At 56.3% G+C, this 122904-nt stretch overlaps 2 protein-coding genes, 1 long non-coding RNA gene and 2 other non-coding genes across 5 annotated transcripts; 2 read left to right on the top strand and 3 right to left on the bottom strand.

Annotated features, from left to right (window-relative positions):
- Positions 1-29794: 29794 nt before the first annotated feature.
- LOC138844533 (uncharacterized) lies at positions 29795-31435 on the top strand. Its single transcript, XR_011380443.1, has 2 exons — positions 29795-29931; positions 30974-31435. It is a non-coding gene; the product is annotated as an uncharacterized lncRNA (long non-coding RNA).
- An 11455-nt stretch (positions 31436-42890) lies between these two features.
- On the bottom strand, positions 42891-42994 carry LOC138844847 (U6 spliceosomal RNA). The gene has a single exon (XR_011381207.1). It is a non-coding gene; the product is annotated as a U6 spliceosomal RNA (small nuclear RNA).
- A 4845-nt stretch (positions 42995-47839) lies between these two features.
- On the bottom strand, positions 47840-93784 carry KLF13 (KLF transcription factor 13). The gene is made up of 2 exons (XM_051822252.2): positions 92741-93784; positions 47840-53142 (listed from the first exon to the last, which is right to left on the bottom strand). The coding sequence occupies exons 1-2, from the start codon at positions 93285-93287 to the stop codon at positions 52853-52855; spliced, it is 837 nt and encodes a 278-aa protein (XP_051678212.2). The 5' UTR covers positions 93288-93784; the 3' UTR covers positions 47840-52852.
- Positions 56722-69440, top strand: LOC138844574 (uncharacterized). Its single transcript, XM_070053446.1, has 3 exons — positions 56722-56748; positions 63539-65612; positions 65964-69440. The coding sequence occupies exons 1-2, from the start codon at positions 56722-56724 to the stop codon at positions 64505-64507; spliced, it is 996 nt and encodes a 331-aa protein (XP_069909547.1). The 3' UTR covers positions 64508-65612; positions 65964-69440.
- Positions 93785-115654: 21870 nt separating the features above from the next.
- On the bottom strand, positions 115655-115783 carry LOC127484041 (small nucleolar RNA SNORA9). Its single transcript, XR_007910822.2, has one exon. It is a non-coding gene; the product is annotated as a small nucleolar RNA SNORA9 (small nucleolar RNA).
- Between the last annotated feature and the right edge of the window lie 7121 nt (positions 115784-122904).

Raw genomic sequence — 122904 nt, 5'->3', positions numbered from 1 at the left:
TTGACCAGGTAATGACTCCAGTGGCAGCTGCGGTGACCAAATGTGATTTCCCTGCTCAAGCAAATCAGCACCTTCCCTGGGACCTGCTTTGGACCTGCCAGATGCTTTTTCCTCCATCCCTGCGGAGTGCAGGGAGCCAGTTTGCTTTCCAGCAACGCACCTGCACTGCCCACGGTCGGGGCAGAGCCAGTCCCCAGCCTCGTGCCATGGGAGACCCAGAGGAAACTCATGGCTCCAAACTGGCCCAGCTCCGGCTGTTGTGGCCATCTGGGGAGTGAACCAGCAGATGGAGGATATCTCTCTCCCTCTCTCTCTCCCTTTGTCTCTCTCTCTCTCCCTCTCTCTCCCCCTCTCTCCCCCTCTCTAATTCTGCCTTTGAAATAAATAAAATACTTTTTTTAAAAAAAGGTCTATTCTCGAGACCAAAAGTACATAACATTGTGACAACAGTTTCATGCCAGTGGGCTGGATGTAAACATTTATCGGGGCTGGCTCTGTGGTGCAGCGGGTTAATGCCCTGGCCTGAAGCACTGGCATCCCACATGGGCGCCAGTTCAAGTTCCGGCTGCTCCACTTCCAATCCAGCTCTCTGCTATGGCCTGGGAAAGCAGTGGAAGATGACCCAAGTCCTTGGGCCCCTGCACCCGCGTGGGAGACCTGGAAGAAGCTCCTGGCTTTGAATCAGCGCAGCTTCAGCCATTGCAGCCAATTGGGGAGTGAACCAGCAGATGGAAGACCTCTCTGCCTCTCCTCTCTCTGTAACTCTGACGTTCAAATAAATAAATAAATCTTTTAAAAAAAGAATATAATAAAAATATATTTATCTAATTAAGGACCAGGAAATGAGTGAATAGGAGACTAGGTGATGAGCAATCTTTCCTAAATATCATTTTTAATATAGGCAAGAATCTAAAAGAACTCTGCTAATAGAATAAAAGTGGAGGGGCCGGTGCTGTGGCATAGTGGGTTAAAGCCTCCGCCTGCAGTGCTGGCATCCCATATAGGTGCCGGTTCAAGTCCTGGCTGCTCCTCTTCCAATCCAGCTCTCTGCTATGGCTTGGGAAAGCTATGGCTTGGGCCTCTGCACCTGCGTGGGTGACCCAGAAGAAGCGCTGGCTCTTGGCTTCGGATCAGCACAGCTCCAGCCATTTCAACCATTTGGGGAGTGAACCAGCAGAAGGAAGACCTTTCTCTCTGTCTTTCCCTCTCCTTGTCTGTAACTCTACCTATCAAATAAATAAATAAAAATCTAAAAAAAAAAAAAAAAAAGAACAAGAAGAAGAAAAGTGGAGAAAATATTTTCCAAAACACAAGAGACTATAACAACCCAAGATGACAAAATCCAGACAAAAAAAAAAAAGGAAAAAAATCAAAAAAGCATAAAAATCAGAATGACTGATAAATAGAATACTAAAAATATTAGTTACAGTGACAAATGAGGAAGGCTCAAACGCCTTTGTAATAATCTGTTAGTGGGGCCGGCGTTGTGGTGTAGCAGGTAGAGCCGCCTGCAGCGCCAGCATCCCATATGGGCGCCGGTCTGTATCCCGGCTGCTCCACTTCTGATCCACCTCCCTGTTAAAGTGCCGGGAAGGCAGTGGAGGACAGCCCAAGTGTTTGGGCCCCTGCACCCACGTGGGAGACCGGAAGAAGCTCCTGGCTCCTGACTTTGGCCTGGCCCAACCCTGGCCATTGCAGCCATTTGGGAGTTCACCAGCAGATGGAAGACCTCTCTGTAGCTCCTCCTCTCTCTCTTTGTAACTCTGCCTTTCAAACTAAATAAGATTAATCTTTTTAAGAAGTATATGCCTCTCCTAAGAACCCTCAGCTCAGAGAGAAAACAGAAACTGCGGTGACAGACAGGAAGCTGCCGACACAGCTCCGGGAGCGCAGGCCCGGCTCCCTGTCAGCGCTGAGCCACCAGCAGCCAACAGAAGTTAGGAAAACAGGAATAAAATGTGAGGAATGTATTTTAGGAGAAAAACACACCCGGGCTTGGTAAGTGCCCTAGGTCTGCCCTAAAGACACTGGTCACCCTGCAGGCCCCTGGGCAGGGGTCACCCCGGCCCCTCCCAGCGGCTCTTACCGGGCCAGGCCCCGCCTCCAGCCTCAGGCTGGGTGTGAGGTGGCCCAGCGGAGAGCAAGGGCCCTATGGCAGCCGCACTGCTACCAAAGCTTCCCACTCCACGTGCACGCTACTCAGACTCCAGCTGCTTCCTGCGATGACCATGTGCTCCTGGAGGGTCTCTACTTTGGGACCCCAGCTCCCCGCAGCTTCAGAATCACGGGTCAGGGCGGCCGCGCGCGCGTCTCCAGCAGGCAGGGCTCAGCGGGGCGCGCAGGAGCCGCGGGGTCCGTGGTCCCTGCAGCCGACAGAGCGACCGCACGAACGCCCTTGCTGCTCCCTTCACCCACGCACCTCCTATTTTATTAAAGGTTCCTGTTTGCAGACTGGTCTCTGCGCAGCTTCCAGGTTTAAAAATAGGATCTGGGTGAAGGTGCGGCTAAGCGTGCGGAACGGACAGCGTGGGCGCGGCCCTCTCCCGGGTCCCCCGCCATCGTTCCAGGCGCCGCCCGCCCTGCCAGGTCACCGTGCCCCGAGGGCAGCGCGGACTCTGCCTCGTTGGCCCTGGGCTCGAGCACAGCCAAGGGCCGGCGTGGTCAGCACGGGCCGCCGCTCCCCTGCCCGCAGGGCGGCCACGTCTGGCCCAGGCGAGACAAGGGTGCCGGCGGCGCGGCGCCGGGCGTCCCCGGGAGCTTGGGCTCCTCCTTTCCCAGGGACTGGACTGGGCAGACTTCCCCGCCCCCGCATGACTGTCCAGTACGCAAAGCGTGGGCTGCTCGGCTGCGTGGGGTCTGCGCACCCAGGGTGGCTGCGAGCGTGGGGGGCCAGGCTGGACTCCCGCACCAGGTTTGCTGGGCAGTGAACAGGTGCCCTGTGCTTCCACCGTGCAGGAAAAGTCCTCCAGGGGCAGGAATGGAGCCTCCTCTGATGGGGCACCTGTGCAAGGTCCTGAGCTGAGCACAGCACAGGGCTGGGGAGGGAGCCGGGAGGGCGTTGCACTTGCTTAGGGACCCAGGGTGAGAGCATGCGTAGTGGGAAATGAGGTGCAGTGAATTGGACCCAGAAGATCTTTGCCCAGCAGGGGCTGGGAGCACGGGGGCCTGGGGTGGGGAGAGGCTGCTGGAGCCTGCGTTTGGCTCAGGTGGGAGTGTAATCGGGATATGTGCTATACAGCGGGCTGGCTGTGGGCGGTCACAATGAATTCTATCCTTGAAAACTGAGTTCTCCACACACAAAGCTGCCCGTGTGTGGGTGATGGGCACGCTCATCAGGTTGGTGGTCTGGCTATTCTGCAATGTCTGCGTGTGTCGGAACACCATGCTACACTGTGTGTGTGGCAGGAGTTGCGTCCACCGGTGCCGGCATCTCGGGGTCAATACCGCCCCCTCGAGGTGACAGCAGGCCTTCAGCTCACAGTGCAATGCTGTCACCCGGCTGTCAGGGACCTGGCGGTGTCCTCTCCCAAGGCTGGGAAGGATCGGAGAAGCAGATGGGATGGCTGCTGGAAGCCCAAGGACCGAGGACTGGCTCTGCATTTGGCAGAGTTTGGCTTGTTGTCCAGGGCTACGGCCATGGCATTTGTCAGCTCCATCACTGTGCAAGCCATAACCAGCCTGTTACATGCTGATGTGTGCCCCTCAGGGAGGTATACAGAAGAGGTTTTGTGCAAAGGACCTAAGATCAGCTGAAGCCACCGTCAGACAAGCCCAGCTCCCCGTGAGGCCCCAGTTAGAAGCAGGAACACTCCGGAGGCAGGCAGATGATTCTGTCTGGGAGTAGACCACCGAGGCCCAAGGTGGCCTGCCCATGCCCAGCGTCCCCGTCCCCACTGGCACAGGGCCAACTGCCTGCGCAGGTGTGGGCTCAGGACCCAGGGCTGCTCGGAGCTCTGCTTCCCCAGCCACAGGGACTGCTCCAGGGCTGAGCACATGACCCAGGGAGGGACGAGACTTCGGGGTCCCAGGGACCTGGCCGTGAGCACTTTGTTCTGGAAGCTATGGCTTCTCTGTGCTCAGGGCTGCTGATGATCAGTTTGCTGCCCTGTGGAGGATCTGGCCTCAGGAGATGGTCGAGGTGGGGGGGGGGGGCGATTATGGCTGCAGTTGGGGCTCCTCGATTCAACTGTGCCTGAAGCCATGACCCAGTGTCACTGTCACTAAATGTCCTCTTTCTCCTTATGCTAGAGTGCCCTGTATTGTCAATCACAAATGAAAAACAAAAAAATCCTGAGTTACCTTGCCTTGGGCAGCAAATCCAGTGCAGAATTCTCCCAAGCTGGGCTGTGCCACGACAGTGCCTCCTTCGATTAAGTCTAGGATTCAAGGAGTCCCTCTTTGCCCCAAGGCCAACAACATGAGTCCCCTAGCCTTGGTGTGTGACCATGAAAGACACAAATCTTTCTACTGGGTGTGTGTCTGTCCTGGCACCTCCTCAGGCCCAATCGTCCCCTTCCCGTGTGCCCAAGGGTCCCCACAGGACCACTAGAGCACCCCACCACCTCTGGTGTGGGGTGGCCCGGGGTCAGCACAGTGATCTCCTCTGTGTGCCCAGGTGCTGGGTCAAGTCTAGGGATAGGATGGGGGGGGGGGTAGGGACCTTGTCAAGTGAGCTGAGGTGGAAGGGGGACTCCTGGAAGGCCACAGGGAACCACAGCCCAACCATGAGAGGACCCCTGGGTCCATGGGAACGCGTGCAGCTTCTCTCCCCTGGTTCCTCCAGCTTACTCTGCCCATGTGAGCTCTGCACACAGGCTCTGCTGCCTGTCACCTGCTTGGCTAACCTGGGCCAGCAGCCTCAGCCACCAGCCCGCCCAGAGCTCAGGTTCAAAGGCCTAACCACAGAGCTTGTGATCTAGAGTTAGGCGGCTGAGTTGCCAGAGAGAACGCAAGAAACTCAAGCGGCCTCTGGGAAGAGCCGACCCTGCAGCATTACTCAACTGTTCCGTTGAAACTCAAGTATAACTGGCAAACCTGTTTCTTTATTTGCCAAAACCTGGCAGCACTTGTAGGAGGGAGCCCAGTGGGCAGAGGGCTAACGTGGAAAGGGAGAGCCCAGGACCTGCCTCCTGCCATCTCTGCCCGCTCAAGTGCACCCCTGACTGCATTCCAGCCCACAGGCAGAGCTGGGTGGGCAACACCCCATCCTCACTGGGGAACTGTCCATAGCTACAGGAGCACCCAGAGAAAGCCCCAGTGTGAGGCAGCACGGAGAACACCCAGCTGACCTCAGGCACCTGTGGGGTCACTCTGCTGACCCGCGCTCTGGGGTCCTTGCCCTTGGCAAGCAGCTGTGCCGGCAGTGACCCTGTGACCCTCACAGTAACTGAGCAGGGTGTAGAACTGCTGCGGTGCCTCTCTGTCTTTCCATGGAGAGATGAGGACTGTCCACTGCCTGTCGCCCTGGCCCACTCGCCACCCAAGTGCTCAGGGGACGACCAGTCTACCTCAGCTGGCCCTGGGAGGCAGGCCTTGGTGGCCCAGCTATCTGGGGGTTGCCCTGCAGAAGGTGAGCCAGGCTGAGCGGCCTGCACTCTGCACACCTGCCCAGTGGTTACCTAACTGACCCCCGGAGCCCTTGAAGCTGCCAGTGAGCGGCGCAGTCAGATTCCTGCAGCCTGGGGCCCGGAGCCGGAGCTCCAGGAGGGCGGTGGGTTGTGTGGTGCCTACCTGGACAATGACAAGAAAAGGTGTTTATACAGTCTTTTCCCACACTGTCACAAGGCACGGTCTAAAGGGGACCCCGGCCAACACAACCTGGACGTGGTCTCCCGGACCCAGGCCCCGCAGCCAGTGAGAGGAGGAGGAGGTGAGCAGTGCACAGGACACAGCACTCCCCGCCTGCTGCCCTCCCCGCCACCCATCTGGGCCCCAGTTGTGCCGAACCCCAGGGGGAGGTGGGGCGCACCCACCAGCCGCAGGAAGAGTCGTGATAAACCTGCTCTCCAAGATGCGGTGGGCCCGCAGGCTGGGCACAGACCCTTGTCATCTTCTCCTGCTTTGAGAGGAAACAGGCCCAGAGGGGCTCCAAGGGGCTCGGTGTGCAATAAGCTGCCATACGGACACACCTGCTTGGAGCCTCTTACCTGGCACCCGGAACCACTTGATCTTCTAAGAAGCCCAGAGTCCTGGAGTGACTCGGAGGTGCCCAGCCCGTGCCTTGACTCCCGTGGGTGCTACCCAGCTGGCAGGTGCTCCTCCCTCCTCCCTCCTCCCTCCTTTCTGTGCCACATGCAGGTGGGAGCTGGTCTGGATGGAGCAGAGGTGCCAGGAGCTCCTTAGACAAATGTTCCTTGTTCAGTTCCTGCCAGATAGAAGCCCGGGGAGTAGAGGGAGTGTGCCACCCCATAGACTGCTTCGTGAAGGCGGTATCAGTTATTGATGTGCGTGCATGTGCGTGAATAGATGCACACACACGTATGTACATGCAGTAGATGGGAATGTATCTCATGCAGGGTCAATGTGCCACATGTAAGGACGGGTGTCTTTTCATGAAAATGGTATCAGTTTCACATAAATATGTTGTATATCCCTTATCTGAAATGTTTGGGACCAATGGTTTAGCTTTGGGACTTTTTAAAATTTTGGATTTGCATATACACAAGATAACTTGGAGATGGAACTCAAATCTAAGCACAAAACTCAGTTGTGTTTCACAGATACCTTACACACATGGCCTGCAGGTTGTTTTACACAAGGCTTTTAGTGAGCCTGCATTTTGACTAATTCATCCCACGAGGTCAGGGGTGGAATTTTCCACTTGTGTTGTCGTGTCATCACTCAAAGTTTTGGATTTTTTAGATCATTTCAGACTTGGGGTTTTCTGTGTGTGCATATGTGTACATTCATGTCTACAGACCTACGTGCATATTTAGATGCATATGTTTATCCATAGACACACATGTGGGTATGGAGTTATCACGTGGGTCCCAGCCAAAGATGTTTCTCTTTTCTATTCTGTTTACTTCAAGAGACAGAAAGAGTAACAAGCCAAAACCCTTGGCTCCGCAGGAAACAGGGTGACAAACACCTCCAACGCAGGATGGGGAGGTCACAGGGCGGGGACGGTGTCCCCCGCAGGCCGCAGGCACTGCAGATGTCCAGGAAAGAGGCCGGACTCAGGAGCCTGAAAGCCTTGGCAAGCTCCCCAGGCCCGCCGATCCTCCCCTTCCTTATCTGTCTTACAGTAACAGAACAGGAGCCGCCTCTGGGGGCCACTTCCAGATTAAACACGACAAGGAGACCCTTCCTCTTCCTTGCTCTCACAACAAAGGTTTTTAACTCCCAGAAAAAGCCCGAGCTGTCCCCAGCATCCTTGGCCCCACCCTCGAAGCCTGCAACTTAACAACAAAACAGAGACAAAAACTTAAAAGAAACAAAAACACACACGCAGAGCCCGCCCCGTCCCATAGCGTGCGTAAAATATACACAGGAAGGAAGTGGCGGGGTGACTCAGGGAGGCAGGGCTGTGGCGTCTCAAGGAAAGGAGTCGGATTTTCCGACCAGCCTGCCCTGGCCGTGGTTTTGAGCAAGACTTCAGCAGGGGCCCTGGCCACCCCGCCCCACCGGCCGCGGGCTTGCTAGGACCCCGCTGTCTAGACGGGTGGGGGGGTTGGCACCGAGCAGGCTGTGGTGGGAGGCGTGGGGGGCTGCCCTGTCTGCAGGGCTGAGCCAACGGGTGGAGCTCTGGGAAGTCCTTGGCTCTGGTGGTCCCAGCCCACAAGCTTGCTTTTCATTTCTGGCGTAAGCAGCTTTGCACCCAGCCGGCTCAGCCCTCTGGAGCCAGGGCAGCTCCCAGTGTCTCAGGGCAGAACTCCTAAGTCCTTCCTGGTCTCTGTGACCCTGAGGGCCTGCAGGCAGGACCCAGCCTGAGCCAGCCTCCCCGCCCCCACGCCCCAGTCCCAGCCTCCCCTGCGGTCCCAGCCTTTGCGCCATCAGAGGCAGGCACCAGACTGCTCCCTCCCTTTGTCTCTGCTGTTCTCTGCCCTGCCTCCCCGTCCTCTGTCCCCAGAGCCCAGCTCACTCCTCCCGGATTCTCCAGATGGAAAGTGTTTCCCTGGCTGACATGGACCCGGAAGTTTACATCCAGCTCTGGGATCCTGAGCGAGTCGCTCCGCCTCATTTTGCCATCTGTAGAATGGAGCCGCAGTAGAGAAGAGGTAATGAGTGCGGAAGGATGTGCCTGGCCCAGCCTAGCTGGGAGAGCGCCGACACCCATGGGGTTGACCCTGGTGTTGTCAGGCCTTTTATGCTCTCTGGATAATCTCTCAGGAGCAGGCGTGTTCTGACTCCTTTTCTCCTTAGAGCCTTCAAAATCTTTCCTGTAAACAGCAAGTGCAAAAAAAAAAAAAAAAAAAAAAAGAAGAAGAAGAAGAAGAAGAAGAAGAAGAAGAAGAAGAAGAAGAAGAAGGGGCAATGTCCAATGTCTCCTGGTGGCCTGGGTCCACTCTGCTCCAGGGAAGGCAGCTAAGAGCCCCCAGGAAGCCAAACAGCACTTCTAGGAGAGGCAAAGAGCAGCTGGGGAGTAGCTATGGCGGTGGCTACCAGGGATCAGCCTGGCACCAGTGTCCACTGCGCAGCTGGCCCTGGCCACAAAGGGGCAGGGCTGCACTGAAAACAAAGGCTCGGCAGACCTGCAGGGCAGAGCTCCGGGCACTGGCAGGTGCGTCTTTGAGATGACATTCCCCAGTCTGAGCCTCCAGGTGGACAGTGAGCCTCTCAGCCAAACGGATTCCAGCGCCCTCGTGCACAGGAGCCAGGGCCCAGGGGCCTGATCCCGGGACAGGGCGACAGCAGGGAGAGGGAGCCGGGTGCCTCCCCCTTCCTCTTCCAGCGATCAGCAAGGGAAGGAGAAAGAAAGGCCAGCGTCCCAGGGCCCTGCGGTGTGCTCAGAGGGAGACCCCCACAGAGGGCTGTGTGGTTGGCCCTTTACATTACGGGGTGAGTAGCCCGTCCTTGTGGTCTAAGGAGCCAGGTCACACGGACACAGGTGTGCGGGGAGAGAAAGGGCTGGACTCCGGCCAGTCCCTTGGAGATTCAGATCCTCAGCAAGCCAGGCCACCAGCAGGCAGGCAGGCCGGACGCCCTGTGGGCCTGCCTCCTGCTTCTAGTGGACAGGCCACAGTGCTCCGGGAGACAGATGCCCGGGGTGGGCACCCGCGCTGCCACTGGCGGCCAGTCACTTGCAAGTCCCAGACAGGCCCTTAAGGTTCAGAACACCCACTGAGTGTTTCTGGCTTTTCCCAAACAAAAGGGTTGTTCTCAGGCCACTCAAAAGAACAAGGCTGAGAGGATAATGCCTGGCCCGGAGCTGACAGCAAGGCTGGCCTTGGACAGATGCCCCCAGTCTTGAGGCCCAGGGAGAGGGACGCCTTCTAAAGCAAGTGTTAGGAAGGTGACCTTTCAGAGTAGGTGACTCCACCCCAGGGTATGTCCCACCTGCCACGGATGCCCCGACCCCACCCCCATGCACTCAAGGTCATGGCCAGCTGGTTCTCCCCACCGGCTGGTTCTTCTGCACCACCTGTCATGACTCCCACCTCAAAGCCAGCCCTCGCTGCCGCCCCTGTTCACCAAGGTAGAGTCACCAGGACCAGATTTGCTTTCTTGCTTGAAGCAAACAGCACATCCAGCCAAGATTTGTGAACAGGAGGTCAGACAAGGAAGGATGGGGTCCCTGAGAGATGGGAAATGGATAGAGAGCCGTGCTCCCTGAGAGCATGTGCGGGCTACAGAGCAGACGGGGTCCCAGCAGAACAGAGTGGGTTCCCTGTGTGCAGGCAGGGGACAGAGCCGAAAGTCCAGGCAGACCAAAGTGGTCAGTTTTCAGGACGCTGCACGAGGTCCCCTCAGAGATGCAGCACGTGAACAGCAGCCGGGGCTCCCCGGGGCTCCCCCCGGCCAGACTGGACAGCTCCTGATTCGCTGGGCATCGGGCACAGTACTCAGCAGGTAGCCCAGACTCAGCCCTGGGCTGAGCAACGCTCCAAACCCACTTCCCACGTCGTAAAAGCAAGCCCCAACAGGCTCAGATGGTTTCTAAGTGACTGCATTGCCTGTCAGAAAAAGCTCAAGACTCTTTATGAGGATACAAAAATATCCCACATCCAAAATACACAACGTCCAGCATCCTGGACAGAAGCAGGAAAACACGTCTGGCGATGAGCAGCAGCGGGTCGGGCCGGGCGGCTGGCGCAGAGGCTCGTGTGGAGGGCAGAGGTCTCGTCTGGCTGGGAAAACAGAGAGGAGACAGGTGGCCAGGAAGGGCCCCCCTCTCCCAGTGCCTGAGCTCCTGATAAGAGCTTGGGGACGGTGAAGATGTCATTGAACACTTGAAAGCAGCAGGAAAAACACAGCTCAGCCCCACTTCGCCCGCCTTTCTGAGAACAGCGGCACGAAAGGGTTTTCACACCGGCTGTAGTTTCTCTAGTCTTCCTCTCCGTTGTGAAATGAACTCTGCAGAAAGTGTTTAAGCATAAAGAGCGTGTAGCAAGCTGTTGGAAAGCCAACACTCAAGTAACCACCATGCACAGCCGCCTCAGTGTGCCTCCTCCCTCCCGGCGCCCTGCCCCAGGTCTCTGCCACCTGGGAGCCCCAGGCAGCACTTCCTGTAGCTGCTTATAGCTTATCACGTCAACAAGTGTCCTTGCACGCTAAGGGCCTATCTGCACGGACGTGGATTCATGCCATGTCTGCGTGGCGTGGTTTTAGATCTGGCTCCTTTCTGGCGATATATTGCTTTGAAGATGTAACCGAACTGCTCTGTGCATCTGAAATTCAATTTTGCTGCAGTATAAAATCCATTGTATACTATGCATTTTAGGGTCCATTTTCTATTGCACCCAGTCTTAGTTCGGTTGCTATAACAAAGACACCGTAGAGTAAGCAGCTGAAACAACTCTATTTCTCCTTCTGGAGGCTGGGTCAGATCAGAGTGCCAACCAATCACTTTCCTAGCTTGTAAGCAGCTGCCTTCACGAGAAGAAGAGAGAGACAGAAAGTGGAAGCAAGCCCTCTCTCTTCTTCTTTTTTTTTTTTTTTTTTTTTTTGACAGGCAGAGTGGACAGTGAGAGAGAGAGACAGAGAGAAAGGTCTTCCTTTGCCGTTGGTTCACCCTCCAATGGCCGCCGCGCTGCGGCCGGCGCACCGCACTGATCCGATGGCAGGAGCCAGGAGCCAGGTGCTTTTCCTGGTCTCCCATGGGGTGCAGGGCCCAAGCACTTGGGCCATCCTCCACTGCACTCCCTGGCCACAGCAGAGGGCTGGCCTGGAAGAGGGGCAACCGGGACAGAATCCGGCGCCCCAACCGGGACTAGAACCTGGTGTGCCGGCGCCGCTAGGCGGAGGATTAGCCTAGTGAGCCGCAGCGCCGGCCTGCCCTCTCTCTTCTTATAAAGACAATTATCCCGTACGAGCATTCCACCTGCAGGGGCAGTCACCACCCAAGGTTCCCACCTTCAAATACATCACATGGGGGTTAGGATCTCAGCATATGAATTTGGGGAGAGGATACATATGTTCAGTCCAAGGCAGGGGCTATGATGAACATACTGCTAAAATATATATATATTTCTTTTCTTTTTTTCTTTTTTTCTTTTTTAAACAGGCAGAGTGGACAGTGAGAGAGAGAGAGAGACAGAGAGAAAGGTCTTCCTTTGCCGTTGGTTCACCCTCCAATGGCCGCCGCGGCTGGCGCGCTGCGGCCGGCGCACCGCGCTGATCCGATGGCAGGAGCCAGGTGCTTATCCTGGTCTCCCATGGGGTGCAGGGCCCAAGCACCTGGGCCATCCTCCACTGCACTCCCGGGCCACAGCAGAGAGCTGGTCTGGAAGAGGGGCAACCGGGACAGAATCCGGTGCCCCAACCGGGACTAGAACCCGGTGTGCTGGCGCCGCAAGGCAGAGGATTAGCCTAGTGAGCCGCGGCGCCGGCCCTAAAAATATATATTTCTAAGAAATACACATCAACATGTAGCTAAGAATGTTACTCCTCCTATCGTTTTTTATCAGGCAGGTTTAGTTGGGGCTGCTGTTATGGTGCAGCAGGTTAAGCCACCACTTGCAGTGCCAGCATCCCATATGAGCACCGGTTCTACCCAGCTGCTCCACTTCTGATCCAGCTCCCTGCTAATGTGCCTGGGAAAGCATCAGAAGATGGTCCAAGTGCTTGGGCCCCTGCACCCACATGGGAGACCCAGAAGAGGCTCCTGGTTCCTGACTTTGGCCTGGCCCAGCCCTGGCTGTTGTAGCCATTTGGGGAGTAAACCGGCAGATGGAAGATTGTTTTTAAAATGCTTATTCTGCATCACTTGAAGTGATCTTATTATTTTCCTTTTAATCTTATGTACTATGTAATCTTATGTAATGCGTAATTGTATGTAATTTAATGCTCACCTAAGAAAACATCTTTATTTTCTAACGTTAATCCTTGCATTCCTGGAATAAATCCAAGTAATTGCACATTATGCCTTTTTTATATTGCTGATTTTTTTTTTTTTTTACAGGCAGAGTGGACAGTGAGAGAGAGAGAGAGACAGAGAGAAAGGTCTTCCTTTGCCGTTGGTTCACCCTCCAATGGCCGCCGCGGCCTGTGCGCTGCAGCCAGCGCACCGCGCTGATCCGATGGCAGGAGCCAGGTGCTTCTCCTGGTATCCCATGGGGTGCAGGGCCCAATCACTTGGGCCATCCTCCACTGCACTCCCTGGCCATAGCAGAGAGCCATATTGCTGAATTTTTATTTGTCATTTTTACATCCTTGTTCGTGAGTATCTTTGATTACAAATTGTGTTTTTCAAATTTCTTCCATCATATTTTCATACATTGCTATTCTGGATTCGTAAGATGACGGGAAATATACGCTGAGCGATTTGTGCAAGATTGCTCATCCTTGCTTTCCTAAATGTGTGGTTGAATTTGCTCCTAGGAAAGCCAGTGCAGCTTGGTGTTCTTTATATAAGGAATTTTGCCTGTTGATTAACTTTCCTTGGGACTATTTCTTATTTTACGTTTTTGGCGATAAATACCTTTTTAGCTACCTATCTGTCACACTTTTGGCAGCAACTTGTTCAAAATGTCCTCTGCTTATCATGGTCCCTGTGGAGCCAGAATTGGTGGCCCCCCTCCCCTCACCATAGCACTGTTCATGTGTCGGCTCTCTCTCTTGAACACTGTTAGGAGAGGTAGATCCACTGTGTTCACTTTGCAGCGAAGTAAATGTTTATTTGGCTGGTTTCTTCTGATCGTTTGTTTTCCATTTCTTAATTTCTGCTCTTATCATACCTGTGTCTTCTGTTCTTTCATTAGTTTAACTTATTATTCTTTTTCTAACATCCTTAAGTAGATAGTTAGTGTAAGGGTAATAAACTAAATTATCATTGGTTTTTCAGTCTTTATCTTTTCCTTCTACTAGAGCTAAAAAGTTTCCCCAAAAGTACAACTTTAGCTGCTTCCAACAAGCTGTGACATAAAATATATGGAATATTTGCATTGTAATTAACTTCACAATTTGTATTCCAATTCTTCAACCCTTGGGTTATTTAGCAATACACCTTTGCCATGGTCCCATGTTTCTGCCTCGTCTCTGTGGGCTGTCTTTGGCTAAGAGATCTTTTTAGTTCTTTAATTCTCATGCTCCCCACACCCCTGAGTGTTCAGTGTGTGCCTCGTTGTTAAAAGGAAAGCTCTTGTCCTGACGGTTGATGTACAATGTAATACTTTATCCATTTTAGTATTTTTTTTTGTTCTAGTAACACTGGTTGAACTCTGTAATTAACACACAATTATTCTTAGGTGTTTAAATTTTAACTGAAAAGTGATCCCTGTTAGGAATTTGGAAAACATTATGCTGAGTGAAATAAGCCAATCCCAAAGGGACAAATACCACTTGTTCTCCTTGATAGGTGACAACTAACTGAGCACCAAAAAGGAAACCTGTTAAAGTGAAATGAACACTATGAGAAACGGTGACTTGATCAGCCCTCACCCTGACTGTTGATGAGCAGCTTAATATGTTATCCCTCTTAGTATTTTTTTTGTTTGTTCTACTTAATACTTTTGGTTGAATACTGTAATCAATACACAATTCTTCTTAAGTGCTGAAACTTAACTGAAAAGTGATCGCTGTTAAATATAAGAGTGGGAATAAGAGAGGGAAGAGATGTGCAATTCGGGACATGCTCAAGCTGACTTACCTCAAATGGTAGAGTTAGAAACATACCAGGGGATTCCAATTCAATCCCATCGAGTTGGCATGTACCAATGCCATCTCACTAGTCCCAGTGATCAATTTCTGTTCACAATTGATCATAATGATAAGACTAAGAACCAAAGGGATCACATAAACAAGAATAGTGTCTGCAAATACTAGCTGATAGAATCAAAAAGGGAGAGAATGATCCAACATGGGAAGTGAGATACACAGCAGACCCATAGAAAGGCAAATGTCCTAACAGCACTCTGGCCTCAGAATCAGCCCTTAAGGCATGAGGATCTGGCTGAAATGCCCATGAGAGTATTTCAGGCATGGAAAGCCAAGACACTCTGGGGGAAAAAAAAAAAACTAAATGAAAGATCTCCACGAGTGAGATCCCAGTGGAAAGAATGGGTCATCAAAGAAGGAGATACCTTTCTCTGAAGGGAGGAGAGAACTTCCACTTTGACCATGGCCTTGTCTAAATATGATCAGAGTCAGTGAACTCAGGGGGCTTCCATAGCCTTGGCAGCTCATGACAAGAGCCTTGGGTGATTACTGATGCCATAAACAAGAGTGTCAATTTGTTAAGTCAACAACAGGAGTCACTGTGCACTTACTCCTCCTGTAGGATCTTTGTCCTTAGTGTGCTGTATGTACATTGAGATCTAATGCTATAACTAGTACTCAAACAGTATTTTTCACTTTATGTTTCTGTGTGGGAGCAAACTGTTGAAATCTTTACTTAATGTATGCTAAACTGATCTTCTGTATATAAAGAGAATCGAAAATGAATCTTGATGTGAATGGAAGGGGAGAGGGAGTGGATAAGGGGAGGGTTGCGGGTTGGAGGGACATTATGGGGGGGAAGCCATTGTAATCCATATTCTGTACTTTGGAAATTTATATTCATTAAATAAAAGTTAAAAAAAAGATACTGATAGAAGCAAAAATAATATATACCTGCCTAAATACATATTCACACATAAGTGGGTACATTAAAAACCTTGTAGAAAAATAAAGACATAAGTTTATTTTAAAAAAGGAAAATAGAGTATTTTCAGTTTTTGAAATTTTTAATATATTTAATTGCCTTTACCTTTCAATTGGGTTACTTAACATAGTCACACTTAATGAAATCTCTTACACGTTTTGATTTAAGTCTACCCTTTTGCTGACATTGCTTTCAGTTTCTCCACCTTTCTCTGGGTCCCGTTAGCTGCTTCAGGAGTGCTGTTGGTACATTTTCCCTCTGTCTCGTTGGACAGTACACTTTCTTTTCTCGCCTTTATGGTTACCCTAAATGATAGGCCATGTTTACAAAGCCAGACCTTTGACACTTAATAAGTTACTTACACAGTAATAAGTTCCTGGAAATCAGAAATTCTGAGCGAAAATGCTAGCTGGAAGCCAATATTCTGACATTTAAGTGCAAAAATGTATAATGTACCACACATCAACCCATACCCCCAATTATTTTTCTAAAACATAACTAACACCCAGTGAAATATCTATGCAGATCACAAACTAGCAGGCTAGGCTATAAAAAATTATCACAATGTCTAAATAAGATGGCGCTGTGGAATCCCGTGGTTCCCACCAATGATGACAGTGACACCTGTCCTACCTGGCAGTTCCTGACATCTAATGGTGTTGAGTGACGTATCATTTGCTCATTGGCCATTTGAACCATTTCCTTAGCAATTTGTCTATTCATATCCTTTTCCTATTTTTAGAAATAATTCATTATTATTATTATTATTATCCTAGCTATGAATCCCTTGTTAGGTATGTCACTTTCTCCTTTTTGAGAGCAATATTTTCTGTCATTAAGTAGGGCCTTTTCACTATCTCAATGATGTCCTTTGAAATACTGCTCCACTTCCAATCCAGCTCTCTGCTGTGGCCTGGGAAAGCAATAGAAGATGGCTCGAGTCTTTGGGCCCCTGCACCCTCATGGGCGACCCAGAAGAAGTTCCTGGCTCCTGGCTTCGGGTTGGCACAGCTCCAACCAATGCAGCCATCTAGGGAGTGAACCATCAGATGGAAGACCTCTCTCTCTGCCTCTGCCTCTCTTTCAAATAAATAAAAAAAAATTTTTTTAATTTTAAAAATTAAAAAAATACAAGGCTGTGGGGAGCAACTCAGACTAGACTGTTACTGGAATTAAGACTTATTCTATGCATCTGCTCTCCCACAATATGGCGCTGGGAGAGGAGAAAACAGCTTCTACACAGCTGCCTCCAGTTCAACCAATAAACAGCAGGACCTGCTCCTGATTGGAGGAGAGCAGTGTACTCGGCGTGTGGGTAGCAGAGTTGGGATTGGTGGAAGAGGACTATAAAGGAGGAGAGAGACAACATGCACGAGGAACATCTATCTGAAGGAACACCTGAGCAGCCCCCGAGAGAGCCAGCCAGCGGTGTGCCACTCCCCCGCAGAAGTGGGGAAAGTGGCTAGGGGGAACCGCCCTTCCACGGAGGTGGAAGGGACGGTAGCCAACCCGGGAAGAACCAGCAGCAAACCCAGGGAGGGCCGAGCAGACAAAAGAACAGCACAGGGTCCAGTGTCGCTCCTCCACGAAGAGGGGGAGCGACATAATGGTGCCGTGACTCGGATAGGAAGCCTAGGCAGGGTTTAGTGTCGTTCCTCCACAAAGAGGGGGAGCGACAAAGGCCGTGAAGAATTATCCCATATGCTTTCTTCTTACAGCTTTCTAGTATTATCTCTAACATTTGGGCCCTTGATATATTCTGAGTTAATTGGATGTAAGGATGGATGATCTGGCTGGCACCGCGGCTCAATAGGCTAATCCTCCACCTGCGGCACTGGCACACCAGGTTCTAGTCCTGGTCGGGGCACCAGATTCTGTCCCGGTTGCCCCTCTTCCAGTCCAGCTCTCTGCTGTGGCCAGGGAGTGCAGTGGAGGATGGCCCAAGTGCTTGGGCCCTGCACCCCATGGGAGACCAGGAGAAGCACCTGGCTCCTGCCTTTGGATAGGTGTGGTGCACTGGCCACAGCGACCATTGAGGGGTGAACCAATGGTAAAGGAAGACCTTTCTCTCTGTCTCTCTCTCACTGTCTAACTCTGCTTGTCAAAAAAAAAAAAAAAAATGGAAGATCTCTCTTACCCTCTCTATCTCCTCTTCTCTCAGTAAGTCTCTCAACTAAGTAAATGCAACTTTTTTTAAGATTTATTTATTTATTCGAAAGTCAGAGTTACACACACACACACACAGAGAGAGAGAGAGAGAGAGAGAGAGAGAGGAGAGAGAGAGGTCTTCCATCGTTGGTTCACTCTCCAATTGGCTGCAACGGCCGAAGCTGTACCCATCCAAAGCCAGGAGCCAGGAGCTTCTTCCAGGTCTCCCACACAGGTGCAAGGGCCCAAGAACTTGGGCCATCTTCTATTGCTTTCCCAGGCCACAGTAGAGAGCTGGATCGGAAGTGGAGCAGCCAGGTGTCGAACTGGCGTCCATGTGGGATGCCAGCACTTCAGGCCAGAGTGTTAACCTGCTGTGCCGCAGCGCCAGCCCAAGTAAATTCAATTTTAAAAAAAAGTTAAAGACCTTGAGTTGGAAATGTTTTCTGTGTCATCCTGGTGAGCCTGACACAGTCAGAGGATGGCAAGAGGGTCAGAGCCCAGAGATGGGCCACAGTGCGGGAATCGCGAGTCCTGGGTGGAGAGGGATTTGACAGCGCTACACTGCTGGTCCCAGAAAGGGACCAGGAGCCGAGGAAAACTGGCAGCCCCTGCAGCCTGGGAGAGGCCAGCAAACAGTTCTCTCCCAGCGCTTCCGGGAGGCATGTGCTCCCGCTGACACGTTCATTTCGGAGTCTGACCTCCGTGGCTGTAAGGTAATAAAGTCGTGTTTGTTTAAGCCACTGATCTGTTGTGGCAGCAACAGGGAGCGATGCAGCCACCCCGCATTCCTTTTTGTTGCTGTTATTCATTCTTTCTGAACTCCTTTTAGACTTTGGGGGCTACACGGCTCTTAACTGCCCTCACATAGCCTTTGTTTCTGGCTTCCTGGACCGTATTTTCCAATCCTTCTCTTGGCTCCTGTTCTTGCTCCTCAGAAGTCTGAGATCTCCATCACGACTTTGAGGTTTCGGCACCTTCCAGGGACAGCGGTCACTTCGGTTCACCTCGGTCTCATGGTTGCTCCCTTTGGTTGCCTGTTTACACACACACACGTGAAAGACAAGACTTGTGCGCGCACATAGTTGGCAAGGGCCCACCTTGTGGTTTCTGGGTCTGTTTACTTAGCAGGTCTCTCCCTTTCCTGGGAAGTGGGTCTTGGGCAACGCCGACGGGGTGAGTCAGAGTAACTGGAAGCCTCCTCCAGAGGGTGCCAGGCCTCTCAGCCCCACAGGAAGACCCAGCGGCTGAGATCTGTGCTCTCACGGATGCCAGCCCTGCGCCTGGGCTCACTTCCATGTCTTAGCGAGATGTCTTACTCACGTCTGGCTGTTGTAACAGAGCACCACGGGCTGCATGGCTTACAGACATCAGAAACCCACTCCTCACGCTCCTGGGGACTGGAACTGCAGCCCAATTCTCCAGCAGGGAGAGGCTCCCTTCCTGTTCATCTTCTCACCGTGCCCTCTTCACAGATGAGCCCCTGTGATAAAGGCGCTGATTCCAGCAGAGGCGGCCCCCACCCTCATCACCCATCACCTCCTGCAGTTCCCACCTCTTACCCTGTCACAAACGCACAGATCATTAGTTCTCACTGTTAGCCCATTGTTTGAGGCCTGGAGGAGCCCGGGGTTAGCCGCAAGCAAAGAGCGCACCTGTTCCACGGACAACCCCTGTGTCCACACCCCCAAGCACCATCCCTGGCCCGCTCCTGTTCTCAAGCTGTGGACGCCGAGCTCGCCCGTCCACGGAAGCTGGGACGGCAGCGCCTCTTCGCAAGGCCCTCCTGCCCAGCACCTGCAGTCACTCCCGACACTCCCTGGGCTGCAGTCACCTCTTTTTTATTTTCTGGAGCCCATGATAGCCATGCGCCCACTGAAACTCACCATCCTCCCCCTCCGCTCTAATTGGGATCCTGCGATTTGGCCGTGTCCAGAGAGATTGGAGAGCAAAGAAAGTAACAGGGACCCAGTGATGAAAGCCTGGGGTTACTGCCCCTCCCCCACCACTGCCTTCATATTGAAGACTTCTTTTTCTTGGATTGTTTTTGGTCTTTTTTTTTCTTCCCTCCCCTTTTGCTTTTTTGTTTTGTTTTCCTGTCCTGTTGGAGGGCACCTGTTTCTCCATCACCTCCTTTGCCCAGGGTGAAGTGGGGGCCTACCCGTTGCCTGTCTCTTGAGGGGTGCCTTGGTCTCACTGCAGCCTCAGACGTGTCCCTGTGCTCCAAGGATCCCCAAGCTGAGTCCCTGGGTGGAGGGGAGGTGGGGAGGGTAGTGAGGGAGTGCGAGGGGCAGAGGGATGAAGGAAGCCAGAGAGAGACTACAGTGCTTGGCGGGGTTCTTATTTTTTTTTAAGAATTATTTATTTAAAGTCAGAGTTATACAGAGAGAGGAGAGGCAGAGAGATAGAGAGAGGTCTACCATCCACTGGTTCACTCCCCAGTTGGCTGCAACGGCTGGAGCTGCACCAATCCGAAGCCAGGAACCTGGAGCTTCTTCCGGGTCTCCCATGTGGATGCAGGGGCCCAAGGACTTGGGTCATCTTCTACTGCTTTCCCAGGCCATAGCAGAGAGCTGGATCAGAAGTGCAGCTGAGACTTGAACCGGCACCCGTATGGGCTGCCGGCACTGCAGGCAGCAGCTTTAACCACTATGCTACAGCACTGGCCCCTAAGTTATTTTTAAAAAGAAACTTTTTTGTATAAATAAAAGAACATAGGAGGTGTCCCAGCTCTGGGGGAAAATAGCAAAAGGGATGCTCAGTCTGCCCTCTGCACCCCCAGGCAGGCACAGTGCTCTGGTCTGTGCATCTGACTCACAACAAGGACCTCGCCTTAGCTCAGCCTCTGGCCCACAGGGACACTCATAACTACTGGCTGACTTCCGGGGGAGGAACATAACTGAATGAGATCTCCCTGCACGTGGGGAATCGGTTAGCATTGCCTCTGGCTGCAGGTCCAGGACTCGGGGCCCCACCTGCCTCCACTTCCCCATGTGAGGCTTCCTTTCCCAAGACCACCTCGCGATGCAAGATGACAGCTGCAGCTCCAGCTCTCTCACCCACATTTCAGCCTGAAGCAGGAGAAGGAGGAATAATGAGCTCACCCACTCCTCATCAAGTTACTTCTTGGGGTGGAAGTTGTTCGTGAGGTTGCTGCCCATACCCCATTTGCCAGAATGGGTCCAGACGCCAAGCGCAAAATCAAGCACTCCATTATTTAGGAGGGGGGCGTGTACGGGGGAGCTAGATGTGCCACCTCCTTGTGACTGGACTCCCACCAGTCCGGGGACGAGAATTTTGGAGCCGTAGTTCATTGATCATTTACTAGAACATCCGGTTTCAGTGTCGTTTTTAGCGACAGTGTTACCCAGGCCAGGGCAAAAGATCTTGCTCCAAATTGATTCAGAACAGAAAAGACACAGAAAGAGTCAGGGTAATCGGTGGGCAGATCTGGACTCAGACGTTGTGGGGTTCGAGAGAGGCTGTCAGTCTGAGTCGGCTGCAGAGAGGCAGAGGAAAAGCAAACAGAAAGCAACTCCATTTCCCAAGGCCTCTGCACAGCCCGCCCTTCCTCTCCTCCGACTTTCCGGCCGGGTCCCCGGGGGTCTGCCCCCAGCATTGGTCCTGCTGGAGCGAATGATGCTAGCAAGGCTGCTTGTGAAAGAGGAAAACAGTTCCCAAGCACCCTTGCCCAGCCCTGCCACGGAAACGTCATAAAAACAGCACCTCCCCCGCATTTCGGCGTTGCGTGTTTTCCTGAGGTCCACGTAGGGCTCTTGGCTGAGCCAGACCAGCCCCCATCTCCCCGGGGAGAGTCTGCCCGCTAGGGAGGATTCCAGACCAATGAGCCACACAAAGCCACGTCTGGTGACAGCTGGGAACACGGGATTCTGTGCAGCTGCGTCCTCTCCACTGCTGGCAGGCAGGACCGCCTGGCGGCCCTGGGGACAGTGGACGCTGGCAGTCCACTGGGAGGTGAGCCCCGGGGCCCACTCCCGCGGCCTCAGAGGACTTCCTGAACACACCACTTCTCCCCTTCCAGGTCTCTGTCATCTGGGAGCGCTGGGCCCTCAGCCTGAAGTCTCCAAGGTGTCCCAAGCCCACTGGCTTTGTTCCTCTACCCACAGTGGTGCCTCTGTGGGTCAGGGCCCCAGCCAGAGAGCTCCCCTCCAACCCCCCTCCTCATGGAACCCTCATTCTCTTTTCTGAAGCTGATGGGGACCCTTAGGAGGCATCAGCCAAGGGCCCTTCCAGGGTCAAGAGGCTGGGGAGAGGCAGAGATGGGAGTTGAACTTGCACCCCTGGCCCACAGGACAGCCCCCAACGCTCCTTGCCCCAGGATTGTCCTGTGAGCCAGCGGTGTGTCCTGGACACACGCCCCGCCCCCCAGGGGGTCTCACCATGGCCCCCCTGGGGGCGGGGTGCCTTCCGCCCAGTCAAGGACAGAGACACCTAGCTCATACTGAACGCACTCTTCCCACAAGGGCCCCAGATGTCCCTCGGGGTGAGGGGGACAAGCTCCCTCCCCTGGAGTCCAGGCAGGCGACACCATGTGACTCCGGAGGCCAGGTCACAAATGATGAGAGCATTTCTGCCTGGCTGTCTTGGGACGCTGCCCCTTTGAAATAGCCGCTGTGCCTTGAGGGAGCCCAGGCGGGCCTGGCAGAGGGAAGCCACAGACTGAGCACACAGCCCTCTACCCTGGTGTGGCCTCAGTTTCAGCATCTGTAAACTGGGCATCACAGAATCTTTCACTTGCCTGGGAAGGGCTCTGCCCAGCCCTGCATGCAAGGGGTGCCCACCATGGGCCCCCATGACAAGCACGGCCTCCTTGCCTGAAGGGTGGGGTGCACACCCTGGCTGCACCCTCAATTCCTGCTGCCTCCAGAGCAGGCCACATGACACCTCCTTCCCCTGCACCCCTCCCTGCCCTCCTCAGACCAGCTGGACGTGCCATCCATCCAAAGGGTGAGTGACACCTGGGCAGCAGGCAGGTGAGCAGTGATCTCATGAAGAACCTATTTCACCTGCTAGAAGACGTGTCTGCTCATCTGTCCACGGAGGCTTGGTACAGCGTATCCCACAGAAGGTCGGCTGGTGGCGTCAATAGATGAAGGTAGCTCCGTGCCCCCAGGGCCTCAAACCCACATCTCCGAGTCAGCTCCTCGTCGCCCTTTCTCCCACTCACCCCACCCATCACGTCCAGCCTGCATCCCCTGCAGTGCGCTTTGCACCCAACCCGTCACCCTGGTCTGGGACACTGCCACCTCTCTCCTGAATCCACCTGTGGCCTGCTGCTCCTGTACCCACCCAACCCTTCCTCTCTGTGGGCAGTGGTTGGGGCCGGTTACCTCTCAGCTGGGACTCCCGGAGGGTCACCAGCCTCCTGCAAGCCTCACTCCCCACTCCAGGCTCCCACCGCACTGGGCACACCACGCACCGCCATCGCAGGACCTAGGTCCAAGTTCTCGCTTCTGGAAATCCCTTCCCAAAGCCTTGCTAATTCACCTTTGCAGCACTTTAGTTAAACTTCCTGTGGTCAACAGGCCCCCCAGTCACCCTGCAGACCCCTGCCCCATTTGGGGTCCCCTCTCTTCGTCACTGGTTTCTATTTAATGTGATCCTCCCCGGCCCCACACTTGGCCCAGTCTGAGAGCATCCCTAATCCGAGAAGTTGAAACCCAAAATGCTCCAAAACTGAAATGTTTGAGGACCAATATGATGCCATCAGTGGAAAATTCCACACCATGGAACTCGTTTCATACATACCATTATTTTTTGAAAAGATGTATTTATTTATTTGAAAGTCAGAGTTACGAAGAGAAAAGGAGGAGAGGCAGGGAGGGGGAGGTGTCTTCCATCCACTGGATCACTCCTCAATTGGCCGCAACGGCCAGAGCTGTGCCCATCCAAAGCCAGGAGCCAGGAGCTTCTTCCGGGTCTCCCACATGGACACAGGGGCCCAAGCACCTGGGCCATCTTCTGCTGCTTTCCCAGGCCATAGCAGAGAGCTGAATCGGAAGTGGAGCAGCCAGGATTCGAACCAGCACCATACGGGATGCCGGTACTGCAGGCAGTGGCTTTACCTGCCACACTACAGCGCCAGCCCCCAAAACATACCATTATTAAAACTGTTGGCTCAAACTGCCTTCAGGCTATGTATATAAGGTAGAAGTGAAACATAAATAAACTTCATGTTTAGACTCGGGTTCTGTATCCAAGATATCTCATTATGTATATGCAAATACTCCTATATGAAAAAAACAAACAAACAAAAAAAAAACCTGAAGTTCAAAATCCCTGTTTCTACACTGCTGGGGAGGGACACTCAGCCTTGCTACCACCTCTCCTCGGTTCAAACCCAAGTGTGGGTTCAAATCCCAGCAACACGGGGCTGGTGTTGCAGTGCAGAGTTAAGCTGCTGCCTGCTATGCCAGCACCCCATATGAACATCAGTGAGTCTCAGCAGTTCTGCTTCTTATCTGGCTTCCTGCTAATGTGCCCGGGGAAGCTCAGGATGATGGCCCAAGTGCTTGGGTCCCAGTAGACACATGGGAGACTGGATGGGTTTGGCCCATTCCTGGCTGCTGTGGCCATTTGTGGATGAAAGATCTCTTTCTCTGTCATTCTGCCTTTTAGAGAAATAAAAACAAGATGAAGAAGAAGGAGGAGGAGGAGGAGAAAGAGGAGGAGGAAGAAGAGGAGGAGGAGGAGGAGGAGAAGGAGAAGAAGAGGAAGAGGAGGAAGAAGAAGAAGAAAAGAAAAAAAGAAACCCAAGTGTGCAAATGAAGCCAGGTTTTGTCCTCTCCTGTTCCACGGCCCGAGCTCCATTGTTTCCAGGGGAATCACGAGTGTGGGGAAGCTCCTTCCTCCTTAATGGCGAGGGAGAGGATGGTGAGCCTGGACGGGGAGGGGAGGAATCCCCAACCCGCACCTGCAGCTCCTGCGTCTGGGGGCCACCTCCCTCCGTGGGGCCCAGAAGCAATGCTGGCCACAGCGTGGGAGCCCCTGGCGGAGGGCGGAAGCTGCCGCTTGAATGGGTCATGCGCTCTCCACGGCTGTAATGGAACGGCTAACTTCACCGGAAAAGGTTCCTTTGGTTCCTGGCTCTGAAGGTGCGCAGTGCAAGCTGGCGGGCCCCGCTGGTTTGGCCTCTGGGGACAGTGTTCCTGCTGGCAGAGTCCCCAGGTAGAGGGATCACACGGCCAGGGACAGGGAGCTCACGTGTCTGTCTTCTGAAAAAGCCACCAGGCGCCAATCGCAGGGGCTCCACCCTTAGGACTTAATCCCATCCCAATCACCTCCCAGAGGCCCCACCTCTAAGCTCCACAGTCCAGAAGTCCTGGAACCCCGAGCCCAGCTCCCAGCCCCCTTCCCGTTTCCTGCCCTGGCCGACCAGACAGGACAGGTGTGATGCAGCGGGAGCACCCCTCCCAGCAGCCGGTGCCCCTCTAGCCCACAGCAACCCCACCCAGGCACACCCACCAGGGGTGAGTCAGCTCTGACTTGAGCCCCACCCATTGTCCTGTGCCCAGTCCTGCAAGGTTAGCACAGGTCCCAGTGCCCTTGAACCTCATCAGGGAACAGAGGGGGCAGGCCTGGGCCTGGTTCTGGAGCAGTGGGTGTCTTGGAATCACCTGGGGGCTGGCCTTAGCACCTGCGTGGGCAGGATGGCTCTGGGAACCCAAGGATTATATGGTGGTTTGGCACAGCTGATGGCAGGAGTGCAGATCCCCTGCCAGGTGGGGCACCCCCAACCTGTGGGGCTGAGGGGCCCCTTGTTTGAAGATGGAGACCAGCTCCCCTCCCAGGGTTTGGACAAGAGCAGCCTGGGCTGGGGGCTGGGGAGGACTTTGTTGGGCCTCTTCCCCCTACACCACTCCCTTACTGTTCTCTCCACAAAGGCAGGCCGAGGGGCTCGCGCTCTGCCGAGGTGCCCCTGCTGGGGTGAGGCTGAACCTCCCTGGGCACAGTCTCCAGGGAAAGCCCACCTGGTGACGCAGCCCTGGGCAGATCAAAGGCAGCTGCGTGGGTGAGCGTTCAGTCGACTGCCCAGGGCTTCCGGGCCTGGCTGCGGGCTCTTCCCGCCCACGGACGTCTGTGGCCGCCCTGGGGAGGAGGGGGCAAACTGGCGCTGCAGCAGAGTCTTCCTGCCTCTCAGCTCCTGCCTCCGGGGCCTGAGTCCTGCCCCGAAGTCAACCCCACGATAAGGTACTAGGCCCAGGGGACAAAGGAGGCTTGGAAGGGCCTTGCTGGCCACACAGGCATTGGGGCCCTGAGCTCAGGTCCTGGGATGGGGGAGTTCCTTTCCTGCTGGGGTCCAGGAGCCAGCGTGACCCTGCGCCAGGGGGTACCCTGGGGACAAGGGCAACAGCACAGATGGGAGCTCAGGTGGACCCACAGGCGGAGTGGCTCCTCCCAGGCAGGTACCCAAATGCCAGCAGCAGGCTTCACACCCGTGCCCCTCCTAACTTCCAGGCGGCCTGCTCCGGTCCCCATGCTGCTCCGTGCCGACACTGGAGGCAGCTCTGTTCTCTACCACAGTGGCCGTGCCCTGGAGGACAGCTCTACAGGGCTGGCAGTGGGGGTGGGGAGCTTGCAGGACAGCCCTGATCACCAGCCCCACCCAAGTATGGGGTGCTTTGCGGTGGGAACCTGTCCAGGCAAAGGCCTTATCCCAGAGATCAGGCAAATTACTGGGGAGCCAGGGGCTGGAGCCCCAGCACAGACGTGTGCGCAGCAGGCATCTTATTAGGCTAATTATGGGCTCCTGGGCCCGCCGGTGCTGCTTGAAACCCAGGATAAACTCAGGTGGGCTAAGCAGCTGCACATGTGGTTTCTGCAAGGCCTCCTTGCCAAGGGTGCCCAGGCTGGGGCAGGGGAGGAAGACGGAAGCAGTGAGGCAGGCGGGAGAAGCCACAAAAGACCCCACACCCAGCCCCAAACTCGGCCCCCCACCCCCTCTCGGTGAAGTCCCTTTCTCTGACGCCAGGGCTGTGTGGCAAGGCTGGGCCTGCTGTGGTTTGGTGCGAATGACAACCTTGTTCGTCAGATCAGCGTTTCCCGCACTGGGATGAGCTCAGTGAGGCCTGGAAACCTGGCCTCCTCTCACAGATGGGGAAACCGAGGCTTGGAGACACCAAGTGATTTGCTGGCACAGCTGTCAGAGTCAGGACCGAGAAGCAGCCGTGGCCCTACCAAGGAGAGAGGCCCAGAACTACCCCCAGCACAGAATGGGGAGCCCCAGGGCCCCTCCCTTGGTGGCAAGTGACAAAGGCACCTGCAGGGGTTCTGGCCTGGGCCTCTTGGCTCAAAGCCTTCAGGGGCGTCACTGGGGAGGGGCGGGCGCCAGGTCCCAGGGTGGCACATTGGGCCCAGTCAGGTAATTAGCTCCTTGGCCAGGCACAGCTGGGGCTCCCTGCCCTGGGCCCACCTCCCACCTGATCACCTGGCAGATGGGCACCTGGCTCAACTCCACCCAATCCCTTGAGGATGATCCCGGAGGCAACATCGAAAGGAAAACCTGGATTGGAGAAGCAAGCCTGTCCACGAGACTCGCTGGGGCAGAAAGGGGACCCTGCACTACCCTCAGCCCCAAGTGTGGCCCAAGGCTTCCACGGGAGGCCCCTCCCACTCCCCAGCCCTGCAGCCCCTGGCCAGCCTCATCGAGTAGACCTGTCACCCTCTGTCACCTGGCCAAGCTCCTCTCTGAACACCCAGGTCTGCCTCACAGCTCAGAGACTCCGGCACACCACCCCTCACTGCCTCCAGGGAGGTGGGGGGACGGGGAGGAGGCTAAGACAGAACCAGAGGCAGAACAGGACAAAAGGCCTCTCCCTTGGGGGCCACCATGAGCCACTTGAGAGCCCAGATCCCTCCCCAAGGTCCCTGCCTCTCCTGCCCTACCACCTCGACTCTGGGCTTTAAAACATTTTTTATTTAAAAGGCAGAGTTACAGAGAGAGGGAAAGACACAAGAGAGATCTTCTTTTAGTGGACTCCCCAGGGCTGGGCCAGGCTGAAGCCAGGGGCTAGGAGCCTTCTGGGTCTCCCATGTCGATAGCCAGGCCCCTGCGCCACGACAGACCTGGGCTTTTTAAGAAAAGGGTGGGGGAGGGCACATCAAGTTCCAGACTGGACGGAACAGGCCTGGCTGGATGTGCCCAGCTCCTGGCCTCGTGAAGTCAGAACGAAGGGCCCAGCTTGGTTTGCAGCAGTGGACGTAGCTGGGAGCGGCAGCAACAGCAGCCCCGGGACCCTGCTGGAACCCCCAGGCCCCGGCGAGCCCCCGACTTACTTAATCAGAACTCTGGGTTTGCACAAGCCCCCAGGGGATCCAGACAGCACCCACTGCGTGAGATCTCCGGCCTCAGTGTTCCCTTTCTGTCCTTGATGGCAGAGCCGTTACTCGCTGCCACCTGTGCTCCTTCTGCCCCCAGCCCTGCCGCAGACCAGGGCCCATGGCTGTTGCAGGTGTCAGAGACCCCAGCCCTGCTCTGAGGGAGCTGAGCGACAGTGGTCTCCACGGTGCTTCCAACACGGTCCTCACCTGGTCCTGTGCTCAGTGAGACAGACGGCACACCTGCGGGGGGTCAGGGCTTCAGGCATGGAGGAGGCATCTGTATCCCCTCACACCCAACAGAAAGGAGACGGAAAATGGCAGATGGCGAGGAGAGCGAGGGGACGAAGCAACAGAGGCTCCTGCAGGCTGGGGGGCGAGGGGCCCTGCAGAGGCGCGGCGTGAAGGGGCAGGTTGGGGTAGGCGTCCTGTGAAAGGGAGCAGCCCAGAGACTCAAGGGAGAGACACAAAGGCGAGGGGTGGGTGGGGAAGACCAGCCCTGGAGGACGCAGGATGGGGGCTGTGGGCGGTCCGCGCCAGCGTGTGGAGCTGGCGGCTATGGGGAACGTGCTGAAGAGGACTAGCAGGAGGGGCGTTTCTAAAGCACCACCGTGGCTCAGGTGCACACGGAACTCGTGGGCGCATTGCTGGACTGCGGCAGGGCAGCCCCGGGCAGCCAGGGGGCCCCCGGATTCCTGAGCCAGAGCAGCACGTGGAATTCCCCACAACCCTGCAGCCCTCGCCTCCGCTCCGATTCCATAGGACGTTGTCAGTGTCCCCAAAGGGCGCATTTGGTGCTCAAAATTCAGAGCTCGTTTTACTGAAAACTTTTAAATGAGTGTTCAGTTCACCGAAGTCACAACCCTGAAAGTCTAGTTCTTCCTCAAGCTTTTAAATCCAACGTACGAATGCTCTTATTGTAATTGTCACTTGCAGAGGAAGAAGACGACGTTCTGATTTACGAGTGTTTGTTCCATTCATACACTGTGTTAATTAAACCTCTTAAAAAAAAAAAAAAAAAGACTTGGGTCCACTGCTGTGGCACAACGGGTTAAGCCACAGCCTGCAGCACTGGCATCCCATATGGGCACCGGTTCGAGTCCCAGCTGCTTTACTTCCAATTCAGCTCTCTGCTAATGTGCCTGGGAAGGCAGCCCAACCCTTGGGTCCCTGAACGCATGTGGGAGACTCAGAGGAAGCTCTTGGCTCCTGGCTTCAGCCTGGTCTAGCCCCAGCCGTTTCAGCCATTTAGGGAGTGAACCAGCAGATGGAAGACCTCTATCTATCTATCTATCTATCTTTTCCTTTCTCTGTGTAACTCTGCCTTTGAAATAAATAAAATGCATCTTTTTTTTTTTTTTTTTTTTGACAGGTGGAGTTAGTGAGAGAGAGAGACAGAGAGAAAGGTCTTCCTTCCATTGGTTCACACACACACACACACCCCACCAAACGGCTGCTACGGCCGGCATGCGGCGCCGATCTGAAGCCGGGAGCCAGGTGCTTCCTCCTGGTCTCCCATGTGGGTACAGGGCCCAACGACTTGGGCCATCGTCCACTGCCCTCCCGGGCCACAGCAGAGCTGGACTGGAAGAGGAGCAACCGGGACAGAACCGGCACCCCAACCGGGACTAGAACCTGGGGTGCTGGCGCCACAGGAGGAGGATAACCTAGTGAGCCATGGCACTGGCCTAAAATAAATCTTACAAAAATAATTTGTGCTGTCTGGTGGCCCAAGCCTACCCCAGCTGGAAGTCCAGCAGCAGTGACAGGGTAACAGAGGTCTCTAGACTGCATATGAATCGGAGTGGGGAGCAAGGTCCATCCACCAAGCACGGCAGCCCCCAGAGCCGGCTTCCAGCTAGACCTCTTCACGTCACTCAGCTTCCGTTACTGCAAGGAACTGCCTGAGACAGGCTCCCCTGGAGAAAGGACAGGTTTGTCTAACTCACGGGGTTGGAGGCTGCAGGTCCAAAGGGCATGAGCATGCTCTGGCGAAAGCCCCAAGGCAGAGGGCGAGCGCATGAGGATCACGTGGTGAGTTGGAAAGCAGGGGTGTGGGGAGCCAAGCTCAGGCTTCTGCATCAACCCTCTGGTGAGAACAGCCTTCCAAGGGAACACCCTCGATGACCTCGAGACCTGCAGCCGCCCCGGTTCCCGGCAGAAGGAGTCAGAAGCACAAAGGCTCCAAAGCAGCAGGGAGATTGGTGAGCTGGAGTCCCTGGGGGTGGGAGGGGCCGCAACCTGAGATGGCCTTGGAGGAGCTGCTGGAGACCCGGAGCCACGCGGCCCTGTCTTTGCCTTCCATGGGCCTTCCCCCAGCAACTTCTTTCTGGAGGGCATTAGGGACACGCTTTGGCACACCATGTTTGGAAATCTTTAAAGAATTCTATTCTAGGGCACCATGCAGTCCCAGAGCTGTTAGGATGGCGGGCCTTGGCCTGGGATGCTTGGGTTAAGAGCCCGAAGGAGCCACGGCCAACAGAGCTGCTGAGTGTCCAGGGGCAGAGGGTGGAGGCTCCACGCTAGCGCTGGCCCTGAGGCAGCCTTCTTACACTGGGACCCTGGCTCCGCCACCCACCAGCAGCACCTGCCCCCATTTTTTTTAAACTTTCATCAGATGGATTTTGACACGATATTAAGTAAATAAAAGTTGAAACTGTAGATAAAATGTGCAGTCTAGCCACCTGAGAAATACAAATCAAAAGCCCAATAAGATACCACTTCACTGGGGCCGGCGCTGTGGTATGGCAGTTAAAGCCTCTGCCTGCAGTGCCAGCATCCCATATGGGCTCCGGTTCAAGTCCCAGCTGCTCCACTTCCAATCTAGCTCTGCTGTGGCCTGGTAAAGCAGTGGAGAATGGCCCAAGTCCTTGGGCCCCTTCACCCGCGTGGGAGACCCGGAAGAAGCTCTAGGCTCCTAGCTTTGGATCATTGCAGCTCCGGCCGCTGCGGCCAATTGGAGAGTAAACCTGTGGATAGAAGACCTCTGTCTCTCTGCCTCTCCTCTCTCTGTGTAACTCTAACTTTCAAATAAATAAACAAATCTTAAGAAAAAAAAAAAAAGATACCACCTCACACCCTTCAGGATGGCTTCTGCTGAAAAGACACGCGTTGGAGAGGCTGCAGGCAAAGTGGTGCTCTCATAGATCGCTGGGGGAGTGGGAGATGGTGCAGAAGCAAACAGCCCAGCGTTAATTCTTGAGTGATCCTATGACCTAATAATTCCACTCCTACTTATACCTCCAGACACAGGAAAACCTCTGTCCACGAAGAGACTTGCACACGAACGTCCATGCCGAAAAGCAGAATGGCAAATGGATTTGTAAAGTGTGTTCACATGAGAGATGATTACTCACACTTAACAGGGAATGAAACACCAAAGCAAGCCACCACGTGGATGAACCTGGCAAACACTGTGTTACCTGGAAGAAGCAGATGCAACAGCCTGTTGTATGGCTCCACTTCCATGAAATCTTCGGAAGAGGCAAGTCCATAGAGAGAGCAAGCAGGTTACCGGTGCTTAGACGTGGGCTCAGGGGTAGTGGGACGCGAGCTAAGGCAGGCAGTGTTTCTTGTTGAGGTTATGTCCCACACTGGCTGTGGTGATGGCTGCACATACCTATGAATATGCTAAGATGCATCAAAGTGTATATGGATGGGTTGCATGGTGCGAGAATCATACTTCAATATAGTTAGAGAAAATCTGCACTGGAGAAGTTTTGCTTCCCACCTCTTTCCCCTCTACCCACAGAGCTTCTCTTTGCAAAAATAAGATGTGTGTGTGTGTGTGTGTACTTCTCAACTTACAGTGGAGATACACCTGGTGAAAGCCCTTGTAAATTGAAACCATTCTAAGTCGAACATTTACTGAGGTGGGTACGATGCCGTCACTGCTCGGCACAGCCATATAGCACATCAAGTCCCGTCACTCAGCTTCCAATCCAGTTTCCTGGAAAGACAATGCCTCTTGGGAGACGGCACATGATAACTCAAGGACCTGTCACCCATAGGGGAGACCCCAAGGGAGTTCTTGGCTCCTGGCTTTGGCCTGGCCCAGCTCTGGTTGTGGGCATTTAGGGCATAAACCAAGGGTGTCTCTCTCTCTCTCTCTCTCTCTCTCTTGTTCTTGTTCTCGATCTCTCCCTTTCAAGTAAGCAAACATTTAACAGGTGTACTGAAAACACATGGCCTATCCACCCTCCAGGCTCAGCTACGCTGTGGAGCGCTGGGGTTTTTTCCTGTGACGGTGCGGTTGACTGCAGCTGCACCTGCTGCCGCTGCTCAACCTTGCAAAAGAGGGTTTCAGTGCATCTCTATCCCTGGGGGAAGAGCCCGATTCCGACTTCTGAGGTTGGTTTCCACGGACTGCCCATCTTTCCTACCACCCTAAAGTACAAACTCCTCAGTGGGAGGAGGCTTCCGAAGCCGGGAACTGCCTGTACTCACACAGGCACAGGGTTTTCTTCAAGTCCCCTTCTTACATAAGTCATAGAGCTGTTGTGTAGTATTCGACACTTTCTCCCTAACAGTCTCTGCCTCCTTTTGCATGTGTGCACAGCACAGGTGGGACAGGGACCTTGACCATCACACAGTGTGCCACCAGGAACAATGCTGTCTGTGTGGCACCTCAGCCTTGTCCAGGTGACGCCCTGGGGGCAGGTTCCTGGGGCACAGCAACAAATGCAGGGCAGGTTTGGCAGACACAGACACAGCCGTGTTCCCCTGCACAGGTGGGAGCCGAGCCAGGCTTCTGCCCCCTGCAGCCACAGCCTAAAGCCTCCACATCCGCCCCCTGCTTCTCACCCCAGCCCGGCTGTTGTGGGAACGAAGCGAGTCCACACAGGTCCAGGACCGACTGCGGTGTCTGGGACATAATGAACACGATCCCAGTGGGAACTCCTGCTATCATCACCCTCACCGCAGGCCAAGCCAGCCAGGCCTGGCTGAGAAAGCTCTGCCCCCTGCTTCCCACAGAGCCTCCTCTTCTACCTGGGGGGGGGGGGGGGGGAGAAGCAGCTACAGCTACCTCCCCCCCAGCGCCACAGTGCCATGGGGATCAGTGGGAGAACCAGCCCACTGAGGGTGCTGGAAGAGGCACCCCCACGCTTGTGCCAAGACACCCTGGGGGCAGCGCATCCTAGGTTGGGAGTACTCAGGGGGCGGAGAGCGGTTAGAGAAGGTAGACACATTTTAAGGAGGGCCTGTACTGAGTGAGCAAACCTGAGCATCAGAAAGTGCCAAGGCCCAGGCCACTGGAGTGGGCTCACTCCCCAAGGCAGCTACAGGGAGCCAGGTGAGGCCCCAGCAGGGTGGGGCTGGGGGGGAAGGTGGGGGCAAGAGAGCTGTGGGAGAGGCAGGTGCCTGGCTTGCGGAGGGTCCACAGGCCTTTGGAGTGAGAAGAGACCAGCTGCAGGATCTCATTAGCAAAGGACCCTGCTGTGTGCCTCCAGACTTGAGGGCCAGCCCAGGGGGCTTGGCCGGGCACCAGGTGGCAGCGGGAGAGGCAGCAGTGTGGGATTTACCTTGAAGACATCTACCCTCCCCGGTGTGCAGCAGGGCCTCGCCGGGGCCTGAGCACGCGCCATGCCACGGCTGCAGGGTCTCGGGTGTGTGGGGGAAGGTGAAGGGGCGACTGTGGAGGTTCGTGGGGATCCACAGGTAAGGCCCGAGGCTGCAAAACCCGGATGTCGGCATACCACAAGCAGAGACGGCACTGCTCTGCCCAAGTCCCTCTGCGTGGCGGCTCTAACACAGGTCCTCCCCAAGGTCCTCTCCCCAAGGCCTCCAGGACGCCCAGGAAGGCGCACGGGAGCCAGCAGGGCAGCCACGGCTCCCAGGACAGGCCCTGGGGGACCAAACGCGACCGTGTGCCTGGGACACGCTGCGGGCCCCTGCGGGGACAGGACATCCACATGGGTGGTCAGGGCCAGAGGAACCCGGGGCTTCCCGTCACAAGGACGCGGCCTCCGCATGGCAGAAGGGGAAGTTGGGCCTGGGGGCGGGGCTCCACCCACTCCCGAGATACGGGGCCCCGCCCCCTCCGCGAAGGACAGAGGCGGAGTCCGCTTCCCCCTCTGGGGACACTTGGGACAGAGTGGGTTCGCCACATACTCAGAACGGGGCGGAATTGCAGCGCGCTCCCCCCAGAGGCCACGCCCCGGGCAGGGTCCGGGCCGGAGTCCTGGGTGGGCGGGCCTCGGGCTACTGGGATTTGCAGGCAGAACACAGCAAGGGCCAGGCCTTCGAGGACACTGGGGAGCAGAGCAGAGCCGGGCCTCAGTGGGGGCGGTTCTGGCTCCCAGGGAGTGGCGGCGGCTAGGACCCTGCCCCAAGGAGGGGTCCCCTGCCTCGGGCCCTGCGGCTCCAGTGACTGGTGCTGTCCCAACCTGTTGGCCTGGACAGAAACCCCCCAGCCTTCGACTTCCCGCGGAAAATCCCTTTGGGAGCAAACCGCTGATGAATTCCAGGAATTTCCTGGAGATTGAGAGGCCCTAGAAGGCGCCCCTGGCTCCATTCCTCCCCATCCCCTGGCCCTGCTGTCCCTCGGAGCCCCTGATGGCCTGGAGAGCAGGGTCCCTACAGCCCAAGCCCCCTGCAGCCTGTCCCAGCCCCTCCCAGCTCCCCCACAGCCCCCTCCTGGAGGAGCGCCGGCAGGTGCGAAGGGCGCACCCTTTCTTGTGTGAGCAGCTTAGTGAGGCCCCTGGCACAGCGCCATGGCCAGGTGGGCTCTGGGCACTGCCTGAGGACAGAGGCGCCAGGACAGGCTGGGACCCCACAGGACCTGCGCCTGGGTCTCAGAGGATGAGTGGGAGTTGAGTGAGAAAGCCTCATCCAGCTGGGGGAGCAGACCTGGAGACGGAGGGCATGCGAGCACAGACTGCAGCGAGAGCCGCAGAAGGTGGTTCAGTACTGCCGCATTCCACCAACATGGACCCAAAAAGGAGAGAAGGCGCAGGAGGAAAATCAGCCACATGATATCAGAAGAAAACATTGCAGGCCTGAGGACACGCAGCAGCTTCAGGCGGAGTGGTCGCAGAATGCAGCACGAAGGAACAATGGCCGGCCTTTAACACGGCCACACGACGGCCGGTGTCCAGCTTAGCAGTTAAGGCTCCCGTCCCATATTGGAGTACCTGGGTTTGAATCCTGTCTCCAGCTCTGGATTCCAGCTAATGTGGACCCTGGGGGGAAGCAGTAATGTCTCAAGTATTTGGATCCACAAAACCCATGCGGGAGACTTGGATTGCGTTGCTGGCTCCCAGCTAGCGCCCCAGCCCAGCCCTGGCTGTTGCAGGCATTTGCAGAGTGAACAAGGAGAGAGGTGCTGTCTTTCTCTTTGTCTCTTTGCCTCTCAAATAAGCAAATACATAAAATTTTGCAGAGCAACGGGGAGTAATATTGGTTGACAGATTTCAAGGAGGGAAAATAAAATGTTGCAAAGACTGAGAACCACAGTGCATCAGGTTTCCCATTAGTAGCAGGGAATCTAAGATAATCAGCAAGTCATTTAGAACCTTCTGTTCTATACTGGGCCAAGTTATCAATCAAGTGCGGGGCAGAATAAAGGTATTTTCAAAAAGGAAACAGAATAAAGAGATTTTCTTTTTTAAAGGAAAAGATTTATTTTCTTCTTTGAAAGTCAGAGTTAGAGAGAGGGAGAAACAGAGATTTTTCATCTGCTGGTTCACTCTGCAGATGGCCAAACAGCCAGGACGGGGCCAGGTGGAAGCCAGGAGCCACAAGCTTCATCCATTTCTCCCAAATGAGTGCAGGGCCCAAGCACATGACATCTGCTGCTGCTTTTCCCAGGCACATTAGCAGGGAGCTGGATCAGAGGTGGAGCATCTGGGACTTGAAACGGGACTCATATGGGATGACAGCACCCCAGGCAGTGACTTAACCCACCACACCACAATGCCAGCCCCAAAGTAAAGAGACTTTCAAACCTTCAAGGATTGAAGCAAAACAAAACTATCTCCTACACCTTCTTTCTAGGGCAATTACTTTAGGATGTATTCCAGCAAAGTGAGAAGAAAAACTAAGTAAGACAGAGGATTTAGACTATGAAGTGACTCACCAGGGGGTGGTAACAGTGCTACAGGTAGGCCCACGGGGCAGGAGAAGGCAGGAGAGGAGTTCTGGAGAAAAAAAAAGGTAAAACTAAGGCAATAGCAGGAGTGTATTATTATTCTGTTAGCAGAAAGGAGGACAGGCAAAGGCCACAGAGGAAAAACTGTATGTAAGAAAATTAAGTTTCGGCCAGCGCCGCAGCTCAATAGGCTAATCCTCCGCCTTGTGGCACTGGCACACGGGGTTCTAGTCCCGGTCGGGGCGCCGGATTCTGTCCCGGTTGCCCCTCTTCCAGGCCAGCTCTCTGCTGTGGCCAGGGAGTGCAGTGGAGGATGGCCCAAGTGCTTGGGCCCTGCACCCCATGGGAGACCAGGAGAAGCACCTGGCTCCTGCCTTTGGATCAGCACGGTGCGCCGGCCACAGCGCGCCGGCCGCGGCGGCCATTGGAGGGTGAACCACGGCAAAGGAAGACCTTTCTCTCTCTCTCTCTCTCTCACTGTCCACTCTGCCTGTCAAAAAAAAATTTAAAAATAAAGAAAATTAAGTTTCAACTACAAAGCAAACTAAAATGTGTTATGATTTTTGGCTAATGGAATGAAAAACAGCTTCACTCAATTTCCTCTTGATGTTGGCAGTGTCTTTCTTGAGAGGACAAAGGTGCAGTGACCACGTTAGGCCCGCAGAGGAGGGAATGTCCTCCTGACCCAGGGTTTAGCTGCGTGGTGAGTAACAAGGACACGCTCAGGCCCAGGAGGTGCAGGGTCCTGCTGCTGCACCCTGGGAATCCACTATATGCAAAGGCCAGAGGGGTGCAGTGGAGAGCGCAGATAGGGGGGGTGGCAGGGCTCACCCTTCTGTCACCTTCCGCGTAGGGGAGTCGAGACCACAGCAAGGGGGTAGCAGCCGACAGGGGGGTGTGCAGCAATATTCGGAGCTTCATCGAGAGCCTGCGGAAGAGTTAAAAACCCACTCACATTGTAAATGCAGGTGGAGGTGTGGGAGGGAGGGGGAGGAGGGGGAGGCAATTACAGTGCTCATCTCTCCTATCAGGAAGCCAGTAGAGTTTGTCAGACGCTTATAAATGCCAAAACAGGACAAGCTTAAGATATTTAAAATAGAAGTGATAAAAAAAAAAAAAAAGGTTTACCCTTGTAGCGGTGGAACAGGTAGGGTAGGTAGGGTGGAAAGACATTCTATCATTAGGGTTTTTTTTTTTTTTTTCATATTATTTGGTTTTCCTCAACCTTGTTATATGTTTGATTAGAATTCTTCAATTGAAAAAAATAATAAAACCATGAACCAAGTGACTTCCCAAGTCCTTGGACACCATAACTCAACACGCCACTAAATAAAACATATGTTGCTGTTTCACTTTTTAAAGCATTTTCACTGTCACTTTCTCAGTTAGTTTTACAACCACCACCAAATGTACACAGAGCATACACTCTGCATGTGAAAATACTTTAAAAAGTTCATGGAAAATTCTGGGGTCGGCGTTGTGGAGCAACCAGTTAGGTCACCACCTGGGACCCCGCATCCCGTATTGGAGTGTTGGTTTGAGTCCTGGCTACTCTGCTTCTGATCCAGCTCCCTGCTAATTCGTCTGGGAAGCAGCAGATGATGAGATGATGAACCAAGTACTTCAGTACCTGCCCACCCACATGGGAGATCCTGGATGGAGTTTCTGGCTCCTGGCTTCAGCCTGGCTTAGCCCAGGTTGTTGTGGCCATTTGAGGAGTAAATCAGCAGATGGAAGATCTCTCTCTCTCTCTCTCTCACTGTATGTGTGTGTGTGCATGCATGCATGTGCACACACGCGTGGGTCTCCTCTCCACAACGCCATGCAAAATTTTTATTATAAAAAACTGTATAGATTCACTTTTTTTTGCAGGAAATAAACTTATCTTTTAATTCCATTTTCCACAAACTCTTTGAAGTACCGTCGTACACAAAGACAAAACACACTGCTTGCCGTGCCCACCCCAGGGTGGGCGTAAGAGTGACAGCGGCGGCCCATCCACTATGTCCAGGCACCTCCAGGAACCGGGATGGGTTGCGACCCCTCCCTGTGCTCGGGCAGCTTCCTTCTGTAGTCTCTGATCAATGGCTTCCCAGCAGGGAGCTCAGCTCCCTCTCCTGTCTGGCCGGAAGTGTCCTGTTTTTATTTCATGTTGCTGGATGGCTTATGTCCAAGCCAGTGGCTGGGCTCCAGGTGCCAGGCTCTACTTTGGGGCACGCTCTGTCCAGTGCAGGGAGCAGCCTGGTTGCAGCCACCTACCTACGTTTCAGTCTCTGCCTCGCCGAACACGCGCAGACCTGCTTGGATCAGCCACAGCCATGCACAGGCATTTCACACCTATAACACAGAGAAAGCAAAACACTTCCTGCTCCCAGAGCCCGGTTCTGATACATCCTGAATCGATGCATTGTAGGCACAGTTGAAACCCCTGTGGCCCTCCTAAGCAACCTCATCGTGACTTCCCCATATAGTTTTTTTCCTTAATATTTATTTATTTGAAAGAGTTACACAGAGAGAGGAAGAAACAGTAGGAGAGAGAGAGAGAGAGAGAGAGCGAGAGAGAGCGCTTCTTCCATCCACTGGTTCACTCCCCAAATGGCCACAACACCCAAGACTGGGCCAGGCCAAAGCCAGGAACCTGGAGCTTCTTCCAGTTCTCCCACGTGGGTGCAGGGGCCCAAGCACTTGAGCCATTTTCTGCTGCTTTCCCAGGCACATTTGTAGGGAGCTGAATCAGAAGCGGAGCAGCCAGGTCTCAAACTGGCGCCCATATGAGATACCAGCATTGTAGACAGCAGCTTTACCTGCTACGCCACACTCTGGTCCCAATAGAGTTTTATGGCTTGGTCTATGGATATCAGTCAGCTCAGGCTGCTGAAACAATCTAATAGGGGCCTGCACTGTGGCTCAGTGAGTTAGGCTGCCCTTTGGGGTACCCAGATCCCATATCAGAGTGCCAATTGGAGGCCAAGCCACTCAGTTTTGATCTGCCTGATGAGCCTGGCAAGGCAGTAGAAGATGGCCCAAGGGCTTGGGCCCCTGCCACCCACGTGGGAGACCTGAATAGAGTGCCTGGCTCCTAGCCCCAGGCATGGTAGTCATTTGGGGAGTGAACCAGCAGATGGGAAGATCTCGCTCTCTTTCTCTCCTCTCTGTCACTCTGCCTTTCAAATGAAATAAATAAATATTTTTTAAAAAAAAATGATGTATGTGGGGAGCAACCCGGACTGGACTGAGTTACTGGAATTAAGACTTATTCTACGCATCTGCTCTCCCACAATATGGCGCTGGGAGAGGAGGAAACAGCTTCTACGCAGCTGCCTCTTGCCAACTTGAGTGATGACCTCCAGGAGCTGATCCTGCTCCTGATTGGAGGAGAGCAGCGTACTTGGCGTGTGGGCAGCCGAGTTGGGATTGGCGGAAGAGGACTATAAAGGAGGAGAGAGACAACATGCACCAGGAACATCTAAGGGGAACATCTATCTGAAGGAACACCTGTGCAGCCCCCGAGAGAGCCGGCCGGCGGTGTGCCGCTCCCCTGCGGAAGTGGGGAAAGTGGCCAGGTGGAACCGCCCTTCCACGGAGGTGGAAGGGTCAGTAGCCAACCCGGAAAGAACCAGCAGCAAACCCGGGGAGGGCCGAGCAGACGAAAGAACAGCACAGGGTCCTGTGTCGTTCCTCCACGAAGAGGGGGAGCGACAGATGTAACTTTGGAGAAAAGTTTTTGAAAAATGGGATTCGACTTTGCCTACCATTCTGCAAGCTGCCCTTCTCACCTAATGTATTGAGCACTGGAAATATTGGATGTTATGCGGTGCATTGAACCTGTGCCCTCTTCCCCAACATTCGAGCTATTTTAAAATCTTGTTATCCGTGTTTTAATGTTCTTATCATGTACTACTCGCCGCGCTCGCAGGTATAGATGTAGAGAGACTGAGATCTGACTGCCCCCACCCACCTGCAGCCCTAGCCTGCTTCCCGGACACTCACTGTGTGCCCCGCTCTGCAGAGACGCCGTTGCTGTGCACGTCTGCATTTCCATTGGACTCCAAGCGCTGTGCCCTGGTCTTCCCAGAGGGCAAGGCCCATGTGAGGCGCTCCCTGGACTGTGGTGGGAGGGCACTGCTGGGCCAGTGAGGGAGCCACTCTCCCCGTCCTGAAGGTGCTGGGGCACAAGCCGGCAATCCATCCCAGAAGCCTCGGGGGTGTGTTCTTGGTTAGCAGAGCAGGAGACAGAACGCAAGGAGTAGGCCGTCCACCAGTCCACCAGAGCACACAGGCAACGCCCATTTTCATTTTCTTTCCTTTTCTTTTTTTATTTTTTTAAGATTTACTTATTTGAAAGATGGAGTTATAGAGAGGGAGAGGCAGAGGCAGAGAAAGAAAGGACTTCCATTTGCTTGTTCACTCCCTAAATGGCTGTGATGGCCGGAGTTGGGCCAGTCCGAAGCCAGGAGCCAGGAACTTCATCTGGGTCTCCCACGTAGGTGCAGGGGTCCAACCACTTGGGCCATCTTCCACTGCTTTCCCAGGAGCATTAGTAGGGAAATGGATCGGAAGTGGAGCAGCCAGGACTCAAACCAGTGCCCACAAGGATTGCTGGCACTGCAGGTGGCAGCTTAACCGGCTATGCCACAGTGCCAGACCTGCAATGACCATTTTCCAAAAACACAATCATCATTCAATCAGCACATGCTAGAGTGGGTGTGGCTGAGGGAAGTCTGCCGATTGTGGAGATCACATGGATATCTACTGATTGCCACCCATGCTCCTGTGGGGTTCAGAAGTAAACCCTGACCCAGCTGTTGTCGGGTTGGAAACGGAAGACATTGGTGGAGGGCAGGAGTGTGGGGAGTTAAAGAATGGGCCCTGGTATCGTCGTATCAAAAAGACGGAAGTTATGAGTGAAAGCTGATGACAAAAGAGAACTCGTGCACCCTATTGGCGGAAATGTTAATTAGTAGTTATTGTGGAAAACAGTGTGGAGGTTGATCAGAAAATACAAAACAGAAATCCCATCCGATCTAGCAATCCCACTACTGGGACTATATCCAAGGGAAATGAAATCAGTGTACCACTCCCTTGTTTCCTGCAGCCCTTCTCACAGGCGCCAAGAAGTGGAACCAACCTCAGTGTGCACCCATGGGAACTGGATAAACCAATACTCAATGGGGAATTACGCGCCATGGAAAAGGATGAGATCCTGTCGTGTGCGGCAAGACGGGCGAGCCCGGAGGACACCGTGCCAGGCAGAGAGGCACAACAGCACGTGTTCTCACTCCTGTGGGGAATCCCAGACTTGGAAGCAGGGGCTGGGGAAGACGGGGGGAGGTTGGTCAACAGGTGCACAGGTACAGCCAGATGGGAGGGACGCCTTCTGGTGTTGTCTTGAACACTGTGTGTCTATAACCGACAATGAAAGGGTGAGGAAGATGGGGGCAGACATTGTGGCACAGCAGGTTAAACCATCGTTGGGGCATCTGCATCTCCTATCCCTCTTCCTGCTACTGCACCTAGACAGGTAGCAGATGACGGTCCCAGTGTCTGGGCCCCTGCCACCCACGTGGGAGTTCCAGATAGACTTCCTGGCTCCTGGCTTTGGCTTGGCCCAGCCCCACTGCTGTGAGCATTTGGGGAATGAACTAGAGGATGGAAAATCTCTCCTGATCTCTCTCTCCTTTCCTCCCTGTTTGTTACTCTGTCTTTCAAACAAAGAAATAAATCTTAGCGAGAGAGAAAGAAAAGGGAGATTTTAGGCCAGCACCGCGGCTCACTAGGCTAATCCTCCGCCTTGCGGCGCCGGCACACTGGGTTCTAGTCCCGGTCAGGGCGCCGGATTCTGTCCCAGTTGCCCCTCTTCCAGGCCAGCTCTCTGCTGTGGCCCGGGAGTGCAGTGGAGGATGGCCCAAGTGCTTGGGCCCTGCACCCCATGGGAGACCAGGAGAAGCACCTGGCTCCTGCCATCGGATCAGCATGGTGCGCTGGCCGCAGCGCGCCAGCCGTGGCGGCCATTGGAGGGTGAACCAACGGCAAAAGGAAGACTTTTCTCTGTCTCTCTCTCTCACTATCCACTCTGCCTGTCAAAAAAAAAGGGGGGGGGGATTTTGAATGCCCTTACAACAAAGAATTGATCAATGTTTAAAACACTGGATGTGCCATTTACATTGACTTGATAATTACATAAGGCATACATGTAGTGAACTACTGTGTGCATTATGTACACACACGCATTTATTACGCGTTAGTCAAAATAAAGCACACAAAGAATGAGCCCCCAAGTTGGGGTCCAGGAGCCCCAGCCGCAGCTCTGGGCCTCCCTCATGTTTGCAAGCTGAGGGTGGTACCTGTCACTGCTGTTGCTGTGCCTATGGGTCCCAGGAGGCCTGAGGGGGGTGGGGAGCACCCAGACGCTGGCAGCCTGGATGGGGGAATCACAGGTATGAAGGTTTCTTGGAGGGTCCTGAAGAGCGTCCTGAGTCCCACAGTGCCTGGGACTGGGTCCCCAGGGGCAGCTTGCACATCACCTTGGAGGACCCTGCACAGGACACACTGGCTGCGGGGGGCAGGGTTCTGGCCCCAGAAACGTGCAGTCAAAAAAAAAGCTGAGCGACCAGCCCCATGTTATGGTGTCACCAGTCTTTCCAAGTCAGCCCCACGATGCCAATGAACAGACAGGGCTACCCCTAGACAAGTTAAAAATAATCCTCCGGGGGCCAGCATTGTGGCATAGCAGATAAAGTTGCCACTTGCAACGCTGGCATTCCAGATGGGCACCGGTTCAAGTCCTGGCTGCTCCACTTCTGCTGATAGCTAATTGCTGATGGCCTGGGAAAAGCAGCAGAGGATGGCCCAAGTGCTAGGGCTCCTGCACCCACGTGGGAGACCCGAATGAAGCTCCTGGCTCCGACCTGGCCGTTGCAGCCACTTGGGGAGTGAACCAGTAGATGGAAGATTTTTCTCTCTGTCTCTGTCTCTCTCTCTCTCTCTCTCTCTCTGTAACTCTTTTTTTTTTTTTTATAAAGAACCTAATACATTTATTGCAACCTTAGGAAGCAAACTGAGGAAGGCTCAAAAAAAAATATGGAACGCTTCACGAATTTGTGTGTCATCCTTGCGCAGGGGTCTCTCTCTGTAACTCTTCCAAATAAATAAAGCTTGGGGCCGGTGCTGTGGCATAGCGGGTTAAGCTGCTGCCTGCAGTGCCGGCATCCCATATGGGCGCTGGTTACTCCTCTTCTGATCCAGCTCTCTGTTATGGCCTGGGAAAGCAGGCCTGCACTCTTGTGGGAGACCTGGAAGAAGCTCCTGGCTCCTGGCTTCGGATCAGCACAGCTCTGGCCGTTGTGGTCATTTGGGGAGTGAACCAGCAGATGGAAGACCTCTCTCTCTTTCTGCCACTCTTCTCTTGGTGTAACTCTGACTTTCAAATAAATAAATCTTTAAAAAATTAAAATAAATCTTTAAATAGTAATAATCCTTAATAGACCCAGAATTTCAAGCGGCTGTGTCCAGTAAGGTAACTGGGACCAGGCCTTCCCGGGCTTCTGCCGATGGTGTGACCTGGGGAAGGCCACTTCACCTCTCTGAGCCCCTCCCTCCAATGCTGTTCAAAAGCCATGACTTAGTGAGCACGTTCCCAGCACACCACCTGGCCCACGGTGGGTAGACTCCTGACGGGCGGTGGTGGAGGGCAGAGAAGCCAGGCTGGCTGCACAGGGGTGGACACCAAGCCCGGAAGGGGCTGGGCGTGTGGCACAGGCACAGCTCCAGTGGACTCGGCGGCACCTGACATCCTGTGCCTCACTGCGAACTTCACAGCGGGGGTTGGGGCGCTGCCAAGACCTAAGTCCTTGCGAGCACCATGCAGCCGTGGCCACGAGTGGCGGCGCAGGCTGTGTGGGGTGCGGCCGTGGAGGAACCGCAGTGCAGTGACATTGGCATTAGTGGCTCTGGTTTTCAAAACTGAACCAGTGAAAGAAGTCCTACAGAACGTGGAAGGCCGGCTCAGGCAGCTTTAATCCGAGCACGGGCTGCCGCCCTTGTGGAAGGAGGAGCCTGCAGGGTTCCCTGCCCAGGCAGGAGCTCAGCAAGCTCTGTGCTTCTCCGACTGCGGCCTGGGCTGCCACTTTGCTCCCCGGCTCAGGCAGCGCAGGAAGCACACACAGGCTGCGACAGGCAGGGGAGACGAGCCTGGATGCGTTACAAGGCAGACAGACAGGAGAGCAGGGACGCGAGAAGACGCCACGCTGCCGGCTTGGACAACAAAGGAAGGGGCTCCAAGCCAAGGAATGTGGGTGACCTCTACCAGCTAGAAAGGGAAAGGGACCAGCCTTGCTGTTTGCCTCGTGCAACCTCTTTGTGGGGGCGGGGGCAGCATTGTGGCGTAACAGGTTAAGCCATCACCTGCAGCATCGTCATCCCTTATGGGCACCAGTTCAAGTCCCGGCTGCTCCACTTCTGATCCAGCTCCCTGCTAATGCACCTGGGAAAGCTGTGCACCCATGTGGGAGACCTGGATGGAGCTCCTGACTCCTGGCTTTGGCCTGGCCCAGCTCCAGCAGCGCAGCTGTTTGGGGAGTGACCCAGCTGAGGGTAGACCTCTCTCTCTTTGTCTCTCCCTCTCTCTCTGTAACTCTTTCAAGTAAATAAAATAGATCTTTTTAAAAAAGGGAAAAGAAAAAGACCCCTTTGGACTTCTAATTTTCATAGCTGTAAGAATCTAAAAGTGTGTGGCTTTAGGCCACAGTTTGTGGCAACTGATTACAGCAACGGTAAGAAATTAATGCAGGCCCCAAGATTCCAGCACCATCTTCTGTCCCAAGCTGCCTGTCCTGTGAGCCAGGGCCATGGAATCCCGGTCCCTGATCCAGGCTGGTGGAGGAGTCAGTGCACAGACTGTCCCCGCCCCTGGAGCAGCAGCCTGCACCTGGTTCCACTGCTCTCCACCTGGAAGACCTTAGGAAAGGCCGTGATGGTGTGCTTGTGGGGATGGAGCCATCCATGTGCCCAGAGCAAACCCCACCCGGCCCAGCCTGTTATTCAAGACCCCTTGCAGTTGAACTCAACCTGCCACGACTGACAAGGCTGGAGGGGAGTCTGGATGATCAAGCCCCGGTGAGTCCCCAGGGCAACACCGTGGCCTGGCTTGTACACCAACCTGGCTCCCTTCCAAAACACAAGCTGTTTCGTGGCATTCTTGGAAGGTAGTGTTTCCCTGTCTGCTTGAATACCTCCGGAAACGGGGAGCTCACTGTCTGCAGGCCAGCACCATGGGACGCTGCTGCTGTTGAACACAGTCTGGCCCCTTCGAAGCACCCGCTGGGGTTGAACCCCTCCGTGAGGGGTGGGGGGGTGGAAGGGTAATGGATAAGAGTTTAGAGCTGCGGCCGTGGTAGGGGAGTAGGTTCAGATGAGGTCACCAGGGCAGAACCTCCAGGACTCAGTCTGGCTGCTTTCTAAGCAGCTGGAAAGAGGCCAGCACTTGCGCTCATGTGCTCGCATCACGTGATCCCCCTGCGCCGCCTCCGCACTCCGCCAGCAGGGAGGGCATCACTGGACATGGGCCCTTGACCTTGAACCCGAATCAGGAGCCAAATTAAGCCTCTTTTCTTTATAACTTATCCAGTCTGCGGTATTATGTTATTAGCAAGAGAACGCTCAGACAGATGGCAAGTCCTTCCTTAGAGAGGTTGGTGGGTATGGGAGTCCTGGGCAGGCCCTGCCCTCCGGGAGGGCGGGAGGTGTGCAGCCAGCCACAGCACCTCCCTGGATGGCCACACAACTGACCTGATCCAAGTCCTGCTAGGGCGGGCCAGGCCCAGGACGCCATCAGCCACACACCCAACCCCAGCCGTGTTTCTGTGCCTTGTCCACACATGATGGAAAGAAAACTTGCTATGTGCATGCCACACATATGAATAATTTTTAAATTTTTATTTATTTCATTTGAAGGCAGAGAAAGAGATCTCCCACGCCAATGGACTCTCCGAATGCCCGCAACCGTCCCTCACTGGGACAAAGCCGGGAGCCTGCGGCCTGACCCAGGTCTCCCACGGGGGTGGCAGGCACGCGACTCCCTGAGCCATCACTGCTGCTTCCCCAGATGCACTTTAGCAGGAAGCTGGATCGGGAGCAGAGCTGGGGCTTGAATGCAGGCATCCACTGTGCCACACGGGGACCTTACCTGCTGTACCACCCCAAAACGTGTTTTCTAAACACCAGGAACACCTACTGCTAGCCTGGAGTGTATTCTTCCTCCTCCCCTCCTGGGGCCCCTCCCAGCCTCAGGAGACCCTCAGTTCTGATGTGGGGGCCTCCCCCCGCCACTTCCATCCCTGCAGGAACTCTAACTTCTCTCCAGGCTCAGCAGTGACGTCGTCACGGACAGGTTTTTTTCCTGTGTCACTATTTTTAAAGCATCTGGGATCCTCCTGACACAGAACTATTTATGGCAGCCGATCCATCCTGTAGCTGCTCGACGGGGAAGTTCCTGAGATAAGGACGCAGGGCAGTGAGTGGGCTGGCCAGCGAGGCAGGGCTCCCACTGTCGTGGCACCAACGCCTTTTGCTTCCACTTGTGCTTGTTTCTATGACTGCTCCTCCTAGACGACACAGAAAACAAACATCCATCAGGATGTGCCTGCCGCGGTCAGGCGGCTCCAGCAAAAATCATCTTTGATCAGCCGCACTGCCTTCGGGCGTTACCAGTGTTTTCAGTTTCTCCACCGCCTTCCCTCACCCCATAAACCACAGGTGCTGGTGCTAAGAACAGCGCAGTGCTGGATCTACCCCGGCTGGGGGCTGAGCACGCGGCTGCACCTGCAGTGCTGCCCCCTCCCCCGGCAGCTATGGGCTCCCCGCTGTCTCTGCTGTGGACGCGTGGGAACTCCGGGCCCTGGTTATCAAGGCACACCTACTGCCCCAGATCCCCCCAGCCTCGGTGGCAGGGCATTTTGGGGTCAGTGCCCACAGTCCACTGCAAGAACCACCACAGCTGGAAACAGGTGCTTCGAGATTCTGGGCAGAGGGGGGAGGGATTGAGAGATGTGGCTGCTGCCCAGAGTGGGGAGACTGTGGTGTTGGGGGGTGGGGGTGAACATTAGAGCAAGGCTCTGCGCCTTTCAAGGCAAAAGGCCACCACCTACTGAAGCAGGCAGGCATACAGGCTAAAATTGGTTAGATTTGTGAGCCGGAAGACCACGCCTTTGCCACGCCCCTACGTGACTTCACGCCCTACCTGATATCTTCACCATGCCTCTGTGTGACCTTACATTCTACCTGATACCCCACCACGCCCCCATGTGACATCAGGCTCTACCTGACCATACCTGAGCGCCCATCTGGCCACAAGCCACTCCCCTGTGGAAAATCAATAAAAAGGCAGGGAGTGTCGCTCTCCGCCTCTGCGGTGCTGCCGGTGATAAGCGGTGGACAGCGGCTGGAGGTGCTCGCTGCACGTGGCTCTGGCCTGCTCTCCGAGTGGTGTGGACGCTACTCCAGCTCCCAGCCTTTCCCCTCTCTCCTACCTGAACTAAAGCCTTCACTTTCCTAGATAAGTCTTGCACTAAATAAAAGCTTAAAATGTACCATGCTGCCTCGTTTATCTGTGCCGGTATTTAGAATTCTTCTCTAAATATTAGGCAAGAACCCTCTTGGGCTTATTAATATCGGGGATTTAGTAATAAGCCCGTGGTGAAATCGTATGGCACCCCAAATCCCGGTAGTACACGTGGCACCCCAGATAGCATTTCTAGGGAACTTTAAGGGGCCACATTTCAGTGTGAATTTTAGGGGGTCTTCTCCGATTTCACTACCTTTGCTCTGGGGAATGGATGGAGGGGTGGGGACGCGGTGAGCTGCAAAGAACCCTCCCTCCCTGCTCCAGCGGAAGACAGCCAGGGGGCTTCTGCAAGGCCTGCGGGGCTCCAAGGCTTTGTGCACCTTGGTGATCACAGCCACTGGGTTTCCCTTCCCCTCCCAGTGCCAGACGTGCCCTTCCAGGAAAGCCGTGCTGGCCGATAAAATAATGAATCATAAATTTTATTTCAAAATGGAAACGTCACTAAACATGCATACACATTAAAACAATAAAATTTACAATTTCGTTAATTTTTTTTCCTTTTTGCATAGGACATCATTACAATATAGAATCTATGCCATACAAAATACATACAAAGTTTTATCCGAGCAAGCCAAGGCCAGATTGGGAACTGTACACTGTAATACTTCACTGTAGTGATCCAGGAAAGACGAGACGTGGCCTTCGGAAGTGTGGTGGGTGCTGGGGGTGGGGGGGGAGTTCCTGCAGGAAAGGAAATGTGAGCTCGATGGAAATGGTCTTGGACCCTTGCGTTCTGCCTTGGGATGCTGGCAAACGATTCCAGAGACGCTCCACCATGGTTTGGGATGAGAAGGGGTCGCCAGTGAGGCCTGGGGATCAATGTATCCAATACACCCACACACGCAATTCCAGGTCCCCAAGGAGCCACACAGCCAGCCCCAAACCTGACAATGCATAGTCTCCCAGTGAGGAGCCCCGTGTGATGCTGGGGTCCCCAGTACTCAGCACCAGGCCGGCTTTTCCAGGGTGAGGGTAGGGAGCAAGTCCCCCACTCACTCACCCAGAGGCAGGCACTCTGATACAAGCATGGACGCTAGGACCAATGTCCCGCTGGGACGTGGCCCTCGCTCCTCTCAGGCAGCCTGGGGAGGGATCCGCCGAGTACAGTCAGCTCCGCAGAGGATGGACGTGGCGGCCTCGAAGGCGTTTGGCTCACACCCTTGGCTTCAAATGAGCCTGCAAGCAGCCATCAACGGTCACCAGGCAGACCGAAACCTCCAGCCCCCATCCCCCACTTCCTGTGCCCAACCCCCCCCCTCCGGAATGTGTGACGTGGGTGGCAGGGGAGAAGGGGACACTACTTCTCTCTCATCCTGTTTATTCTTAAATAAAACCAAGTCTTAAAGCTAAAGAAGGGAGAGCTGAGCAGGGCCAGGCCCGGATCTCGACAGGGGCCAGCAGAAACTGAGTGTGGCCCCTCTTCCTTCGGGACATGGGGGTCCCCACTTGCTGCCAAACTCACTTTTCTGACTGACAATGGGCAGCAGGAAGGCCAGCATGTCAGTATACGCTGGACTGTGCTTCCAGATTCTGGGGCAGACTTCTCTGGCATGTGTCTAGGGCAAACACTCAAAGCCTCAGAATCAGGAGAATCAGGCACAGGCCCCGGCTCTTCTCCCGGGGGGGCCAACCTGATTTCACATCTCGATTTTAGCTTTGGAAAAAATGGTCACCAAAATTCACACAGGAAAACTTCGGATGGCAAAAGCCGTGCGTGACCTGCAAAGCCTTTCTCCCTGGCTGTGAAGTGACCAACACATGAAACCCCTTCGAGCCTTCCAGCACTGTGTCTTTGATGAATGACCTTTTCCAAATGGGTTTCCAAAAAAAAAAATTTTTTTTTTAATAAATAAATCACTGTCAGAAGTCAAAATGGTCAGGTAGCCTTGTAAACACAGCCACGCCTGTGGGAGCCTTCCGCTGGCTGGCACGCACGCTGCCTGCCGAGATCCTGGAGCCTACAACCCTCTGGCAAGAAAGAGGCCAGGGCTCCTGAACCCACTGGGCTGGGCCGGGGGCCACCCATCTGGGACGGCTCTGCCCGTACCCATCTCTGAATCACCCTTCCCTGGTCTGAGCGAGGTCCTGGGCCGCCAGCGTGTGGATGTTTGCACCGAGAGGCTGCACCGTGGCGAATCCTGCACCTGCCCCGATGCATAGCCTCAGAATAATGTCGGGAACTAGGGGGCGGGGCGGGGGCTCTCGTACCTCCAGTGCCATGGGGAGGGAGCTGCGGCAGGATGCAGTAGGGCACCTCCAGGCCTGCACTCCATCCCAGCGTAGCACCCGGCAGCAGAGGACTCCAGGGCCCTGGGGGAAGGACTGTGTCCAGCTGCATTTTTCGGTATGGCTGTAGGATTCAGTAGGCATCTGGGGGCTGACAGCCGTCCCCCTGATATGGCTGATGCAAAAACGGTTTTTTCGTTTGAGACATGAGCTGAACCCTGGCCCCAGTGGCTGGGTCCAGAGTCACTTTTAGGCCTATTGATAGGGGTTCTCTCTTCGCTTCCAGACCTCTGCTCCTGTGGCCTCTAGAACTGAAGTCTGCCCCCAAAATAAAGGTTTGCATTTGCATTATTATTTAGAAGAACCCTATGGCTTCCTTAATCCCATCGAAACTTGCAAGCATGGCCATAAACCACAGAAACCAAAGACCCTGCGAGGGACCCAGGCTGGGAAGACATTCCACATCCCAGAAGGGATGAGATGGGAACTTGCTGAGCTGAGCCTGAGACTCATGGGTCCCCCCCACCCCGTCAAGTGAGATGAATTTGCGCCCCAGATGATGTAGGAGGGTCCCAATGGGGGGGTTGGTGAGAACACCCTGGTGGCGGTGCCCTGCCACCCCCCTGCCCCGTTTCCCAGGCTAGGCCCAAGGCTGCAGGACCACACCCTGCCACTAACCAGAACCACTTTGGGAGTGAAGAGGTTCATTTGCCAAAAATAGCCAGCGCCTGCATATTTCTGTTTTAAGGCAATGTTACCCTTCCATCTATCAGACGGAACAGCCCTGGGTCATTTAGAGGAAAAATTAAATTAAGTGCTCTCTTTGGAAACAGCCAACGCCCACTCTCCCTCCCCCACCCCCCACCCCGCTCTAAAACAAACCAGCTTTTTTTTTTTTTTTTTATTCCAAGATGACTGGGTTTGGAGTCCTTTTTCTCCCTTCCCATGTGCAGACAGATGTGGAGTTCAAAAACCGCCCACGGTGATGTGGCGACCTCCTCCCCTCGGCCCCAGGGCGCTCTGCCTGCCCCTCTCCCTGCCTTCAGAACCGTGGACGGTGAGGGCACCAAAGGACTTTGGAATAAAATTCCTGAACCTGGAATGTGAATTCCTGAGACGTGAAATGTAGAGTGTGGCTCTCTCTACCTCATGCAGAAACAGCTTTGGGAGGGACCTCACTTTGGAACTGGGTACAAAGATCTCTGCAACCCAAGTACCCAGGGCTCTCTTCGGTCAAGACCCCACCACATGTTCCACCCTGTCCCCCAGACCCGTGCAACAAGCACGGCGGTGGGGGCAGGGCAGCGCTGCATCTGGCCAGGGCAGGGTCAATGCATCACCACCCCCAGCCCCCACCCACAGCAGGAACAACACTACCCACCAGCTCAGTACCCATAATAATGCTACTGATAAGCTGCTTCCACAACACTAGCCAAATCTAGCTGACGCACAGTGGAGTTAGCGCTGGGTGCCCAGATGTCACAGACGGCACACTGGGCTGTCCCCACGCAGTGGCTGTGCACACAGGGTGCCCATCTACTCTGAAGTCACCCCAAAACAGAAAACAGCAGCCAGGGGCTGCAGGGGACCTGGGGCCTTTGGGGTCTCTCTGTGCTGCACCCCATGTCATGGGAGGGCCGGAGTGGAAGCAGTATGGCCACAACCAAGGCACTCTGGGCCCGGGAAGCCCACCTATGGCCCTCTGAGACCCCAAGGGCAGCTCCTCATCAAAACAAGGAGAGGTCTCTGCAAGATACCCCAAGCCGCCCCCACTGCTTCCCCACGTGTGCACACACACGCGGGCACACACACATACATACATACACACTGTCCTGGGGCCCTGTGATTACAGGCCCCGGCTTTCCAGGAGAAGGGAAGGAAGACCCTGGGCCACAGGGATGGGGAGTGGTCATTCGAGGGCCCGGCGAAGGAGCTCACTGGGACATGGCCAGACTGTCCCAGCCCGGGCCTCAAACCTCAACCCAGCGCAAGTCACAGCTCTGTGGTCCTCGTCTCCTCCCAGGAGCAGGCTGGCGACAGGGCACTGCAGGCTGCTGTGGCCTGGGCCCCGCAGGAGGGGGCCAGGAGAAGCTGGAGACTTGATGAGTCTGCGCTGGGGACACAGAGGGTCTGAGAGCGTTTCCCACAGTCCTCGGCGCTCCCGGGGCGGCGGGAAGCAACAGCACGTTCTCCAGCAGTGCTTCCCACAACGTCGGCCACACTCCTGCCAACTTCCAAGTCCCAGTGCTCTGATCTGTCAGTACAGGGCGGACTCTGCAGAGTCCCCACACTGCCCACCACCACGCAGACCATCAAACAAGCTGGCCTGCCGGCCTCGCCCACAGAAGTGCCTGGGGGGCAGCCGCGGGGGCTGGATGGACCCGCTGCACTTCCTGACACCTGTGCAGACGACCATGGTCCCCAGCCTCTGTTTGCCACACAACACAGGGTCCCCACGTGCCTTCTGCAGGGATACAGAGGTCGGGGTCCTGGGCAGGCGGGGCCCAGCCGCTGTCTCCTGCCAGGTCAGATGGTGCAATGCTGTGCCCACTCAGGCTCTGATTCTGGTTCTCCCAGGTGCCCCAGGCAAGGGCTCCTGGAGGTGGGGCCGGCGGGCGAGGCTCCCTCCATGGCTCCTCCTGGTGGAGTGCTCCTCTGGCCTGTCCTGGCTTAAGGCATCCCTCTGAGGCGGTGCATCCCTCACCGACCACGCCTGAGGGGCGAGGCAGGGCAGGGGCAGGGGCCTGGTCGCTTGGGAATCTGTGGGAGAAGTACAAACGTCCATGACGGCATGTGCCCGGGCCCTGGCGGACTCCGCCTGCACTGGTCAGCCCGCGCTGTCCCCAGCGTGTTCCCGAACCTAACAGAAAACTCCAGAGTGCAAATCTATGTACAGAGTAAGGCGCCAGGAAGGGGTGTCCTCACTGACCTCACAGAACGCGTCCATCCCTGAGAAAGGGGGTTCAACACCACTGAATCTCAACTTCATGGGTACGTCTGTTGTGCAATTTGTGAATGGTATTTTTGGAAATTTTTCGTTGTGGTTTTTTTTTTTTCTTAAAAAAAAAAAAAAAAACAAACAAACAAACTGACTTTGACACCTGAGGTGAAGAAAAGTGTTTTCTCGTGGACTTTTCCTAAGTTCGCGGCTTCGTTCTCATTACAAAAGGACAGGACGGGGCCGGCGTGCTCACGGCGAGCTGGCCGGGCTGATGGTGGGGCTGCTGGCGTCCGAGCGGCTGTAGTCGCTCAGCGAGCCGGTCCGCGAGCCCCCGCCGCGCCGCTGCAGCATGCCCGGGTGGAAGTTGGCGTGGCGGCGCGCGTGCTTCGTCAGGTGGTCGCTGCGCATGAAGCGCTTCTCGCAGATGGGGCAGCTGAACTTCTTCTCGCCGGTGTGCGTGCGATAGTGCCGCGCCAGCTCGTCCGAGCGCGCAAACTTCTTGTTGCAGTCCTGCCAGCTGCAGGCGAAGGGCCGCTCACCTGTGGGCGACAGGGGCACAGGGTCAGTGTCACTTCGCCGGGGCCAGCTCCGTGACGAAGCAGTCCGCGCACGCGCGCGCGCACACACACCCACATTGCCCGCGCGCGCACACACACCTGGGGTGGAAGCAGACAGTGATTTCGGGTGCTGAAGCACTGGTGGCCATTGCAGTGGGCAGCGCTCAGGGCCTGAGGTCCCAGTAGACCCCAGGAAGTACACCCAACACCAGTGCAGGCTCAGCTATCCCCAGCCGCTGGGTTGCAGGCTCCCGTCCAGGATCGACACCCACACACAGACCCTGGAGTCCTTACAGGACAGGAGGACAATTCCCAAACTCCAGCGCCAGCCACTGCTCTGACCCTGTCTTGTCTGCAGCCCGAGGGCATCAGACTGGGCCATTTCCAGGACCCGAGTCTGCTGCTCCCTCTCGCCCAAGGGCCTGCGTGGCCTGAAAGTGGAAGCCAGCACAGGAGGTCGTGGGTGGGAGCACGGTGGCTGACAAAGGCAGTGGCCTGGAGCAGTCTGTGTGGGGGTGCATGCAGGTGGGGGAAGCAGAACACAGGCGGGTGGGCGGGCGGTGGTGAAGGTGGGCTCAGATCCCACCCCTCCTCCCATCCCTTACCCAGGGCACCGACAGGGCAGCATTTACCCAGGCAAACTGTGAACCACAAAAGCAACACCAACTGCTCAAGGAGAACTAGTGGGGGGCTCTGGCACCCCATAACACAGCCAGTGGGCACTGGGGACAGCCACACGGCTACCTGTCCCCCCTTACTGCACACAGGCTAGAGCAGGGTGTTCGGATCCTTAAATGGGGCCGACCTATGCCCGGTAGAGCAGACCCACACCACCCACCCACTTTAAACATGGACGGACGGCTCAGGGATGGCCAGCCAGCCACTGAAAATTCGCAGCACGAAAGGGAAAAGCCAAGAGCAACAAAACCACCAACTCCAGAGGAAAAGGAGTGAAGGCAGGAAATGCTAACGTAAAGTGCTAATCAGTATTCTCAGAGGGATCTCAGACAAAATTTGATGTATAAAGCAAACAGGATACCATTAAAAAGGAAGTTCAGGGAACAAAAAAATAGCATTTGGAAACTGAAAATCCTGTTGCCCCAACAAAAATTCCACTAAAAAGCTGGAAATACACTCCAGGAAATATCCCAGAAAAACAGAACCAAAAACAGTTCTAGAAACTATGTGAAGGCCACCATGTCCCATCTCCTTGGACCTCCAAGGCCAAGGGCCACACGGAGCTGTACTCGCTTTCCCCACTGGATCTATGTTTGCAGAGAAGGGTGCTGGGGAGGGGATTCAAAACCAACTAGCCGCCACCATTTTCCAAACCCTTTGGACAGTCACAAGGAACCAGTCCAGGGAATTCAACATCTAATAGGAGCATCTATTAAGAAAATAGGAAAAAACAGAAGAGAGGACATTACAAAAGAAATAAAAGGCTAGGCCGGCGCCGTGGCTCAATAGGCTAATCCTCCACCTTGCGGCGCCGGCACACCGGGTTCTAGTCCCGGTCGGGGCGCCGGATTCTGTCCCGGTTGCCCCTCTTCCAGGCCAGCTCTCTGCTATGGCCAGGGAATGCAGTGGAGGATGGCCCAGGTGCTTGGGCCCTGCACCCCATGGGAGACCAGGAAAAGCACCTGGATCCTGGCTCCTGCCATCGGATCAGCGCGGTGCGCCGGCTGCAGCGGCGGCCATTGGAGGGTGAACCAACGGCAAAGGAAGACCTTTCTCTCTCTGTCTCTCTCTCACTGTCCACTCTGCCTGTCTCAAAAAAAAAAAAAAAAAAAAAAAAACAAAAGAAATAAAAGGCCAGTATCTGTCAGTGAAAGAGAAGAGGGGAGACCGACAAGGGAAGAGGTGGCGTGGGAGCCGGCAGGGTGAGTGAGTGAAGGCCCTTGTCTCCATTTCTGCAGTGTCAGAACTCCAGGAGAAACAGGAGGTCCCAAAACTTTTTTTTTAAAGATTTATTTATTTATTTGAAAGGCAGTGTTACAGAGAGGCAGAGAGAGAGAGAGAGAGAGAGAGAAAGAGAGAGAGAGAGAGAGAGTCTTCTACCGGTTCATTCCCCAAATGGCTGCGACAACCAGAGCTGGGCCAATCTGAAGCCAGGAGCCGGGAACAACTTGTGTGTCTCTCATGCGGTTGCAGGGGCCCAAGCACTTGGGCCATCCTCTACTTTCCCAGGCCACAGCGGAGAGCTGGATCAGAAAAGGAGCAGCTGGGACTCGAACCGGTGCCCATATGGGATGCCGGCACTGCAGGCAGCAGCTTTACCAGCTACGCCACAGCGCCGGCCTCCCAAAACTTAACAGAGAGGGAAAGGAGAAACAAACACCAGAGTGAGCGTGAGGGAACAAGGCTGGGACAGATGGCAGGCCTCTCCTAGGGCACGCGGGATGCCTGGAGACAGGACAGAGCCTTCTGCGTGCATAATTTCCATACTCCAGCAAAATGAGAGGAAACCTGACGCCAGGGACAAGTGAACAGTGACACAGTGGCCTGAGAGACCATGGGAGCAAAACACCAGTGCTCACAGGGGGGCAGTGTCAGGAAGAAAGTGAGCTCTGGGTGCCAAAGAGTACAACCAAGACGCTGAGTGAACTCCTCAACGCAGAGAAGATGCACGGCTATTCTTTGTTTTCAAGAAAAAAGAGAGGCAGTGAGAAACTCCAGGAAAAACAGAAGAAACTTACAGTCCAAATTAGAAGTAAACTAAATGCCACATGATTATGAGCAACGGGTGAAATGAGCCAAGTGCTGTTCTATTATTTATCCTTCATAACAACCCCATGAGATGGCAGAAAGAAATGTAATCCTAGCACAAGCCTTGGCAGCCAGACAAGCTATAGTCATGGTCACATAAACCCCAGCACTTGCTGTCAGTGTGCAGGATCAATCTGAGAGACCAAACATCTACAACCGACCCATAGCCCAGCAGACACGGTGCATTTATGCAAAGGAACAAAGATGCTTACACAGCGTACAGAGAAAGTCTAAGTGAGTGATAGAGGGTGAGAGTTACAAGGATGATCAACAACAGAATCAGAGTAAGAACACATCCACTAATGAGGGAAGAGGTGGGAGGAACGGTGAACTGATACAAACAGAGACTACCTAACTCTAACACACAGCAACGCAATCACACAGTTCACTTATAGCAGTAACTACCAAGACAACGAAAATCAGAGCGCGAAGTGCTGGCGGGTGGGGTGGACTGGGGAAGGGAAGGGTGCTTCAGGTTGTAAGCTCTTCTGTGTTATGATTCTTAAAAAAAATCACCTAGTTTCTTTAATGGCAAGAAAAAGGTCTATTTAAATATAATCCCATATCTTGCTTAATATATCCCAAATCATGCTCAAAGAAACTTTAGTATTGAAGAAACTGCTAGTTAGTTCCAAGAAAAATAAAATCTCATCAACAGAAAAGCTTGGAAACTGTCCCATGGTGATTCCACTCTTGGAGACTCAAGATCACATCAGTGAGTAAAAGCTTAGACGGCTCCAGGATGCCTGTGTCCTCACACAGGTGAGGCTCAGACCCCGGCTCCTCCACGTACGGATGGAGGTGAATGTGGTCCCTACAGAGGTAAGCCCTAACCTGTGAGGGCGACCCTACTTGGAAGTAGCCAGGCTCTTCCCAGTGTAACTAAGGTAAGGGGCTTGAGCAGAGACAGCAAGTACCCTCAGAAGAGGACACAGAGAGACGAGGCCATGTGAGGATGGACGCAGCGACTGGCTGCAGCACAAGCCAAGGAACACCAAGGGTTGCTGGCGGCAGAGGTCAAGAGAGAAGCAAGGGCTGCATGCTCCTTGGAGGCCCCGGGGAATGAACTTTGCCAACACCTTGGTTTTGGACTTCTGGTTTCCAGAGCCCCCAGCACGTGGTCCTGTGTTACAGCAGCCACAGGAGAGGCGTGCACTGCCTCATCCTCACCGTGGGGCCCACACGGTGGTTCCACGGGGCTGTCCATAGCAGCCCTAGCCCTGAGCATGTCCCACACGTCCACTCCTGAAACACCGGCTCTCAGCATCCCAGTCCACTGGGCCCCGGGGAAGGATGGCGATGCATCCCAAACTGAGAGCCCCCTCACTCCCCAGCAGCCCCGCATCCTTGCTGGGGTTGTCCTCTTTGGAGTCCTGCTTGCAACCATGGGAAACAGGTGAGGTGGGCCTCGCCACGGAAGGATCTCGTGATGCTGGGGCCGGAGAAGCGCGGCCTCGGGGTGGGGAGGGGCAGCTGGTCCAGGCAGCCGGGGGTGAGGAAGCTGGGGAGAGCCTGAGTCGCCCCTCAGCCAGCACACCCTGGCTTCCCTGGGCAACAGCAGTGCCATGAGCTCACTGAGCACGTACCCAAGGCCTGGCCCCGGGGACACAGTCCTGACCCAGGCTTGCTTCTACCAGCCTATTTCAGGAGAGGTAACGACAAACGACCTGGTGCACAAACAGAAGTCCTGATTCGCGCTGGCAAGGAGCAGCCCTGGCGCTGGCGGGGCAGCCGCTGAGCGGTGACATGTGAGCAGCACCCAGGAGGCTGACGGGGGCAGTGGGGGTGGGGGACTGAGAGAAAACAGGGGTTTCCAGGGCACTCCCACTCCTACTTTCAAGAGGGGCCCAAAGAGCTTCGGCTTTTTTTTTTTTTTTTTTAGATTTATTTTATTTATTTGAAAGAGTTACAGAGAGAGGTAGAGACAGAAAGAGAGGTCTTCCATCTGCTGGTTCACTCCCCAAATGGCTGCAATGGCTGGAGCTGTGCCAATCCAAAGCCAGAAGCCTGTTCCGGGTCTCCCACATGGCTGCAGGGGCCCAAGGATTTGGGCCATCTTCTACTACTTTCCCAGGCCATAGCAGAGAGCTGGATCAGAAGAGGAGCAGCCAGGACTAGAACCGGCACATGTAAGGGATTCCGGTGCTTCAGGCCAAGGTATTAACCTGCTGCACCACAGCACCGGCCCCATGGCTTTATATCCAGATACTTTCCGGATTAGGCATGAAAACTGAAAGCAATCTCTAACCAAGCACACACATTGTGCAGCATCTGGAATACTCCATGTACTCTTTGGGAGAATCGGGCGAAGAATGCCATTGTCGGACTTTTGATACTAAAAGGGTCTCAGGTGGCCACAGGTGCCTCCTCCAGCTTCACCTTAGAAACTGCTGTTCTGGGCACTGACCTCAGGGTGGCGTGGCTGAGCTGAGTAAGCGCGGGGGCCACCAGGGCAGGCAGGGGGCCCACCTTCCGCTCTAAGGCACTAAAATCTGCATCCCTGCTGGGCTCAGGTCCTGACTACCGTCCTGGACACGTGACATGAAGACAAAGATACGACAGGGCCCTCAGAAGCAGAGGATGGGAACCAGGATCCGAAATTCCAGGCCTGGAGGGGAGCTCTGCCTTCCGGTGCATCCCGGGCCGCTCCAGGTCCAGCGGACCCCCACGCTCAGAGACCGGAAGGGCGTCAAGGCCTTGACTCTGCGCACTTGTGCATGGGGTGGGGGGCGCACGGCAAGATGAGGTTTAGACTTTGTGAGAGGAAGCGGGTTGAGGTCAGGCCAGGTGAGAAGCCGGCGCAGGCGAGGGAAGCTGTGAGAGGATCTAGCCACTGTGCGGGCGCGGAGTAAGAGCCAGGCTGGGGTTGGGGTGCCCGGCCGCGAACCGGCGGCGGCGGCGGGGGCGGGCCCGGAGCGGGGCGGCGCTGGGGAGAGCCTTGGTTCGGGGCGTGGCGGCGGCAGCGGCGCGGGGCGGGGCCGCGCGGGGCACACGGGCCGGGTTACATAAATGTTCCCTGGCGCCGCAGCGAGGCGGCCGCCCAGCCGAGCGCGCAGCGCGGCCGACAGCGATTGCCTCATCTTATCAAGGAACACGGCGTCCCATACACGCCTCTTGCCCAAGCCACAGGCCGGGCGGGACGGCGTGTTCCCTCCGAGAGGCTGACCGGGAGGGCAGAGCAAGGGCGCCTCTCGCCAAGCCCCCGGCCCAAGCCCACCCCTACTCCTGCACGGGAGCCACAGGCAAATGCGGCAGGCTCGAAGCCGGGGCTCAGAACTGGGGCGCGCACTGCCCTCGGCTCTACCTCCTGTCCCAATTATCTTGCGTGACCCGCCTCCCACCCCGCCCCCAAGGCGAGCAGGGCCCTACTGGTTCCAGTAGCACCTGGCCAAGCCCCAGCACGGTTCTTTTTGTTTTTGACCCCAGTGGGCGGCGTGTGTGTCTGGGGGAGGGACGCCATTTCTGTCTCCCCAGTGCCCAGCACTGAGCCAGAGCTCCGGCAGAGGCCAGGGACAAAGGCCTTTGCTCTGGCAGGCCTCCCCTCCGTGGCAGGGAGAAGGGAGGCCGCGGGGGAGGGGGGAAGAAAGGCCAATGGATCCACAGCTCATGGGGCGTCCTGGATCACAGGAGCAGGCCTCTGTGGGCACAGGGAATCCACGTGGGTGTCTGCGGTGACCCAGAGGGGCGGAGCCAGTGCAGGAGACTCCTGAGAGAAGCAGCTTCCCTGGGCTCCCGCCCACAGCGCTGGCCTGGGCTGTCCACCACCAGGGCAGGCTGCCGCTGTCAGCAGACACCCTTCATCTGCAGGCACCAGCTTGGAGCCATTTCCAGCTCCCAACCTCCAGTGCCAAGCTCTTCACTCCTGGGAGGCTCCACCAGACACTGGGGCCCATCAACTGCTGGCTTGGGAGGAAATGCAGGCCCTCAGCCCAGTGCACCTCTCCCACTCCTCGGGAGGCCCTCCGGCTGCTCTGCTGCTCACTACAAAAGCCAGCGCTTGGATAACCCTGGAGGAGCTGACAGATGACCTGGGCCTCAGGGAGTCCAGGCTGGAAGCTCTTAGCTGCCGACTGAACGAGTGAACAAACCAAGGCCCAGGAGCACAGGCAGTGCAGGGTAGGGGCAGCCACTCAGCTGGCTGGAGGTGATGGCAAAGCCACAGCCAGGGCTGCCGGAGCCCCATGCAGCGCTACCCGCCCCCCCGGGGTCCTCATCTCAGTGGACTCTGGGTTACTGTGCGGGTTAAGCAGGAGACAACTGGGCCCAGGCCTGTGCCTGCTGTAGGGGAGATAAGCTGTTATCACCTGTGGCCAGGGCCCCTGGGGGGGGATGAGCAAGGCAGCAGGGGCAGAACAGGGACAAACAGCTGCTGCAGGTCCAAGGCCCACAAGAGGCAGCATTCATCTTCCAGGAGCAGCTCAGGGTCCCCGCCCCGCCCAGGGTGCTGTGTAGCTACTACTGTGGCTGTGGACACACAGAGGCACTGCTCACACGCTCCTGTGCATTGTCCCTCATGCAAGAGCTGACAGGACTGTCACCACACACAGCCTCGGGCAATGCTTCAACCAGGGAATCTGTCTGTCTCCACAGATCTACCCTGGATCCAAAGACACTGTTCAAAGCAGGTGTTCCTGTCACTTGGACTTTGCTTTGTTTTGGAATAGGGTAACTTGACCCTAAAATGTGGTCACAGAAAAATAAGCAAACAGAAATAGCCAGAAAAATTCTGCAAAAGGACAATGAAGGGGGACTGAGACCACTAAACATTTAGCACACTGTCGCGTAAGCTGCTAACCAACCAGGGCAGAGTGGCGAGCCAGAATAGACCAGGTGGTGGCAACTGTGTACATCTCGAGGGGTGTGTCTCAGTAAGTGCATTAGGACAGAGGCAGCGTGTGGAAGGAAGGGTCCATTCATGCTGCACACCTTACACCAGAATCAATTCTAAAATGGACCAAAGGGTGAAATGGAAAGAAATTCTATGACTCGAAAGTCCAGAAACCATAAAAGAAAAGATGGACACAGTTGATTACATGAAAGTATAAAATACTTCTCTATGGATAGAGTCATCATAAACAAAGGTAAAAGATTCACGAGGCCATCTTTCAAATAATAGGAAATCAATTTTCAAAAAGATAAATGATAAAAAAAAAAAAAAAGCCTGTGTTTGCGGCACCTATCACACTAATCTCCAATACAGACACAGCTCACCAAAATTAAAGAAATCAACACTCCATGGAAAGAGGACAGAAAAATGAAAATACATGAAAAATGAAATTCAACTGGCTCTCAAACGCCTGAACAGATGCTCAGCCCCACCCATCAGGAGGTAAAGCCAAGTGGAACCCCATGGAAACACTTTTCCCCCATCAGATTGGTGCGGCCCCAGTGAAACACGCTCTGTCATCCTTTGTTGATGGGGACACAAACTGCGGCAAACTTTTTAGGGCAATTTGGCAATACCTGTCAAAATTATGAATGCACACACCCTCTGACCCAGCAACTGAACCTGCCCACAGACACGGCTGCACACCTACAAAACGGGACTGGGTGTCTGGTTATCCTGTAAAGAAGCCAAAAACCAACAAGTGTCCTTCCACGGGGGCCCCTTCAAAATAATTCCGGAACACCCATGTACCAGAATACCATAAGAAAGCAGAAGGAGTTCTTCATGAGCTGGCACGCACAGATCGCCAAGCCCTCACAGGAGAGGTCCTGGGGCAGGGGCCCAGGCTCCAGAGCCCAGGTTCACTCAGATCATCCTTCTGGAGGGCGTTTCCCGATCACAGATTTGACAGGCAATTCGGACATCAGACGTAAAAGGCTACTGAAGACAAATACTCAGCAGAGAAGTTATGCAGGTGCCAACAGGAGGCCTCCTTCAAGCACCTGAGTGCCACCTCCTGCCACAAAACCCATTTGATAGTCAGCTGGGCACCCAGAGACAAACTGGGTGGACGGCCAGGTGCTGGCAGCCTGCCGGCCAAGTCCATCCACCTACCCAGACATAAGTTCAAGGCAGGAGAGTCTGTCTGTCTGCAAGCTGCTGAGGAGTGGGGACCAGCGGTTCTGCAGACTTCTGGGAAAGGGTTCTCAGATCAAAAAAGAAAAAAAAGAAAAAGAAAAAAGAAAGCAAGCAAAGGAGAGGGCGGGCAGGGCACATGTGGGGACAGCGGGAGGGCACGGCATGGGAAAGCCTCTTGTGCTGTTTCGGGGGCACCAGGCAGGCAGCACCAGGGAGGCCTGTGGAGCCTTGCAGAGCTCAGCTGCCCCTCCCTTCCCCTGCTAGAGAAGCAACCACATTCCTAGGCCATCCCAGGCCCCCTGGGAGGCACAGTGGTCAGCAGGCCTCCTCTCCTGCAGGCACCCTGGCAACTGCAGGAGCCCCTCTGCAGAGCCTTTGGCAACCAGTGTGCCCTACTTCCTCTTCCTGTGTCTCCCCTCCCCCACTGCCTCCATTTCCTCCCCCTGGCCTCTTCCCCAGAGCCTGCTGGGTGGGCCCTGCCAGCAAGGACCAAGCCCTGCTACAGGCACTCCCATGGCAGGCACCACCCACAGCAGAGACAGCTGCAGGCATGTACCATAGACGGTGCACCTGACTCCACACCAACCCTAGGAGACAGGAAGCTGTTCGTATGAAACCATCTCAGAGATACGGCGTCAAATGTCCCCCTAACTCCCACCCACAGCCAGGTCATGCACCCATTAGAGCTGGACCTCCCAGGCTAGATCTGGCCTACAAGGAAAGAATTCTGTTAGCCCCTCCAGCCCACAAAATAGGAAGTGCTGAGGCTGCTCCCGCCACAGAAGGTGGGTGCAGAAAACCTATTGATGTCAATTCCCCATCTCGGGCACAGGTACTGGGGTCAGGCCTGACACACTCCATACTATGAGGCACCCCACCCTCCGCACGGTGGGGGGGGGGGGGCTGCAGTGTCCCAGGGGCGGGCCAGCAGCTCCTCTTCCACCGCAGGCTGCAGTTTCACAGTAGGCCTTCCCAGGCTGGGACATCCCAGCAGGAGGCGCCCCTGGGGACCTCAGCAGCCACCAGGTCTCCTGCAGCAGGAGCAGGCAGCCCCTTCCCAGAGGCCTGGCTTGTTAGAGAGCTGCTGCAATCAGTGGCGCTCAGCTGAGGCACAGGTACTGGGCCTGCCCTGCACCTCTCCCTGGGCCGACCCCTGCAGCAGGCTCTGTCTCCCAGGAAAGTCATGAGGTTTGCAGGAGAACCTACCAAAGCAAGCTACTTCTAAGAGCCGGCCTTCTAAAGGAAACATATTAGATTAAAAGTGTGTATGTCATTCTGACCATGGGGCAAAACGTTTGCCTTTGGTTTTGAAGGGAGCTGAAACACAAAGTACAGAAACGCTGGACAAGGATCTCTCCTTTCTAAACCAGCTGGACAACATCAGAGACTTCTGCTGCAGACACTCCTGGGCCTCAGCCTCCGACCCCCCAGATGCTTCCCATTGGTTGGCCTCCCCATCCAAGCGATTTACACCCAAGACTTGGGAAACCCATTGTGTTCAGAAAATGTCTTGCAGAGAGCAGGCTGCCTGGCAGGGAGGCAGCAGCCCATCCTCCCCGGCCTGAAGACCTCCACACCGCTGTGTAGACAGGAGAGTCCAGCCCCTGCCCGGTCACAGGCCTGCCCCTTGGCTTGTCCACGCCTCCCTCCCTCCTCACAGCAAGCCTGGCCCCCCATCGTTACCTAGGCTTCTTTCTGTCCACACCTGGAGAGAGAACAGGATCCGAAGGGAGTGACCCAGGGGCCGCCAGCCAGGAAGGTAAGGTTCAGTGCCACACTGCACACTGCCCCCTTCCTGGCCCCCAGAGCCCCCAAGGTTGGGGTGTCCCAGCTTCCTCAAGAGCACTGCAGGGGTCTGCCTGGTGGCGAGGGAGGGGAGGAAACGCTGGGACAGCCTCCCATGCAGGAACCCTGTTCCGTGCCCTGCCTCCCTCCCACAGGACCCTGGGCGGGGGTGGAGTCCCAACACTCCTTGGGCAAGGGAGTAGCCCTCATGCTCTCCCGGGCCACAGGTGGGGGCCCCTTCTGAGCAGTCCCAGGCCCACCTACAAGTGCACGCGAGACGCTGCGCTCCCGAGTTGTTCCTGCAGGAAGGAAGTGGCCGGCGTGGGGAAGACGCCATTTGTCTGGGACCGTCCTTTCTGTATTCGATATTTTTTAGCTGAACTGCCTTGGGTGAGCAGAAAGCGTGCAGGAACATTCTCTCTCTCTCTCTCTCTCTCTCTCACACACACACACACACACACACACACCCCACCCGAGCTCCCGCCCACTCTGGGACCGCTCCCTCGGAATCCCGCAGCCCGCCCACTGCTTGCATGCCCTGGTACGCTGCCTGGAAATGTCAAAAGGATCCCATGCCGGGAATTTCACAAAGGTGTTTTCTCTCCTTATGCTCAGGGTTACAAAACACATTTGAAAATTTCCGTTTCCAGTGTCCCTTTAAAAACAGCAACAATAAAATACCGATGGTTTCTGCCAGTAAACCACCCCAGACAACGGCTCTGGACTCCTCCGTCTCTCCCACCCCTGGCTGCTCCTGAAGGGGTGTGCTGACAGGTGTTCCTGCCCCCACCAAGAAGTGCCACATGCAAAGGCTCCGTTGATCAGCGCCATCAGTGGACCCCCGTGAGCTGAACCCAAGGAGCCAATGTGCTCATTTATTTCCTCTGTTCTATTTTAAGATTTATTTATTTGAACCGCAGAGAGAGATCTTCCACTCTCTGTTTGCTCCCCAAAATGGCAGCAATGGTCAAGGCTGGGTTTGGCCAGAGCCAGGAGCCTGGAACTCCACCCAGGTTTCCCACGTGTGGCAGAGCCTAAGGCACATGGCAGGGAGCTGGGTGGGAACAGAGCAGCTGAGACTTCAACCAGCACTCACATGGATGCCCGCGCTTCAGGCAGCTGCTTAACCTGCTGTGCCATGACGCCAGCCCCTCTTCTCTGTTCTGAGGGCCCCATCACTGGGTTAGGAGCATGTCCAGGCCCCGACCCCATTTCTCTGCCAGCCGGAAGTTGGCAGTTCCCCTACATCAGGAGCTTTCGTCCTCAGCCTCGCTCTGGGCATCACAACGAGACTGCTGCACACGCAGAGCGCTGACAGCGGCCGGCAGCCCGGGGATGGCTTTGCCTCCAGCCTTCTCTAGGATTTTCTGCAACACTGAGGAAAAACAGAAGCAGGAGTTTGAAAGCCACACTTAAAGAGCCAGTCTTAATTATTTGATTAAAATGTTCTTCATCTGGAGCTGGCGCTGTGGCATAACAGGTAAAGCCGCTGCCTGCAGTGCTGGCATCCCATATGGGCGCCGGTTCAAGTCCCAGCTGCTCCTTTCAATCCAGCTCTCTGCTATGGCCTAGGAAAGCAGCAGAGATGGCCCAAGTCCTTGGGCCCCTGCACCCACATGTGAGACCTGGAGGAGGCTCCTGGCCTCAGATTGGCACAGCTCCAGGCATTGTGGCCATCTGGAGAGTGAACCAGCAGATGGAGGACCTTTCTCTCTCTCTGCCTCTCCTTTTCTGTGTTTCTCCTTCTCTTTAAAAATAATAATAAAAAAATTCTTTATCTGTGGCTGATTAAAAAAAAAAAGGATGGCAACTTGTATCCAGATTATATAAAGAACTGATAAATCTCAACTTAAACCTGACTTAAAAAATAAACAAGGCCGGCGCCGTGGCTCAATAGGCTAATCCTCCACCTTGCGGCGCCGGCACACCGGGTTCTAGTCCCGGTTGGGGCGCCGGATTCTGTCCCGGTTGCCCCTCTTCCAGGCCAGCTCTCTGCTATGGCCAGGGAGTGCAGTGGAGGATGGCCCAGGTGCTTGGGCCCTGCACCCCATGGGAGACCAGGAAAAGCACCTGGCTCCTGGCTCCTGCCAGGATCAGCGCGGTGCGCCGGCTGCAGCGGCGGCCATTGGAGGGTGAACCAACGGCAAAGGAAGACCTTTCTCTGTCTCTCTCTCTCACTGTCCACTCTGCCTGTCAAAAAAAAAAAAAAAAAAAAAAAAAAAACAAGGGGAGCTGGTGTTGTGGCATAGCAGGTAAAGCTGTCGCCTGCAATGCTGGCATCCGATGTGGGCACTAGTTTGTGTCCCGGCTGCTCTACTTCCAGTCCAGCTCCCTGCTAACTTGCCTGGGGAAAGCAACAGAAGATGGCCCAACTGCTTGGGCCCCTGTATTCATGTGGGAGACTAAGAAGCTCCTGGCTCCTGGCTTCAACATGGTCTGCCCTGGTCGTTGTGGCCATTGGGGGAGGGGGGGTGTGAACCAATGGATGAAAGATCTCTATCTCTGCTTCTTCTGTCTGTAACTCCGCCTTTCAACTAAATAATCTTTTTTTTTTTTTTTGACAGGCAGAGTTAGACAGTGAGAGAGACAGAGACAGAGAGAAAGGTCTTCCTTTTCCATTGGTTCACCCCCCAAATGGCCGCTGCGGCCGGCGCCCTGCGCCAATCCAAAACCAGGAGCCAGGTGCTTCCTCCTGGTCTCCCATGTGGGTGCAGGGCCCAAGGACTTGGGCCATCCTCCACTGCCTTCCTGGGCCACAGCAGAGAGCTGGCCTGGAAGAGGAACGACCGGGACAGAATCCAGCGCCCCAACCATGACTACAACCTGGGGTGCTGGCGCCACAGGTAGAGAATTAGCCAAGTGAGCCGCGGCACTGGCCACAACTAAATAATCTTTAAAAAAAAAAAAAAAAAAAAAAAAAGATGAACAAAAGATCTGAACACTCAACCAAAGAAGATGGACAGATGGTAAAGCCATATGGGTAACGGCGCTCACTGTCACCTGCCATCCCAAGCTGCAGATTAAGCCTCTCAGAGGCCACCATACACATATAATAACAGCAAAAACCCAAAACCTGATGACTCCAAATGCTGGCCAGCTCGCCACTCTTCCACCACTGGAGCATGTTAAACAGTGTGCGATTCTGGAAGACAGTTTGGCAGTTTCTCATGAGTTACACAGAGACTTAGTATACTACCCAGCAATCAAAACTGAAAATTATGTTCACACAAGAACCTATAAACAAATGCTTACAGCAACTTTATCCAGAAGAAAGCAGTTTCTACAGATGCACAGATATGCAAAGTGTGGAGAATCACACAATGGAATGCTACTCAATGATAAAAAGGAAGAAGTTATTGATTGACACAGATGGAGAAATCTTATTTTTTATTTTTTTATTATTTATTTATCTGAAAGTCAGAGTTGGGGCTGGCACTGTAGTGTAGAAGGTTAAGCCTCTGCCTGCATTGCAGGCATCCCATATAGGTGCCAGTTTGAGTCCCGGCTGCTCCACTTCAGATTCAGCTCCCTGCTTATGCGCCTGGGAAATCCACAGAAGATGGTCCATGTCCTTGGGTCCCTGCACCGCACACGAGAGACCTGGAAGAAGCTCCTGGCTCCTGACTTCAGCCTGGCCCAGCCCCAGCTGTTGTAGCCATTTGGGGAGTAAACCAGCAGATGGAAGATCTCTCTCTCTCTCTCTCTCTCTCTCTCTCTCTCTCTTTCCCTCCTTCTATTTCTGCCTTTCAAATCAATAAATAAATCTTAAAAGAAAAAAAAAAGAAAAGAAAAGAAAAAAAGAATTACAGAAAGAGGGGGAGGTAGGCCGGCACTGCGGTTCAATAGGCTAATCCTCCTCTGCCTTGCGGCGCCGGCACACCGGGTTCTAGTCCCGGTCGGGGTGCTGGATTCTGTCCCGGTTGCCCCTCTTCCAGGCCAGCTCTCTGCTGTGGCCAGGGAGTGCAGTGGAGAATGGCCCAAATACTTGGGCCTTGCACCCCATGGGAGACCAGGAGAAGCACCTGGCTCCTGCCATTGGACCAGCGCGGTGCACTGGCCGCAGCGGCCATTGGAGGGTGAACCAACGGTAAAGGAAGACCTTTCTCTCTGTCTCTCTCTCTCGGGGGGGGGGGGGGGGTCTTCCATCCGCTGGTTCACCTGCAGATGCTGCAATGGCCAGGGCCGAGCCAGACTGAATCCAGGAGCCAGACACTTCATCCAAGTCCCCCATGTGGGTGGCAGGACCCAAACGGCTGGGCCATCTCTGCTACTTTTCTGAGGCCATCAGCAGGGAGCTGGATCAGAAGTGGAGCAGCTGGGACTCTAACCGGTGCCTATAAGGTGGTGGCTTCACCAGCTACACCAAAATGCATTTTGCTATGTAGAAGAAGCAGAGTCATTCATTGGCACCCAGATCTCAGGTTCTAGTCCCATTTTCCAATGAAAGGAAAAGGGGCTCTGGGAGAACGGGCTGATTCCACAGCTGGGGCAGGAAAAATACAAAAGGATCCTGAAGTGTCTTGTAATGCCAGCAAGTGGGGCAGCAGACACAAGACAGAATGGGAGGGTCACACCAAAGGGACCCAGAGGTCCGGCCCTGGCCGAGGCTGGACATAAACAGCGACACAAACAGCAGGCTAAGTCGTGTGGATATCATGCTCCACGGACATGTGGTACTAAGCACAGCACTTCACCTCTGTCATCCTTTTTCCTAAAGATCCAAAGCCCCACCCAATCATGAGAAAAACATGGGACAAAGTGTGGACAGTATCCCTCAAAACTGCCAGTCATGCAGAACAAGGAACACATAAGAAACTGCCACAGCCAAGAGGAACATAAGACAAGCTGGGGTCGGCACTGTGGCATAGTGGGTAAAGCAGTTGCCTATAGTACCAGCATCCCAAATGGGTGCTGGTTCAAGCCCTGGCAGGTTAGGGCGTTAGTACACTTCTGACATGCGACATTTCCTACTTACAACGGTGACACAGCCCCATCGTAAGGAGGAACAGTTCTAATTCGGAAGCTGGAAATTAGGCAGCAGAGCGGGCAATAAAATAAGCTCATTATTCTTTCCCCGAAGTGCCCCTCAGACACTCAGCACCCTCTGGTGGGTGGGCAGACAGTGAGGCTAGCAGAGGGGGCCCCTGCTTCTTTAACTGGTAGACACACCCACAGCTACCTCTCTCCTCCCTGACAGCTGGCTGTCATTCCTGTACCTGATGGACATCAGAGGGTGACCGGCAGTCACCATGGGAGGGGGCCTTGACTGGGACCCCAGATATGGTTCCGGGAAGGGCAGCTTCCTGAAGAGGGCCTTGGGAACAGCTGGAGGCTGCCATCCCAGCCCTCTTCGAATGCGCAGGACCCCTCAACCCCCATTCTCCCGGAGGAGACGCCTGGAGAAAATGGCCCAGCAGGTCCTCCCAGGAGCCACTGCACCATTCCACACTCAGTGTTTGGCCCTTTGGGTAGCGTCTCCAGATACCTAACAATTGAGAGGGCCCCTGACTCAGGCCACCAGAGATGCAGACCCGTGCGCGAGAAAAGGCGCTCAGAGGAAGCAGGGGCCAAGCAGGGAAAGAAGGCTTCCAGGGGCAGTGCTGAGATCCCGAGACAAGGCTGGCTCAGCAGAAGCGAGCGGAGCATGCTGCTCACGAAAAGCAGCCCCAAACCTGAGTCCGAGTAAAGACACTACCACCCCGGCAGAGGTGACAGTGCCGATGGCAAGACAAGGGCACTGAGAAAATTCATGGGAAACTGGGATGATAGAAGGAAAACACAGGAAAATGTAAGGATCAGCCCCAAATCAGAGGGCCCCCAGTCAACTCGGAGACATGGGAGAGGAGCTGCTCACAGATAAAGTGTGCAGGCCTGGTCCCTGTCCACAGGGCACAGCCAGGGAGCGCCACGCAAACTCACACCCCAACCCTGGGTAAAGGTCCAAGCCTCAACACCCCACCCCACCCCACCCCGCCCCTTCTAGGCCACTCAGGAACAAGCACCACCAAAGGGCAGGAGGCACTGCCCAAGGAAACAGGCCTGGATGCTAAGGAAGGGGTCTCAGGAGACTGTGTACAACCACACACAGCCACGGGGTGCGGGACAAGTGACAACAGCACCGGGAAAACCAAAGAAAGGCAGCTGTGAATTCTCAAGAAAAGGTAACACACGCCTCACCTGCAACCAGAGATGGCGGAGATGAGGAACGCTGACCTAACCCTAAGTGTCCTATCCTCACATGGTGGGGTGGGGGTGACACGTCCTCAACCACCATCAGGGAAGCCCGAACATCAAGATGAGCCCCCAAGACCACTCCAGAGAGACAGGAAGGAGAAGACCCGGGCAAGCGCTGAGGAGTCTCACGGCCCTGGCCGCAGGCACGGGGAACAGAGGGCCAGGCGCTAAAGAGGACAAGTTTACCATACAACTGTGCGTTACCGCGTGTGCTACCTCGAAGGACTTTAAGATAATCCACAGACAGCCCAGCCCTGCCTCCCAGGTAGCCTTTCTTCAGGAGCAGAGGGACGGTGTAGGCCCTGCCACCCCCTCCAGGGAGTGGAGGACACCTGCCCCTGTGACCGGCAGGGCCTCCTCCTGGCCTCCCGGTGTGCCCGCCACAGCACTCTCAATTGCTGCTGGTTTTGATTTCACTAATACCTGTGGGCACAGAGCTCGGCGCTGACAGGGCTGCTTCCCGGCTGCCTTCTTGCTCCCACCATGGGCAGCAGGCGGCCCCCTCACCTTCCAGCAGTGGCTCCAACCTCAAGGGGAGGAGGATCGGGCCTTCAGATTCTTTGCGCCACCCTTATGTAGTGTTACACTCGCAGACCAGCCACATTTAAAGGGCTGCAGCACGGGGGTTACATGTGTCTGGGACTGCCCACAAACACGGGGGGCGGGGAGCCCCTGCAGGGGCAGGGGGAGACGAGAGCAGACTGCAGCAGGTGCCGAGTGACGTGCGGCAGTGGACAAGGGGGGCAGCCCCAGGCCTCAGGCCTGACTCACAGCTCTTCTCCCTCCGAAAGCTTGCTGGCCACCCATGGTTTGGGGGTCCCTTCCTGTAGGTCTGGGCCTGACGCCCTTCACTCTCCATTGCTGTCCACCAACTCAGGCCCACACAGGCCCGGCACTCACCCCCAGGGCTGGCTCAGCCATGCCAGGCTGCACGTGTCCGGGCTCTTCAGCCTCTGCACCTGGGGTCCTGTGGTCTGGGGGACCAGGGAAGGGGCTCTCGGGAGTCTGAGCTAGACAGGGCCATGCAGGGACACATTTTTCCTGGAAGTCCTGGTTTCTGCCTAAAAGTAGAAACCAACTCAGAGAAGAGCCCCTCTTCTCCTCCCCACGGCGTAGGCTCCTCAGAGAGAGGGGGGCAGGGGATCCCCACATGCTAAGGCCCTCTCCTCACCCATCGGATCACTGTGGGAGAACCAGCCACAACCACCACAGCCCCCCCCCCTTCTCCGAGGCTATTCTTGGTCTGCACCTCCCGTTGAGGGGAGGGGAGATACGGGTAGAAATGATCAGAGGCTAAAATTAGCAAACGGCAAACAACCGAGGCCCGGAGGACTCCGAGGTCAGCTGAGGACAACAGTTTGTTCTCTGCGGCCCAGGGTGGTTTAGCAATAAAAGGAATTGAAAACGAAAACAGATCTGGAAGCAGCCCAACCCCCGCAGGGACCCGGCCAGATGGCAGGGACCAGGCCCAGCCCAAGAGTCCCCTAGGGCACCCCTCTTCCCAAGGGGGCCTCCGACAGCCAGGAGGCACCCTCAGAGAGGTACAGAAAGCTTGGGACAGGGTCTCCAAGCACCAAGTTGGCTGTGACTTCCTTTCCTGAGCAGGCCAGCCCCCGGCAACTGTACTGGGCCAGGGCTGCAAGCCCCTGCCCTGGTACAGCTGGGCACTCACCTTTAAAGCGACCCCGTAAAACTGCAGCTGACAGGCCAAAAAACGGGGCCCAAAGGGGTCTGAGTGGGGCATCAGCTCATACAGCCGGCAGACAGTGGGGCCATCCTTAAGCCTAGCCCCCTGGTCCAGCACCCCTCCCCTGCCTCCACCCTCTGCAGCCCCTCCTCCCTCAAGAAGCCCCCTCCCCCCAAGTCTGCAAACAGGAAGGATGGTCTGGCCTGGTCACACTCCAGGGTCAGGGAACTGCCTCCTCCCACACCCTGGAGGCCGCAATGCCAAGCGCCCTGGGGTTCTCTCTGGTGATACCCACAGCTTGGGGCCGTCACACCTGCAACACGCACAAGGTTTAACATAGCCTTTATTAGGTTTCTACTTGTTGATCTTTGCCACCCTACAGTTTGCGGATGTCCGGTGAAATCGACCAGGCCAGTGGCCGGAACTCAGAGCTGGGAAGCAAGGAGCTGGAGGTGCACAGGACACACAGAGGCCCTCCTGCGGGTGGCGCTCTGGTGTCAGGGAGAGAGCAGACGGAGCAGCCCTCTCCCAGCACCAGCCCAGGGAGCCTGAGCTGCACCAAGTGACACAGCCACATGGCCACTCATCTTGGCAGCTGCTGCGGCTGCCGGCCGACCTTGTGGCCCATGGAGAAGGTGGGCGCAGGCAGTGCACAGCCCGAAGTCAGGCCAGGCAGGACAGGGCTCACATAGCCTATCCTTTCTCACTGGTGCCACCGCGTCTGCATTCTGAGCAGGACTGAGGTTGCTGGGAGCCAAAGGAGCCTGCAGAGCAGAAACACAGAGCCCAAAGCGCCTCTTCTCGTCCAGCTCCTTTGGTATTGTGCAGGAGCTCCTGTGGACACTGGGCTAAGAGGCACAAGCCCCCAGGCCAGGCCTCTGCCTTTCCCTGGACTGTGAGGTCTCCAGACCAGGGTATCCAAGGCCAGCTGGCAATCCTTCCAGACCCAAGGGTCCAGAGGCAGTATATTCATCGGCAGAGCCCAGCGTCCTAGGTGATCAGTGGGTCTGGGGCCCACCTCGTCTGCTTACCACCCTCCCTGCCAAGGTGCGGGACACAGGCATGCTCAAGACTTGCTGGTATATAGCAAATTCACTCTCCTTCCAGAAGGCAACTTACTCCTAACTGGCTCCTCGGACTCACACGGTGAAAATAACAAGGACTGGGGCCAGCGTGTGTGGCACAGGAGGTTAAGCCATCACCTGCAGCTCTGGCATCCCATATGGATGTTGTTTCAAGTCCCGACTGCTCTACTTCTGATCCAGGTCCCTGCTAATGGCCTGGGGAAGCAGGAGAGGGTGGCCTGAGTGCTCAGGCTCCTGCAGCCCCATGGGAGACCAGATGAAGCTCTGGCTTCGGCCTAACCCACCCTCAGCTGTTGCAGAAATCTGGAGAGTGAACCTGAAGATGAAAGACCTTTCTTCCTTTCTTTTTCTTCCCCCTTCTCTTTAAGATTTACTTATTTGTTTATTTGAAAGCCAGAGTTACAGAGAGGAGAGACAGAGACAGAGAGAGACAGAGAGACATATCTTCCAACCACTCCCTCGGCTGGCTCACCCCTCAAATGGCCACAATGGCCAGGGCTGGGCCAGACCCAAGTCAGGAGCCAGGAGCTCCATCTGGGTCTCCCACATGGGTGCAGGTGCCCAGGCATTTGGGCCATCTCCTACTGCTTTCCCAGGCACATCAGCAGGGAGCTGGATCAGAAGTGGAGTGGCAGCCAGGACTGGAATCGGCGTTCATATGGGATGCTGGGGCTGTAGACAGAGGCTTAACTTGCTGAGCCACTAGTAGCAGATGGAAGATACTTTCTGTCTCTTTGTCACTGTGTTTCAAATAAATAAATAAATCTTTAAGAAAAAAAATGATGAGAACACACACAGCCTGGATGCCCTCGCAGGGTGTGCAAGACCAGCAAGTCACTGGAGCCGGCACAGCTTCGTGGCCTGGGCTCAGCTAAGGACTCTGAAGACGAAGAGATTAAGGCGCTGGGCAAGCGTTAAAGGTCAGGTGAGAAGCCGGCTATGCCTTGGAGATGTGGTCATGACGGAATGTTAAAGCAGAAAAATGAGAACATCAAATACTTGTATGGGCTGATCCCAAGTTTTATATTAAAATACACACATGCAAAAATATTAACAGTAGAGATTTGTGGGTGGTGGGATTAAGGGTATGGAGTCTCCCATTAATTTTTCTCCTGACACTTTCCTGTCTCCTAAACATTTTTAAGCGCCACACTCAACCTTTACAGTCAGAGATAAGAACACGTGCAAGGCAGCCAGTCACAGTCTCCTGGAAGGGCAGTTACTCGCAAGAGGAGGAACACGTATCTGACACCACGCGGACACCCAGGGCAGTGCTGTGGGCTGATCAAACATTTTCCAGCTGTTGACTTGGTTTCTCAGGCCTTGACTCAACTTGGGGTAGAGGGCAAGTCATTCCTGGAGACCCAGGTGAACTCTGCACTTGGTTGTCTACTGAGGCTCCCTCCCTGCCTCCCTGCTCTCCCGGTAACCATCACATTCCCACAGAAAAGCCTTGGGAGTCCATGGATCACTGGCGCCACTGCTGCAGCCCTTGGGGAGCTTGGACAGGGAGTACAGAGCCTGGCTTCAGGCCTGGCCGAGGGGACATCTAAGAGCGTGCTGGGCCTTACCTTCTCCACTGTCCGAGGCCACCTTTAAGGTCCCTCTGCAGGGCTGCACCCAACCCAGTGACCCGACAGATCCTTCAGGGTCTGAGAGCTGGACCAAAGAGCCGGTCCCTCAGCAAGTCCCAGACTCCAAAAACGCCATGGAAGTCAGACCAGAGACCACCTTAAATGCCACATCCCACGGCTTCCTCTGAACACTCAGCGGTGAAACATACGAAGGACCCAGCCCCCAGTCTCGCTCCTTCTGCTGGGGGCAGGAGGTGTAATTCCCAATGCTCTTGAGTTCCAAGTGTCTGATACAGAGCCCAGTGGGCACCCTCAGCTGGAGGCACAGACACTTCTCTTCTCTGAGATCCGTACTGAGACGAAGGTCACAGGCAGCCCCTCGGCTGGGTCAGCTGGGGAGCCTGTGCGCTTCTAACAATGGGACCATGTGGCTGTGGACAGGGGTCCTGCTCCTCCACCACCTTCCCCAGCCCCAAAGCCTGCCTGACTAGGATCCCTGGGTACTCACTGTGCTCTGGGCAGACCCCACACCATTCCAAACCTGCGACGTGCACATTGGCTTAAAAACGGAGCTGTCAGGTGGAGCACCCTCTCAGTTCCACGGCAGCTAGGTCAAGGAAATTCTCTCCAGGGTCCCGAGAAACGTTCACAAGATCTGCAAAGGCTAATCCGAGGACTTGGCAACTTCAATAACTCTGAGTGCTTTGGGTTCAGTCAAGGACACATGGCCGATCACATTTTACCATTTAACTTTATGTGAGATTCCAGGGACATCAGCACTCATCTGCTTTCCATTAATTCACACTTGAATTCACATTGGCAGAAGGGGCCCTAGAAGATGCAGCTCCCCCTCCCACCCTGGGACCATCCAGACCCAGAAGAAACGGGCTTAGAGCAGCCCCCCAGAGACCTGAAGTTCCCACTGCTGCTTCCTGGGTCACAGCTGCAGTAGCACAGGCCTGACCCACACCTGCCTCACAGGGACTGGTGGGCTTCCGCTAGATGCTAAGAGGGTAACACCCACAAGCTCAGGAAGCAGCAAGCCACACTCACGAGTGGGGTGATTAAGCAGAGGTTGTGCCCAGGCCCAGACACTCAGGTCCAGGGTCAGCACAACCAGAGGCAAGCAGGCTTTCAATCTGCAGTACTCGAACACAGCTGCCATTCTACCAACGAGAGGGTTGCTGTGCCCACACTGCCCAGCTGGACACGTGAGTCCCATGTGGGCCAGTGTGTGGGCAGGAACGGCTCCCGTCAGTCCATCCAGGCCCTGGGCAAGCCACGCCCACATCATGCTCTACACAGGCGAGTCCCTGGAAAAGCAGCATCTCCCCGTCCAGCACTGCCCTGGGTCCAGACGGTGGCGGCTGCGTGTTCTGGACAGAAGGCCGGGTGTGAGACCTGAGTGTCTGTGTCCTCACAACCCCAGTGCACAACCCTGACCCCAGGGGGAGGGCACCCAGAGCTTCTGAAGGCAGAGGCCTCGGGAGTGAGAGCACCGGAGGGGCCAGTGCTGCGGCGCAGCGGATGAAGCTGCCATCCGCGACACCAGCATCCCATGAGTGGGCGCTGGTTCGAGTCCCAGTTGCCCCACTTCCAATCCAGCTCCCTGTTGATTCCCCTGGGAGAGACTCGGATAAAGCTCCTGGCTCCTGGTTTCTACCTGGTCCAGCCTGCCATTGCGGCCATTTGGGGAGTGAACCAGTGGATGGAAGATCTGTCTCTCCCACTCTCTGTAACTTTGCCTTTAAAATAAATAAACGTTTAAAAAGGAAAAAAAAAAAAAAAAGCGCCTTGAGAGCGACCCCAGCTCTTCCACCACATGACGGAGACATGGAGTCCGCTGGTGCCTAATCTTAGCCTTCTCAGCTCCAGAACTGCGGTGCACAGGCCACCCTGTCTGTGACCTGAACGGACGAGGACACGGGGTCTCCTAAGTGGCCCCGGCCAATACTCAAACCAATGCCAGCTACTAAGGCCCCCAGATGGAACCCAAGGAACAGAGTCCCGGGGCGCAGGCCCAACCCTTAGCCCTTCAAACTGCAGCTCTCAGAGGCCAGAGCAGGCACGCGGCACTCGGGCTGCAGACAGGGCTTCCTGAGCTGTAAATTCACAAGTTTCATGAGGACAGGGCCAACCAACCACCCCCTTGGGAGGCCAAACTGTGGGGCCCATTCAATCTTCTTTGAGCTTCTCTGTATCAGCAAACTGCCCGCAGTAAACCTATCACTTTCAATGTTGGTGAGGATGTGTGCAGGGGTGTGTGTGTGTGGCAGACATGGTGTTTTGTCCCACCACGGAGGCACCAGAAGCTGGACTGACACAGCTAAGCATCACTTTAGGACAAAACCGAGTTAAAGAGAGAGTGAGGAAGAGGGGAAGAGGCACCTGCCGACCCTCGGTGCTTCTGCTGCACGCCCTCCACCCCGTCCTGCCGAGGGAAGCCAGCTCACATCCCAGCCTCACACCTGACCCCTGGTTTCCCCCAGCAAGAAAACCTGGGGTTGGGTCTCACCTTGCCTTCAGAGATGACTGAAGGGGTGAGACCACTAGCTGCCCTTGGCGCTGACCGCAAGGGGGCCCAGCAGGAGCTCTGGCCCCAACACCAAGTGCCTGGCTAGGAACTGAGAGACTTCGAGGCACGGGTGCTATTTTCATTTCTTCTTCCACACAGAGGCCCTACCTTTGAAAGAGAAATGAGGATGCAGAAGTGACTCGCTGCCCTGTGACAGCCAGAGGCCTGCACTGGCGGGGCTTGGGTCACAGGAGGACAGTGTGAGGCTTTGGAAGTCCCCAAGGCCCCTGAGAGGTCAGAGGGTCTAGGCAGGAACTGAAGAGGAAGAGCCCAATAATGAGGGCACCATGGGGAATGGAGTGGGGAACCCGAGTCCATCCTCTCACTCACTCCTCCCCAGAGGAGCTGCATTGTTAGAGAAACCAAATCCAGCAGGGGAAACCCAGTGGCTACAGGGCAGGCGCTGAGGCACACAGCCAAAGTAAGGTCCCAGCCACCCGAAGTTCGGCCTCTGGACTCGGCAAGAGGAGGGAGAGGAGGCTGTGAGTTCACAGCCCCGGGTCCCCGTCAGGACGAGGCTGGGGGCACCCCAACCCCACGGCCAGCACACATGGGTGCTCGAGAGGTGACTCCCTCACAGCTGATACTCTTCCCCTAGACGGAACCAGGCGGCAGCAGGGGCAAGGCGGGGGTGGAGGGAGGGCACCAGGAGCCTTCCAGGTGGTCATCAGCTCTCCCTACGCTGGCAGGGCACGTATGACTTCACAGAGCTAATGACATCCGAGGACCTCAGAGCAGCTTGGTGGGGCAGCCAGGCACGCTGGAACACAGCACGAAGCCCTGCGCCAGTGTGGTCAGCTGAGACTGGGAAGACACGGCAGGTGTGGAGGGCATGGCTGCTGGAAACAGCGGCCACGGTCCCTGGGCAGGGCTCACTGGCCAGGTGGGGTGACATCGGGGCTCAGAAGGCGGGGGAGGGCTGCTGCTGAGGGAGTCTGGGTGGGGGGCATCGGGACTAGCCCATCTCCCTGATTTCTTGAATCCACCCACTCCTCTGCACACTCATTCACTTCTTTGTGGGATCAGGACACAACCCTGCAACACCCTCCGATCATCCCCTTGCTGCCCGCGGCCAGGTACGTGGCAGTCACCCAGCCTGGATCTGTACCCCCAGAGCTCCCTAGGCACCCGAAGGAGGGAAGCCCTCCCAGGCCCTGGGCCCAATGGGGCAAGGGTCCAGAGAGCAGCGGGTGCGATAGGGCCACCTGGCACCTCCCTCCTCTGCTTCTCACGATGGCCAAACTGCAAGGAGACCCAACCATCACTCAAAGGCGGGAAGCCCAGAGGGGCGCCCCTCTGGGGATCTGGCAGAGGACCTGGCTCTACCACCCAGAAAGCACCTGCTCCAGACCTGGATGCTCTCACCCCAGGCCCAGCCTGCACAAAGCCCGAAACAGGACGTGTGGGTGACCCAGGACGACAGAGAGCAGCAGCTGTGCTGGGACCTGTCTTCTCTTGGTTCCCTCCGGAGGCTCTGTCCCCTCTCCACTCCGCTGGCTCCACTCCAGACCCAGGGCCAAGGGAGGACCCTCCGTGAGCCTGGGGCCAGCGCAGGGTCTCACAGTCCTCAAGGAGAGTGTGGGAAGTGTCCTGGGGGCAGGGAGCCATGGCCAAAACCTCTTTCACCCTTGCTCCTGCCCCGCCCCACCAACCCTCTCCAGTCTGCATGGAATTCCATGAGATTTGGTTAAAACAAACAGTCTGCAGCTTTTAGGAAAGATCCACAGACCCAAGGAACAGGTCTCATTCTCCACATTCTTAAAACAAACCCTGTGCAGGCAACATGGGCCTGCCTCCCCACATGGCACAGAAACAGGTCTCGGCCTGACTCAGCTCAGCTCCTCGGGAGGGTAACCCCTCTCACTGGGGGCCAGACCCACGGCAGTGCACCCAGGGGCTCAGGCCATCAGCCCAGGCTCCAGGGAGCCAACCTGTGAGCACGCTGGGGTCTGGGGGGTCCTAGCTTTGGTCCTTGGCACTCCTGCCACAGCCACAGCCCATTCTTGGGAGTGTGGCCTGGCATGAAAACACAGGCCAAAGCAGGGGACGAAGCCATGCCGGAGACCACTCAGCTGACCCTGCCAGTCCTGGGCGATGAGGGCAAGACCAAGTACCTGTGCTCCCAGTGCAGGCTGCTGTCTGGGCAGAGCAGGGGTGTTCCCACCTGCACAGGCAAAAGCATAGCTTGGGGGACACTTCTAGAGTGACAGGGCTGGGAGCCCACGGGTAGCAGCTGCTAATGGCAGCAGCTGGAGAAGCATGGCTGGGTTCTTGTCCCAGGGGGGTTGGGTCACCCCCGACAGCCAGGCCATTTGCGCTCAAGTATTTATTTACTGAGCGCCTCACATAGCTCACCCATCTCTGCCTGGCGACGTGTAGTTGTGGTGGGGGGGAGCACCAGACAAACGACTGCACACATGGGAGAGACAGAGGAAAAGTGTGAGCAGGTCGGCAGCACGAGACCCCCCCCAAGGAGATGTCTGAGAGGGCGGCCCCGTGGGGCTCCCAGGACATGGAGGCAGAAGCCCCAGCACCTCCTCGAGCTGCTCCAGGAACCTGGGCTGATTCTCCCAGCTGCACCCAAGGCGCCCTTGGGGCCGTCTGCCTGAGGCCTCGCCAAGGAGGCTGTCCAGGTAGACCTGTGTCCAGGTGGGCCCGCTGGGCTACAAGGGTTGTCGAGAAACCCGAGCTGGGCAGCTCCTGTGGCTGGAGACTGTACCTAACACGAAATCCAGTTCATAGTACTGTGGCCGGTGCTGACAGCACAGGTGGGCATGCAGCCCTTGCCAAGGCCACCAGTGCCCAGGCCCCGGCCTATCGGTCCTCCAGGCCTTGTTCCTGCAGGTGAGGAGCCCGAAGGCCTGTGGCCAGGTGCTGCAGACACAGGAGGCTCCTGGAGAAGCTGGGTGCATCCTGCCTGAGTGGGGCCACCCCAGCTTCCCCACGCTGTGCTCAGGACTGGGTGGAGACGACACTGCCCCCAGGCTGGTGTCAAGAAGGCACCTCAAGGGCGGCTCTGCAGCACAGCGCCCTCCTCTGGTCCACTCTACACCCAGCAGCTCGGAACAGACACGGGAAGAGATCCACTCAAGACCGCAGGAACACGGCACCGAAATGGCTCCTGCACTCCCCTGCGGCAGCGAAGGGGCTGGGCTCAGGAACAGCCCCCGCCCCCAGCACCTTCACAGGTGTCCCCAGGGAACAATCAGAGGCCAGGAGAGAGAAAGGAAGCCTCTTTCTCAGAGTCATTCAGAAGATCCACTCAGACCACACAGGAAGCATTGTGATGCCAAATACACAGGAAGAGGGCCAGCACAGGAAAGGGGCACAGCTTAGGGCTGGCAGCAAAAAGCCAGCCTCACACTCCTGCACTTCCCTCTAGGAAACCATCCGCCTGCTGGCAAACACAGAACTGCTGCCCCCAAACAAGAAAGGAAAGAAATAATGTATCTGCAGATGGCCCGCAGCCCCTGTGAGCAAGCAGGCAGCCGCCTGCCCAGAGCACAGGAGTGCAGGCCCCAGGGATTCCCTGGGCTCTCTGGCCCACACACCCAGCGCCCGAGGCTGAGGTGCTGCTGCCCAGTGGCGGAGGGAACCGTCCAACACGATCTCTGAAGAAGGGCACTTGGGGCCCTCGGACCCCTGGTGGGGCACTGGCCTCTGAAATCCTTCCCAGAATGCACTTGGCTCCAAAACCTTTCCTCTGCGTAGCCTCACTGCCACCGCCACCTGTCACCGTGGGATGGCCCCCCTCAGGCCAATGGGTGCATCCGGAATGCTTTGGTGACCAGGGACTGAATCCTTCACCTCAAGGTGGTTCCAGTTCAGCCAGGTAGAACTTGCTGGTGCCCGGGAAGGCTCAGTTACCTGGCAGCAAACAAGGCTCACCTGAGATGGGACCGCCCTCCCTAGTCTGAGCACAGCCCAGTGCCTGGCAACAGGTTTCCATGACAACAGTGAGATGCAGCTTCACCTTCTGTGCCACCCTCCCAAGGCCTCCTGAGACCCCAAGGCGAGCACTTCCCAGACGCAGGAGCTGAGGCAGACGCACCACGGTGGTGCTGGTGGTGCTGGCACACTCGTACCCCTCACTGTGCCACAGAATGCCCTGGGAGGATGGGCAGGGTGAGCTGCTCGGATCCTGGGGTAGGACCCAACACCCACTTAACTGCTCGCTTATCTGCTGCTTTCTAAGAGAGAAGGCAGCCACAATGCCAGGTCTTTCAGGTGCCCGAGAGCCATCTTGCAGGAGATAAATTCTGCATACAAACTCCTTCCTGCTGATTGCCTTGTCCACAATCTTCTGCTCCCCAGAGGCCAGGGTGACCTCTTTACAGATAAAACCTGGGGCAGGGCTCAGTCTGTTCCACGTGGGGGCCCAGCACCAGGCCAAGGACAGATGCCCCCCGCCCACCCGCCCAGGTCAACAGGGGAAACAGAAAGGCTGGGAGACTCTGGGAGGGACAGGCAACACCAGGGGCTCATTGTAAAACAATGACAGATCTGGGCACTTCCTTTAGTGCTGGGTAGGTGGGTCCTGTCCCATGGTGACCACAACAGCTGCTGCTTCAGGGACACGTTTTCCACACAAGTGCCCGCCCACGGGTGGTTAGAGGGCCCACAGGCAGCCCAGCCCCCCTGGGCATATGATTTCTCTGTCTTTGTCATGGGAAGGGATGAACAGCCCTGCACGAAGAGGACGGGACCCTGAAAAAAGCCTGGGTGTAGCTTTCCAGGGTGACTCAAAGGAAACACCACCCACCACTCACCAGGGTGGCCTGAGTCAGCCCTACTGATGATAAAATGAAAGAAGTCATTTCTTGCTGGGACAGGTGACTCTGTACAAGGCAATTACTGTCAGGCAGAGCAGGGAAGCCCAGTGAAACCCGAGGCCAGAGAACCTGATGCCGGGCCCACCCACGGTGAGGTGCTGCCAGGCCACTTCCAGGACAGCCTGGGTGCAGCTGGCCACCTGTGGGAGCAGTGAGAATTTAACCACTTCACACCTTGCTCCTGGCGAGAGCCTCAGGCACTGGGTGGGGACGCCGCTCCCTAGTCTCAGACAGACTCACAGGTCTGTGACATGGCTTCTGGGAGCTCCAGGTATGGGCATCTAATACTCCAAGAGGAGAAAAGTATCGTCCCGAAATTTTCCATGGAACTTAATCAGCTCAAAGCCAATAAAAGCCTGGTATGGTGTTTACATAAGCGCTCCCAGTCCCTGGCTTGTGGCCAGTGCTCTGGGCTGCAGGCTGTGCCTGCTGTTAGCAGTGGGGGTGGGGGGGAACCCTCTGTGCTGCCCCCGCCCTGCCTTGCTAGGGTCTCACCACTGTCTAAAAGTCAGTGAATCACTAAAACGTTCCCCCTATGAAGGGAATATAAATGTTTATTAAGACATTATAGGAACCAGGTCAGACATTTTGGGATCTTAGTCATTCTAGCTAATTTAAAAAAAAAATCAAAATAGAAACCCATCCTAGAAACTTGAGACAATGAGAACTTCTCCAGCCACAAACACTTTGCGCCTTGGCCCAGCTGCCACGGCAACCCAGTGTTTACCTCCAGCTCGCAGTGTAGGAGGACCCTGACGGCAGCAGGGAACAGCCAACCAGGTCACCTCCGCCCAGCACCCCACGGGGTGGGATGGGTGCCAGGGCGTCCCCAGTGGGCGGAAGGAGGAAGCCACAGCCTCCCCCGCGGGTCTCCCAGGCTGAGCAGGCTCCAGCACAAAGGAGCACTGCCTTCATCCTGCCTGCTCCAGCCCCTCGGGGCCCCACTCCCCACCATGTCCACGGGGGCTGGTGGAAACCTCTGGTTACAAACTGCTCAGATGTGAGAGTACCAGAGGAGTTGAAGTGAGGGCAGGGCCAGGCTGGACCCTGAGTTGGGCAGCAGAGAGCACAACTCCTACCCCTTCACCTGGCTAGAGCCAGGACCCCACACCAGGCTGTGGAGGAGGAGCAGAGAGAACCAGAGAAGAGATACCCCCAGGCTCAGCTCCAGGGTCCTGCCTGCACAGCCAGGGCCAAGCACACACACACTGCCCCTCCCTTCCCTCCTCCTGCAGGGCATCAGCCTTTAAGTGACACAGCCCCAGTGGGGTTCACGGAGCCAGGAAAAGCAAAGTCCCCACTGCGCCTGTACCACCGGGCTGAATGCCTTCTGACTGGCTGGCTCCCAAAGGAACAACCTTCCAGAGCACTGGCCACACGGCTGACCACGTGCACACACATGCACACGCACACACATGTGCACACATAAATACCTGTCTCCTGAGGTGGCGTCAAGTGCTGAAGCTGCCAAGGAGTTCAAACTCTTGGCTCCCAACTCGAGGCAAGGAGGAACCTCAGGGAAGGGGCAGAGAGGTGGGAGCTTTTCAGACCACAGTGAGTGGACTGGAGAGTGACCCGTTTGGCCAAAGCAACCAGGGAATGCCCAGCCCTCTTCAGGACAGCTTCAAACCAGAGCTGGGAGCAACCAAGCAGAATTTCATGTACACCCTAAGGCCTGACAGGAAGTCAGGACACCCACCTCTGTGTCCCCAACACAGCAGTGGGATGCCTGTGACAGTGGACACTCGCAGGCTCCCCGCTCCACCGATCCACCCCAAAATGCTGAAACTGTACCTCAATCGGGATAAGAGGTGGTATCCTAAAAAGTGCCTCAGATCCACCCAGACAATGCCCTGCCACCTTAAGCCAAGCAGCAGGGGAATTAATTCTCCAAAGAAGCTGCCATGCAGGCAACGGGGTACCACAGAAAGCCACTGGGGCTGTGGGGGAATCTGGCCTCAGCACCCATGGCTGTAGGGACCAGGGCTCTGGGCCTCCTCCTCCTACCACTCTGCCCCTGCAGATGACAGGCAGGTGACAGGCAAGTGCAGAAAAAAAAAACCCTTCCAGGTGGAGACCTCTGTGAGGGGACAAGAGGGACCCGGGTCCCACCCACTCCCTGTACCTCACGCAAGCTACCTGGCGGAGGACAGCACAGGGAGCAGTGGGGAAACCACACGAGGCGGTCAGAGGTGAGGATGAGGGGAACATAACAGGAAAGCAGGTACACAACAGAGCATTAACCAAGACAACAGGGCCCTACCCACCACTCTCACATCTCAGGCGCCAATGAACAGCACCAATGCAATTACATTACCTCATGCTGATCATCCCGATGGGGTCCCAGGTATAACATGCTCTGGGGTAACGCTGGTGCCCACTACCAGCTCCCTGATGCTCGCCTGCAGCCAAAGCTTCGAGCAGTTTGCCTATGAGCTGAGCAACCTTAACCCAGCAGCCTGCCGGGTCTGGCTCCCTTCTCCTCTCCTGAGACCCACTCGTGTCCTTCTCTCTTTCCCCAACACTGTGTCCCCTTGCAAAAACCTCCACTCGGGCTCTGGAAGGTCTCCAGGGCAGACCAGCCCCTCGCTGCCCTGCCACAACCCTTTGCCCTCCAGTCCGGAGCTTGGATCTGCCCCTAGCAGGCACCCCAGTCCTTAGACGGGCATCTTAGAAAAGCTGTCAGCTCACCCCAGGGGCCCACCTGTGGAACGACAAGACTCCCATGGTCCAAACTGCCATAAGCCTCAAAGTCACCACTGGGTATGAGTGTTCTTTACCAGGGAAGGAGGGCAGATGTGTCCTCCAACAAGGCCAGGCTGGGGAAAGATCATGTACCCCAAGGGGTCACTGCCAGCTCTCCAAACAGAAGCAAGGAAGCCCATTGAGGGCTCCTGACCACTGGCCGGGCTGCTCAGTCATCACCTGCAGCCTCACTCCATGTCTAAGTGGCAGACCTCATCTGGGGGACAGGATGAGCCCACATGACTCTCGCCCCCCCGCCTCAGGCTTGTTCCCCCTGACCCCTGGTGTCTACTGGAGATGGCTATGCGCCAGAGCTCTGCCTGCAGAATGGAGCTCTGAGATAGGAGCCCCAGGCAAGACTGCACCACGTGCTCTCTGCTGAGTGATTTTTTTAACTTGGGCTCCCAAGGTCTTGCAAAGCTGCTGCACCCCGGGTTCTGGCTCCAAGGAGATAAGCCTGTACCCTGTGCTGGCGTGGAGGGCCACCCACCCATTCGCAGTGGGCCTCGCCCCAGAGCGGTGGCGTAGGGACGTCTCATCTGAGGCATCAAGCCTCAGTGCTCTTCCACACAGGTCACCTTGGGACAGACTGGCTGACAGCCACAGAGCATGGCCAAGTTCCTGGTTAGCAAGTGTTTTTGTGTGAACTTCTAAAAAGGAGAACAATAAACAGAATCAACTCCCCCCAACCAAAAAAGAAAAAAAAAACAACCTGTGGAGGTTCTGACCTTGCAGAAGGATGCTGGTACGGACTAGACATGGAGCAAGGCTCTGCCCCCACTGCACACAGCTCATCAGCAAGTGACGAACACACCCCAGCCTCGTGCCAGGAGGGCAAGGGAACAGGGCGGAAGGCAGTGAAGGAAACAGTGTGGGAGAGGGGCTCTTTACCAGGGCCCCAGCCCCAGTGGAGGGAATTCCATGCCTTCTCCCGCGAGCTGACTCACAGATCCACAATTACTAGGGTGAGGGCACACCCTAGGATCTAACCCTGAGCCAGGAATCAGGGGTTCTACAGGGCCAACACGACCCAGGTATAGATGCCAACAACGAACAGGATGCCACACTTACACACAGCAGCATGTCTGTGTATGCACACGTTCACATGTGTGGGTACCGATGCACAGACAGGCACGTGCTTCCGGTTAGGTGAGGATTCTCCTTATAGTGAGTGCTGACTGCTCATTTGCTGACAACAAGAATGAAACACTGAGGTCAAATTGTCATCATACTGGCCCAGAGGTAGCCAAACCTTCTGAACTTGACGTCCCCACCCTAGGGGCTGTCAGCAGCTGTCTCTACCACCCCAGGCCGGATCTCAGCACAGTGGCTGCTTTAGAACTGCAGAGCTCAAAGAGTGTTCCCACCTTGTTACAAAGTTTATTTTGCAGGAAAATAATCCCACTTGGGGCTGTGAAAACAAACAAAAACAGGCTCTGGTGTGTGAACTCAAGACAATATTTGTTTTTTATTTCTTGAAAGCACAGACTCACCAAGACTCTAAGGGTGTCCCTGGCTGTAGGCCCTGCCCAGGCCACCTGTGGCCACATAGCCAGGGTGCAGATGGTCTAAGCACATGCTGTCAAAGACCCTCTGAGCTGGCCGAACATGCCACCCAGCCACACTTTCATCCTCGTGAAGTTAGCGGGTCGTCTTTGGGGCTGTCCTGCTACCTTCACAGGCTTCCGTAACAACCCAGACACCAACACTTGTCCAATCAAAGAAGTTGGAAGATGAAGTAGAAACCAACCAGGTGCAGAGGGGGCCAAAGACCTGCAGATGAACAGATGAGCACCTGCCCTCACACAGCTCCCTGACCCACCGAGAAAACCACATCCCTGAGCGTCAGCCTGAGGCCCCAGGGTAAGGAGCAAGAGGAAGCCGTTCCTCCACTCAGGGGAACGCAGCAGACACCACCTCACCCCACAGCACAGCGAGGGCCCAGCTGACTTCCTGGGCCCCTGTCCCAGCTGCGGGCGATGGAAGCGCCAAGCCTCACCTGGGTCACGCTGCTGACTGAAAGTTGTTTAAGCTGGGCCAGGACAAGTGGCTTTGACCTTTCAGATGCCAGTGTAACAACAGATCCAAACCTAAAGGTGGACTATTCCAGACGAAAGGAAACTGAAGAGGCGAACCGAACCCAGGAGAGACCAACAGGAGGATCCCAAATCCTACCAGGACGCTCGCGAGAGCATCAGGGGACCTGAGTACCACGGATTATACATCTGACAGGATACAGTATTTAAAGGGAGAGTAAATACATTGTTAAGAGAGAGAAGGGAAGGGAGATAGGCAGAAAAATACAGTAAAATGCTAACCAACGTGTCTCCTGGAAGAGATACGCGTGTGCACGTGGGGATCCCTTCACATGTCAGAGAAAGGAAAATCGGTGGGGGAAGCTGCGTGCCCAGGCCAGGGGCCTGGCTCACCTGCCATCACCTGCAGCGTGGTGCAGACAGGCGTGGCAGTGGTGAGCTGGGGTACACCCGACATGGGCATACTCAGCCCATGTGACCCCAGTTTCCTTCTTTGAAGAGTGGTCAAGACAGTGTCTACTCCAGACTCTTCGTAAAGACTTGAATAGCTTCATATAAACCCCATCAGGCAGTCTACAAGTCTTACGACATGACTGTGACAGCTGAGTGTACAATCTACAACTTTTTGGATTTTAATTTTTTGATTCATTTTATTTATTTAAAAGGTAGAGTTACAAATAGAGAGGGAGAGACAGAGACAGAGACCTTCCATCTGCTGGTTAACTCCCCAAATGCCCACAATGGCCAAGCAGAACCAGGATCTCCTTCAGGTCTCTCATGTGAGTGGCAGGAGCCCAAGAACTTGGGCCACCTTCCACTGCTTTCCGCAGGCCTTTAGTGGAGGCCCAGATTGGAAGTGGAGCAGCCAGGACTCAAACTGGCATCCATACGGGGGCACTGCAGGCGGTGGCTTTATCCGCTATGCCACAATGCCAGCTCCTCTTCAGTCATATCTAAACACGCACACACATACACAGTCACGGATGTCAGTAACTTGCTGCTTTGTTTCCATTTCTGCCTTTAGCTTCACCATCCTACTTTTGATTTGCTATATCTAGGAACCAATCAATCAACCAGATTACACTGTGTGTATGGTGAGAGCAAACAGGACCAAAAGGGTGTTGGCACTGTGATACAGGGAGTAAAGCTACTGCCTGTGACACCAGCATCCCATAGGGCACCAGTTCCTGTTCTTGATGCTCCACTTCCAATCCAGCTCCCTGCAAATGGCCTGGGAAAAGCAGCAGAAGATGCCCCAACTGTTTGGGTCCCTGCCATCCACATGGGAGACCCAGATGAAGCTCCCAGCTCCTGGCTTCGACCTGACTCAGCCCTGGCTGTTGTAACCACTTGGGAGTGAACCAGCATAGAAGACCTCTCTCTCCCTCTCCCTCTCCCTCTCTGTCACGCTTTCAAGTAAATAAATAAATCTTTTTAAAAAAATTTTCTAAAAAAGAAAGAAAGAAACATACCGAAAGGCACCACCAGCTGTCACAACACCATTCTGATGCTACAACCTTACGGCCCCTACTCTGAAGGCATCGGCCCAGCCCTGGGTTGTGTTCACAGACCCAGGGCCTCTGGTTAAGCGAGCTGTGGTCCTATCAGCTCACTCAGGCAGGACAGCCTCCAGCCTTGTCAGCCAGAGAGGGCGGGGTGAGATGGCCCCACACCAACTTCCCTACCGCCGCAGCGTCCATGTGCCCAGATACCACACCTAACAGCTGCAGCGCCCACCACCAAGTGCTCCCAGACTCTGGAAAAAAAGAACGGCCAGGCCCTGGCAGGCCTTCGGAGCAAGCCTGAAGGCGCGGCTGGTTTTGTTGATGTTTAAATGTTTTCAATAGGGATCCTGATTCCAAAACTCTCCTAAGAGCCAAAGAACTGGGAGAGGTATAACTTTTTCAAAAAGTAGAGCAGTGGCATAGCAGGTCTCTTCCCCAGCACATGGTAGATTAAAAACTGTAGGCCATTTCCTTTAAAAACATAATGCCAAAAAACCCAACCAGACACTGTGCCCTTTAAATCAACACAATACCTTCAGGTCAGAATTAATCAACATTCATCCACACTACCAGTGACACTGCTAGGTCTAAACCTACTGTCTAAGACTCTACCTGTCAAATAAATTAAAAAAAAAAAAAAAGTTTCTTTATAGAAGTATGAGTGGAGGTTCCAAGATGGCAGAGTAAGGAGGGAGCTTACTGCTCCAGTCCAGAAGATAGTTTAAAAAAAGTGGAGAAGGCCGGCACCGCGGCTCACTAGGCTAATCTTTCACCTGCGGTGCCAGCACGCCGGGTTCTAGTCCCGGTTGGGGCACCGGATTCTGTCCCGGTTGCCCCTCTTCCAGGCCAGCTCTCTGCTGTGGCCCAGGAGTGCAGTGGAGGATGGCCCAAGTGCTTGGGCCCTGCACCCCATGGAGACCAGGAGAAGCACCTGGCTCCTGCCTTCGGATCAGCGCGGTGCGCAGGCCGCAGCGCATCAGCTGCGGCGGCCATTGGAGGGTGAACCAACGGCAAAGGAAGACCTTTCTCTCTCTCTCTCACTGTCCACTCTGCCTGTCAAAAAAAAAAAAAAAAAAAGTGGAGATAGTGCGGTCTCAGGGAAGAGTTAGGCAAAAAAATTGCAGAGGAAACTCTACCGAAATTAGTACCAGCTCCTCTGCGCCACCACACACACACACACACACACACCCCAGAGCCTACTGCTGCACAGCACATAGCAGCCAAGAACCAAAAATGCAGCCACACAGCTGTCCTTCCAACAAGTGAAGAGGTGAGAGGTGAGAGTACAGCCATAGCCACACCTGGGAACAGCCCTGCAGCCGTGGACAAGAACGAAGACATCCAACAAAAGCCTGCTGGGAATATGCCAACTACCATCCTATCCATGTGTTCTATGCCTGCTACCATCCTATCCATGTATTTTTTTAAGTATCTATGAGGCTGCACATGCACACATCCACCTAAACCCATCCCCAAGGTCTGGAGACAGAGGCAGGCCAGCATACGGCATCCCCTGGTTAGCTGGGGTGGAGGCCTGGCTGGCAAGTTCCTGCCACACACTTCTGCATTGTTCAGTTTCACAACGGGGCCTACAGGCAACCCGGGACTGTGGGGGTGCAGGGGCGAGAGCCACTGGCCTGGGCGTGTCCTTGGACAAAGCACTGGCCAGTTTCCAGCAGGGCTTTGCCCTGAGAAAGGAGATCCCGCCCAGTCACCCTCCGCGCTGACCGGCTGCCTTTCCAAGGGACAGGGAGCACCTGTGAGGAGTCTGCTCTAAGGCCTGCATGCTGGGGGAGGGCTCCTTAACAACCATCTCGCCCAGGACCAGATCCTGCCCCAAGAGGCCAAGGGCTATGCCGAGCCCGCCCCAACTGCCCCAGGAAGCGGCCGAGAATGGGATCTGATCTCACTTTCCCTCCACCCCCACCCCATGGGGGTAGGGGGGCACAAGCACAACTCAAGGTCTGGGGGGCAGGGCTAGCACAGCAAGGCACCCATCTTCCTGCCACCCATCCCCTTCCCCTGGCCCCGCTGGGAGGGCTCTCAGCAAGGGAAAACAATGCTTGGTGGGAACAGGTACTCTGCCAAGAAAGATGGAGTGGCCACTCTGCCAGGCCGGCGACAACCACCTGGGATCCTCAGATTCAGGACTTGGCCGTCAGGCTTGGCCTTCTGCAAGTCTGGAATTCCCACAGCAAAGCCCCTGGTCTTCCTACTCCCCTCAGCAACCTCCCCAGGTCTGAGTAACCACCTGGCCTGAGCGGCAAGCATGCTTGCTTCTTTGGTTTGTCTTGCCGAGCACTTGTTACATCAACAATTACTGCTACATGAGAGGTAACCTATCCACCAAGTAACTACTAAGAGAGATCACAGAACCCAGGGCCACACAGCCAACCAGCAGACAGCTCTTTGTAAGCAGCTGCTGGGGTGTGGTGGGGGAGGGGGAGAACAGAGCTGGGGCAGAAAGACACCAGGTGTCCCCAGAAGCAAGGCCGAACCCTGTACTTCCCAAAGGGTTTTCACATACATGACCTCGTGCTCGCTTTGGCAGCACGTGTATACACACACGTGACCTCATTTCCTCCAGACTGTCCAGGTGGTCTGGGCAGCGACCACCAAGCTGCAGGATGTCGGGGAGCCCCCTCCCGGGTCACAGAGCTAAACAGCACAGACCTGCCAGCCACCTTCCCTGCTAAGATGGCTTTGGTATTCACCCCCTGCAAAGAAATCACAATGGTGCCTGGAGGGGGAGGGGGATCCCCCACCTGCTGCAGACCTAAGACCTGACAGCCACCTGAGAGCCAGGGAGCCACAGGAGCCTGGCCTCAGGGGCCAGCCTGGCTGCTTCCTCCTCCCGTGGGTGCCCCTTCTCTCCCTACCAACACCAGTCACTTATACTCTGCATACCTGAGCAAGGGCAGGAATAGGGCTTCCCAAACTGCCCTGAATCAGGGCTGAACCAGACTCCGGCCAGAGGCAGCTTCTTGGGACGTGCAGCTCTCACAGCCGGATTCACCTAGGGCACCAGCTAAACCGCGGATCCAAGCTGCAGGATACTCGATGTATAGGCTGGCACCTGGGGCCTGGGAGACTGCATTCTGCCCCGCCAGCCACTCCTCGCCCAGAACCCTGAGCTTCAGGTCCCTGGACGTCTCAGACGTCCCAGCGGCTCTCCGCAAGCACCCAGGGGGTCGGTTCCACCCGCCGCAGCCTGTCTTGGGCTCCTAGGAGCTTCGAGGGCAGGGCCCTCACCCCACGAGGGAGGCCGCGGTCCCCGCCGCCCCGGGCTCTTTCTCCAACCCATGGGCCGACTGAGAGTGGAGGAGTGCGCCAGCCGACCAGAAAGATGTCCCCTGGCCGAGGCCCCGCCCACGGCGGTTCTCGGGCCGATACTCCGGTCCGGCCGGAGGGCGGCCTGCAGCGGCGGGGCTCCTCAGACACCGGCGTCCCCGCCCAGTTCGAGCCTCGCCGGCCACAGGCAGACCTCGCCCCGCAGCCACTCCCCAAGCTCTGCCCCTCCCGGGTCCTCCATGCCGCCCCTCCCCCACAGCCGCACCCACCCTCGCCGCCGCTCACCCCAGCTGAACCCTTACCCTAATCCCACCGGCAACTGGGCCCACGCTGCGGTAACTCTGACCCGCGTCCCCCTCAACCTCCGCACCTGCCACGTGGCTGGGGGCTCCGCACCTGCAGAGCCCGGCCTGCTGGGCTCCGAATGTGCGGGGAGCAAGGGGCCCTCTCTGCTAGGGTTTGGAAGGTGCACTTTACCCGTTTCGATCGGGCTGTGCACTATTTCACGGAGGAAAAGGCACAGCCCTTGAAAACAAAGTCACGGCATGAAAAGCCAAGTTTTGTACCTGCCAGGGAGATGGAGAACTTAAGTGTCGCCAAGGATCGCACGTGAGCTCTAGGGAACCACGTTAATTATGTAAACCAGAACCGGGATGGGTAGTTGCCATCCGTCCAACGTTTGCATTTTTGCGTTAAATTCAAAGAAAATAGAAAAAACACACCCAGAGATTAATCAACTACAAACCACCGGGTCGGCGACGGGACGTGCCGTCGCGGGCCACCCTCGCGCAGGTGCTGCCTGCCCGCATCCGGCCTCGGGCAGGTGAGAGCGGGGGCCGCCCGCCCCGCAGCCCCTCGGGCCGGGCGCGGCCCCGCCGGCCGGATGGGCGGGGGCGCCCACAAAGAACCGCGGGCGGGGAGCAGGGACCCGGGACCGCCCCCCGCGTCGGCTAGTGCGGCCGCCGGCTCCGGTTACGACAAATTAAACCTTAGAGCGCTGGAAAAATTACAGGAAGAGGAGAGCGAAGAATGTGCCGAGTGGCCGAAGAGAGCCCTGTCCCGGAGTGAACTTCGCCCGCCGCGCACCTCCCCCCCCCCACACCCCGAGAGCGCGCCCGGCCGGCCGGACACCCGCTGGGAGCCCCCAGCCCCGCGCCCGGGCCGCCCCCGCCGCGAGCGGCGCGCGCGCACCTGCCCGCGCCGCCCCCCGGCCTGGGCGGGGTCCCCGCTCCGGCCCGGATGACGACATCCACCCCCGCGGCCCCGCCCCAGCGCGCCCGGGGAGGGGGCGTGCCCGGCGGGGGCGCGGTCGCCGGGCGGGCGCCGGCTCCGAGGGCCCGGGGCCGCCTCGCGCCGCGCGAGCTCGGGGCGCGGCCCTGGCCGCCCCGGGGGGCGTGGCCCCCAGCCCGCGCGCTCGGGGGGCCCGGGCCGCCCACTGACCTGTGTGAGTTCTCAGGTGCGCCTTGAGGTGCGAGGATTTCCCGTAAACTTTCTCGCAGCCCGCGTAGTGGCACTTGTGCTTCCTCTGCGGGGACTCGAGGTCGGCGCGGCTCCGGCCCCGCCGGCCCCTTTGTCTGAGGCCGGGCTCGCCGCTCCCCGCGGGCGCCGGCTCCCGCTCGGGCTCGCTCCACGCGGGGCTGGGGGGCGCGGCCGCGGCGCCCTCGCCGCCGGGGGAGGCGGGCGGCAGGCGGCACGGGGTCCTCGCCTTTCGGGCCGCGGCCCCCTCTCTGCGCTCCGCCGCGGCGGGTGCCGGCGCCTGCTGGTTGAGGTCCGCTAGGATCCGCGCCACCACGAACAGCGAGGCGCTGTCCTTGCCGTCGCGGCGCTCGTCGGCGCGGGGCATCGCGGGGGCGGCGGCGGCGGCGGCGGCGGCCGCACCCTCGGGCCGGGGCTCCGGCGCCTCCCGCGGCCCGTGCACGACCGCGCGGCTGGACATGGACACGAGGCACTCGGCGGCGAAGTGGTCCACATAAGCGGCGGCTGCCATGCTGCGGGCTCCAGTGCTGGTCGCTGCGAGTCGTCAGCCGCGCATCCGCACCCACGGCCTCCGGAGAGCGGGCGGGGGGCGGGGGCGCGGCGCGCCCTCTCCTCGGCTGGGCTGGGCTAGGCTGGGCGCGCAGCCGCCTCTGTCTGCCGTCACCCGCGCGGCTCCGCGTCCGCCCGGCCGGCCACCGAGGCGTGAGCGCATGGGGGGGCGCGGGCCAGGGGGCTCCGCGCGGCCTCGGGGGCGGCCTGTCCTAAGGATGCCGAGCGGCGACGTCAGGGACGCCCGCGTCAAGCCGCGGCCGCAGCCTCGCCGCGCATTGTGGCAGGCGGGACAGCCGCCGTGCGCGCCGCGGCTCGGTGTGGGCGGCCCGGCCCCGAGGGTGGGCGGGGCCGGGGCCACATCTGGACCCGACGTCAGCCCCCAGCCACATCCTGGCGGCGCAGGTTACGGGCGGCGGCGGCCGCGGGGAGCAGCGCGCGGAGGGGGCGGGGATCCCGGAGCGCGCACCGGCCGCACGGAGCGGTCGCGCGCCCGCCCCTGGGAAGGGGCGTGGCCTGGGGGCAGGCGCGAGTGCCATTGGCCCGTGCGCACTCGGCCCGGCCAATCCGGGCCGCCGGAGGGGCGTCCCCCGCCGCGGGGCCTGCGCGCCCCCAGTGGGCGTGCCCCCTCGTTGGAACGGGGGCGGCGGCGAGCCGGCGCGGGGCGCGCTGACGCACGACGTCCCAGGGCGGCGGGCCGGGTGCACCCGCTCGGGGCCGCTCCCCGGCTCGGGGACTCCGGCAGGCGCGTCCCAGCCTGAGCTTTTGTGCGTCGACAGCCTCGCTTGAGCCCCGCGTGGCTGGCTAGCGCTCTGAAGGGCGCCCTTTTGTCTGTCCAGCCCCGCCGGCGAGGGGGCGGCTCGCCTCTGGCAGCGGCGCGAACTCCGCTCGCCCCTCCACGCCCTCTCCCAGCTGAGCCCCGGCTTCGGGGCGACCCTGGGCCTGCGGGAGTGGACGGCGTGCCGGGGCGGCGGGGACCGCGGAGCCCTCTCCTCCCCGCCCCCGCCCCCGCCCCCGCCCCCGGCCCGCTGCCAACTTCCCTGGGCTGCCCCTTCCCGCCGCGGTCGGGGCGGCTTCAGACGCCACCAGCTGCGAGGACCCCGCCCGCCGCGCCGCACCGCACCCGCCCACTGTCTGGGCCTCGCTGGGCAGCGCCCCGCCCGCGGCCTCCCGGGCTGGGCAGGGCCGGGCCGACTCGCCCCTGACGCTCGCCGGCGCCCCCCGCTCGCCTTCACCGGAGAGAACCCGGTTCCCACCGCCTCGGAGCCGCTTGTGCCTGCCTCCCCGTGCGCTCCGGAGCAGCCCGGGCTCCTTGCGCGTGTGGCACTTTTTGGCGAGTCCTTCCTGGAGCCCTGGGGGACGGGGCCATGCGAGGCAGTGGGCAGGGGCGCACTCGTCCTGTCCCCAAAGCGACGGTCGAGTCCGAGCTCCCTCCGAGTTAATTAGAGTCCCGAGTAGGAAAGACTAAGCTCTCCAGGTAGCTGAGGAGGAAGGCAGCCATTCAGCGATGCATGATGCCGTCAACTGTGAACTTGCGCCGACTAATGCGCGCCTTGGCGATCTGTGACCGGAACCCTCAAATTCCCTCGGCCGCACCGGGTCGCTGCCCTGTGCTGTTACGGCCCCTCATCCTCTCCTGCCCGCTGCAGCCGGCACACGCGAGAGCGGGTCTCCCAAGAGAGTGCATTGTTCAGGCTGGTAGGGCCAGATTAAAGCAGACGCGCGGGGGCAGGGGTCTCCCCATTGCCACGCCCCATGCAAGGGTTCTCCATGAGTGTGGCCTCCCAGATGGTTTCGGCTGTGCGGCGTGGCACGCTTAGATACAAAACACAGCCTCTTGGCTGTTTTCCCAATAATCCCCCCTCATTGAGCATTTGATAATTCTCATGGAATTTGCTGACTGGGGCATCAGACCAGCAACCTGTGTCCCAAACCCACAAGGAGGTATCTTCTCGAGTTCTCTTGCCCCGAGATCTCACCATGGCTGTGGGTGTATATGTTTCTCACTTAGGCGAAATTTAACAGAGGTGACTCGTGTATATTAGGGTGCGAGTAGTATCTCATTTCAGATGGAGGAAATGGAATTAAAGAGTAGGGAAAGCAGGCAAGAACAGTTGGGCCAGGATGTGTGTGGGGAATGAAGAGACAGGAGCTGTGACTTCTGGGTGAAGGTGATAGAAGGGATACTAGATGTTCATTTAACTTCCCCCTGGATCCTCCAGAGAGTATTTGCAAAGGCCAGCAGCCGCAAGGGCGGGGAGAGCGCGAGGAAGTTCCCAGCAATACTTTATGAACCTGAGATGCGTAGCCGAGTTGAGAAAATGTGATAGTTCGCTAGAAGGTTCATGAACGGACGGGTAGCCCTGGGAGCCACTGCACGTGGGAGTGACGCAGTGCTGAGGTCAGAGGGCTGGCTAAAGTCTGCTTGGGGAGCCCAGGTCCCTGACAGTGCCTTCCCCACCCTAACAAAAGGCTGGATGTTATCTGAAGAAGCTACAGGGTGGTGTCCTGGGACTGTTACGGGCGGAGGTCCCACATCCATGGAATCCCAGGCCAAGGGGAAACATGTGCGTTTGTCCAGCCAGCCACCCAGCAGGGAAGGCCATGGTCATGGTTATGCTGCCACTCATATGCACAGAACTTTAACCACTTTAACCGGTCTCAGTCCCTCCCAGACAAACATGAGCAGGCAGCCAGGGCTGACCTGGCAACTCAGGAAAGCCTGCGTCATGAAATACAAGGCCACGGTAGATTTTTAAAAAGCAAGTTGGAGGAAACAGACTATGCAGAGAGCAGTAAATGTCAAGCCATCGATAATGTCATCAGAGAAATGTGAAAAAGATATCAGGGCCCAGAAAGTTACCTAATTTAGAGGAAGTTAAATAAAAAGTTCTTGGAGATTTAAAATAAGGTAGCAGAAGCGTGAACGTTTGGCACAGAAGTTGTGACACCACTTGGGATGCCCACATCCCATATCTGAGTGCCTGGGTTCAAGTCCCAGGTCTGCTCGCAATTCTAGCTTTGCACTACTGTACACCTTGGGAAGCAGCAGGCGATGGCTCAAGTAGTTGGGTTGCTGAAACCCAGACGGGAGATCCAGATGGAGGCTCCTGGCTTCAGCCTGGTCTAGCCCTGGCTGTCTCAGGCATGTAAGAGTAAACCAGCAAATGGGAGCACTCTTTCAAAGAAAATTTTTAAATATTTTTTAATTGTTCAAAAATTATCAAAAGAAAAAAGTAGTAGAAATGTAAAAAAAAAAAACTTTCAATAGATGGAAGAGAAAACTGAGAAAACCTTCATGAAAATAGAAGAAAACAACCACCTATGAAATGGGAAATAAAGTTAAAAAAATTAAATAAGAGGACCAACCAGAAAGCCCACTGATGAAATAGCTAGTCCAACAGAGTGGACAGAAAATACAGGGGAGAAGATAATCAATGAATTAGTGCAGTAAAAATCTTCATGCAAAATGAAATGTGTTGAAAGGGCCCTCAGAGAGCCCAGCTGCAAGGCTAGAGTGCTAGAGACAGAAATGGCCGCTAGAAGTGCATCACATGCAGACAGGTTGGAATCAGGATGGCCATGTGCTTCTCCCCAGCAACGACAGTTGGAAGGGAACAAGGCCTTGGGAAATCGAAAGGAAGAACGCCCTCTAACCTCCGCCCAGTCAGGCTGCAGACCAAGGATTTTTAGATGCACAAGGCCTCCAAACATTTCCCTTCCCTGCATCCTTGACCGAAAGGAAGAGGTGAACCAAGAAAGAGGGAGGCACGTGACCCAGGAAGTAGGGCGCGCAGCCCAGGGCACAGGACGTCCCAGGGCTGCAGTGCCAGGCGCGGAGGGTCGACAGCTCATGGACACTTCCTCAGGAAGTGGAGTGGAGACCCTCCCAGTCCCAGGAGAGGCTGGCCCACTCGGTGGGTGGCCTGTGTCTGCCCAGAAGCACCTGAGGAGCCCAGGCTGATGGAGCAGCCACATTGAGCAAGGGGGGGCCACAGGGCAGGGAGAAGGGGAGAGCATCAACCCACAGGTGTGACCACCGTTCTTTCCCACACACAAAGCACATCTTCCTGGCCCAAGTCTTTGGGCCTCTGCACCTGCGTGGGAGACCCAGAAGAAGCTCCTGGCTCCTGGGTTCAGATCAGCACAGCTCTGGCCGTTGCGGCCAATTGGGGAGTGAACCGTTGGATGGAAGACGTCTCTCTCTCTCTCTCTCTCTCTCTCTCTCTCTCTCTCTCTCTCTTTCTCTCTGCCTCTTCTCTCTGTGTAACTCTGACTTTCAAATAAATAAATAAATCTTTAAAACACACACACACATTTTCCCCCTACCCAAGTGGGCCTGACCCAATCTCACCTGCCTTTCAACTCTGGGTCTAGAGGCCCAAGAATTCAGGGCAAAGGACATTCTGTGGAAACATCTGTGGGAGGATCTGTGGTTTTTTCTTGTGGCTCAAGGGCCCCCACCCACTCCCCGAGGGCTCCCTGTGCTGGTGGCTTGGTCCCTAATGTGGCGATATGAAGAGGTGGTAGGACCTTTAGGAGGTGGGGTCTAGTGGGAAGGGCTTAGGGCGCTGTGGCCCTGCCCTCAGAAGCTGCTCTTGTGCAGTGAGTGAGTTCCAACGAGAATGGGTGGTAACAAAAAGCAAGCCTGACCTTTGAGTTCCGTCTCTGTCTCTCGCACGTGTGCCACGGTGACGCCCTCTGCCCTGTGTCGATGCAGCTAGGGGGCTCTCACAACTCTTGAGCATTCTGCCTCCAAAACTATGAGCTAAATAAACCTTTTTCTTTATCAAGGACCCAACCTCAGGTATCCTGTTACAGCAACAGAAAGTGTTGCTCCCTGAGCACACACCCCATGCACACACAGTGGTGCAGGGGGACAGAACAACACAGCAGACAGCCCAGTTCAGGAGGGGAGCAGTAGGAGACACCAAGCAGACAGGACCCACAGCGATTCTGAAATCCTGCTGGGTGGACACTGCCCCCTGCCTGAGTGAGGATATTCCTGGAAAAATTCAGTCCTGCTGACCGCACAGGCTTCGCTGGTCCACTGTTTCCAAGCCCCTTGCTCCACCCTCAGGAAGCTTTACCTTCACCGTTAGCCCTGGCTGCACCTGAGGTGGGTGTTGGGGCATGTGCCCCTTTGGGGGCTGAGCCATTTGCTCAGCCCATTTCCAAGGGTTATTTTCAGTTTCAGCCACAGACTGAATTTGTTCTGGCTCATAGTTCATTTGGCACTGCCAGTTCCTGGAGAACATGATTAACTTTTTTAAGTTTATTTATTTATTTGAAAGGCAGACTTACAGAGAGGCAGGGGCAGAGAGAGAGAGAGAGAAGGAGAGCAGAAAAAAAATGAGAGAGAGATCTTTCATCTGCTGGTTCACGCCCCCCAAGTGGCCGCAACGGCCAGAGCTGGGTCGATCCGAAGCCAGGAACCAGGAGCTTCTTTCAGGACTCAAGTCCTTGGGCCTTCTTTCACTGCTTTCCCAGGCACATTAGCAGGGAGCTGGATCAGAAGTGGAGCAGGCAGGACTCGAACAAGTGCCCAGATGGAATGCCAGCACTGCAGGCTGTGGCTTTACCTCCCACATCACAGCACCGGCCCGTGATTAACTTCTTACCTAGGCTGATTCCACTTGGTTTCCTTGCCAGTGGCTGCTCTTGCAGTGTGTTATAATACGTGCCTCTGTCTCCTCTTAACTGCAGGTCCTCTGAACCCCTCAGTCTTTAGGGCAGAGTCGCACCCCTGGTCCCTTTGACCATTTACCAAATTGTTATACCATTCCACACGTGGAGGGCCATGCCTCTCGCCTGCTTGGCCAGCCTTTCAGCCAATGACACCTGTCTTGTTTTCTGCTGCAACAGTGCCCCACTGCTGGTTACTATTCTCTGTATCAGTCAGGACTGGCCAAGTTCTAGAAGCTCGGTGGCTTAAAACACCCAAGTTTCACTCTCAGTATATCCAGGGTTGGCTGGGGGCAGAGGGGGGACACTCTGCTCTGTGTCATCGTCTCTGTCACCCCAGCGCCCAGATCAGCAGAGCAGTCACCCTCTGAGACACTGACAGGCGCTATGGTGGAGGGCGAAAGGACTTCCTGGCAGGTCTTGCCTTGGCAGTGGTTGGCCCAGAAGTGCCACACATCACTTCTGCTCATGCACTGGGCTGCGGAACATCTGCTCTGGACCAAATATCTGTGTCTTCCCCCAAATTCATGCATTGAAATCCCACCCCCAACATGATGGTATTTGCAAGTGGGATCTTTGGGGGGGGTGGCCACGTCATGAGAGTGAGGCCTTCCTGAGTGGGATACATGCCCTTGTAGAAGCAACCTGGGAAGCCTCCCTCGCCCCATCCCTCCCATCTCTCATTTGACCTCCCTCACCGGGTGAGGCTGTAGTAGAAGCAGGATCCAGGCCCTCACCGGGCACGGAGTCTGCCAGCACCCTCTGCTTGGACCTCCCATCCCCAGAATTCCCTCAGTCGGTGATGTTTTGCAGTAGCAGCCTAACAGATTCAGACACCTTCCCCCACCACCACCACAGCGAGCCAGGGGTGGATCCAGAATGTGCCCCAAGCCAAGGAGCTGAGGTATTCAGTGGAGCACGAACGCTTTCCACTGTACCTGATCTGACGTGAGCCAAAAAGTGGCCAAGAGTCGGAGGCTGAAATAATAAACAGGTAGGAAACTAAGGGAATAGAAAGACAGCTTGGCACCCCAGAGGAAACAGCAGGAGTGTCCACTGTGCAGCCAGTTTCTTGGCCCAGCTACAGATAGTGGTTTCGTAAAAGTGATAATGAACACTGAACACTGATCTTATCAGCTTTTCACCGCGATGCAGTCAGTGCTGGGACGGGGCACTCTGAGGTGTGCACGTGGCAGAGGGGGTGGGAGGAGAGGGAGCTAACACCACAGGTGCATTATGGGAGGTCCACAGACAGCACTCCAAACTGGAAAAGCAAATAGTGATGCAAGTGCTCTGGTCAGCAGAATTCTAAGATGACCCCAACATTCTGCCCCTGAGCTACACACACCTTCTCCTGGTTACTCCACACTGATCCAGGCATTTCTTTTTGTTTAAGATTTATTTATTTATTTATTTGAAAGGCAGAGTTACAGAGAGGAAAAGGCAGAGAGAGTGAGAGAGGTTCCATCCACTGGTTCACTCCCCAAATGGCCGCAACAGCTAGGGCTGGACCAGGCCAAAGCCAGGAGCCAGCAGCTTCATCCAGGTCTCCCATGTGCCGGGGCCTGAGCACTTGGGCCATCTTCCACTGCTTTCCCAGGCACATTACTTGGGGGCTGGATCGGAAGTGGAGCAGCTAGGACTTGAACCAGGGCCCATATGGGATACCAGTGCTGCAGGCAGCAGCTCAACCCACCACACCACAGCGCCAGCCCCTGATGTAGGTGTTTCCAGGAAGGAATTTTGCAGATGTGAGTAAGGTCCTAGAACAGTTGACTTTAAGAGAGGAGAGTTATCCGATCTGAGCTACTTACATGATCCCTTTCTATCTGTGCCTGAGGTCAAAGACCAGGAGGTCAGGAACATTGGAAGCATCGCAGGAGTTTGGGGTGGGAGAGTCTCTGCTGGGTCTGACTGTGGAGGGGACACATGACAAGGAATGCAGGCAGCCTGTGGGAGCTGAGTGGGCCTCGTCCAACAGCCACCTGGACCTCATCCCTGCCTCCGCAAGGAACAGACTCCCAGCACAGCCCTGAGAACTTGGGCCGGGACCCCACACTCCAGAGGAAAATATGTCCCTACCTTGGTTGTAGACCTGGGAGGCCCTGAGCAGAAAACCCAGCTGCAGCGTGCCCAGACTTCCAGCCTGCAGAGCCACTAAGCCCCTGCTCTCTCATGCAGCAGCAGAAAAGCAGCACACATCCTGTTTGAGTGGAAATAATCAGATAAAAGAGGCCAAAGGGGTCATGTCTGGGGAGGGAGAGAGGACAGGAGGGTTAATGGGCGGCTGTGGAACCTTGCGAAACTCTCCAGTTCTGTGTATCTGCTGTTGGCACCCCATACCCGTACGCTCCAAGTCTTCCAATGCAACCAGCTGCCCATAGAAATGTATGAAGAAAATTGTGTCTATAATGAACAGGAACAGACTTTTCTTGTCATTGTTCCCTAAACAATACAGTGTAGCGATCGTTTGTATAACATTTACATTGTATCTAGACTTCACAGTGTATGGAAGGATTTGTGTAGTTTATATACAAATACTATGCATTTTATTTTTTTTAAAGATTTATTTATTTGAAAGAGTTCCACAGAGAGAAGGAGAGGCAGAGAAAGAGGCCTTCCATCTGCTGGTTCACTCCTCAATTGACCACAATGGCCGGAGCTGCAATGACCCGAAGCCAGGAGCCAGAAGCTGCTTCTCCATCTCCCACCCAGGTGCAGGGGCCCAAGGACTTGGGCCATCTTCTACTGATTTCCCAGGCCCCAGCAGAGACTGTATAGGAAGTAGAGCAGCCGGGTCTTGAACCGGCGCCCATATGGGATGCCAGCACTGCAGGTGGTGGCTATACGCACTATGCCACAGCGTCAGCCCATACTGTGCGTTTTAGATAAGGGACTTGAGCACCCTTGGATTATGGCTTTGGAGGAGGGTCCTGGAATGACTTTCTGTGCAACTCTGATGTGAGAAAAACCTAAAAAGATGGCCTCTGAGGCAACTGGCTGCCCAACACAATCCATCCCCTCTCCATAGGAGTGACCACCTATGTTCCCAGACTGCTTTGCAATTAGGTGTGACCGGGAGAGTAAGTTCCCATAGCGGGGCCATGAGCCGAGGGCTGCCCACCCACGCTGGGGCTGTTAAGAGCATGGGTCTCCAGCCTGCGTCTTTTCTCTTCCCTCTGCCCACAGGGTGCACGTGGCAGTGAGCTCTCAGGGATGACGGTGCCACCAACTAACAGCAGCCTGGGGCCCAGAACTCTTCCAGCCAGGAACAGTCTCCTTGACTGTATGCGACACACTACAACTTGGGGTCCAGCTAGGACTGGGGCTCAGCAACGTTCACTCATGTAAAGGTGGAAAATGGGGATGGGGGATGAAAAACAAAACAACATCTATGAAGTGGGGCTTAACAGTAGCTGGAAGAAGGGTCCTGTGCTGTTATTCTTCATGGTTGGCTTCTTGGTGGCAGCCAGGCTGCAAGATGCCAGCTCTCAGCACTGTCCTCTCTCCTTCCCAGGGCAGCTGCTTCCTATGAAGCCCTGTGTCTGCTTGCTGAAGCTGAAAGTGGCTGGATCTGTCCAGGACATCTCATAATGTCACAGAGGACACAGTGTCCTTGCCACCCAGCGCAGGGGTTACCAGTAAGCTCTCAGGGCTCCCACACACTCTCCCATCTCTCATTCAACCCACCTCAAGACTTTCTCACAACATCACTAAAGAATCCTTCCATTCAAGCAGACCTTTGTCTCCAAAGTGTGCATCGCCCTCAAGCCTGAGCAATTCAGACTTGGACTGTTGGGTGAGGATCTTCGGTGGAAGCCCTCATCTCCGTTGCCAATGGTCTGACACGTGTAAAGAAGAACAAGCCATTCCGTGCTGTATGACAACGTGAGGTGGGGGCAGAGCACCACATGTCATGCCCCGTCTCCCAGGGGCCCGAAGTGCAAATCATTCATCAAGCCCTAAATGATGAGCGCCAACTTCACATCTGGTGCACATTTACACGGGGAAAGATTAAAACCAGAGGTGCTTCTGAAACCAAGCCACTACAAGACACCAGAGATGCTTACAGTGTCTCCAACAAATGCACAGAGAACGCACGTTAACGTGATGGATGGGCCCATGCAGGCTGCCAGAGCGATGGCTCCCACTCCCGAAAGTGACGGCTGACACGGGTCCCCGCCCGCCTTCATCGTGGTCTGTGGGGACAACTGTCCGTCCTTCTGTGTATCCCCACCTACTCTGGCTCCTCGCTCCTCCGCCGTTCATAGCTTGTAGTCGCCGCCTAGGGTGGTAACTCGGGGTCACCGGCTTTGCCCTCTGAAATGCCTGCCAGCAGCAGGAAGCTCTAACACATCAGCACTGACCTGTCAGGCTGACACACGGGAGCTCTGCAAGGAAGGTGCTATTGGTCCCCATTCTGCAGGTGAGAAAACTGAGTCTAAGGCCGGGAGACATTCCCAAAGCCACACACAGCACGACGCAGAACCCAGACTCTGCCTAGAGTCCCTTCCCCTCACAATGCAGCCCCTGCCCCCTGTGCATGGGCAGCTAGCTAATTAATGTGCAGATTTATCAAATCAATTAAACAAAAGCGAGGTTGGGCCATCCGGGGCTCTCCCGGGAATCTTGCCTAATGAGTATTCCCATTAATGGGATTGGGAGGCTTGGCCGTTTGCACGTGGGATGGCTGGGAGCAGCTGATGCAGAGGAAGGCGTTTCCTTCTTGCGAGTGCTGAAGTGAGCACCCGGCACTGTTACTTGGGGCTCCTAAAATCGCAGAACGCACAGCTGGGAGTGAGCTTCTGGACTGCTCTCAGTCAGGTGGAGCGCCTCCGTCTGGGCACAGGTGTGTGGCTGCTGTGGGGGGGCAGGGGGGCCAGGAGTGACTCCCGCATCCTGCTTACCTTCCAAATGTTCCATCGAGGTTACGCCTTTGGGCTTCGTTTGCAGAGTGGGGTATTCGGAGAGTCGGTGATTTCACGGTGAACGGAGCTGATTGAAATACAGCGTGAGCTGGTTCTGCCCAGGCCTCTGGGAACCGCAGCATTCAGACTTGGTGCGGGGGCGGGGGTGGGGGAGGGTGTGCGCGGCGGGGAGCTGCACCAGCAGGGTTCTTGCTATTCCAGGGAAAGACAAAGATTCCCCCTCCTCCCCCCACCCCCCCCCCCAAGAAAGGGGAGGGAGAAGAAGCTGAAAACGAAACAGATGTGATCTTGTCGCAGGTCACTCAGGAGCACTCCGCGGCTGCCAGCGCCCACCTGAATGCCTTTCCTGGAAGGCCAGAAATCGTTCGGGGGGGGGGGGGGGGCACGCGCTGGGGGCCGTGGAGCGGTCTGCACTGGGTCTCTAGTGGTGGACGTGAAGTAGGTCTTCCCACCACTGCTCTCCATGAGGATAAGCGTGCCCATGGCTCCAAGCCACACCGGGATCAGCCATCGGATGCTGCCAGACACCATCTCCCCTCTGAGCCCAAGGCCTCAGGGCGGGCAGCCAGGCAGGGAGTGGGTGGTCCTCCAGCCGCCTCCTGGAGTCCTCCTTACAGAGCTGTGTCTGCCCCATGCGCTTATGAAGCAGTGACTCCTAGACAGAGCGATGGCCGCTGCAGGGCTGAGGCGGGCAGTGAGCAGGCATCGACAGAACCGGCCCAGACGAGCACGCGCACTTCTGCCCATGGCAGTACCTCCGTGGGCCTGCAGCACAGGGATGTCCAGACGGCACAGCAACCACCCCTGCTCCCCGGGAGACCAGCAGAGCAAGCCCAGGCACTGGGGATCCCCCAAGCCTCAGTTCAGCTGAGCCAGAGGGGAGACCACACAACAAGGCAGAGCTCAACAAACAATATGGTTGCAGTGTTTTTGTTTTTGTTTTTGTTTTTTTTTAAAGGCGGGTAGCAAGGCTGCCTCCCTGACTTGCTGGGTGTCTGTCTGGGGACAATTCCACTGAGCTCAGCTCCCCTCTGTCCCCACCACAGTGCGGGCGCGTGCATGAAGCAACAGCTTAGCAGCAGACTCAGTGTCATGGATCAGGATCTTGTGGGAGGCAAGTGGTTCACCACGGCTCAGCCGGCTGGCTCACTCTGGCGCACGGGCTCTGCCTTGCCTGCGATGCCCACTGCCACGTTAGGAGGCAGCAGGAAGGTCCTCACGCGATGCCAGCACCGTGCCCTTGGATTTCCCAGCCCCCAGAACCTCGATTCTTTCTAAATTACCTGTCCATGGTATCGTTACAGCAAGAGGAAGCACGCTGAGACACACAGCTGCAGTAACCGGAACAGACGTGGCCCTGATCAACCGAGACCCTACTGGTGTTCAGTCGAGGGAAAACGCAGCCCTCCAGCCCTGGGGGATCGACCAGTGATGCTCCTGGCTGAGTGGATGGTCCCAGGGGAGGGGGAGGGAGCCCTCTGCCCCCTCCCAGCTTCCTCTGAGGCAGAGCAGGTGCCCACCTCTGTGCCACCCTCCTCGCTGGCCAATGTGCACTGGGGGCCCTGGCAGCCCAGACCCCTCCTCGGGGAGGGGACAGGAGCAGTGATGATCCCAGACAAAACCCCTCTGGCCCACTCTCCAAAATTCCACACATTGCCCACTTCCTTATGGGAAGCCTACTTAAGACTGCCTCCCGCGACATATGGGCGTTGGTTCCTGTGTCAGCAGCTCCACGTCTGAGCCAGCTCCCTGCTAATGGGAAGACAGTGGAAGATGGCGCAAATGTTCGGGTCCCTATCACCCACGTGGGAGATCTGAAAGAAGCTCCTGGCTCTTGGCTGCCACCTGGCTCAGCCTGGCCATTGCAGCCATCTGGGGAGTGAACCAGAGGATGGAATCTCTCTCTCTCTCTCTGTAACTCTATCTTAAAAAAAAAAAAAAATGCGGATAATCTCAGGAAAAGAACCACTTTGCTCTTTCCTGCCATCCTTTCTCTGCCGTCCTCGGCTTGTGTAACAACCACTGGCTCACTGGTGAGCCGCCTAGCAAAATTCCCCCAAATGTTAATGGCTCAAAACGACAATCACCACTTACAGCTACTCTCCCAGTTTCTGTGGCGATGGGTGCAGCTGGGCTGGAGGACCCTGGCTGGGGTCTCTTCCCGGACTTTGCAGCCGGCATCCTGGCTGGGACAGTCACCTGAGGCCTGACCGGGGCTGGGGGATCTGCTTCCTCCATGGCTGGCTTGTGCAGCTACAAGTTGGCAACCCTTGCCAGTGAGAAACCTCGGTTCCTTCCTGCCCAAGCCTGGCAGCTGGCTGGCCTGCTGGAGAGCAGGTGGACAAGAGGGAGGGGGAGGGGAGGGGAGGGGAGGCAGCCCTCCTGCTTAGGGCTGGCCTCACAAGGGCCCAAGCCCCACTCGCTCCGTGTCCTGAGTCAGCTCTTCTGAGTTAGGAGTCTAGACCAGATTCAAAGGGAGGGGAGTTAGACACCACCTTTCTATGTCGAAAAAGTGTGTTGGGGCGGGCGCGACAACGTGTAATTATGGACTCGGCTCTCTTAGCTCATGTGGACAGGTAAGCCCCAAGTCTCAAAGATGACGGGAATCATTTAGGGGTTGATGACTTAAGGGTGAAGATTTGACCTAATTATGGGGAGGTGGACCTGGTGGGAGATCCCTAGGTCACTGAGGGCTTCCCTTGGAAGGCAGTTCTCGTGAGAGGGTTGATTATTCTAGCCAAGTTCAGCCTAGCACTGTCTGTCTGTCTCTCTCTCTCTCTCTCTGGGTTGAGATCCCCATGTGATTCTCCCTCTATAAGCATTCTGCCCTCATCAGATGCCAGACAAATGGGACTGCCTGGTGTTGGCCTGTGAGCCTCCAAAACAGTAAGCCAGGATAAACCTTTCCTAAGAAGCTCCTCTCCAGTAGTTTAGTTATAGTAATGCAAAGCTGACCAATGCACTGGTGCTCCGGCAGCCATTTTGTGTCCATGAGGCAACCCTGAAACTATAAACATATTCTATAAATCCAAACGGAGACTGAATGGATTCTGACTTTCCAGTGATGTCACGCAGCCTCCTGTAACTTACATGGACTTTCTAATACTGAGTGTTTTTACAGGGTGAGAACCAACAGTTCTTGATGAATTTAAGCCAGCATTTCTATCAGAACCTACATAATAAACTCATTGCAGTTCTTTCCTCAAAACTGACTTGTGTGGAAACCATCATCATGGCACTTCCAGGTTCTTTTCCTACGTCACATCCTTCTGCAAACGGCCTAGTTTTCTTGGGATCTGTGAATTAAGTTGCTCTGTGGCCCAGATACTCACTATCATCTGTTTCAATGACCTCTTGTGCTTCAGTCATAGGCCAGCTAAGGATGAGCCGGCTCTGGGGTCTGGGTTCCATTCCTGGTCCAAGCAGCTGTGGCCTTCAGGGATGGGTGTCATTATGCACTGTAACCATGATTGGTGTCGGGGCCGGTGCTGTGGCATAGCAGGACAAGCCTCTGCCTGTGGTGCCACTTAATATCCCGGCTGCTCCTCTTCCAATCCAGCTCTCTGCTGTGGCCTGGGAAAGCAGTGGAAGATGTCCCAAGTCCTCGGGCCCCTGCACCCACGTGGGAGACCTGGAAGAAGCTCCTGCCTCCTGGGTTCCACCTGGCCCAGCCCTAGTCATTGAGGCCTTTTGGAGAGTGAACCAGCTGATGGAAGACCTCTCTCTCTCTCTCTCTAACCCTCTCTCTCTGTAACTCTGCCCTTCAAATAAATAAATAACTTTTTAAAAAGAAGGAGAGAGAGAGAGACAATTGATGTCCGCCTGGCGAGCAGGGCTGGGGGAAGCCAGGAGGGGCAGTGCTCCAGTGGGAGAGAGACGGGGTTTGCCTAGAGCAGCTCTTAGCACTGCCATCCCTCTGATGCTGTCAGGCTGTGAGTGGTGCAGGCCCTCCCCCACAGGACCCACAAGGTCAGCCTTCCCGGCACACAGTGCCTCTGAAAGGGTACGTGGTGTCTCCGTCCCCTCCACTGTCAACCTGAGCTTGGATCTGCTCAGCCCTCCTGCAGCTGCAGTCCCTGAGACCCCTGGAGTCCGGTCTGCACCACGCCCCCGAGGGCACGCACACAGGGCACCTCTGCTCGCCTCTTCTGGAACCTGAGTTCCCAGAGCTCAGCGCTTAGGACAGCAGCGCTTGTCCTGCTCACAACGCTGCGGAGGACGGCACTTCTCCCCTTCATGCAGGGCCCGCTGGGGACCTGCTTCCCAGATGGCACCCACATGGCCCCAGTCTTCAGGGCCGTGAGAGTGGGGACTGGCTTGCTCTCCAAGGAGACCTCTCTCTAGGCTGCACGGCCTCCCCACAAGGGCAGAGGGCTCTGTGAAGGAAATGTCGCAGGAGAGCAAGGCAGGCCATTTGGAAGTCACGTGGTGACCCCTCTAGGACATCCTCTGGGCCACACAGTCACAAGGGCCCGACCACAGGCCCACAACCCACTAAGCCCTGCACCTGCTCCGGCACCCGCCCACCCTATCTTGCAGGCAAGACCAAAGGACCGCGGGAACAACCCCCCTCCTCCTCCAAGCTGCCCTCCAGGAGGCGGGGCCTTACCTGTGGGAGAAGTCACTGGTTGGTGGGAAACCGTCTGTGGCATCTGCCCACCCCCCAGTGACGCGGACACTGGGGCATCTCCGGCTCCCGCCTGGTTCCTGAGACGGCTCAACTGTGTCCGTACGAATGCCCATGGACTGAACCGCGTCCTCCCCGCCCCACGCCCGGCCGGCAATGCACACGATGATGCCCGGAGCAGGGCCTTTCAGAAGTGATTCGTTCTTGAAGGTCATGAGAAGAAACAGGACAGGACTGGGGGCGGGGCGGGGGGAGAACTCCCCACCACCCGAGGGCCAGCAAGAAGGCGGCCATCACACATCGGGAGGAAAGCCGCCCAGCACGTGGGTCTCGGACTTGCAGTCCCCAGAGCCGATAGAAATCCATGTTGGGCACGGAAGCCGCCCAGTTCTGACACAGAAGGCCCCACGCGCCGAGGCCAGACCCAGGACCCGGGTTGGAGCCAAGCTGATCAGGCGGAAGCGTTATGGGCTGCAGGGAACAGAACAGAGTCAGGGGCCTCCCACCCTGGGACCTGGGGAGGCGGACCTTCCCGGTGCCGGAGGAGTAAGACCCCACTCCTCCGCCTGCCCCTCCCGCAGCTGTGCAGTGTTGCTGTCTGCTCTAGACACCCCTCTAGCTCCAGGGCTGCAGTCAGGGTGAGAGGGTGAGAGGCCCAGGGCAGGTGGCGAAAGCAAGGGACCTGCACCCTCGGTGGGCAGAAGGCGCTCTCCCAGAACTCTGCCTCACCTGCTGGCCACGGCGAGTTCTGGCCTTGCCAGCAGCAGGGTGGTCCCGAGAAGTGTCTGACTCGCCAGCCCTGGCAGCAAGGGAAAGGGGCTGGACGTGGCCCCTGGGCCGGCCCGTCCAGTGTGGGCACCTGAACATCTTGTTACAAATCCTGCTTTCTGGGGCCGGCACTGTGGGTAAAGCTGCCACCTGCAGTGCCGGCATCCCATATGGGTGCTGGTTTGAGTCCCGGCTGCTCCACTTCCCATCCAGCTCTCTGCTATGGACTGAGAAAGCAGTAGAAGATGGCCCAAGTTCTTGGGCCCCTGCACGCATGTGGGAGTCCCAGCAAGAGCTCCTGGCTCCTGGCTTTGGATCGGCGCAACTCAGGCTGTTATGGCCAACTGGGGAGTGAACCAGTAGATGGAAGACCCCTCTCCCTCTCTCTGCCTCTCCTTCTCTTTCTGTGTAACTCTGACTTTCAAGTGAATAAAATAATTTTTAAAATCCTGCTTTATTTTTTAGAAATATTTATTTATTTATTTGAGAGTTACACAGAGAAGGAGAGGCAGAGAGAGAGAGAGAGAGAGAGGTCTTCCATCCTCTGGTTGACTCCGAAATTGGCCGCAATGGTCAGAGTTGCGCCAATCCGCAGCCAGGAGCCAGGAGTTTCTTCCAGATCTCCCATGTGGGTGCAGGGGCCTAAGCACTTGGGCCATCTTATACTACTTTCCCAGGCCATAGCAGAGAGCTAGATCAGAAGTGGAGCAGCCGGGACTCAAACCAGCGCCCATATGGGATGCCGGCACTGCAGGCAACAGTGTGCTACGCCACAGCACTGGCCCCCAAATCCCGCTTTCTGATCCAAGATGTTGGACAACCTGGGACAAGCTGGGAACTCATTCAAATTCCAAGTACCCTTTTTATTTAAAAAATAAAAGGATTTATTTTACAAAATTGAAAGGCCTGGTGACAGAAAGAGACTGAGAGACAGAGAGAGAGAGAGAGCTCTTCCATCTGCTGGTTCACTCCCCGAATGGCTGCAACGGTCAAGGCTGGGTGAGCCTGGAGCTCCGTCCAGGTCTCCCACGTGAGTGGCAGGTATCCCGATACTGTGCCATCTTCTGCTGCTTTCTCAGGAGCATTAGCCGGGAGCTGGATCGGAAGTGGAGCAGCCGCGACTCCAACTCTGATAGGGGCTGTTGCTATCATAGGTGGCAGCTTAACGCGCTGTGCCACAACACCAGCCCCCAATTGCCCTTTGAGGTTTTACCTGATACCTGATGACGGCGGTTGCTCTGATATGAGGGTTTTATTTTCCTAGCATGGAGGAGCAGAAGATGGACCGTTCTTAATTCCATAAGCACCCTTCGCCCGGGGCTTCCACCTGGTTCTTCGGGGTTGATTTCCCAGGGGGTTCCTGCTGGGGACTGCCAGCTCATTGGTCCCAGGACTGGCAGCTGTGAGCTTGTCCCAGGTGGCTCTGCTGCCCTCGGTGAGCCTCCGCACAGGTGGGACGGGGGGTGGGGGGGAGTGGGGTGGGACCCCTGCCCCTCCCCACCGGATGGAAACGGAAACGGAGAGCCCTGGCCAGTCCTTGCTCCAGCCACGCAGGCTGCTCTGTTTCCCGCCTAGTGAAGGAAGGGTTCCACACTGTGGAAAAGCTGGCATCAAGAGCTCAATTCCTCCATCTCCGGGCAGGTCTGCCCTGGGCCCCTCCCCCTGCCCCCCTCCTGGCCCAGCCTCTCCTCGGGGACTTCCCCACAGCCCTTTCTGGCCACCGATTCTTTCTGGGAAAGGCCATGGCCCATTTCTCCTGAGGCCCGAGCTCAGCCCCGGTTTCCCCACCTGACAGGTGTTGACCTTCCCATGGCCTTGGCTTCCTGCCCTGGGTGTCTGTTCCGCCTGGTGGAGCATCCGTGGGCCCGGAGGAGAGTGCACGGAGCGCGGAGGAGGCACCTACCCCTGGGGGTTGATTGACTGTGTGCCCCAGTATCAGGCCGTGGTCAGCTCTTTGTGAAGGCGTCGAGAAGGGCCACTTCCCATGGACATGTGGGTCCCCTGGCCTCTTGCCCCCGCAGGTTAGCCGCAGACGCATGGGTGCGTGGGCATCTCTCCTGTTAGGTCAGAGTGGCTGCACATTCTCATTTGCATCGCAGTTAATTCAGTTCCGCAGCTGTGGCCAAGGTAAGACCTCCCTCCGGGCTAAGTGCCAGGTGCCAAAATGCAGGCGCTCAGCCAGGACACAGGCACGAGTTCCTGGGTCCAGAAAGGACACAGGGAATGGAGTGTGGAGGACACGCCACCCAAGGGCAGCCGGGAGCCTGGAGGTACGCTCTTGAGTGGGGAGTACCACCCAGCTGCAGGGAGGGAGGGAGGCTGGGTTGCCAGGGGCGTGGTGAGGGCGGAAAGCCTGGTGCTCGCACTGCATGCCACGCTTGGGGAGCAGGGGTCCGGGTCGGGGTCAGGGGAGAGAAGGTTGCGATGCCCAGAAAGGGAAACAGGGACTCTGGACCTGCAGAGAGGAGCACGCTGAGGACTCAGGCCCTCACACTTGGCTGTGCTGTGTGTCGTGTGGCCAGCCCATGGACCTCTCTGAGCTGGATCCCCACCTGAAGAGCACAGAAATCCTCTATGCGACACTGTAGCCAGGACACAGCTGGTTTCCTCTTTGGGTCCAAGGTCACTGATGACCTTGCAATCTTCACCTCACCGCTACCCAGCCCTGGGACATCGCTCCAGGTCCCCCACACCCACCATGCTGGGTCTGCCCTTGGCCATGTCCCCAGCAGAGGCGGCAGAAGCACCCAGAGCCCTCGGCCCCCGAGCAGCACAGCGGCGGAGGGAGCAGGTGCTGGCAGCTGCCGCTGGCCCCACAATGTGGCTTTTGTCGGCAGGGCGGCTGTGGAGCCCAGGAACGACCTGTGCCAGGGAACAATTCCCGAGGCTGTGCCGGAGCAAGGCCGCGAGCAGACTCTCAACAAAGCCGGCGAGAGCCGTTGGGCGATTGCTTTTGTCATGCAAATGCGGGCGGAGGTTACCCTCGACGCTCCCTCCCCAGTCGGCTAACAGCTTTGTGATTCAGAAGGAGGGAGCCCTGGGCGAGAGAGGCGGGGCGTGCCTGGGTTCCCAGAGCCTGCCCGGCCTCTCCCATTGTCCTCCCTTGAGCCTGGCCGGGTGAGCACCGGCCAGCACCACGCCGGCCCCGGGACTCTGTCCTGACTCTCAGAGCCAAGAGGCGCTGGGCCCTGAGAATAGCCTCGAAGGCCAGAGAACAGCACCAGCAGGGTGGCCCATGCCCAGGCCAGCCTCAAGTCCAGCCCAGTGCCTCAGAGGGAGTGCCTTGGAGGGGCCAGCAGTGCCCACTGCCAGAGGCACCTGGCAGACGTGAGGAGGGCGCGTCCAGAGCTTGACAGGGTTTGGGGAGCAGGTGAGGAGGGCTAGGCACAGACCGCCAGCCCAGTGCCCTCCGGGTGCAGCAGGATGCCAGGGCTGGGCCCCTGTGCCCATAGAGAATGGCCGGAGCCCTGGGCCTAGAGACTCAGTTCCCTCCTGGTCCCACCACGCTGACCTAAACTGATTTGGTGAGTTTCTGAACTTGTCAAGCCTCACTCTGCTTGTCTCGAGTGAGAATTGGAATAGCCTCTATTTAGACCCTGGGGAAATGAGATACAATCATTGAGATGAACTGCTCATCAGCGGGCCTGGACCATGCTGGGGGTGGGGGACACCATGGGTGATAACATTCAACAGCAATTTGGGGGTCTTCAAAAATTTGCGGAGAATACATACTGTGAGAAGACTTTGTATCGATGTCAACATCCTTGTGCCAGAGTAAACTTACCTTTTAATTCCTTTTTTCCATGAAGTTTTTGAGGTCTCCTTGTACTTACCAAACTTGGAAATGCACACACTCGGTTCCAGGCAGGCGGCTTCTAGAAACCTAAAAACAAGCAGCCTGCAAAGGTTCTCTCAGGTGCAAACTAACAAAGGTTCAAGGTTGCTCTCTGCAGATTTGTGCCCAACAGCCAGAAACTGGACATGGCCCAAATGTCCACCCACAGGGCTTGGTTACATAGATTATGGTCCATCCACAGAGAGCTGTGGCTGAAGCAAGCACGTGGGCCTCTCTGTGTGCTGACCCAGGGAACGGACCTCACTTGGAGCTGGGAGACACACAGTGTCCTGCACAGGGGTACAGTGGCCTCACACCTGTGCTCCAAGCTGCAGTGGGGGCTGGGGGAGGAGGAGATGTGGCAGGGCCATCTCTGTCACACACACGCACACCCTTAGCAATGGAGGCTGCTTCCTGCATGCACAGAACATCTTGGGAGAGGTGGGGCCTGCAGCCCAGCAGGATGGAATAACACAACCAGTCGCCATGGCAACAACAGGCAGCTGTAATTTTCAGGGGCGGGCAGCAGTCAGGGCACAGGGAGAGGCTGCAGGCCACCAGCAGGGCTTCTGGGGCAGGTGCCTCTGTGACCTGGAGAGCAACGGCTCCCAGGCCTGTCTCCCCACCTGTAAAACCAGGACCTCACCTGCCTCACTCCTGCTGCTGCGATGGCTGGGAGGAGACATCAAGAGAGAGGTCAGGAGCCTGCACCAAGGCTGTTAGCCCAGAGGGTCAGCCTCGTCCCCTTCTCTGCTCTCGATTGCCCTCATTAGAGACGCCCACGTGCAGCCCTGAATTTCTGTCACCAAAGCACCTTCCGGATAAATAAATAATGACTGGAGAAGAGGAAGGTGGCAGATTGCATTTCACTTGGGCAGGGTGGTAGCCTGGGCTGCTTGGGCAATGTGGCCCAGCTGCTCACAGGTGCACAGGCCCAGGTGTGAGTCCTCCTCATGCTGTCCATCTGTTCTCCAAGCTCCACAGCCCAGCCCTTCCAGCTGGGAGACTGCAAAGTCATTCTATCACCCCCACCTCTCCAGGGGAAGGCACCAGCTGACTGCCAGCCCTGCCCCATGGCACAAAGCTGACCTCCTGTCAACGGTGCTGGGTGGACTATGACCCCCCTCCCCCAGGCAGCAGATGAACCCTGCCCTCTGGGTGTGGCCAGCTCAGCCCAGCCCCGCCCAGCCCAGCAGGCAGTTTCCTTCTGTCCTTGTGGGTCCCTATGGGAGCCAGGGGCACACATGGCTGTTTGGGGCCTTGGAGGGCCGCAGTGTCTGTCTCTGCCGGTTTCTACAGCTGTGCCCCCACAGCCTTCCATCCACAGGTTCTCGGCCTGTGTGCCCTCCCTCTCCTACCTATGCCTGGCTGGGTTGGGGGCAATCTCCAGGGAGCAGCCTTCCTGTCCCCTGTCCCCAGTCCCCACTGCTGACACACAGACCATACTGTCCGCCCATCACCACGTCAGAACCTGGTCTCCCCTGCCCACCCCCGGCTCCCACCCACGAGGGCTACAGGGCTAAGGTCACAGCCCTCAGCTGGGCTAGAAGTTCAGAGGGGCTGGGCTGGGGGTCGGGATGGGTCAGTCTTCAACAGCTTAGTTGAAGCTGTGTTTGGGTGGGTGGGGGCACTCCAAATGCCACAGTGAATCACTTCAAACACCTTTTAGAAAAACAATTATAGGGGCCGGGGCTGGCACTGTGGTGGTGTAGTGCTAAAGGCACCGCCTGTGACCCTGCACCTGTTCCTGTCCCAGCTGCTCTGCTTCTGATCCCGCTCCCTGTTAGTGCCTGGGGAAAAGCAGCAGAAGTTGGCCCAAGTTGGTCCAAGTCGGACCCAGATGAGGCTGCCGGCATTGGCCTGGCCCAGCCTCTGCTGTTGTGGCCATCTGGGGGGTGAACCAGAGGGTGGAAGATTCTGTGTGTGTGTATGTGTGTCTCCCCCTCTCTGGAACTCTTTCAAATAAATAAAATAAAAAATCAAATAAAATCAAATAAAAAGCAAAATCTTAAACAAGCACGCGAGTGTGCTGAGCAGCTGGTCAAATCCTTGATGCTTTAGGTAAAACCACCTCTTGCGTAGCAGCTTTGAAAGGTGCCCTCTCGGGCCTCATCTCCTGTCGTTTAGGGGTGAGGGGCAGTTAGAGACAAGCCCGAAACCCCGCGATGTGGATTTGTGTGCCCACCCCCTTTCCCAGACCCCCGTGGTAACGTACCATCTCCCATCGCAGGAAGAGCTTTATCTCCTGCTCCCGGATTTGGGAGGGGGAGCGGGCTGGAGAGGGAGGGGTCCAGGAGCCTGAAGTCTCCCTTCTGACCAGGTGGCCCGGGCTAGGCTGTGGCGCGGCGCGGCTAGGGGCTGCTGGCACCACTCCACCTTGTCGGAGTCGGGTGGGGGTTAAGGCCAGGAAGGCGGGGTGATTCCTCTGGTTTAGGGGCCCTGGAAAAGTCTTGTCTGGGAAGGGGTCCCCTTTATCCTCCCCCCCCAATTGTCTGAAAGTTCTATAACCTTACACTGGATAGAGCAGGGCAAGGCCTCAAACCGTTTCAAAACTGTTCTGGCAAGCACTGCAGGAATGCACAGGGTCACAGCAGACCGAAGCTGGAGGCTTGCTGGGGGTCCCCTTTATAACTCCCCCCGAAAGTTCCCCTGCTCTTGAACAAAAGCCCCAGAAACATTGTGAGAAATTAAGCATCTGTCACTCAGACATCAGGCTTTGCCTCCGGCTTCTTTGCTGAAATGCTGCCTCCCAGGCCGCTCCCACAGGCACTCTGGGGCTTCCAGGACCACTGTGGGCCCATGGGCTGTGAGGCCACCCCCTCGGAGATCCATCCGAGGGGGTCTCTCAGGCCCCTCTGCTCAGTTCAGCACTCACAGTGCCTGACTCAGCCCGCTCCCAGCCCATGTAGGAGATCTTTGTCCATTCCTCCCTGTCCGACACCTGGAAGCCAAGGGCACCTGCTGACCCCAGCTGTGCACAGGGTGCTGTAGAGAAAACAAGGGGTCAGGGCCCCCCACTCATCTCTGACACAGAAAGCTCTGGGGCTCCTTGGCAACAGGAGGGCTCTCTCTCTCTCTCTCTCTCACGGCCACGCCAGGCCAACCAGGGACACCCGCTGCTCAGGGGAAGGTGGTGTGGCCACCCTGGGCACGCAGCCCAGCACTGCAGCCCTGGTCTGAACTCTGTCCCGCTGTGCCCTCTGCCCCCTCGGTGCCTGGCAGCCATGCCCACCCTGCCCCCTCCTGGCAGCCTTGCACTCTCGGAAGATTCCAGTGACAGGATTTCCTTGGGTATCTTCGCATTTGATCTGCTCTGTGCCTAACTTTATCCTCCCTCCCCCACAGAGTCTCCACTTCGCAGATGAGAAAGCTCCCACACCTGCACTTCCCAGGATGTTCCGGACCTCTGGCCTCGGGTTGGCTTCCGCCTGCCGGCAGCCACTCTACCAGCCACACCTGACTTCCTGCCAGGCAGTCCTGGGTTATTTGCGCTCACAGCCAGCCGGGTTGGGGAGCACGGCAGGACCCTCTGTCCAGGCAGCAGGCTGCACTTTGCAGGATGGACGTTCCTCACGGACTCCCCAGGTGCTGTCCCCAACCTGTCCCTCCCCAGGCACACACACCTGTGCCTCTTCTTTCTGTTCTCCCAGTAGCCTGGGCACTGTGCGACTGCTCCTGGCTGTTTCTGTCCATTTACCCACTGGGTTTCCCATCAGATGGTCAACCTCCTGGGGTTGGGTTTGGGGCTCCCACACAGGGGTGCCAGTGTCCACTGAGGCTGTGCTGACTCCCACCCCAACACCCTCCAGCTATCACACACAGAAAGACCAAGCTCCGAACTTCCTTCCCTGGTGTCCCTGAATGGGGCCACCACTCTATCATTTCCCAGAGCAGGGACCCCTCAGGCCTGGAGTATTTCTCCCCATCTGTCTGGGCAACTACTTTACCTAATTATTCACAGCACGAAATGGGTTAAACACCCTGTGAGAATCAGGCCCAAATAGAAAGGCCTTGTTTGCATTTTTAAAAACCTCCATGCAAATCCCATTCAAAAAGGAAATAAAAATATCTGAGGGTTTTTCTTCTTAAATCGTGGGACACACCACCGTGTCATTTGAAAAGAAGAACCAGAACAGACATCCCCCAGTCTCGGTTCAGCCATTTTCCCCCGGAGGCCCTCTCCAAGCCGCCTGAGATCCCCAGGGGCAGCTCAGGCCTGATAAGATCGGGTGGGCCAGGCTGTAGGAAAGCCTAGGTGCAGATGGCCACAGGGCTGTCCCCTCCCCCCACACAGAGCGGCCATCAGCAGGAGGCAGGGGCCGGTCCCTGCCATTTGTCTCAGCTGCAAGCCTAGCCACTTAGGTGACAGGGAGGCCTGTTCCAGACGGCTGAAGAGGGTGGGTGCAGATTGCCGGGGACAGACACCACCCTGGGTGCAGATTGCCGGGGACAGACACCACCCGATGGACACCACCCATACTTGTCCAGGGGAGAACCCAGCAGGAAGCGTCCTGAGAACCCCCGATCCTGCCCTAACTCCCAGACCTGCCCCACACAGGCCAGAAGAGAGCACCACAGGGCATCCCTGGAAAAGAGGGGAGGGGCCCTGGACCCAAAAGGACCCCCCACCTAGACCCAGTTCCTCAACACCAGGGGCCTCTACCTCACGCCCGCCTGCCCAGTGACCCTGCCAGCGCTGAGGGGTCCCAGGCTGGGGCTTCATGAATTAAATTAAAAGGAAAAAATGAAAACAGAGTTGCCAACTTTTTATTTTGCCAATTAAGGGTGTTGCCACACATCAGCCTCCCCCATCTACCACAATCACTTCATTTAAAAAGAATGTGATCACATTCAAACATTTTTTAAAACACATGTTTCCAAAAAGTGCAAACAGCATTATAAAATCCGACCGCTCTGTCATCTTTTTTTCCCATTTCACGGGGGAGGGAGGGGAAGAGGGGCGGGGCCGGGGGGCTCTTTGGGGAATCCCAGAGGCAGGCTGGGGTGGGTGGCCCTCTGCCCGTGGGGACACTGAAGGCAGGCCTCTGTGGAAGGTTCCCGCTCCCCTGCCCCAGCCCCAGGGGCTCCCAGTGGCCCTGAGGCAGTCAGGCCAGCCCAGGTGTTTCCTGGAGAGCACTGGCCCCGGGCCCTGGAGGGGTTGGGCAGGGTGAATCCCCCACCCCCAGCCCGGCATCTCGCAGTCAGGCCTGGCACCGCCGGCTGGCCAGGGCTGCCCAGACACCGGACTGTGTGCTCCGAGCCAGCCACTGTACAAAGCCCCATTGTGGGCCTCTGTGGCAGCCAGCACATGACCGCAGGGGGTGGGCGCGCCGGACGGGTGTGCCCTGCCGCCTTCCTCCTGCCTGGGGCCTCTGCATCCTGACCGCTAACCCCCCGTGAGCCAAGCAGGTCGCGGGGGAGGAGCCGGTCACCCAGGGTGACTGGGGGCGCCCCAGAGCCTGGTCCTTTTGTCTCTGGCACTGCCTTCTGCCTTTGAGCCCAGCATTCTCAGGGTTAAGGGGTTCAGCCCCAAGGCACAGAGCGAGGCGTAGGGGACACAGGGAGGGCCCACCAGTGGGGCAGAGCCAAACTTGGGCCTGCCCCAGCCCTGGCGGCCAGCCACATGCTCCCTCCCTTCCTGCCGACAGGTGTTTTTTTTTTTTTCTTAAAGATTTATTTATTTATTTGAAAAGCAGAGTTACGGAGAGGTAGAGGCAGAGAAAGAGAGAGGTCTTCCATCTGCTGGTTCACACTCCAGATGGCTGCAATGGCCGCAGCTGTGTCTATCCGAAACCAGGAGCCAGGAGTTTCTTGCAGGTCTCCCACGAGGGTGCAGGGGCCCAAGGACTTGGGCCATCTTCCACTGCTATCCCAGGCCGTAGCAGAGCTGGATCGGAAGTGGAGCAGCCGGGACTTGAATTGGGCACCCATATGGGATGCGGGCAGTGCCGGTGGCGGCTTCACCTGCTATGCCATAGCACTGGGCCCGCAACAGGTGGTTTTAACTCAGGGCCTTGGCTTGGGCCAACCTGGCCGAAGGGGGACAGGACTTCCGGTCCCCAGAGCTTTGACCTCCAGGAGCGTGTTAAGGCGTTAGTCAATACACAGCAAGACAGCAAACACACAGGTGCTGCTCAGAGGCTCTCCTCCTGGGGAATCCTCTCCTTTGCAAGCCTCCAAATGGCACTGCCTGTGCTCCAGAATAACCGAGGGTGGGGGTGGGGTGGGGGTGGGGTGGCTGGTGTAGGGGGAGGCACCCCCTACAAAGAGAAGAGGAAGCCCCTTAAGAAATGCTTACAAATGCCCCCAAACTCATACAAAAAGAATGCATGCCCATCTGGGTGAAGGTGCACCATCTTCCTCCTGGCCCAGGCCAGATCCCGGATCTCCCTCCATCTTGGTGTCGCCTGCTGCAGGGAGGCCAGCACCACCCTCAGCCAGCAAAAGGAGCCCTGTCCTGGTGTCTCCCTCCTGCAGTGTCCTTCCCCACTGGCGAGGGGCCTGCCCTGTGCAGCACCTGGAATTTCTCTGCTAGTCGCCCCGCCCCCCAGGCCTACACAGGGCCACCCCCGAAGGTGTGCACAGTGGTGGGCCTGCTGCCTTGGCCTGCTGGGGTCAAGGTAGACGGAGGGAGGATATCACATCCAGTTGTTTGGCCTCGCCCAGCAGGGTCCTCTAAGGGCACCTGTGACTCCGTGATGTAACCAGAAGCCGATCTTGGCTCTTTGTATTTTCACCCCTTCCTGCGTGCAGCTCCCAAACTTAGGGAATTGCTGAAGACAGGAACTGCCTCTTGCGTGCTAAGGAGGCGACTGGGGCTTGGGGCCCCCTGCACATTCACCGGGAAACTGTGAGCAGAGGGGTGGAGCTTTCAGTCCCAGCCCCTCGGCCTTGGGGCAGGAAGAGGGGCTGGGCTGAGCTGCTCACCGCAGCCAGTGGTGCAGTCAGTTGTTCCTCCACAAACACCCAAAAGGACTTCTCTCCAGAGCCCCAGTTCCAGGGGTGGCTCCTGGAGGGTGGCGTGCCCAGTGGGCGGGGCCACTGCACCCCTTCCTGTGCACCTTGGCCTCCAGACCCGGACACCTGGCTCTTTATCTGGTTCCTTTATAACATCCTCTGTTCGTAATAAACCCACAAGTGTAGGTTCCGTGAGTCACCGAGCACAGGGACAACAAGGGCATCAGAAGGGGGGGGGTGTCCTTGAGGGACTGCGCCCACTCTGCAGGACCTGAGGGTCTCTCCAGGTGGACCAGGTCAGAATTCATTGCAGGACGCCCGTTTGGTGTCTGGAGTGTGGAGGGGAGGGCCCCCCAGGTCTGCAGCCCAGAGCACTGGTGAGCGCAGCCAAGAAACACAGCCCATGCAGAGGTGTGGGGGGGGGGGTGCCCTGCCTGCAGCCCAGCCCTGAAGGGGGCTTTGTTGGGTCTACAGCTTCACTGCTTCAGTGGGGGGCTGCACCTGCACCCCCTCCTCCCTCTTGTGGGACCCCAGGCCCTGCAGCCTCCCTGGGAGCCCTCCAGGCTGAGGCAGCAGCTCCAATGCAGGTGCAGTGTGGGGGAGGGGGGCTTCTAGCCTCTTCCCAAGTGCTAGAGGCACAGCTGCTGCTCTGGCAGTGTCACCCATGTCCTAGCACCCCCACCCAGGACTGCAGGAGCACCCTCCCTCCGTCTCTGCTTGGCCCCCCTACACCCTGGCCCCGGCCCCAGCTGGCTGGCCCAGGGGCTGTCCTCTTCTCCCGGTGGTTTGAGGCCCACGCTTCCTCCCCGAGGAACTCAGGGATCAGAGCAGTCACTGCCGACCCCTCTGTTCTCACCCTCTTACTGGGGGCTGGGGCCTGTACGGGAGGTCTGAGCAGAAGTCTGCTGGGGGCTCCTTTCTGATAAGAGACCCATGGGGAGAAACGGGCTGCTGCGTGCTGCTGGACTGGGTCAGGCCACACCCCAAGGAGGGAAGAGGGCCACGCCCAAGGGATCGCCCTGGAGCCTGGTGCATGGAGCTTCCTGCTCCAGACCCAGCTGAACACCCCTAGCCAGACTCGCCCTGCAGCCGGCCCTGCCCCTGCAGAGCCTCCCCCACCCTCCCAGCATTCAGGCCCCCACCAGCGCCCCCAACCCAAGTGTCGCTGGCCCCCTTTCGGCCCTGCCCTGCCCCCTCCCTCTCTCCCCTGTGTGCTGGCCACAGGCCAGATGCCCCTCCAGGAGCCTCGGGTAGAGTTTGTTGAAACCGCATTTTTTTGGTTAAAAAAAAAAAAAGCCCACAGACGAGCTTGCCTGTTTGTGGTGCAACATCTTGGAGGTTCACATGGCATCAGGAGCCAAGCGGGAAAACATTCCTGCCTCCCCAGGGACTGATTAGCAGCTTGGATTCCAGGCGGGCAGTGTGCAAACCGAGGCTTTTCCCCCAAGTTGGTGCAACAGCCGATGTTGCCAGAGTCGCAATATTCACCTGTTTCACCCTAGAAACTCAGGTGTGCGCGGTAACAGCTTGCGCTCTCTGTGCTGCTGGGTGTCTCCGCCGAGGTGCACACACATCATCCCTGCTCTGACTTCGGCACCGCGTCCACCCCCAGGGCTTCTGTTAGGGGTTGGATAGCCCCTACTACTACTACTCACAGCAACTAACCACTCACTGTCTCAAGTCTCATAGTACAAGTTAGCCTGTCTTTTTATAACTTGCCTCTGAAAAATTATCTGGGCGATAGTATCCGTGACTTGCTGTCTTTTATTTGAACCTGTGTCAAGTGTCTTCTTGATAGGAAATGAGCACAAGTATCGCAAATGGATGGATCCAGAAAGACTGACTCCTGGGACAGCTGGTCCTGAGGGCTCCAGGGTGCCACCTCTGGTGGGCTGCCCGAGGGGCGGGCGGATTCTCTCTGTGCCTCGCACAAGCGGGAGGGAAACAAGGCACGCCCCTGCCATCCCCAGCAAGCGCAGCCTGCCCCAAGCTCCTCACAGACAGGCAGCCCCCACCCGTGCCACCGACGCAGCCGCGAGCTGGAGTCTGGGAACTCGTACCCAGAGCAGCGGGCCAGTATTTGCCAAAACTCTTCTCCCTGTTTCTCCCATCGGTTCCTCCTGCTGGGGAGACTCAGAAACAACCCTTCACAAGTCACGCCCTGTGCATTCACTTTTAGAGAAGAGTGTCTGTCTGTGGATATTTGGTAAGAGCGGACGCAGGTTTAGCCAAGACAGGGAAGTCCTGGGTGAATCTTCTTGCAGAGGGAGTTTGCCATGATGCTCTACCTTTTTACCTTTGTTTTTCCCCTAAAGATTTATTTATTTATTTGAAAGTTAGAGTTGGAGAGAGAGAGAGAGAGAGCGAGCGCTTCCATCCACAGGCTCACTCCCCAGATGGCTGCAATGGCCAGGACTAGGCCAGGCTGAAGCCAGGAGCCAGGCGCTTCTTCCGGATTTCCCATAAGGGTGCAAGGGGCCCATGCACTTGGGCCATCTTTTGCTGATTTCCCAGGTGCAATAGCAGGGAGCTGGATCAGCTAGTCCTCTAATCGACACCCATATGGGATACCAGTGGTGCGGATGGCAGTTTTACCTTTTATACCATAACTCCGACCCCTAGACCCCACATTTTCAACAAAGAGTGAGTATCACTTTTGTAATAACAATAAGGACTGCAAATTTGCTTTCGAAGTCCATTACAGATACTATTAGAAATATTGTTTATTTATTGAATTTGAAAGGCAGAGAGAGAGAGAGAGATCTTCCATCTACTGATT

Source organism: Oryctolagus cuniculus, chromosome 12 (genome assembly GCF_964237555.1).
Source record: "Oryctolagus cuniculus chromosome 12, mOryCun1.1, whole genome shotgun sequence".
Classification (NCBI taxonomy): Eukaryota; Metazoa; Chordata; class Mammalia; order Lagomorpha; family Leporidae; genus Oryctolagus; species Oryctolagus cuniculus.
Note: the sequence above shows the minus strand (reverse complement) of the source record. Positions and strands in the feature narration are given on the sequence as shown.

Excerpts from the sequence above, each read along its gene's own strand:
- KLF13 (XM_051822252.2), bottom strand. The coding sequence starts at position 93,287 with ATGGCAGCCGCCGCTTATGTGGACCACTTCGCCGCCGAGTGCCTCGTG. Across the intron at positions 53,143-92,740 it reads GCACCTGAGAACTCACACAG|GTGAGCGGCCCTTCGCCTGC; the intron begins GTCAGTGGGCGG and ends TGTCGCCCACAG.
- LOC138844574 (XM_070053446.1), top strand. The coding sequence starts at position 56,722 with ATGGAGGTGAATGTGGTCCCTACAGAG. Across the intron at positions 56,749-63,538 it reads TGAATGTGGTCCCTACAGAG|ACAGGAGAGTCCAGCCCCTG; the intron begins GTAAGCCCTAAC and ends ACCGCTGTGTAG.